The sequence below is a fragment of the Ceratotherium simum genome, chromosome 3 (genome assembly GCF_057802395.1).
Source record: "Ceratotherium simum simum isolate JZ-2026a chromosome 3, ASM5780239v1, whole genome shotgun sequence".
NCBI classification, from domain to species: domain Eukaryota; kingdom Metazoa; phylum Chordata; class Mammalia; order Perissodactyla; family Rhinocerotidae; genus Ceratotherium; species Ceratotherium simum.
In genome coordinates, this window is record NC_141902.1 from 92,334,695 (window position 1) to 92,457,949 (window position 123,255).

General features: G+C 45.1%; 2 protein-coding genes across 3 annotated transcripts; one reads left to right on the forward strand and one right to left on the reverse strand.

Moving 5' to 3' along the window:
• The first annotated feature begins 1,867 nt into the window (after positions 1 to 1,867).
• Positions 1,868 to 104,239, forward strand: ABHD2 (abhydrolase domain containing 2, acylglycerol lipase). Of its 2 annotated transcripts, XR_015551627.1 has the most exons (12): positions 1,868 to 1,984; positions 26,920 to 27,018; positions 29,112 to 29,311; positions 58,903 to 59,078; positions 61,987 to 62,154; positions 79,175 to 79,358; positions 89,575 to 89,667; positions 92,474 to 92,584; positions 94,702 to 94,771; positions 96,283 to 96,367; positions 98,346 to 101,157; positions 103,579 to 104,239. XR_015551627.1 is itself a non-coding variant. In XM_004431937.3 (11 exons), the coding sequence occupies exons 3-11, from the start codon at positions 29,118 to 29,120 to the stop codon at positions 98,540 to 98,542; spliced, it is 1,278 nt and encodes a 425-aa protein (XP_004431994.1). In that variant the 5' UTR covers positions 1,868 to 1,984; positions 26,920 to 27,018; positions 29,112 to 29,117; the 3' UTR covers positions 98,543 to 104,239. The 2 variants fall into 2 exon arrangements, 1 of the variants encoding a protein (XP_004431994.1); XM_004431937.3 differs by having other exon boundaries at positions 98,346 to 104,239.
• Positions 104,240 to 109,202: 4,963 nt separating this feature from the next.
• RLBP1 (retinaldehyde binding protein 1) lies at positions 109,203 to 119,918 on the reverse strand. The gene is made up of 8 exons (XM_014788682.2): positions 119,660 to 119,918; positions 117,180 to 117,271; positions 116,782 to 116,910; positions 115,335 to 115,539; positions 113,588 to 113,766; positions 111,315 to 111,473; positions 110,260 to 110,370; positions 109,203 to 109,939 (listed from the first exon to the last, which is right to left on the reverse strand). The coding sequence occupies exons 2-8, from the start codon at positions 117,189 to 117,191 to the stop codon at positions 109,781 to 109,783; spliced, it is 954 nt and encodes a 317-aa protein (XP_014644168.1). The 5' UTR covers positions 117,192 to 117,271; positions 119,660 to 119,918; the 3' UTR covers positions 109,203 to 109,780.
• Positions 119,919 to 123,255: the final 3,337 nt, after the last annotated feature.

Sequence of the window (123,255 nt, forward strand, 5' to 3'; positions counted from 1 at the left end):
TGCTGTTTCCCTAGAACACGTACAGACATATGTAGGGCCACTAAGCAGTGTCATTTAAAGACACAAGAACTGGAAAACTGTGGAGCAGAACCAAGCGTGCACGCGCGCGCGCGCGCGCACACACACACACACACACACACACACACACACACACACACACCTGGCAACAGATCTGAAGTTCTTTTCTGAAAGCTCAAACTGTCTTAAGAAAAAGAGTCAGAACTATGGGGGTTGCTCACTAAAATCCTCTGCTACAAAGCCTGGGTTTTCCTTTCCCAAGATGGAAGAGAATATAGGGGAATAAATAAATGCTGAAGTAAAACTTCTTTTTTAGGTAACATGACAACTGAATGAAAAATATAGCAATGGCAAAGGATTCTTTTTCCACCTTCACTCTGGAACACCATGGTGCAGGGGCTCTCAAAGGCAGACCCAAAGGGTCTGGGGCTAAATTCAGGCCTGAGAGGCTGTCTCTGTTCACACTCTAGGACTTCCACACCTTCAGAGTGGGGAATGGGCTTCAGAGGTTCCTGACAGATTTTATGCAGTGGTTTCTGGTCCAGAGCTGATCAGCCTTCAAAGGGTTATCTGGTCATGCTCCATGAAACTTGAGCCATCAGACCCTTGAATGGGTGAACTGGATAAAGGAAGCTCCATTTTTCCTCCTCATAATCCTGAAATGTGTTGGAAAAAATTTAACATTGCTACAAATACCATTTCCCTTCTCTGGCTAACTTGCTCCTCCCATCTCATCTCCTGTTCTCTCTCTTCCAGCCCTACTGTGTCCTGGTAGGGTGGCCCTCTCTGCCCTAAAGGGGTTGCATTTCAACTCGGTCAAGTGTTCTATTCTTGGTAAAGCACATGCCATTGCAAAGCAGTTTCAGGCTCATAGAATTTTAGAACTGGGCCTAGTTCCACGGACGGATGGGGGTGAGTGGGTGGGGAACCAGTGGTGATTGAATGCTTACTGAATGCCAGGCATTGTGAGTGTTTACCAGTTATTTAATCTTCTCATCAACTACTATTGTTACTCCCAGTCGCCAAATGAAAAAATCAGAGTGCATGCAGGAAGGGTGAGTGACTTGCTCTAGGCCATGCAACTTGTACATGCCAACCGGGGGCGCAATTCTAGGCCTAACTCCAAAGGCTACCTTCTTCCAGGCGGCCTCCAACTGGACAAGGGTCATCCTAAAGCCTGAAAGGACAGTGAACAAGTGAGGTCCATACAGCCCGGCATGTCCTCATCACCCTTCCCTAGCTGGAAGGGGCCAGAGGCTGCTGCCTCCACATTCTTTCCTCTCCTTGCGGCTTAGTGACTCATTACCCTCCCTCCTCTCTTCTGGGGCACGACCCCCAAATTTCACCCCTTGCGTCCTGGGAAACAGGTGAGTCAGTCGGTCGGCTTGGAGCCATCAGACGCCGCAGCTGAGCTACCAGCGGTCCTCCGTCCTCCCAACCCCAGACGACACGTGACCTCACTCAGCACCCGCCCCCAACCAGCTTCAGGTCACAATTGCCACTGTCTCCGCACCCCGCCCCCATCAACATCAAACACGACCCATCTTTTAGCCCTCCTCCCTTTTCCCCGCCCCCTCCGGGCTGGCCTTATCCAATAGCGTCTTGGCTCACTCGCTACAGACGTCAAAAGTAACCAATTGTTACCAAGCGCTCTCCACTTAGGGCTCCGCCTCCACTCTGAGGAGCAGCTCCGTTGACCAATGGGCTACCCTCCAGGTGTAATGAGCGCGCGGGGCTAGTAGAGCAGCGGCTGGGCCGCCCAATGAACGGGCGGGTTCCCGCGGTTAGGGGCGTAGCAGAAGCGGTCGTCAGGGGCGTGGCGGCAGTTGCCTGGGCGGGGCCGGTAGCGGCGGGAGCTGCACTGGCCAGGGGTTCCGGCTGCATTTCCATGAGCGCCGCCGGCAGCTGCGGAGCTGCGGGAACCGGCCTGGGCGCGAGCTGGACCGCTGTAGTCAACCACGCGCAGGTAATGCCTTGGCCGAGCGAGCTCCGCTAAGCCGGAATCGCGCCCCGGATCCGTCGGGTCAAACCTCTGAGCCCCGCGGTTCCCATCGTGGTTTGGCCCATCGCGCCGCAGTCTGCACGCCCCAGATCCTCGGGGATCCTTGGGGGCCTGTCACTTGATGCCACGGGGATCCCAAGAGCCGGCTCGCCCACTGGCGGGGAGGGGGGCCGCCTGGACCACAGCGGGTGGGATACGCCTTCCTGAAAGCCCTTTGTCCCCTCCTGCCCCAGGTTCCGAGGTAGGGGACAGCCCCGACCGCGGCCTCCCTGCCGGCCATCTCTACATCGGTGCGCACTCTTGGGACGTCTGGGGTCTGGAGTGGGGGTATGCTGGCCCAGGCGTGGTGATGGAGGTCCAGGATACGCACCTGGAAGGAGAAGGCCAAGGGGCCTGCTTACAGCCCCGGATATCCGAGAGGCCTTTGCTTTTCTGGGCTCCAGGGGCACACCCGGGATCGCTGGGTTCAGATTGTAAGGAGACAGCTTTTGACCCATTTGGAACTGAGGTCGCCCTGCTCCGGGCACTGTTCTAGGCGCTTCGTGGGCTTTCCTCACAGCGAGAGCTGTCCAGCAGCGCAGGTGGCTCCCTGCCAGGCGAGGCAACCAGCGCCTCGACCTTGGATGTGACCAGGCAGAGGCCAGATGACAGCCACCTGTCAGTAATGCTTAGCGAGGCCTCCCAAGGGAGGACTGCATGACCCACCTACAGCCCATCTCCACTCACAGATGCACTCTGGGTGACCTTTAATACCTCACTTGTGAAGGATGCTTCCGGAGGTCCCTTAAGTTGGGAGTGGGTGTTGAATTCACCCATAATGGATCTTGTGGTCTCAATTCTCAAGAATGGGTGTTAGCAAAGAGAATGGACTATACCAAGAAGATAAGATTTCTTTAGCCATCATGAAACTCCTTAATTTGACCTACCGTGGACTGCCTCTCTTAATCCTCCCAATTCCTCTCTTTTGGTTGCTCCACCTCCAGTGTGTCAGTTTCGCCTGCATTCCAGTAACTGGATCCAAAGGCAGGTTCCAAGAGCAGGCTCATGAGAGGGGCCTGGGAAGACGGTAGGTTTGGCGGAGTTAATGTGATCTGCGCCCAGAGCTTTTTGAGGGCCATTTCATTACAACTGCAGTAAGAAGAGTCCAAAAGAGAAACCATACAGTACCCCTTTCACTGCCCTCTGTCATTTGCCTGAGTAGAGAGGACATCATAATCTTCTGAAGGTCAGGAGGCAGAGAAAGAACCTTAACACAACTTGCTGCCTGTTTTAGGATGAATTCACCTTTGAATAACCAGTCAGAAAGCAGATCAATCAGCATGAACTTGTGGCTTTTTAGCGCTGAAGACCCCTTAGGTAGAGTTCATCTAATCCATCTTGTCAGTGCACAGGAGAGGAACAGGGCTGCCTGCTCATCATGAGGCCGTGACTAAGGGACGATCTGTTGACCCTGGATCCAGCCAGTGCAGGGCTTGTATTTCACTCCCAACCTAGTTATCTCACTCTCCGTGTTTAAATTCTAGGGGAGTCCAGAGAGGTTAGAAGCACAGATTTTGGTGCCAGAGTGCCTGGATTTGAATTCTAGGCCTGCTTCTTGCTAGCTATAACCTTGGGCAAGTTACTTAACCTCTCTGTGCCTCTGTTTGTTCACCTATAAAACAGGAATGATGATGGTACTTAGATTAGAAGGTTGTTTTGAGGATGACATGAGTTACTATATCTGAAGCATTTAGAACAGTGCCTGGCACATAGTGACCACTACAGATTTGGTAAATATGATGTTCTATTGCCCTTTTATACAGTTTTTCTTCATATCTATCACCCAATGTTTTCTATCAGGGGCTAATTTTTTTCCCTGCCTCCTCCACCTCCGGTTCATTAGACATATTCCAGATTTCATGGTAGCACAAACGTCTGTGGGGTTTTCCAAGTCACATTGCATTTTATTTCTTATTTATTTTTCTGTCTTTTATTGAATCAGGTAATTCGTTTTCTCTGTTAGCCCTCTCCTTGTAATTACATTCTTTGTAGACTCCAAATCTCTTGTGTTCTCTTTAAAAAGGAGGAGGGGAAGTCCCTCAAAGTGATAAACAGCCCCCGATGATACCATTCTCCATGGCGTCCTTCCAAATACCTCTTCCCTCTGTTCCACCCTCCTTCCCAGTTGTCAGTGTGGTGCAGCTTGATTATAAATGGATGAACATTTTTAGATTAAGATTTCATGAGCCACTGTATTAAGTGCTTTTCGGAAGTTCAGGGATCGTGTGTCAAATGCGTTTAAGCAGGTTACTTAGTCATTCGAGTAGGGAGTACCAGCAGCGCCTGCTCGCCTGGCAGAAACACAAGTGTGTGACTGATTCTTGCTGGTAATCTAGCTGGTTCACTGGTTTTTCTGTGTTTTTCCTGTTCTTTTCTTGAGCTTGAAATAAACCAGATGGCAAGTGCAGTGGAACAGCCTTTTCTTCTCCTTTCAGTTGGGGAAGTTCCCTTTCTTTCTTTTTTGCTTTCACCTTCATTTCCTGTATCACTTTCACAGTTTTGATAAATACTCATTCTCAGTTTGCCAGCCAATTCGCTTTTAATTGGAAGTAGCTGTCACCTTTATTTCTTGCTAAAATCCGGTCAACTTTGGTTTTCCTTTTTTCTGTTTTTACATGTTTTCTAGAATCAACCAAAGGTTATCACTATTCATTGATTGGCACCTTCTTAAGAGTTGATTCTGAGTTTTGTTTTTTTCTTTAGGACGTTCTAGAGCTCAGCCATCTGAATCATCGCTTTGGTTTCTTTGTGTATTAATATGTGCCCCTTTCGCTCTATCTTGCTCTCTTTTCTCGTAACGTCTTGGGGGAAAGGGCTTCTCATTTGCTGTTATTCCTTACTTCTTCCACTTACGCCTTTCTCCTCGTAACCTCTGGCAGAACCCACAGATACTATAGTGGTTCCCCACTGCCCTTGCCCAGGGCTCCTGCCCAGAGCACGAAACTGTTTCTTTGGTCCTGTGGAAGACAGAGGCAGAGTCTGTCTTATTTTTTTGCCCCAAACCTGGCTCTAGGAAAGCCCTAGCAGAGAGATACTTCCAATATAATAGAATTCCCTGTGGCAGAATTTCTGCCATGACCTACTGCTTACATTATTCTGATTTTTATCGCAGTGTAGATTTTGAGTACTCCTTGACCAATTTAAGAGTGTAGATGATTGGGGCATCAGGTGGTTAAGCCTTCCTGTTTCATCTTGAGCTAAGCTATCCCTAGGAACAGAGCACTGAGGGTTCAGGCTGCCTCTTGATATGGTCTGACATTAGGATTTTATAGCACCTTTTCATGTTCCAACCTTTTTGGACGATGCACGGTTAAGGACATTTTGAACCCCCGTACTGCTGTTTCTGTATTGATTCCGTGCAGGTGCTGATGTTATCTCCCTTGAGGATCATTTGCATATCTGCACATTTATTTTTGTTGCCTTGGCTCCAGAGCATCATGTTTTGGGATTAAATGTTTTCTGTTTATAAAATGGCTGGTGTGGAGGATGATCAGACCTGTTGTTACCCATGAAGCTTGTGCACTGGACCCAGCTGGGCACAGGGCTTGTTACACAGAACCCATTTTCTGATCTTTTGCCATAGTTAAGTAGCAGACAGGTAAAGAGCTTATTAGAGAATTGGAACATTGATACCCCCGGGTTTGCCTGGTTTCTGATTTTCTTTTGTTGGCTTTAAGTGGAGGTTCATTAAGTTCAAAAAACTGAGCACCTGGCATGTGCCAGGAACACAGCTGTCCAGATTAACAGTGTGTTTGGTTTGCTGCATAAAGACTATTTTGTTTTTATTTTACATTAAAAAATTTTTAATGTTTTTAATTCAGTTTTTTTTTAAAAAGTAATATGTTTACATGATGAAAGAAAATATTCAAAAGGCTGAAAAGGTTAGATAGTAAATACATCTCTATCCACCCCTCACTCCTGCTACCTAGTTTTGTTCCTTAGAGGCAACCAGTGTTACTGATTTCTTCATCCTGCAGAGGTGTTGCATGCACATCCAAGGTATTGTATACGTGTATTGGCAAATTAGTTATGAATATTCCCCTCCCTTGTACACAAATGGTAGGGTACTATACCTGCTATTTGGAACCTTGCTTTTTTTCACCTAATATTTCTTGGCAGTGTGGAAAGAGCTTCGGTGTCACTTTTTTATGAAGGTGGTCTATTTTAGATATCTGTTTTCTGTTTCTAAGGATGTTAAGAACCAGTCTTATTTAGGCAGATGCTTCGCATGGAGATCCTAAATCATTTTGTGGACATTTGGGAGCAAATACTTTTCTTCTCTACATCCTGCAGCTCCCAGCCTGATAAGAGGCCAGGTGAGGGCTTCTCCCAGAGGTCATCTCGTGCAGGGAGAGGGAAGCAGTTGAGAATGAGGAACTGCATGGGACCTTTGCCTTGCCCTCTGGGCAGAATGTGCTGGAATTGCCAGGGAAAGCTTGCTGTGTTTTCTCTGGTCTCCAGAGAAGGCTCTCAGCCTTCCTGATAAGCATTTCCAGCATCTCTGTCACATCTAATCCTGTCTCTGGCATCACTGGCTGTGTTTGTCCTCGCCCTTGAGCATCAGAGAGGAACCCTGCCCTTCATCACTTGACATCCTGTTTGGGTAGCTTTGTTAAGTGCCCCACCCCTTGTTTTCTGTCACCCCAGGAAAAACCAGCTCTCACACCTGCGCCTCTGTGAAGCATCTTTCCCAAATCAACATTTGGGAACATAATTTTTGTTGCTCTCCTCGGGAGCATTTCCGAAGTTCTCCAAATTAGCTTTACCATTTCCAAGGTCTGAGCTTGAGCACAGCCTTGCTAAGCTTTCGCTGATGATGACTCTGAGAGTTTTGAGGTTCTTCATATTTGAATTTCTATGGCTGTGCTTGTGTTTTATATAACGACACTGATTTAAACATGGTCTTCTGTGGCTCCCAGATCCTGCCTTTTTTTTCTTTTTTCTCTTTTCTTTGAATGTTCCTTAATCTTCATCTTGCTTTTATTTACCTCTGAGCCTAATTTAGAGTCACCTCGAAATTGAATTGAATCAGGGCCGGCCCCGTGGCTTGGTGGTTAAGTGAGCGCGCTCCACTGCTGGCGGCCCGGGTTTGGATCCCGGGCTCGCACCGACACGCTGCTTCTCCGGCCATGCTGAGGCCGCGTCCCACATACAGCAACTAGAAGGATGTGCAGCTATGACACACAGCTATCTACTGGGGCTTTGGGGGGAAAAAAAATAAATAAAATCTTTAAAAAAAAAAAAAAGAAATTGAATTGAATCTTCAAGATATTAGTCAGCTGGTCTATTCCAGAGTCATTACTTTTTGGTCTTTGCTCATTGCTGGGCTTCCACATTATCAATCAGTTGTACCACACATACGGTGTTATGTAATATGAGGAGAAGGAGTGGCATTATCAGTTACACTTTTTCCAGTAGAGATTAGGGTAAAGAGATAGAAGCTTTGAAAAATTGCCCCCAGTTTCACACAATCACTCTAGTACAGTCGTGTGCCGCATAATGACGTTTTGGTTGATGATGGACCGCATATATGACAGTGGTCCCGTAAGATTAGTACCATAGAGCCTAGGTGTATAGTAGCCTGTACCATCTAGCTTTGTGTAAGTACTGTAGGAGAGGAAGAAATTTTCCTCTACCCTTCTAGGTTCTTCTGACTGGTCTAAGAATTAAATTGACATGAGACAGATTAACAGGAGAAAAACAAACAAAAGTTTAAAATATGTATACATGGGGAGAAACCCAGGAAAACCCATGAACTCGCCAAAATGGCCGAAGCACTTAAATACCATCCTCAGCTGAAGACAGAAGGTGTTGGGGGTGAGGAGAGTCAGGGACTTCAAAGGAAAGGAAAGCAATTCACAAGTAGGTGAAAAGGAGCAAATGTTTGGAAAACAAGTGTTTGGTCACAGAGAAACAGAACACAGAGGGGAGCCCAACAAACAGGCTTTTCTAGGTTCCTCCCTGTCTACACCTAGTCCATGTTATACTAAGGTGATAGCTCGCTTCCTGAGAGGTTTTTTATCTGAATTCTTTTAGGCAGTTCAGGGGGAGGTAACAAGAAAAACTTTCTGAGTCTTTTGTTTCTTAAAAATAATCAGCCTCGGGCCACCCCGTGGCGTAGCAGTTAAGTGCGCGGGATCAGCTGCTGGCGGCCTGGGTTTAGATCCCAGGCGTGCACCGACACACCGCTTGTCAGGCCATGCTGTGGCGGCGTCTGGCATAAAGTGGAGGAAGATGGGCACAGATGTTAGCCCAGGGCCAGTCTTCCTCAGCAAAAAGAGGAGGATTGGCATGGATGTTAGCTCAGGGCTGATCTTCCTCACAAATAAAAAAATGATAATAATCAGCCTAAAATAACCCTCATGTTAAAGAGACACATTTGGGGGTGGCAAATTTTGTTCCCCTTCAGTACACCCTATGTTTGCACAACTGTGAAATCGCCTAACGATACGTTTCCCAGAACCTCTCCCCGTCAGTAAGCGACACATGACTATATACTCTATTTGTGTGCTGTTTACTTAGTCATGTCAGTGATGGTAGTAAAAAACAAATCAGGAAGTCCAACATAGGGTTGCCAAATTTTAATTTTTTCAAATAAGGAATAAGCCCTGTTATCTATAATCATTGCCATCATTTAAGAGAAGATACTTTAACACCAAAAATGTGGGAAGGTCAATATCCCAGAATAAAGAGCAACCGTTTTTTTTTTTTTGTGAGGAAGATCAGCCCTGAGCTAACATCCATGCCAATCCTCCTCTTTTTGCTGAGGAAGACTGGCTCTGAGCTAACATCTATTGCCAATCCTCCTCCTTTTTCTCCCCAAAGCCCCAGTAGATAGTTGTATGTCATAGTTGCACATCCTTTTAGTTGCCGTATGTGGGACGCAGCCTCAGCATGGCTGGAGAAGCGGTGCGTCGGTGCGCACCGGGGATCCAAACCCAGGCCGCCAGCAGCGGAGCGTGCGCACTTAACCGCTAAGCCACGGGGCCGGCCCCAAAGAGCAACCTTCTAAACAGAATATATTTAGATTGATAAAAAGGTTGAGTTAATGGAAATTGAATCATGGAGTTTGAGAGGGCCTGAAGTAGAGGATTCTATTCAAGGAGGGTTCCACTTTTCAGCTTTCTTGGCCAGTGCTGGCTATTCTCTTGCTGGGAAACCAGGCCATTCACTTAGCCCAGCTAAACTAGCCATGGCATCATTTGGTGTGGTTTTATGCCCGGTCTTTTTGGGTGGTACGGACTACACAATGTAGATATGCAGTTGTAGCATCTTATAGTGATATGAGCTGATATTGGAAGTTGTTCTTTGACTCTAAGGGCTCAGGATTTGTTCGTGTCTGGAGTGCCATGTTGTAGTTCTGAAGGATGAGGAGTAGGGGAGGCTGAGGCGGGACCTCAGCAGCTCATTGGAATTAAGTGAGGCCCTTCAGTGTGTTTACTCCTCAGTCTTTTGAAGCATATACTTAAACTTATTATTATTATTTTTTTTTCTCCCCAAAGCCCCAGTAGATAGTTGTATGTCATGGTTGTAGATCCATCTAGTTGCTCCATGTGGGATGCTGCCTCAGCATGGCTTGATGAGCGGTGCGTAGGTCTGCGCCCAGGATCAGAACCAGTGAAGCCTGGGCCACCGAAGCGGTGCGCGTGAACTTAACCGCTATGCCACCGGGCCGGCCCCTATGCTTAAACTTATTAAATTGTTGATTTAATATATCAGGTAGTAGTTCATATAGTTTCTGAGATATAATGTGACTTCTCATCTGAGTCCCCACGGCACTTTTTGCTCTACTGCAGTAGCACCATGACATTCCATCTTGTGTTATGGGTATTTGCCAGTCCAAGGCCAGGGATATGTTCTTGAGGTTCCTTGAGTTCTCCTTAAATTAAGAGCATTCAGACTTTTTGGTTTCATGTTAAAAATAATTGCAAATATTTTAAAAGCCTGTTCTGTATCATTGGGATAACCTAATTATATCAGAGCCCAGCCACACGGCCTCAGTGTCCCCCATTTGTGCTGGAATTTATGATGAGTTGGAGCCAGGTAAACTGGCTATAGAGAAAAATAATGGAGATGAATTTACCTTGGAGAAGATGAGATAACATCAGGGGAAGCCAAGTGATACCACAGAGCACTGTGCACATGAAGGCCGCAAAAGTGGGCCCCACAGAGAAAAGGGGTGCAAGAAGGCAGCTGTCACACTGTGATTGGTGCTCACAGGACCTGCCTAGGAGTGGGCGGGAACACATTAACTTTGTCAGGGATTTCAGGTCTGAAAAATGGCATCAACTTCATTACATTAATGTAGTTACTCTGAATTTTACTGTTTGAGTAATTTTATTTGTTGCCAATCTTCCTCTTTTTGCTTGAGGAAGAGTGGCCCTGAGCTAACATCTGTGCCCATCTTCCTCTATTTTGTATGTGGGACGCTGTGATAGCATGGCTTGATGAGTGATGTAGATCCAAACTGGTGAACCCCAGGCCACCAAAGCAGAGTGTGCAAACTTTAACCACTATGCCACCAGGCCAGCCCTGTATGTCTAGTTTTATGTTTGTACATTTAAGATATAGTATAATAAATAATAATTGAATAAAAGTAATTCAATTTAAATTTAAGAATTGAATAAAAAGTTGTCAAGGGATCTGGCAGCACTATTTTTTCCCTTAGAGGGGGCCACCTAGCACCTACCCTAGTGTAGGAATGTAAGCTCTGTGAGGCAGACAGGTTTCCAGTCATGTTTGTGTCATGCATGGCTCCTTCTCACGTGTCGAACACTTGAGAAATACTCATGGAGCTGAAATGAAGAGTTAGTTGCATCGTTGGTGTTCTGCCTTAATGAGAGCCTGTTTGTGCAGCCAACACGAAGTGTCCACACCAGTGGAAGGGAGCCCTCCAAAAGTAATTTCTTTGATTCTTTTTGTTTGTCTAATTTTGGAGTTAGTGATAAAGTTTTCTATTGACATTTGCGTGACCTACACACTTACCCGAAGGGCTGTAGCTGGGAGTAGCCAGAAGCTTATTTGCCACAAGCAACTCATCCTCCCAGGGACAATGGAGGCTGGACTGTAGCTGAAGGTTGGATGTGAACTGGAAACTCAGTGACTACTGAGACTATTTGTGCTGTTATAAATAATCATTCATGCATTTATTATGGGAATTTTAAAGATATACAGAAGTAGAGAGACTCATACAGTGAACCCCATGTACCCATCACCAGCTTCAACAGTGATTACTCATGACCACCCCTAGCCACTTCCCCAAGCCCGGAGGAATTTTGAAGTAGATCCCAAACATCGTGTAGTTGTATCTATAAATATTTCCGTGATCTCCTTTAAAGATAAAGATTCCTTTATTAAACATAACTATAATGCTATTGTTATGCTTTAAAAAGTTAACGATAATTCTCTAATATCATCAACTATCTAGTCATTGTCCAAATTTTAATTGTTTTAAAATGTCAGAAGTACGCTTCTTCTTCTTCTTCTTTTTTTTTGTGTGTGAGGAAGATCAGCCCTGAGCTAACATCCGTGCCAATCCTCCTCTTTTTTTGCTGAGGAAGCCTTGGGCTAACATCTGTGCCCATCTTCCTCCACTTTACGTGGGACGCCGCCACAGCATGGCGCAGCAAGGGGTGCCTCGGTGTGTGCCCAAACCCGGGCCGCCAGCAGCGGAGCGCGTGCACCTAACCGCTACACCATGGGGCTGGCCCCTACGTTTCTCCTAAAGTTTAATTTTTTTTGAATCAGGATGCAAATAAGATTCACACATTGTGATTAGTTGTTCTGCCATTTATGTTTCTTTTAAATTACAAGTCCATTTCCTTTTCTTTTTTCCCTGCAATTTGTTGGAGAAACTGGGTAATTTGTCCTATAGAGATATTATTTACTTTTGAACAGGTAATACACTCACATGGTGTAACATTCAAAAGGCATGACATGGAACAGTAAACACCTTCCTCCCAGAAGCCATGAATGTTGCTAGTATATTGTGTATTTTTTCAGAGATATTTTGTATGCATATCTCAGCAAACGTGTGTGTATATCTGTGTTCTGTATCTTTCTTTTTTATATAACTGGCAGCATATTGTGTATGTTGCTGTCTTCTTTGCTTTGTTGACTTAAAATGGAACGATGCATTTTAGCAAATTTCTACAGGTATTGTTTGGCATCCTATTAACCTTTCTCATGTGTCCAATTATAACATTACTGCTCCCTAAAAATTGAGGGAAACACAATATTCCTAGGATGATGTGATTGCACTGGAGTCTTTCATTTGTTCAGCAAATATTTATCGAGCCCTCTCTGTGCTGGGCCTCTGCCATCAGGCTCTCCTGGGGTCTGGACACCCTCTGCCCCCACCATCGGCCCATGCGTGGCCCCGAGGTCGCTTTCCATGAGTGCCTGCTGAACTTCCAGCTCCTCACAGCTCCCTGTGTGGCCTGCACTGTATTCACACTGTAGATTTGAGCTTCTCAGATTCCAAATACCCTGGCTGTGATTCCCTTCTCTATTCTGATCATGTAAATTAAGTGCTCCCTCACTCTTGTCAATGACATTGAAAAATGTGCCCTTTTAAATAGTAAGATGATGGGAAATGCCAAGTAGATTATAGCCAAGGATGTTTTTCCCAATTTAGAAAAAACATAGTCCCTTTCCCTCCGTCTGTCATTAATATCATCCATCTATTTATTGACTCTACGTAGAAAGCTGGTTGTTGCACTAAAATTGCAAGAGAAATCTTGTCTTTGCCACCGAAGAGCTTATAAGAGGAATGCAAATTTTTTTTAAAGGCTCTCTTTGGATAGGAGAGGCCTTAGAGAGCATCTGTCAATGGGGCTAAAGTGGTCGGGATCCATCCACATCTGCGAAGGGCCTCTGGGATGGATAGGTGCCTCACCTCTGTGTATTGCTAGAGCTTCACTCAGGGCCTGGAACAGGGAGGGTCCCCAAGCCTTAGTTTCCTCTCTTGCGTTAATAATAACTCAGAACTATTGGGAGTACCAATGAGGTAACGTCTGAGGACGCACTTTGTAAACAGTAAATTATGTAATTGGTCCCCACTCCAAACACCAATGCATTTTGTGACATGTTTGAGAAGTAACTGAGGTAATGTAGTTAAATCACAAGCATTTGATAAATTGCAGAGCTACACAAATAAGAATTTTTGTTATCACCTAGTTCTGCTCCTTCATTTTAAAGATATGGTGACTTGTTAGCATCAGCCAGAGAGCTCTACTAGATCCCAGGATGAGGATTTTGACCCCATCTTGTGGTTCACAAACTTAGTATTTTCTCTGTGTGACTGAATGAAACGAATGGTCTGGAATGGAGACAGGAACAGGTACATGCAGGATCCACGCGTCACCTGTAGAGGACGGTTAAATTGGATTGGTAGTCATTGTTCACAGGCAAGTCTGGGAGCTGGACTAACCAGGCTTGAAGATGCAGACATTTGGCTCTGGGCTGGGATCCACTAGCCTCGTTGGATAAAGCGAGCCCCTCCTTTGCCTTCTCTGGTGAGCACACCACTGCCAAGTTGGCATTGTGCTCGTGTTCTTAATTTTTCTTCTAAGAGCAGGACACTTATTATCCCCATTTAGTGGGTAAGGAAACTGAGGTGCAAAGAGGTTAAGAAATTTGCCTAGAGTCACACAACCTGTAAGGGGTAGAGTCGTGATTCAGGCCAGATCTGTCTGTCCCAGAGAATTGATCCACCCTATTGTGAACGCCCTCACCACCATCAGTGCACACCCACAGAAAGCATCTCAATGAAGCAGAAATCTTTGTAACAAAAATGTTCTGACCTATTTACACAAACCTGTTTCAGGTATCACAGATACTTGAGGAGGGAGTTTTCCATTTTCCTTAGATGTTAAAAAGGACCCTATTTTATAATTCACCAACATCTCAATCTAGGTTAACCCAGGATTAATTATATCCAGATTTATATTTTCTGGATCATATAAGCTCATGTCAGTTGGGAAATGCCATAGATGATTTTGTTGTGTTGGATGTTTTGGAGTGAGGAGCAGAAATCTTGAGTCCTCTAATGGTATTTCAGTGTTTGTCTGAATGCTAACACTCAGCGGGTAGATTTCTGTTTGCCTTCTCTTTGGGGGCCTTTCCTTCCTTCTGCTCCCTCGAACAGCCTGGTTGTGCTTTGAATTCTCTTTCTTTATTTGTGAGCAGTTTCTGAAGTAGATTTATGACTCTTTGAACTTAGTAAGATGTTCTTTAGACAAAGGGGGAGGGTAAAGGAAATATGACATTGGACAATAGCTTCTACAAGTGATGGAGAATGGAAAACTTTCACTTAGATGGATAGCTATTGCCTGAACTTTAAGATGTTCTTTAAAATATCCAGAAGCTGCTAACAGCCCAGGTCACATTGAGCCTTTTCTCTCGATCCACGGTAGCGTGGCAGTTCCTCATGAAGGCCGCGTACCTCTCAGCCTAATGTAATAATCTCCTTGTAAGAAAATTCTGCTCGAGGGCTCAGAATGGCGATGCTTTAGGCCTTTTCCACAGACTCAGTCAATCAGGAAATGTTTACAGAGTGCCCACTGTGGGCTCAACACCATAAATTTAACCTTGTGTAGAATTTACACATGAGGACTGAATTAGAAGGGCATAAACCAGAATCCCCAACAGAGATTAAAGGGATATGAATCATCACTTTTATGTATCGATGAGACCGGCAAATTTTCTGGTTATGAAAGGGTATTTGCAAAATGTCAAGGGGGGAAATGGTACGATTTTTAGGACCTGGAGGGTATGGGCCCCCCAATGAAGATTCTATTCCAAGCAGGCTGTACAAAACTGCCTGGATGCCATCGAGGGCTTATGGTGATGTTCAAATGGTGAATGACAATGGCTGTCCAGCATCCCAAGGGTCAGGTTACATGTAGCCAAGTAAATGCTTCTCAACACCTCCTGCTTGCAAGTCAGTCCCTCAGTGCTCCGGCCCAGCACGCAAGGGTGGCGTATGTGTGGTGCTGTCTTCCAGGCTGACCTCTGGCACTCCCCTTGTAAGTAAAGCCCTGAAGCTTCATTCCCCAATGACTCACTTCCACTGCTCCCAAACTGGTCCCTCTTGCCCCGCCTGCCAGTCTCCTAATTGTCCTGCATTCTCCGGCCTTGGCTCAGCCTGTGAGCCCAGCCTGATGTCTGCACCCAGCCCTCCTCCTCACCTTCCCTTCTGTTCCATCTCTTCCCATGGTCACCCAGCTATCTGGGTCCACCTCCTCCTTCTTTCTGCCTCCTCTGGTTGAATTCCTCTAGTATTTATAAGAGATACTTCAAGATTTCATGCTTGATTATACATGGATTTGCACTGTTTTCTAATAATTTCATGGATGCCATGTATTATACTTCTTTCATAGCCCCCACAGAGCTTAGAATGAAGTGATGCCTTTGGGCTCCCTGGGGAGCGGGGTGGAATGTCAGAAGAGGGTTGTAGGTTTGCAAAACCTTCCCCTCCAGTGGTATTGACACTCTTCTTGAGGGGATTCTGTCTTCTTCATTTACAAACCACTGCTTTATCCGTGAGGGTGCTCCCAACTTATGCCGTTAAATTAATTTTTTGTAAATGGGATCACTTTGTTTCCCAGTTATAGAGAAGCATTTCTCTCCTTTCTGATGAAAAATCTTCCTTGATGGTTGGTTCCTCACCTCCCATGAGACTGATGATTGGCACCACGTATGCATCAGGAAAGCCCGGCAAAGGAAGAACTCCTGTACAGTGAGCTAGTGGCTGAGCCTCTGCTTCCTGTGAGATGTACCAGCCTTATGTCGTGGAGTATTGTATGGAGCTCTTATGCTGCCTTGGGCGGAGGTGAACTGGGGGTGGACTCGGAGCAAACGCCTGCCTGAAAACTGGAGGAGGAGGGCTGCTGGGAACCAGGGGTGGCAGTTGGGACTTGCCCTCAGCCTTTAAAGCAGGCTGAGAAAACTTGCTTCCCAAGTGGGAGGGGAGAGGAAGAGAGGTCTAGATCAACAATTGATGTTTGTGTTGGATGGATGGGGAGACAGGAACATTGAGGGTGTGAGCCTACGTCTGTCTGTTTACTTGGAGAAGCAATCTATTTAGCTAAGACCCCAAAATGTATCAACCCCGAGGGCTGCCCTTTCCATCTTACAGCTTTTGAGTTTTTATTTTTCTAGATTTTCAATGTCCTCAGTAGAAGGATCTGATAAAGCCAAGTTCAGGACTGCCTGGAGACCAATTCCCATCCTCTTCATGTGTTTAAAATTCCCTACCTGTTGCTTTAAAACTAATATTTTTCTAATCTTGAAATATTTAATAAGGCAGCTTTTATCTAAAAAGCTCAAAGCATTTTACAAACCTTATCTTGAGTATATTTGTGAGTATTTTATAGTTATAAAGCTTTTTTTACCTACATAATTTCATCAACTTCTTTCTCTCCATAACCTGTAATGTAACCTCTTTACCATTTTATAGAAGAAAAAGCGAACTTTCATAAAATTTAGATAGTTCACCCAAGTCACTTGCCAGAACCTGAACTCAAACCCAGGTCCTCTGATTCTAAGATCTGTGTTTTTCAGCTATACCACATGGGCTCTTTTAGGATAGCCTTCAAAATTCTCAGAGAGGGCAAGTGACCTGCCCAGAGCTGCACAGCACAGCATGGTCAGAGGGAAGAATAACTCCAGATGCCATTGGAAGCAAGATGTATGGAGACACAAATGGGGTCCCCTCCTTCTTGTACTTCCAGAATCCAGCATCTCTGAGTCCTTCCACTTGGGTTGCGACATAGAAGTTGGGGGAGAGGCTCTGTTTAGCTCTCAGAATCATTGGGACTGATGGTAGAGGCTGGGTAGGGGCTCCGTGGAGGCCGGTGTTGGGGCTGGCTTGTCAGCGCCAAAGGGTGACTATCTCACAATCCCCTTTCCTTCATTTTTAGCCCAAGGGCCTGAGTCCTTCATATTTGTCTGCTTTTGGCTAGTGGAGTTTGTCTTTTAAGACTTGGGCACTTGTTACGTGGTATACATGTGACCTCTAGGCCTGCTGCTCCAAGCTGGCAGGAGATCCTGTTTCTACTTACAGCGTCCGAGGTATTTATAAAACAGAAATAAGTAAAGCATGCCTTAAAATGCCATGCACACTGTATACTCTTGTCCCCAGAACCTTCTCTTGGTCTCGGAAGGACAAGGAGCCCAGAACCTTTCCTACTTTCTAGAGCAAGCCTGAAGGGAGCTGTGCCTGCCACAACCAGCAGAATTCATCATCAGAGAGTCGCAGAGCTGGAAGAGGCTGAAGAGCGGGGAGCTCAGCCCTGCCCAGCTGCCTGAGTGGGCAGAAGTGTCTCTCCCTTGGGGAGGGGCCAGGGACTTGCCCTGTTGGTTGGGGCTCCTCACAGATCTGCTTCTTGGTGTCTGCCACGGGGAGGGGCAACTGGCAGAGTTACAGTGGGTGGGCCGCGCACGTTAATGTTCTCATTATGGGCCCAGAAGTGTGTTTATTAGCCAAGTGCTGTGCTCGGGTCTGGCACTGGGAAACAGTGGTCAGGAATGGGGACTCACAATTATTTTTATTTTCTCTTTAATTGAAGGGAGCTGTGAGCCCTTTTCTGTTGCAGCTCAAGGTGAAACTTTCTTCTTTGCTTGTGAGTTCCATGGGGTCAGTAGTTCTTCAGTCACGGGCTGTGCCAGTCTTGCCCTCCCGCCCCATCCCCAGAAGATGTTTGTAGACGTAGAAGACTGGGTGGGATCCGTACTGTTCCCAGGAATGCCACGGAAATTTCTTTTGTATGGTAAATCTGGAGATGCTCTTCTCTTTGGTTGTATTTATCTCTTAAAAAGTCCAGTAAACTGGGCACTTGAGTTTGTTGGGTTCTAGAAAACTGAGATTTTGCTTTTCATATTACAGAATTTAATCATGGTATAATTTTTTTAATACAATGTTAGGGCTATCCCCTTTCTGCATTAAAGTGCCTATCCCCTTAGAAAATTCTAGGATCCCCATAGAGGAAACACCTGACTTATGATTTTTGGTTTGTTCTCAGGTGTGGATTGAATGATTTCTTGATGGTAGAGAAAACAGTTTTGCTTGTGATTTGACTAAGTGCCTTACCCATTGTCCTCTAGTAGAAAGTCCAGTCGGCCCTCGGTATCTGCAGGTTACGCATCTGTGGATTCAGCCAACCTCGGATGGAAAGGCTTATGATGGCTGCGTCTGTACTGAACATGTACAGACTTTTTTTTCTTGTCATTATTCCCTAAACAATACAGTATAACAACTATTTACATGGATTTACATTGTATTAGGTATTATAGGTAATCTAGAGATGATTTAAAGTATACGGGAGGATGCGCATATGTTATATGCAAACACTGCACCATTTATATAAGGGTCTTGAGCATCCGCAGATTTTGGTATCCGCAGGGGTCCTGGAACCAATCCCTCACGGGTACTGAGGGACGGCTGTAATACTCTTTCAGCAGAGCTGTTTGCCAACAGCTTAAGGCCAGCTTCTTTCAGTATTTTAGTTAGGGCACGTAAAAGTGCTCAATTAAATGTGTGCGCTTAACTGGTGATGCAATCTTCAGCTATTTTTAGTTTAGTGACTTTCTTTTATGAAAGCTCGTGGGTTAGTAGCCATTCCTGACATTTAAATGTGAAGTTCACATTTTCTTGCATAGAGTAACTCTCCTCTTACTAGGAACCTGTAGGACATTTCCTGGAATTTCAGCAGGTTGAGTGTGTGACCTTATGACTTTGTGGAAGAATACGGTTAAATAAAACTGTTTGAACATGAGTGAGTCTGCACAAAAAGGCAATTTCAAGGTCTTAATTTTGGCCACCACTGAGAACGTTAACATAAATGTATTTATCTGTAAATTCCTTCCCTTCTCATTTACCAAAGTGTGTGTGACTTCAGACAACCCCCTCACCTTGGAGGACCTGGTTTGTAAGAGGAGGGACTAGATCACCGAGGGGCTTTCTCCTTCCTTGCTACTTCAGTCTCCCTGCCGCCAGCCACTTCCCAGCACCGTAACCTGGTCCCGACCTCCCAGGGCCGCTCCCTTGTTTGATCTGCTGAAGGAAAACATCTAGGTACTCAGTGTTTGATGTTCAAATATAAATAAATAGATAAATGTCTCTGAGTGTCTCTTGAAAACAGCATTGGCCCTGTCATTGCCAGCTCTCCATCATTTTGGGCTTGAGGTGGTGGTGGTGGGGAGAAGGGGGATTTTAAAACCTGCTTATGCTGAAGACTCATCCAATAGAACTCTCCTTGGGAGAAAGACACACGGGCCTAGAAAAAGGCTGACGGATTGGAATGACGTGAGGTTTTTGTCAGCAGTGTACTGTGGCCTTCTGCCATCCTTTTGATACTACTCACAGGGCAGTTTTGAGACTTACTGTGCTGGCCTACAGTTTTATTTCAGGACATTGAAGAGGTTTGCTAGGAGAGCTGGGCCAGGCAAGAGTGGATTTACCTGCAGGAAGGAGGTGTGGGTGAGGGGGCAGCCTTTCGGGGGGAAGGAGGGACCCCTTGGCAGGAGAGAAAGGGTGTGTGTGTGTCAGGAGAAGGGGGTCTGGACTGTGCACTCGCAGAACCACTTAGCACAGAAACAAGATCACATCTTGCAACTCTTAGTGGAACTTGATGATGAACGCATTATCCAGTGATTTATTGAGTCTAACATGGTTCTGTGTTAGAAGAATCGAGAATGTGTTCTGGGATTAGTTTTAAACTTGTTGGAGGAGGCCCAAGCAGTCCATCAGCTAGTTATTTCATTGTTGATGAGGGCTCTGTGTCAGTTAGGAGGTATTTTTTTGTGGTGATTTCTGTCTGTTGGATTGGGGAGTTTACTGAGGCAGAATGGAGGAGGGTTTAGTAGCAGTGATGGTAGAGCTAATATTTGGTGGCACTTACTGTCTGCCAGGGGTTGTTTTAAAATACTCTCTATGTGTTAACACGTTCAGTTTGCAGGCAGGCCCAGAGGGGTTAAGAAACTTGCCCAAGGACAAACACCGTAACTGGTGGGCCAGGATTTGACACTGGGCTTTCTTACTCCAGGGCCTGAACCTAAACAAAATCCACATCCACAACCAGATTGGAAGTGGAAGAGAGAAATTCTTTAGGAGTTTGGTTTGGGTTTCCTTGAGAGGTGTTTGCCGTGGGACTCCTGTAAGTACTGAAGCTTGTTTGCAGGTCCAGTTTGTTTGGGTTGCAAGGAACAGAGACCGCCCCCCCCCCGCCGCCGCCCATGTCTCTGTCTCTGGCTCCCTCACTTTACTGATAATCAGCAAGAGAGGAAAGGATGGTCTGACAGCTGAATCATGGAGGCAAAGAAGCCAAGCCAGTAGATATTTGTTCCCAGAATACAGTTTTTACTGTGTTAACTAGTAGCCTGTGAGCGTTCATGTCGGTTAGCTGGCTATGGTCTGAATTGGTTGGAGCTTGTCTGGGTAACCAGGGATCTTTCAAAAGAATGTGGCACGAAGTCTCTTCAGCCTCTAAAGGACGGGCATGTGGAACCCCTGAGTCACCAGAGAAAATTGGGGCATATTCTCTCACAGGTCTGGAGGCTTGAAGTCTGAAATCAAGGTGTCAGCAAAGTTGGTTCCTTCTTGAGGGCTCTGAAGGAAGTCTGTTCTATGCCTCCTCCTAGCTTCTCATGGTTGCTGGCAATCCTTGGCGTTCCTTGGCTTGGAGATGCATCGTTCCATTCTCTATGTCCATCTTCATATGGCCTCCTCCTCTGTGTGTCTGTGTCTCTGTGTCCAAATTTCCCTGTTCTTACAAGGACACCAGTCATGGGGTCAGGGCCCACTCTAACCGGTATGACCCCATCTTAACTTGATTACATCTGCCAAGACCCTATTTCCAAATAAGGTCACATTCACAGGTTCTAGGTGGACATGAATTTTGGGGGGACACTATTCACCCGACTACGCCAGGTAATGAGTTTTCTGTGTTTGAGGTCTCTGCTCGGTTTTTTCTTTCTTTCTTCACTGTAAGTTTTGTGTTGTCAGTAAAGATTGATATTCCACAGCTGAAATCATCACTCATTCATGCAGATGGAATGAATATGATGGAATTATCAGCATAAATGGCACAGCTGAAAATATATAACTGTTCAACTTATTCGAAGGAAGAACAAAGACCCTGAGGGTTGTTTTTATGAATTTTGTTGTTTAATGGTCTACGAAGTAGGCTGGAAAACAGGGCTGTGTTCTGTCACAGAGCACAGCGAGTTTTCCCTATGCTCTTTAGCCAAGGACTACACTTTTATCCCTAGAATCTCAGAAATTTTTAGTTGAAAGAGGCCTTTGGCATTATCTACTTCTAATCTAACTCTCCCATTTTACAGATGAGGTCTTTAGGGCCCAGAAAGGTTAAGTGACTTGTTCAGGTCACCAGCTAGTAAGGGTCAGAGTTGGCACTAGGACCCAAGTCTCAGAACCCCCAGACCGGAGCTTCACGAGCGCAGTGGGCCTGTCTCTTGCTGCGTCTGTGCCTCCATCTTAAAATAATGCTCTTAGCCATGGGAGAGCAGTGAGTAACCCAGGTCCTCCCGCTGGTGGAAATACCTGTCAAACAGGACTGAAAGTTCCTTATCTGTTGGGCATTCGGCAGCATCTTGGGTTTCTTTGTTAATGTGGAGACCACACACAAAATTTTAACTATCATTCACAGCACCTAGTCCCGCTCATATAATGACTGTGATGTGAGCAGGGGAGGAGTGGGCTCACCAACTGAGGAAGGACTGATAGGCTGCACAGTGAGCCCAGCCCGTCCCCGAGATGGAGGTGGGGTGGGGGTGGGGAGATGCTTCCTTTCCATCTTCCACATACCCAGCCCTCCAGCCATGCTGTGTGACTTCTTTTCCCCATCTAGGGGAATGCCTGATGTTCATTTGAACTGGATTTCACCTGCCTAGAAAAGGGAGAGGGGACACACAAAAGAGTACAGTGAAAGCTAAGTTTGTTATGTCTGGAACAAGTTCAGAATATTAGTATTTAGTGGCAGGTCAAACTTGGAAAGAGAGAAAGAACACTGTAAAATAAAATGCAGCAAGATAAGTTAAAATGAATGTCAAGGGGCACCGGCCCCGTGGCTTAGCGGTTAAGTGAGCGCTCCACTGCTGGCGGCCCAGGTTCCCTTCCAGGCGCGCACTGACGCACCGCTTGTCGGGCCATCCTGAGGCGGCGTCCAACATACAGCAACTAGAGGGATGTGCAACTGTGACGTACAGCTATCTACTGGGGCTTTGGGGAGAAAAGGGGAAAAAAAGGAGGAGGATTGGCAATAGATGTTAGCTCAGGGTCAGTCTTCCTCAGCAAAAAGAGGAGGATTGGCGTGGATGTTAGCTCAGGGCTAATCTTTCTCACAAAAGAAAAAAAAAAAGAATGTCAAGAGTTTTGTTCTAAAATGTCCAGTTAATTCCTGGTTTAATACATATATATATGCACACATATGTATTTATATGTGCATATTAAGTATGTATTTATATATACATACATGTAATACATGCATACTGTATACACACACGCACACTTACACACACTTCTTCTAAATCCTGTACTTCACTGAGGCCCAAATCTGGCTGCTCTATAAGTCTTTCCCCAGTTAATTTTTTCTTGGACTAATTATTCTGTCTCCAAGTTTCTAAAGTATAGATAGCCTTAACATAAATTTCTTTTTCTCTAGTTAAAGTGAGAATTCTACTTAGTTGCTGTCCTACACAATGCTTAGCATAGCGCCGGGCACACAGTAGGTCATCATGATGGTCCTTAGGCCACTGAAGAGCAAAGGAGGTGGCCCTAGGGACATGCAGTAGAACTTTCCTGCTCCTCAAGACTTCAGGTTCAAGTTGGATCAAGGCTGCATCTTTGGACCATAATAGTTACAGTCCTCTCATAGGAGTGCCTGCAGTGAATTGAATTTGACTTTAAACCCTTGGCCTTTTTTTCGAGGTTAACAAAATTAATTCTCTACTGCATTTGCTATTAAAAAAAAGTGGTGGGAGGACATTGCCTATCACATCACTCAAGGTCCCCTTATGTAAAGTCTTGCAGAGGTTTTTTTTTATGAGTCTGTGCCAGAGAAGCCCTGTTCCCTGAGTATCAGTCATGCTTCCTGGGATAAGGGCAGAATACATGTGTGCTCTCTTTCCATTTTGGGGAACCAGGGGTCTGACTGGGTCTCCCTTTTCCCCCCGGCAGTCAGAAAGCTAAGATACATTCTAGGCTTAATCACATACATAATTGTTGTGGATGTTGACATAGGTATTTTCCTTGTATAGAGTTTCTTAATTTCTTCTTAGATTTTGTTAGTTGCTATTTTAAAGGTTTTTTTCTAATAAAAAAGTTTATTATCATTATGAGTTTTAGAAAAGAAAAAAGAAGAATTGTGTATACTCAACCCAGTGATTGTAGCATCCGTAAAGATTTGGGTCGATAATATTTCCTTCTATGTCATTAGAAATTGCAGACTAAAAGAGTCTAGAAAGAACAGTGGCTTAAACATGCACAGGTTTATTGTCTCACGTAAAACAAATCCTGAGATAGGTGGTCTAGGTATGATATGGTGGCTCCATGAAATCATCAGGGACCCCAGGCTTCTGTCTCTCTACTCGGCTGTCTTCTTTTGTTTTTAATTTTTTTTTAATTGAAGTATAATTGACATACAATATTATTAGTTTTAGGTATACAACATAAGGATTCAATATTTTTATCCATTTCGAAATGATCACCGTGATAAGTCTAGTTACCATCTGTCAGCATACAAAGTTATTACAGTATTGTTGACTATATTCCCTATGCTGTACAATACATCCTCATGACTTATTTATTTTATGACTGGGAGTTTGTACCTCTTAATCCCCTTCACCTATTTCTCCCGTAGCAAACTCCCTTCCCCTCCCCTCTGACAATGACCAGTTTATCTCTGTATCTATGAGTCTGTTTCTGTTTTGTTTTGTTTGCTCGTTTGTTTTGTTTTTTAGATTCCACATATAAGTGAAATCATATGGTATTTGTCTTTCTCTGTCTGACTTATTTCACTTAGCATAATACCCTCTAGGTCCATCCATGTTGTCACAAATGGTAAGATTTCATTCTGTTTTATGGCTGAGTAATATTCCATTGTATATGTACCACATCTTCTTTATCCATTCATCTATTGATGGACGCTTAAGTGGCTTCAATATCTTGGCTGTTGTGAATAATACTGCAATGAACATAGGGGTGCATATATCTTTTCAAATTAGTGTTTTCATTTTCTTCGTATATATACCCAGAAGTGGAATTGCTAGATCATAGGGTAGTTTTATTGTTAATTTTTTGAGAAATCTCCATACTGTTTTCCATAGTGGCTGCACCAGTTTACATTTCCACCAATAGTGTATTAGGGTTCCCTTTTCTCCACATCCTTGCCAACACTTGTAATTTCTTGTCTTTTTGATAATAGCCATTCTGATAGGTGTGAGGTGATATCTCATTGTGGTTTTGATTTGCATTTCCCCGATGATTAGTGGTGTTGAGCATCTCTGCTGTCCTCTTAATAGGGCTCCTAGAATGACCTCAAGGTCACTTCATGGCCCAAGATGGCTGTTGGAGTTGCAGCCATGTTGTCTTCATTCCAGGGATGCAGGAAGGAAAAAGGGCAGAAGAAGAGTTAACTCCCTGCCTTTTAAGGAGCCTTCACAGAAATCAGACCAGCGCTTCCAGAAATGGCCAGAATTTAGTCACATGGACTCGCCTACCCGCACAGGCAGCTGGGATCTGTAGTTTTTTCCAGCTAGGCACATTTTCCAGGTTTCTGTTATAAGTAAGAGGAAGAGACTTATTCGGAAGCAATCAGCAGTCTGCCATGTTTCTGAATCTTTCTCTATTCAGTGTTTTATTGAAGCTATCTCAAATAGTTTGTAGAAAGAGTCAAGGTGTAAATAAACATCAACGTAAATAACAATAAAGAAAACAGTACTACGTCTTGTTATTTGCCACTCTGCCTTTCCATAATTTTTTGTATGAATTCATCATTTATACATATACTGAAAGTATATGTTTTGAATATTCAGTTCATATGGACTTATCCAGGGCTAGAAGGGATCTTACACATGTTTCTTTAAGGGTTGCGTATTCAGATGCCTACAGGGACCACTCAGGTACCATAAATGAGTAAGTAGGCTAGGGGTCAGTGTTGAAGACAATGATAGGGAGAGGTGGGGACTGTGGCATCCTGGAGAGAGCATGCCCTGGCTGACGGGGGCAGCAGCTGTTCAGCTCTGTTCATTGTTGCCATGTGAGAATGCTGGCTGGCTTCAGGTTGCCAATCTTCTGATTCTTTTTTTCAAGAGAAATCAGAAATCCAGATTTTTATCTGAAATCTCCTGGTGTTTATAACTTGGCAGCTAATAAATTCAGTTTTTAAAAATGCCAATTCTATACAGAACCTGAAATATAATGATGTATACCTGAAATTGACACAATGTTATAAACCAATGTGATCTCAATAAAATAATTTTTAAAAAATGCCAGCCAAATGCAATGTCATCCCGTGAGCTGCCCGTTTAGGATCTTTGATCTGGTCCAGCCTGTTTTTCAGTTGGCAGCCAAGCCCTGGAGAGGTCAAGTGGCCTGTGATGTGGCTGGAGACTTTGCTCTTTAGTGTCCACCTCAACAAAGCCTGGTCCTCTGTGGCTAATTTGTCTTAGAATATGAAGAGATAAGAAGGATTTGAGGTGGAACAAGACTACTCTGAAGGTTGAGTCTCCCTTCAGCTGGCTTTCATTTTCTTTTTAAATCATTTTGGTGTGGTGGAATCAGAGAGAACGGGGCTTGAATCCCCACTCTCCTGTTTTACAGGAGACTGTGTCACTTTGGGTAAGCCTCTGGTTTCTCATTTGTGTTTTCTGTACCATCCATTTTCTTGCTTGCTTCTCTCTCTTTCTCTACTGTCTCTGCTTTCAAGTGGCAGAGCATGGTGGCCAAGAGGCGGGTCTCTGGAGCCAGATATGAGTCCTGGTTTCTCTACTACTAGCTGTGTCACCTTGGGCCAGCCACTCACGTTTTCTATGCCTTAATTTCCTCATCTGTAAAATGGGGATAATAGCACCTGCCTCATAGGGCATGGTAAGGATTAAACGCTGTAGTGCATCTAAAGTATGAAGAACAGAGCCTGGCACGCAGCGCTGTGTAAACACTGGCTGTCTCTCCTCCACCCCTTCTCCTTTTTGTTTCCTCTGCTGCTTTAGAAGCCAGAGATCTCTAGCACAGTTGGCCTGGCTCTGGTTCCCTGTCTCACAGTGAGCATTGTTAGCTCCTGGTGCCCCCTGCAGCCAGCCTCCAGCCCCCAGTCTGGACCCAGACCTGACAGGCAACGTAGGTCCCCACCCATTATTTTCAGTTCTGGTGTTTCTGGCACCATGTTTTTGAGCCCATCTGTGTCCTTATACTTTTCTCAGCTCATATTGTTTCTGTCATTGCTGTACATTTGGAAGAGAAGGAATGAGTCAACTGATCACTGTTTTGACCTAAAGCCTTGCTAAGCTCTTGCACTGGTCACACAGAGATGATACCTGTCAGGCGTTTCTCAAGATGACATTACGAAGTAAAGGGGAAAAGCAGTGGGCGTTTGCTATAGCCAGAACTCTAAACACGGCAGATAACTTGTCCTGGAAACCAGAGGGGGCCTGTCAGTCTGGATTCACAAGGGCTTCCCCTGGCAGGTTTGTTCAAACAGCCGAGTGTGGCACACATGTTAATTAAAGAAATTACCTTTTTCCCTAAAGACTTGAAATGCAGAGAAACTTAGACTGTGCTTATATTTCAATTAAATTGCTTCTTTCTCATCCTTTAAAACATCACCATCCAATCTTTTCAGCTTTTAGGTTAATTGAATAAGAGATCTGACCTGACGGGCCCAGCTGTACAACTCTTCAAGGACGCTTAACATTCGCAGTAGAGAGGAACAGGGATATAGGTATGTATTGCCTGACTCTTGTTTTTGCTTCCCCTCCCCACCTCCCCTTATGGTAGTACGTAGTGAGTGGGAGTGGGGAGGGAAGGATTTATTTTATTTTTTTTAATTCAGTAAGTCTACTCTAGACGAACAAGGAAACTGGTCAAGCCACCTGCTGCATTCCTCTGTTCTCTTTCCAACAAAGGGGACGAGTGTCTGTTTCTGTTCCGTATCACCAATGTCATGTCAGAGAAACTTTGGAATTCCAGCGGGATCTTGTTTTCGGCCCTTCATTCACTAGAGTTAAAAATCCATATTAACGAGCTGCATCATTCTGGATATTTGTTTCTTGTCGGTTTGACCAGCATAAGTGGCAGGGCTCTGATGTGACGAGGGACCAGAGCTGCAGGTTATCCCGTGGAGCATCGTTGAGTGTGGTGCTGTATAATTTTTTAGGCCACAGACGCCTTAGAGAATCTGATTAAATCTGCAGGTGCTCTCCCTAGAAAACTGTACATACACACAAACTTTCACATACATTTCGGGGGTTCCTGGACCCTAGGATCCCATAGGGGACCCACAGACCCCAAGTTAAGAATCCTGTTTTAGGGGTTTATAAATAGCCAGCCTGTAGGGCAAATGGCCCCAGGAGTGAGGTGACATGTCCCCAGAAGTTAAGTTTTCAGGAAACTGTCAGCTCGTAAAAGTTCAAAGGTTGATGCAGCTGCAAGTATATTCTGAGGTTTAGCCTTGATTCTAAATTGTGTTGGATACACTTGTAAATGTTATTTTCTTGCCCTGCTGGTGGAAGGCTGGTTACAGCGCTGTGATCTCTGGTTGCCTTTCCCCACAGAGCTGGGAGCCCCTGTGCAAAGTCGTCTCAGCTTGTTTGGGTTCTGTATTTGCTAAAGTCACCTTGACTTTAGAAAAGGGTCTCTGAGTCCCCTCTGGCCTTGCTGTGGGTCTCAAGAGAGTTCATTCGGTTATGCCCCAAACACAGTTCTGGGAGGTTGTTTTGTCCTCCCTTTTCTGTCTGCGCTTCACTGTTGGCCACCAGAGCTCTCGTGCTGACTGTTTTTAGCAGAGGCTACTTGAAACCATTCCAGGGGAGGCTGTTGCCATAGCTACCTTGGCTCTGAGAGTTACCATTTTCTCCTTTTTGTTAGCTTGTGGTTTCCTGATTTTTAAGGTAACAGCTGATGTTCTGTTTTCCTACCAAGCAGCAAGGAAAGACTGGATCCGTGTTGCTGTTGCTTTTGTTGTTGTTGATGTTTGGTTTTATGTGTTTGGAGGAGTGTGTGTGTGTATATTTGCGCATTGTATATAAGGTAATGCTACCTCAAAAGATAAAATATTAGGCAAGCTTGGGGAAAGCCAGATATGCATACACTTTCTATACTCCAGTTTTTGATTTTGGGCTAAGAGTTGAATTTGGTGCACTTTCAGCCTAATTTTGGACTAATGGCAATAAGCACCTTTAGTGGGGAAAAAAATTGGCCAAGCTCCATTTTGCACTACCTGAAACCCCCAGGAGCAAGGACCACCACGACCTGGGCTGAGTCTGAACCTGACCAGCACCAGGGCTGCCTCCGAGGAGCAGATGGCTGGCTCAGGCCCAGGTTGCTTTATCTCATCCTGCTCTGGAAATTGAGGGGTGGGGCCACCAGGCAGTACAGCCACACCTGGGGGCAACAGCAGTCCATCCCACGTCTCTGTCTGAGGCTGTAAATGTGATTCTTACACACACCTGGCATACCAGCTGCGGATTAAATCTACAAAGAGCTTCAAGGCTACCTGTTAGGAATTGGAGTGTTACCTCCAGTCCAGCTCATGCCTCTCTGACTGGACTTCTTTCTCCCACTCTCAAAAGGGCGCTATTCTCACCATTTTCCAATTTGCTTATCTTAGAAGTGTTCGTGTATCAGCGCTCAGGACTGTGTTTGTGATTTGCGTTGTTGCCAGTCGGTTGGCAGCTGTAAGGTCCTGATGGGAATTAGCCTTGGTGGGCCCTGTGGACACATCTGATCGTGACGTCTCATCACTGGCCTTGTCTCTTTGTGGGCTCCGCACCCTCACTGTGCTTCTAAACCTAGACCTGTGCTTCTGCCCCCCAGATCAAGATGAACGCCATGCTGGAGACCTCCGAGCTCCCGGCCGTGTTTGACGGGGTGAAGCTGGCTGCGGTGGCCGCCGTGCTGTACGTGATCGTTCGGTGTTTGAATCTGAAGAGCCCCACAGCCCCGCCTGACCTCTACTTCCAGGACTCGGGGCTCTCACGCTTTCTGCTCAAGTCCTGTCCTCTTCTGACCAAAGAGTGAGTAGACCTCACACCCCCTGTATGCCGCCTGCTAATCTGTTTGGCTTGTTCAGTGTTCGAAGAACCTTCTGACATTGTGTCCTCAGGGCATCCATGTAAAATAGTGTCATTGGTGTTAAAATAGCCAGAATCTCAACAGAAGTCTGCTGTTGACTCCTGGAGTAAGGAGAAAGAATCAGATCTTTGTTGCTTGGAAACACCCCTTCCTCCACAGTATGGAGTCATCATCCATGACAAGGACTTTGCAGAAAACAGTAGTCATTTTCAGGTAGACACAGAAAACTTGGACAGTATTGTAGCTCTTTATCAAATGCTTTGTTGCCAGTTCTAGGACAGAGAAACCATCCTTACCCAAAATAATTAATAAGCAAAAAAGCACAGACTTATTAGTTGGGTATTCTCCATCTGCCTTATTGAAAAATGTATTGAACATTAGCTAAGAGAATGCTTCCATTCTGAGTGAACCAAGTTTCCCTGCATGAGCCCCAGGTCTGTATTTTGGAGGTGACAAGGGTGAACACTGCTTGTGATAGGGGAAACCATAGTGGAAAAGGGAATCTGCATTCCATGTCTCACATACTGTGTTCAAGAGGTGCATTGTTAACTTTTTCCCTAGTGATGTCTTCTGAATAACTGTGTCTTCCTTCAGGGCTCAGGCCAAGCCTCATGCCTGAAGCATCCCATTTTCTCCTGCGTCTGAATTCCTTCCTCCTTCCTCATCGTTGCTGCTTCACTCTGTTTGTGTCTCTTCAAGCTTATTCCATTCTGCCAGGTGTGCTTATTAGACAGAAGCTGCTTATTCACGCTGTGTTCCCTCCGCGCATGACCAACACTCGCTGGCGTCTCTAATACTCGGTGGACGGCAATAAAAGCTTTGCTCTCTATCTGGATGTAATCTCTCACCCCCTCTGTTGTGGTTGATGACACTGGGTCAATGATTCTCTCCTAAGAGCAAATGGCCAGCAGAGACATGGGAGAGTTCGGGTCCTTGCCTTGTCTTGTTTGACTGTCTAGTTAATTTTTACACGCTGTTAGCCAAGGGTGAAGAGCTGGGGGCTGTGGGTGTTTTGGGTGTTCATGTGCAGTTTTTTCGGAACACTGATGCCATGATCCATAAGTTACTATCAAGTCGAGAAAGACATAACTCTATCATGTTGCCTAATGCTTGTGGAGTGCCATGTACAATATAAACGTCATCATATGGAATTTGGGACTGCCCCTGCTGAGTGGACTTTATGTCACAGTAGGCTCCACAACCAGGCATTAGACAAGGTCATGGTGCTCTTATTAAGCTGTGTTTGAAAAATCTCCTCCCTGAAGGGGGTGCACAGAATCTGTATGCCTTTCAAATTGTCTGGCATTTTTCTTCAATACTTAATTTAGATAATTCTCTAATCTGGACTGGCCAGTTACATTTGCACCTACTTTCAGATTGAGTGGGACCCAGCTAGACCCGGCTCCTTGGCCATCTCATTTTCAGAGAGCTTTTGAAAACCAAGGTATTAAAAACTCTGTAAGTTTATGTGCAGATGAGGGCAAATTTCCACCCAACATTGGTTCCTGAGTAATTAGAGGAAGCCACGGAAAAGCTGCTATTGTCTAGTCTCCAAAAAAATATAGGGTTTGATTCCATACTGATTGTTCAGAGTGGGGGCAAAAAAGCTGATTATGGCAGGTTTTTTTTTTTACCTATTTTCTTGTTTTCCTTTAAAACATAACCCAGAGACATTAAAACCATGGTTTCTCTTGGCTTTTTTCCCTCTCTGGCGCACTTTCTCCGTGAGCCTATGGCGCTGGCCTGGTGCCACGTGACCTCTACTGAGATGGCCTCCACCCACCCTCCTGGTGTGGAAGTGTGTTCCTGGTCACAGTCTCCTTGGACCTCGTGGCCATCTACTCCCTATCCCAACACCACACCCCTGTGACTGACCAGTTGCTATGCTCCCTCCTGGTGAAACTCCAGTTAGGGACGGGTAGAGGTCAGCCTCAGTTACTTAGCTATGGTTTGAAGGTGAGTGTGAAGGGACAAGTTCCCCAGAAACTGTTTCCTTCCAAGACCCGTCCCTTTGATTATAGGACCAACCCTCTTAGAGCATATTGGAACAGTACTTAAGTAGCTAAATTCCAAACAACCAAGCTCTCTGACTTGAACATGACAAATGACTAAAGGGCAAAAGGATTCCCTTTTTTCCTTCCATCTTTTAACTAATCTCTTGTTTGTTATTTAGATTCTAATTTTAGGACTAACTGTATCCTGCGTTCATGTAACATATCACCAAAATGTTTTCACCTTACCCGCTTTTGTCCACGTTACTGCATTTTAAATTTATTGACTATCTCTCATAGATATTATGCCATTTAATCTTCTTAACAACTTTGAGGTCGGATTCATTTTCCCTCTCATTTTGAGGGAGAGGAAAACTGAACCCCAGTTTGTGCCTCAAGTCAGTTCCCTTCTCCCCCATGGGGAGGTGGACAGAGACTTTTCTCAGGGTGCAGGTGAGACGGAGAGGCAGAGAGCAGTACAGGCCAGCCCATGAGGAGAGCCTTTAGCAGGACTGGCCTCAGTCTATTCCCACGTAACCCTCTTTCTATTTTAATCACTTATCGGAAGCCGCTGTCCTTGATGTTCTTTCTCTGTGTCGCATTTCTGTAACAGCCTCCCATATATTTGAAGCTGAGGGCAGGAAACATGTCCGTTATGGGTAAAAGTGCTTCTCCTGGGACTTTGAAGATTTTTTTCCTGCCTGTCTGCAGCTTTCACAAATAATTGTCTAGGCTAGAAAGTTCAGTGAACTGATTTACAGCAAGCTGATGGTATTACTCAGTAACCCTGACTGAAAGCAGCCGGTTATTACGACTTCTGTGGGGAATCAGACCATATCCTCAGATGTTCTGGTATAGAAAAAGTTGTTGAAAGGTGAACATTGAAAACATGTTAGGAGAACAGAGATTTTTTTTCCCCCTTTCAGTATTAAAGTCTGTTTGAAGATGATCTATGCAAAGATGCATTAGAAATAAATCCTTTACTGTCTGGAGGGAAACTCTGCTTAGATTGGATGATGTTTCTTGTTCACTTAGCAACAGATCAATATTTACCTAATGATTCATTTTTTTGTTCTCAAGAAGTGTTTGCTTTCAGTGAAACAAGCAGACTAAAAGCTCAGTTCAGAATTATGAGAAAATCTAGATAATGATATAAATCTCCATTTTTTTCTGAATAAAAAATTTAATGCATATTCATTTTTTAGAAATGGCAGATAAAGTGAAGCACACAAAAATAATCTATAATTCTCCTTAGAGATGCACTGTTACTACTTTGGTGATCATCCCTGTGGGGTTTTTCTTGTAAAGATACTTCCCCCCGACAAAATCAGGGGGATAGATAGTGTTTGGTGACCTGCTTTAACACTCAGTATGCCATGGACATTTACCCACGCTGCTGCATATCTCCTAACATTTGATTTTTAACAGCTTCAGGATTCTATCAGCCATTCAGATTTCCTGATGGCTGTTGGCAGCAGTGGTGTAGAGAAAAAGCACCTTGAATTGAAATTTGGACTAGGATGCAAACCTGGGTCGTCTACTCCCAAACCAGTTGTGGAATCCTAGGACCCATCTGGTCCTTGGTTTCCTTCTACGTAAAATGAAACAGGCGCCTCTCCTGCAATGCCCTTCAGCACTAACATCCTCTGAGTCTAGTACCACTGCATTGTCACCAAGCATCAGAAAAATCCTCTTAGAGGAAGGACCCTGGGGAGGGGGGCCTAGCTACGAGGTAAGGACAGGAACCCAAAGAGAAGGGTTTTCTTGTATATCTGCCCTCTCTTGACTATTTCCATGCCCATGCTCTAGGATGAGCTGGCACTGGTTCCCTCGGGCTTTGTTTTTTTAAGGACGTTTTTGAGTTATTATTTACATATAGTAAAATGCACCAACTTTCAGGATCTTTTGCCTGTGTATTCACCTGTGTAACTACCATTCCCTTGGGCTTTTACAAGAGTGTCCCAAGTTACCTGTCTGCCTCTAACCCACCCATCTGTCACAATACCACTTGAATTGGCTTTCTCAAGCAGGCCAGCACCCAAGACACGCTTCAGTGTGACCCCAGCCTGCCTGTCCAGGCTCACCACTCATGGCGTTCTCCCATTGCCCATTGAGTGCATGCCCCCTGGCCTGTTACCTCCTGGCTGCCTCCAAATTCCTTCCTTTCTCTCTTCACTAAAATGCCTCTTATCCTGTAAGAGAAACTTAAATAGTATCTATTCCGAGAAACTTTCCCTGACTTCCTCCCGCTCCTCTTCAGTCAGAAGGAGCCCCTCTTCCACCTTCCTACCCATAGGTTTCCCCAGCATATTGCTTCTATGTCCATTTAGCACGTTCCACCTTGTTTTATGGGAATTTGTGTCTGTCTCTTTTCTTCATTGGTAGAGTTCATGTATCCCAAATCAAGAGCCATGCTCTTGACAAGACAGGACAGGATCCCTAGGGGTTCCAAACTGGCGTAATGCCATCCTGTCTCTTGTTTTCCATAGACAGGCGTAGGTGAGGGATGTTCCCATTTTGGTGAATGCCACGTGTGCTTGGGCAAAAGAAGACGCAGTGTCTACAGCTGAGAAAATCAGTGCTGCTCAGGGGCATTCCAGGGAACAGGGTGTACCTTTAGCTCTCACAAAGTTGTGTTTATTGGGAAGTCACTACTCTGTCTCTGAAAGAAGATGGATTGTTGTTTGGTCTTAAATTAAGTCAGGGCGACCCCAGGAATATGCATAAAAGCAGATTGCAGGCTCTACCCTTCCCCTGGGCCTAGCTGAAGTTTCCATCACCAGGTCCTGGTTAGAAAGCGGAGACAGGCGGCAGGTGCCATGTCTCTGGAAGCCTGTTATTAAAATTTATATATTCCCTGCGGGAAGCCAGGCTTCTGCTTCTTCACTCATTAGCAGGCTCGTCCGTGTGGGTTGTGGTATAACTACAGATGAAGGCATTCAGGAGGAGCGTGATGGAGTGCTTAGCTAAGAGACAAGCCTGACAAGAGACAAGCCTGAAAACAGATAGCTGGGGTGTTTTTTTTGGATGCAAAAGATACCTAGCAGCCCCTGCAGGGTCCAGAGAAAGGAAGCAGTGTGATCAAAACCACAACCACATGTTTGTGGGTCCTTTCTTCACCAGAGACAAAAATGCAATAGCTTTTTTCTGCAACCGGCTGCCACCTATATTAATAAGAAGTGGATGTTATTGTTCTCCATGGGTTTGAGAGATACCTGAAACTTGGGGATGAGGGCCACACCCATTCCAACACCAAGCCAAAAATAGTAGTTGACTCTCCTGTGCCATGGTGCCCTATCTGAGCATTTCCTCATAAGATAATAGTGGAAAGCCCATGATCTTTCCATAGATGGTAGTGGGTTCATCTTCTGGGGTTTTCCCGATTTCTCTCTTCACTCACGAGAGTACAAACTCCACATAGTAATCCTACTGAAATGCTGTTCTCATCATAATTAGTCTGTGTCTTTAGTTTCCTGCCAGTAGTTATCTGATAGTCTTGGTAAATGAACATTTGAGGATCTACTCTGAGGCATCGTTGTTAGGGGATATTAAAAAAGGGCCATTTCTAAAAACTTTCCTGTTGTGGAAATTTACTAGAAGCACTTTTTTTTTTGGTTTCTGCTTGAGTATGCTTCCTAATTATTTCTGATAAGGCAGAGCAAATCTACTTTTGATTTTTCTCAAACAATACCAATTCTCTCTCTATTGCTGTCATACATATTCACTTCCTAACAGTAAATACTCATTTTTCTTTTATTTACCCCAAATAAAAGCCTGGTTCTATATATAAAAATACTATATTTGTCATAGATATACAAGATATGCTATTTTTGTCCTAGTGTACCAAGGACATATTAAATAATTAGAAGTATTCTACAGAAAAGCACCAGTTCAAACCCCTCTGATAGCACATTCTAAGGAGTTATTTTCCAGATCTAAAGAGCATTGGACTCAGTATGTAAACCCCTCCTCCCCGTGCCATTTCCTTTCTTGCCTCCTTTTTATAAGGCTGTTTATCTGCGGTGGCAGCGCCAAAGGGGAAGTTAATGTGAGGGGCTTGGATATGGACAATTAATATTTTTCCAGTCTTACAATAAAATGCTATGCAAATACAACTTCACACAGTTCCTTCCAGTCAGACTGCCACCCCTAAGGCCCTTGTAGGTGGAAATTCTGGAGCCAGCACAGCTTGTTTAGTGAGTTAAAGTTGAAAAGAAATTTCATTATTTTGGGCTTAAATTTCTCTTAATTCCCTCTTGTTCACAGAGACATTCCAGATCAGATTTAGATCCTTTCCTTCTTGGCTGAACACAAAAGCTTTGTCCTTTTTGTAGGATAAACTCCTAATTGCTAAGAGCCTTAATTCCATTGACCTGATTTTACCCATTTTAAGAACTGAGCAAATATTTCCTTAGATGCTTGTGGTAAACCATTAACAACTGATAAGTGGATCTGTCCTGCTCCAATGCACTTATTATATAGGCTCCAGACCTTCAGAGCACATTTACCTGGAAACTTACGTCATAATCGAGTTCTTGAAAGATGAAAGTCTCAAAATCATCTTTATTGAGACTGAGTATTGATGGTTAGCATCAGTGAGGTCACATTTTCAGGTGACTTCATCTTAAAATTGCTTGTGTTTCTAATGAATTGTCCCAAACCAAAACTGTCAAGGTGAGAAAGTTGAATTGCTAACCTGGCATACTGTCTTCGGTTACTTACCAAACATCCCGGTTTTCCCAGGACTGATAGGTTTCTCAGAATCTGGGACTTTCAATGCTAAAACTGGGGAAGTCCCAGACACACAGGGATGCATTGCTCACCCTCTCTATAACTCAACCGCCTTCTGCCATCAGATGGTGAGGTTTTTATGAGTGGGTGTGCATTTGAGGGTGGGTGTGAAGTTTGCCAGTGGCCAGACTTAATTTAACTCTTGGATGTTGCCCACCTGCAGTGTCTCCGACCCAGCAGGTCATTTATCCAGGAGGCCAGCCAAGCCAGGAAGGAAAGTGTTATCATCTTTGAGGCCTCTTGTATTGAATTAAGATGACTCAGCTGAGTCTATCTCGAAATTCATCCGATTTCTCTAACCTAGGTACAGACTGTAGCTTCTTTTTAGAGACCATCCTTTTGCTCAGAAATTGCTAAAGGCTCTAAAAGATTCGAAGTCCAAAATATTCAAGACTCCCTTGATTTAGTTCAGGTGGAAGGAAGCCTATTTCCCATGTGCCATGTACTTCTTAAAGCACTCAGTTCCAGTTTCCAAAAATTTATGACCAACCTACTGCCCTATTCATCATGCCTGAATTTATTCTTCAGGGCTCTAATATATTAGTCTTCAAAAAAGCAAAAGAAGTGTGTGCTACGACTGATTTCATCACATCATGTCAAACCCAGCACATATGGGTAGGCAAGTGTGCCTTGGCTCACACTAGGCCCCGTCCCACTGCTGAGTCACCGTCTCTTTCAGTCTTTCCCAGACTAGGCTCCAGGGTCCGTCTTGGTCCACCACTTATCCTAAACTTTACTTAATTATACTTAAACCTAATTTACTTTACAGGACTTGCCTGGGATCAGATCTACTTCTATGGTCTTGCTCAATATGTAGCTGACTAAAACTTGGTCCAGTATCCAGGAGCAAGTAATGGACCTCGTTTTCTAGAAAATCTTAAATTTCCAAGTGTAGCCAACTTTTATCAGCTTCTTATGTTCTATTGATCCTTTAAATTCAGTGGTTCCCAATTTTTATCTCAAACTGTTCTATTTCTCCATCTGCTCCTCTGCATGTCTCCCTTCACTGTGATGGATACCACACGTCATACTACAAAACAACGTATACCGTATTGGTAAACTATAACTAAGACAGAAACTTGACTTTTACAGTGTATTCTAGAGGATGAGTAAGTATAATTTCTAAACTCTACTGCCACTGTTGCCGTCCAGCGGTGAGGAGAGTTGAGAGCTGACTGCAGTTTATGCTTCATCTTCGTCTGAAGCAGCAGTGTATGAAGCGACTGACTTTGGAAGTCCGGTCCTCTTCAGCAGCATCGAGAAAACCTTCCATGCAAATGGAGTCTGCTGGGGGGACTACATTTTAGGATCAGAATCTACTAGGTAGTATAATATTTGCCTGAGGAAAGCATTTTCCTGGGTTTGTAAGGAAATCTGCCCCTCCATGAAATTCTGGGAAGTGAAGCCGTTACGTATACAGAAAGCTATAATCCTTGACAAATGGATTTTTCACATGATTGAATGAGATGCCATCCCTGTTGCCACCCCAGATGACTGTCTGCTAAGCCGAGCAATGTCCTCTATCGAGGGCTGTGTACTCCTCAGAGCTCTTCTTCTGCCCAAGGCGGCTGTCTGTGGTGCAGTGTCACCGTGAGCCATGGAAATGAGTCAGCCATTGTGGCAGCTTGTGAACCGCCTTAAATCTCCATCCCGTGTCAGTTTCTAATTAGAGCGAAGGCTCTAGGTCAGTGTGGGCACGTGGCATCCAGCCAGACAGCTTAACTTCTGAGGTAGCCATTAAAAGCGTCTATAATCGAGCGTTTGGGAAACCTCCTTGCCTGGAGGTCAGTGGTTGATCCAGAACCATCTGTGGCCTCCCAGGAAGGGAGAGGTCCCTGAGAAGCAGCAGATTGTGTATTTTTCCATCTTTCCACTGGGTACTAATGCCATTGCTACAACCAACCTGACTTTCCTGTAACATGTAGCACCAAATTCTCCTGCTGACAAGAGTAGTTTTCAGCCAGATCACAAAAGCTTGAACAGTAATTCCTTATTAATATGAATTAATATGAAAACATATATTCCATATATGCTTTTTAAATTTGAAATCTGCTAAGCCATAACAGTACAGACTTTTCCTTCCTTGGTATTTCAATAAAGGAAGATTTTTCTCAGGGAATAAATAAATATATATACGTTTTAAGTTAGTTAATATTTAGTAACCTGCTCTTCATCTGTTCACTGTCTGTATACCACACTCACCCCCTCACACACACACACATAATCCTTTTTCTTGTATTTCCACCTTCTCTGTCCCTCAGAGCCTCTCCATCCCTCAAGGCCTTCTCATGTCCTAGCTCCTCCAGCATTCTCTAACTTCTACCCGTCTTCTGTCCCTTCTGCTCCTACCTAACCACAGGGATGTAAATGACATCTTTCCATGTGTGTATCTCTCTTCACCCCCAACTGTATTCTGAGAGGTGTAAAGACAGAGACTTGCTTAAAATCCTCTGTATTCTCTATGGCTGCTACTTTGCACAAAGTCAGTACACACTATGTTTGTAGATAGTTTTGGTAGGAACCCATGGCACTGTCAGAATGAGTAACTCAGGTAAGTGACAGAGGAGTTTAGAGAAAGAGGGAATGAGTACTATGCAGCTTGAATGTTGAGGTCTCGTGTGATCTTGAAAGATCAGTTGATTTGGATAGGTGGAACAGTATGGGAGAAGGCACAGAGGTTGGTGTGAGCATGAGCCAGCAAAATCAATCATTTAAGCAAGTGCTTCTGGGAGAAAACTGACTTTGCTCTCCAGGCCAATACTTTTCCACCCGCATTTGTTACTTTGTCCTGTGGGCCTTCCAGCCAACCTGCCTGAGTAACAAGAGGACGGGAGCCTCGCTGATTTGGCACTGTTCCTCATTGTCTCTGCTTTCCCTGACCCCACAGCCACTCTGCTCCTGTCCCCACTTCTCCATGGAGCTTCACTTGGCTGGACTTTGACCGTCTCTCATGCAGTTCCCAAAGATCTCCTTGGTGCTCTTTGTGTGGTCTTTGGACCTGCCACTCTCTCTGCTCTTTGCTCACTGTACCTTTGATTTTGTTTGCTAATGTGCCTCTGGCCCTGTCGCTGGCCTGCTCTCTACAGCTGCTTCCTGGCCAGCTCCTTGCCAGGTCGTTCTGCCATGATGTGGTGTGACAAGAGCTGTCTGATTACAGCAGAGAGCCCTGGGTGTTTTGGGGAGACAGAGGAGGTCAGATCACACAGAGTTTCAGATTCCACAGAGGAAGAGTTTGGACTTGATCCTGTGAGCACTAGTGGTGGTAGGAAAGGGAAAGATGGGGCAAACTCCAGGGACGTTTCAAGGTAGAATCAACAGATGCTGGTGGATTATGGAACAGCCTTGGCTGTTGTAGGAAAGGGCTGAATCGCAGATAATGCCAAGGCTCCTGAGCAGTTGAGAGAAGAATAGAGTCATTGACAGAAATAGAGAAGTCAAATGGGGAAGCTGCTTCTCAGGGAAAGTTGTTTAGTTGGGGGCACTCTGTGGGATGTGCAGATGGGCAAGTGCAAAGGTGCCAATAGAATTAGGTGTAAGCTTAAGGCCAGACACGCAGATTCCAGATCACCTGCAGGCAGGCACGTGAGAGGAAGGCAGCGGGGAGGGAGCTGAGGACTGATGGCTGAGGCAGGTTACAGTGGTAGGAAGAGCCAGCCAATGAGCCAGAGAAAGGCAGTAAGAAAGGTTCGGAGGGGAACCAGGAGCCTCGAGTGTCACAGAAGCCAGAGAAGGAAGGCACTGAAGAAGGTGTCAGGGACCAGGAGAAGTCAGGAAGGATGAGGCTGACCGAAGGCGTTTGAGCTTGGCCAGAAAGAATCAGGGCTGTTTGAGAATGAATTGTCAGTAGTAGGAAGAGAAAAGAAGTCAGCTCATAGAAAAGGAAGAAACAAGTGAGGAAACAAGCCAAGAAAGGAAGGAGGAAAAATAGGAAACTGAGGAAAAAGCAAATTGGATGAGGTTTTTCCCGAGATTGAGAAGGGGCATGCAGAGGTGCCATGGAGCCGGAGAAGTTAGCCAGCCGTTGCGCATGGGGATCTGAAGCCCAGGCTTCGGGGTGAGACCCACTGGGCTCTGATGCCAGCTCTGCCCCCTACTGGCCAGTCGACTTCACCTTGCTGAGTCTCTATGTCCTCATTTGTAAAATGGGGATAGTAGTACTTATTTTATAGGTTTGGTATGAGGATAAAAAGAGACAGCATGTGAAATAACTTATAGGATGCTTCACATGGGTAGGACTTCAATAAACATAGCTGCTATTATTATAGCTGTTTTTATATTGATATGATTAGCTGGATCAATGGTAAAAATGACAAAGGGCATAATGTACACCAAGTTTATACAAGTGTATTTGAACATCAGTAAGACCTCAGTGGATAAATGGGTAAAGGATATGACTAGATGATTTCCACAAGAAGAAATACTAGTAATAAACACCAAATAACGTTCAGCCTCTCTAACAATGAAACTTTAGAAAATGGAGTATTATTTGATACTCAGGAAAATCTGGCAGTATTATCAATATGAAATTAAATTGGCCACAGTATTAGTCGAGATAGGCTAGTTTATGCTGTGGTAACTAATTACCCCTAAACCTCAATTGTCTTAAGATCACAAACATTGTCTCTCACTTGTGCTACGTGTTTAACCGGCTGGCCAGCTCTGCTGACTGTAGTCCCCCTGGGACTCCAGCTGATGGAGTGTCGCCTCAACATGTGCTCCATGGTCACCACCAAGGCAAGAAAAGGGGTGAGACAACTCACACACTTTTGGCCTTTAAAGACTGCTATCTGTAAGTGACACTTGATCATTTTCTTTGCCATTCCATTGGTTAAACAAGGCTCATGGCCATGTCTAACTTCAGAAGTGCAGACTTACCCTGTATCCAGAAGTGGGGAGGATAATGGTGACCATGGACACCCTGTCAGCTGACCCTCCTCGGTCTGTCTCTCCTCACCATTCCATCACCTCTGCCTCAGTTCAAGGCATCATCAGCACATGCTGGGACTGGTGCCATCGCTTCCCCTCTGTTCTCTACCACTTCTGATTTATCTTGCAGGCCACCCAGTGATCTTCTAAAGGGCAAACCTGATCATGTCACACCCCCGCTTTAAGCTGACTGTAGGGTGAAGTCCAGCGTAAGCCTTACTTCTTCTCTCCCACATGCCGTGTGTTCTAGACACGTCAGATTACCCCACTTTTCCTGATACCTCGTGTTCTCCCCTGTCTGTCTTCCACTTGCCTTCCCTTCTACCTGGAATCCTTTCCTACCTTACACACCCTCCTAATTTGAGAGAACACTGTATCCTATCACCTCTTGGAAGAAGCCTTCCCGGACTTCCTCCTCCACATGCAGAGTGAGCGGTTCTCTTCTTTGTTGTCTTATAACATCTGGGACTTCCATTATAGGGTTTACATTCATTTGCTTTAAAATTATTTATTAGTCTGTATCCCATGATATATTGTGAAATAACGTATTATTAACAACAACAATAACAACAAAAATAACAACAAATAACACTCGGTTTCCTGGTCCATAAAGAGGGGGTCCTAATAATAAGAATTGCTGTGAGGGGTAAATTAAATTATGTAATATGCTGATAGAAGGTGTTAGATAAATGTTTGCTCCCTAAGCTATTGTTAGTAAACAGGAGGGAATTTTGTGGAGTCATCCAGAACTTAGTATAATAACTATATGTAAAAACAGAGAATACGTGAAAAAAGCAGAAGACAAAATTATATATCTGTATCTATATACCATTATTATAACTAGGTAAGTGCTCTATATTCAAATAGATACAGAGAAAAAGGAAACAAAAAATGAAAATAGTTTTGTAAGGGTTGTGAGGATATGGATGATTCTTAAACTTGATTTCTTCTAGCTGTTTCAAATTGATATGAAATAAAATTAAGAGGACTCTGATATATATTTCACCTTTCATAGTTCTGAAAGTCGTACTTAGTTCATTGCTAATGATAAGTATAAGCAGTAACACCAGCCACTGTCTTTTGCATTTGTCCTTTGTGTGTAAAGAGAGATGGACTTTGCTTTAACAGAACTTTCTAGAACATGCTTGTCTGTATGGTTTTGTGATGCTCTCTTGTTGTGTGGACAAGAATGAAGGTTTGGTGCCTAAGCTGCTGTGAGTTTTCAGGGTGGAGTTGGTGACTATGTGAGGAAATATTTTTCTGTGTTCTTATTGCCGTAGGAGAGGGCCGCCCTTTCAACAGAGCTAAACCACAGCCATCAACAGTGGCTTCTTTCAGCTTTTTGGAACTGTGTTTCTCTTCTTGAAAGCTCCAGAACAGCTGCATCATTTCCTTCCTTTTGCATTTCTGCTCAGGGCTCACCCTGCTCAGGAAGCAGTGACTGCATTTCCCAGTAGTTCTCTCATCTCACAGATCAACAAGGTAGAAGCTGTGACCTTGTTCTCTCCTTCATGTCGCCCTTCCTGTCAGTAGGCTCCTATGTTTATCAGAGTAAATTTATAATAGTTATGCATATGACAAGCGTCCTTAACTCCTTTATAGCTTATATATTTTAAAAAACAGGTAATACATTCACATTAAAAGGCTCCCTCAGCCATCATCCAGTTCCCTTCAACCAGTGTTTCCCATTTTCTTGGCTATTTTTCCAGACACATTTTATGCAAAAACAATTATACGTGCACACACACACACGTATTTCTTTTCCTTTTCTTGCACAATTAGTAGTGTACTATGTATTCTTCTGCACCTTGTTTTTCTTTATGAAACATCACTGAGAGATTCTTTCATATGAGTATAGGAAGAGCTTCCTCCGTATATGTCTTAGCTGCTTAGTACTCCATAATGGGCCATTACTTGAACCAGTCTCCTAGATGGAGATTTCATTTATTTCTAATCTCTTGCTCTCACAATGCTGCAGCAGATAATTTTGCATTTACATTATGGTGCACACGTGTCAGTGTAGGATAAACTCCTGGAAGTGGAATTGCTGGGTCAAAAAGGATGTGCATGGAAAATTTCGTGAGCTAATGCCCTCAAGCCTATCCCCACAGGCACCATATGGGAGTGTCTGTCTCCAAGAAACCTCGCCAACATAAGGAGTTCTCCTACTTTTTGATTTTTGCCAGTCTGGTAGGTAAAAAGTATTTTCTCTCTGTGGTTTTAATTTGTATTTCTCTTATGAAAGAGGCTGTGCATCATTTTATATATTTAAGAACTATTTTTATTTCCTTTTCTATTAACTGCCTCTCGGTAGCCCCTGCCCATTTTTCTGATGGTTAGTGGTCTTTTCCTTCATCATTTGAGAGAGCTCTTTATGTATCAGGGAAATTTCCTCCCCTGTGGTGTGAGTTGCAAATATTTGTTCTCAGTTTGTCATTTGTTTTTTGACTTTGCCCATGGTGGTGTTTGCCATGCAGAATTTTTTTTAAATGTTTGCATAGTCAAATCTTTTGATTGTTTCTTTGGGCTTCTGGGATTTCTGTTTTCCTTAGAAAAGTCTTCTTCATTGTATGATTATAAAAACAAGATTCCAAACTTTCTTCTAGCATGTGTATGGTTTCATTTTCTACTTTGAAATGTTTGATCTCTCTGGAATATGTCCTGGTGTGAAGTGTGCCTCCAACTTAATTTTTTTCTAGATGGCTACTCTTTGCCTAACACCATTTATTGAACAAGCCATCTTTACCCCGTTTATTGAAATGCCACCTTTTTCTCCTACTAAATTTCCTGGCTGTATTTAGACATATTTCCAGTCTGTTCTGTTGATAATCCTGAATATATACCATTAGCATATTTGTAGCTTTTTAATATGTTTTACGTTGGCAGTGGGGGTGGTGCTAGTATCCCCTGCCCCCACTCTTCTTTTTTATAATTTCCTTGGCAATTATAGCTGGTTTATTTTTCCATATGGACTTTAGAATGCTTGTTTAATTCCAAATATAAAAATCCTGTTATTATTTTTACTGTGTATCTGTTAAATTTATAAATAATTTAGGGAGAATTGACATGTTTGTGATGCTGAGTTTTCCAATGCAAGTTCATTTGTTCCAGTCTCTTGAGTCCTAAAGAGCATTATAAAATTTTCTTTTTATCTCCTTCTCATGATTATGAACTCCTGGGGAACAAGAATGGAGTCAGGTTTTGAGTGTGGGTTATTAGTAGTGATACATACAATTACTGACAAAAGAAGCATATTTTTTATTAAATATTTTAAGAACCCATTTTTTTTCCTAACATCATTCTTGCCATTTTGTGAATTATGTCCTGCGCATCAAAGAAAGGCAAGATATGTGCTGATGTTGAATGTCAACATTTTAGTTCTTATAATAATCTCTTGATTAAAGTGTTCTTAAAAGGGCATTCCATGTAGGTAATCCAGGAACTTCACAGGTAGATATTCCAGTGTCCCCCACTAGGAATAGTAGCAAATACAATGTGATTTTTCAGCCCTTACATTCCCTCCTCGCCAGCCCTGGCATAGATTTTGAGGTGGCCTTGGGCCAAGTGGCCAAGAGGCAATACTGGGTTGGGTAAAGAGCAGACCGTTGACATCTGTGTGGGTGTCCTCCAGACAGGAGATGGGTGGCCAGGGGGACAGGGCCCAAACAAGGGTGCTCTATGTGCTCTGCATCAGCATACATCCTGTTTGGTCAGCACAGGTAGTTTTTTCAAATCCATCATTTAGCAACAGGAAGGGTAGGGCGGAGGGGTAGTGTCTTCTGTGTAAAGTCTGGGCAAGCAGAGTGAGCTTGAGACCTTTGAATTTAGCACCTTGGGGGCCAGACTCCAAGAGCTGCAATGCATTCTTCTGGTTAAGTAACTAATATTCGACTGGCTCTTTGCAGGACTAGTTCTTTTTATTTTATTTTTTTTATTGTGAGGAGATCAGCCCTGTGCTAACATCTGCCAATCCTCCTCTTTTTTTTTTTTTTTTTTTTTGCTGAGGAAGACTGGCCCTGGGCTAACATCTGTGCCCATCTTCCTTCACTTTATATGGGATGCCGCCACAGCATGGCTTAACAAGCAGTGCATCGGTCCGCGCCCGGGATCCAAACCAGCGAACCCCAGGCCGCCGTAGCGGAGCGCGCGCACTTAACTGCTTGCGCCACCGGGCCGACCCCGGCAGGGCTAGTTCTTTAATGCGTGGTATTTGTCGGGTGGAACCCTGGAGCCTCTTAATAAACTACAAGCCCACTTAAAGCATAATGTCAAAACCAGGTTGAGATGTGCCTGAGGAGAGAGGACCGTGCTTCACCTGCATACAGAGGAGTGTGAGCAGTCCTAAATGGGATCAGATACATTTAACATGTGAATACAATTCTGAGGAGTTTTAACTAGTTTTCTTTGAGCTTTAAAATTGAGTTTATTTTTCCTTAGAACAAAAAAGTGTGGTTTCTTTTTAAGTGGTTTCATTGTAATTCATGTGCTTGTTCTCTCTAACATTTGTGTTTTATAGTTTGCACAAGATACCCAGTAGGTCATGCATATGCCAGTGTCATGTATTTAGAAACCAGTCACAGGAACAGAAGATGATTTCTCTCTTGTTTCCTCAGGCCACTTTTGGTCATTTCAGGCAGAAACAAAACAGTCTCTGCATTGGAATTTTCCTGTGCATAATCCTGCAATTCTGGAATAGAACATCTAGCAACAACAGTGAAAATGTAACGTGCGACAGCTGTGAAGAAGTATTTGTCTCCAGTGGGGGAAAATGCTGTGTTCAAGGCGTATTTCTGATGAGCCTATTAATGGGTGTTTGGGAAGCTGAATATGCCACTTGCCATTTTGAGATAAAAGACCCAAGATGTTTGTTCCTGAAGCTAACAAAGAAGTCGTTTCCCAGACTCAACCTTGTCTCCCCAGCAGGACCAGTGTGCTGTGGTGCAGGGTCTACTCCACATCTGGGCCTCCTGAAAAGAAGGGACTTCCAGGGGGCTGTGTCCTAACAGAGAAGGGTGAGGCCGAGTTGGGTGGGCTCACAAAAGACCTCCTGGTTTCAGGTCAGCCAGGCTGGATTTGGGGACAGAGGCCACAAAGGGAACCATAGAAGTCTGTGGTAGGAAAAGCAGGAGTCCTGGGTTCAGGGCCCGTGGAGGGGAGGCTATGGCAGGTCAGGGTACAGGATAAGCATCTGCAAAATGTTTCCCTAAACTCTGAACAGTTCTTCCCCTTCCCTGCTTCCTCACCTCCCCTGTGTGCACACAAGCTTGTGAACGCACACACAACACACACACACACACACGGGAAGGCCTGGAGCTCAGTTTTCTGACTTCTGGAGCTGCCACAAAGCTTTGCTCCCAGAGTGCCCCTCCCCCCCACACACACCCTGATGCTCATTCTGATTAATTTATTCTCACTCATTAAAGTGGGATAAAAATGCTTCCCCAAATCAGACACCCCTCGTCTTTCCAGAAGCACCTCCATCCTCTTGCTCTATCATCTCTCTCCTGGGTCTCATTATCTTTGGGGAGACATTCAGTATGATTTTATTAACATTGTGGACTCACCTTAGAAATAATCAAATGTGAATTTTCAAATTAATTACCCCCCAGATGAATCTCCTGCAGAAAAAACTTCACTAACATTAAGAAGTTGGTTATAGCTGTGAAAAACACGTAACATGAAAGAAATGTTTTTTTGTTTAATATATGTGAAGAACACCAAAGAGCAGTTCCAACAAATTCAGTTATCAATTTGGAGAAACAGGATTTAATGTAACATTCTGACAATTGATCAGACAGCAAAAAACAGGCACAAAGATGTTTGTTATTTTAATGTCTAGTTGAGTCTTGGTCAGAAAAGCTCTGGAGAGAAATCTGAGACCTGTCCTCTGATCCTGACCTTGTGACACCAGGCACGTCAAGACTATTTTTCTCATCTGTAAAATGGGGTGATACCATCACTCAGAGTTGTTGGTAAGTCTGAGAGACATGAGCAGCCCATCCTTGACTTAGACCTTGGATACTCAGAAATGTCCCCAGTCTCTGAGAACCTGAGACCCCCTGTCTTAGTCAGCTCAGGCTGCTATAACAAAATGCCATAGACTGGGGGGCTTAGACAACAGATAATTTAGTTTTCACTGTTCTGGAGGCTGGAAAATCCAAGATCAAGGTGCCAGCAGATTCAGTTCCTGGTGAGAGCCTGCTTCCTGGGCCACACATAGTCACCTTCTCATTCTGTCTTCGCATGGTGGAGAGAGCTCTGGTCTTGCATCGTCTTCTTATAAGGACACCGATCCCATCATGAGGGCTCCACCCTCATGACCTCATCTAAACCTAATTACTTGCCAAAGGTTCCACCTCCAAATACCATCACGTTGTGGGGTAGGGCTTCAAAATATGAATGTTGGGGAAACATTCAGTCCTTAGCTCTCACCCTCGTGCACTGAGTTAAACGGGTACTTCTCAGCCATGTCATTGTGTCCCCAAAATATCATCCCATCTGCCTTTCTGACCCCATTGCCCTCTCCTGCTCTCTATGACAGTAGTTGTCTGTGTAGTCTTCATGAGCTTCTACCCCCAGATTGTGAACCCTACAAGGGCAGGCACTGTGCCTTGCTCATCTCTGAATTTTATTAACTCAATACATAAGAGCCAAAAGAAAATATAGGCAGAGGCAGGCTCAGTCCTGATAACGTCTTTGGTTTGATACCAGATGCTAGCTGCGTGCTCCTGAGGCACTCCTGGTCCATGTTGTCACTCTCAAAACAAATCTCTTGGTCATAGTAAAGGTCATCTTTCTTCTCAGTGGACAAATATTTTTCCTGAAATGGGAAATTTGTTTTTCTTTACCTGAGTGTGTGCTGTGAAGAGAGTGGAGGGCCTGTTGAGATGGGCATTCTCTGGAAACCTCCTGAGCCCATGTCTCCTAAACAGTCCCAGCACCTGCCTTGATCTCTGGCTGGTGTCTTGGCAGGAGGCCAGTGAAGGACATTATCAGCCACTTGAAAGTGGGGTTCTCAGGAGGGAAACGGGAGCAGCCAGCCGTGCCGTGATGCTCTGCAGGCCTGACGAAGAGAGAGCTTTTCTCTCGGAGGGCTTCCCGGGACCGTGTCACTCTGCTTTTTGCCCCGTCACTGAAGCGTCCCTTTGGGCTTGGGCTTTTCGGAAGGAGAGGGAAACGTGAGGAGCAGCATGTAAATGACAGGCCCGGGTTTGTAGGGTGAGCCACCTGCACAGGGAGCAGCGTCAGGGCCTGTGGACTTGCGAGACTTCCGGTTAGTGCTGTGTCCACAAACATTTTAAAGTCACAAACCCTTGAGAAGATGGCCACTCATATTGCCGGATGACCTTTTAAACCTTGAGAGTGAGTTCTAGGCGAATAACCGAGGTGGCTGTGGATGCCTGATGGAATCCTGCAGATGGATTGCTCTATGCTGGGAGTTCCTTCTTCTGTCCAAGGCATGTGAATTTAAGCAGGGGGTAAATTAAGAATAAATTCCTCACTACTCTTTTTTTTTTTTTTTTTTGTGAGGAAGATCAGTCCTGAGCTAACATTCACACCAATCCTCCTCTTTTTGCTGAGGAAGACTGGCCCTGGGCTAACATCCATGCCGATCTTCCTCTACTTTACATGGGACACCGCCACAGCATGGCCTGACAAGCAGTGCATCGGTGCGCGCCCCAGATCCGAACCCCGGGCCGCCAGCAGCGGAGCATGCACACTTAACTGCTATGTCACGGCGCCGGCCCCCAACTACTCTTTTTTTTTTAAACATTACCATATTTAACTATTACCCTGATATTCTTTCTAGTATAGAGTTGCATAATGTGTACCTTTAACTTCTGCAGATTCAACTCTGTCCACCAAGAAAGAGAAACACCCACACACATACGCCCACACACACTCACACACTGTTGATTTGTGCTGACTTCAGCCGGTCTCTCCACTCAGACGAGCACAAGCCCTGATCGCATGTGAGCTGGCAGCCTCTCATCCCCTCTGGCAGTGCCAGGGCCTGTGTGCCTCTCCGTGAGAGGGAGCATCTTGCTGCATCCTCGCCTTTAAAGACATGTTTTTTTTTGTTTCACAACACAGCCCTAACCTCAGGCCACCAGTGCCATCTGGGGTTAATGCAGTCCCAGCTGTCTGCCCGGCACTGGAGGAGAACTGCCTGGGCTCCGCTTACCAAGAGATAGGGTGTTCCTTCCCGAGGGATGTTCCGGGGGTGGTTTGACTATAGTTGATAGTTTCTCCTTGTAACTTGAGGACCAAGCTGTGGGTGAAACGTGACCCCACCACACTAAAGACAGAATGACCCTGGGGCCAGCCCAGCAGCATAGTGGTTAAGTTCACTTGCTCTGCTTTGGTAGCCCAGCGTTCGTGGTTTTGGGTCCTGGGCGCAGACCTACACACTGCTCGTTAAGCCATGCTGTGGCAGCATCCCACATACAAAATAGAGGAAGATGGGCACAGATGTTAGCTCAGCGACAGTCTTCCTCAAGGAAAAAGAGGAAGATTGGCAACAGATGTAAGCTCAGGGCCAATCTTCCTCACCCCACCACCCCCTCCCCCCAAAAAAAACCAGAATGACCCTGAGGAGAAGGGAGCAGAAGTTAGAATGGAAGAAGGGGTCACTCCTGAATGATCCCCTTCGCTGTGACTATTGGTGTCTTGTACTGGCTGAAGCCCCAGAACGTGGTCTGAGTGCCCTTTCTCCTGTTCACTGCCAGCCTCTGGCTTGGAAGCCTTCACTCAGTGTTCCTCAATGAGCAGATTTCTGTCAGGAATAACTACCAGGGATCTCCATCTTGCTGAAAAGCCCCTGGTTGGCCATAGCCCTAAAAATGGCCAACACTTAGAATATGCATATGCTAATTTGATATATTTTTAAAGCTAGAGGCTGGCTCTTGACTATTTAAGATATGTTAAGCCCCATTTACATTGGTTCTAGATAACTGTAATATTTTTAAATGATGACTAATAGAGTCATAGGAGTCTCTGGAATGAAAGTATGTATTTGTCTTCATCATGCCTATTTTATCATCCAGATAAGCACTGGACACGGTGGTCAAGGCCTCAGTTGAAGTCTCAACTCTGCCCTTGATTAGCATGATGACCATGGCCAAGCCATTAACTGTCTGGTCCTCAGGGTCCCTGTGGTAAGAAGGGGTTAACTACATCTGCCCATTTCACAGGCTTGTTATCAAAGGCAAATGAGATCATGTACAAAAAGGACCTTGAACAACTGTGAAGTGCTATAGATCAAGTGGAGTTTTATTTATCATGCTCTGGGTTCAAAGAAGAAGGTAAATAAATTCATGATGCAAGAGCCCCAATTAGTACCTCAGGTGCCCCGACTTCCTTTGTTAAAGGGCTTGGGGGGACATCCTTAACGTACCTGAAGTCACTAAGGGGAGGCCTCAGGTTTCACTCCAGGTGATGTTCTTTTGCTGTAGGAAGATTCCAGTGGCCTTTGCCCTCACAGGTATCTCATTCATGCAGAGAATTAGAGCATGGTAACTCTTCCCTCCCATTCCCTTTTTCTCTGTGAAATCGTGAGCCCTATTATTTCCTTGTTAAGGAGGAGAAGCAAGACTACCCGGTGACCCCCACGGAGCTCCTTAGCAAGTGGCCTGCCCAGCCACCCATTCCACAGCCCCTGAGTGGACCCTGCAATGGGGATCTTCCCCCGCACCTAGTTCCTTACTCTTCAGCTTGTGGCATCTCCCTTGTTGGTCCCGAGTCTTTTGTCTCGGTTGGGCTGGGAAGAAGGAACGTGCAGGAATGGAGCTCTAGTTGGGTTCTGACCGCCTGCACTCCCTTCGGGAAAAGGCTTAGGAGAGGTTGAACCCAAGGGCATTTTAAATATAAATATTTTCATCAGGGTTATGCTAAGATTAAAGAGTTTTAGAAAAAATATTTTCTCAAACAAATTCTACTGAGCCAGTTTGATTCCATGATGATTTTTTAATACAATACAGTTCAATTTTATCTTCATCAGGTTTGTTTTCCATTTAAATTTTACTACAAAGCTTAGAATCAGTTTTTTGTCCAATATAGTGTGTTACTGACCGTAGCTTCTGCTATAGCAAGTTCTCTTACGGCTGATATTTCCACCAAGTCCAATTCTCTAGGTTAAATTTTGCAAGTATAAATGCTTTTATGAAAACTGGATTCTTTTGTTAATTTTTAGACAATACTAAATTATACCACATGTAGTTTTAACTGTTGCCAATTTCATTCTGATTTGATTCTTTCTACCAGTAATAGCCATTGAAATGAACAAAAGACTGATAGTATATATTTATTTATCAACTAATTCATTTTTCAAATTGTGATTAATGTTGGAGATCGAGATGAAAGTAGAGTGAAAGAAATGGCCAGGAGCCAAAATAGTGGGGTGTTCAATCTCATTAATCATTACAGAAATGCAAATCAAAACTATAATGAGATACCACTTCATACCCACTAGGATGGCTATCATAATTTTTTTTTAATGGAAAATGACAAGTATTGGCAAGGATATGGAGAAATTGGAACCTTTGTACATTGTTGGTAAGAATGTAAAATGTTGCAGCTGCTATGGAAAATAGTTTGGCAGTTCTTCAAAAAGTTAAGCATAGAATTAGCATATGACCCAGAAATACCACTCCTAGATATGTACCCAGAAGAATGAAAACAGATATTCAAACAAAAACTAGGACACAAATGTTCATAGCAGCACTGTTCACAATAGCCAAAAGGTGGAAGCAGTTCAAGTGTACATCAACAGATGAATGGATAAACAAAATATATATCCATGCAGTGAAATATTATTCAGCCATAAAAAAGAATGAAGTACTGACCCATGGTACAACATAATTAACCTCAAAAACATAATGCTAAGTGAAAAATCACAAGACAAAAAAGTCAAATATTGTAAGGTTCCATTTATGTGAAATGTCCAGAATATGTAAATCCATAGAGATAGAAAGCAGATTAGTGGTTGCCAGGGGATGGGGGCAGGGGAGAATGGGGAGTGATTGCTTAAGGTATATGGGCATTTCCTTTTGAAGTGATGAAATGTTCCGGAGCTAGGTAGAGGTGATGACCGCACAATATTGTGAATGTACTAAATGCCACTGAATTGTACACTTTAAAATGGTTAATTCCATGTTATGTGAATTTTACCTCAAAAAAATGGTGGGGGCAAAGTGACGGGTTGCACAAAATGTGCTACTTTACTCAGACCAGTAAAGATCATTGACTGGGAGTCATAAAAACTCTACTTTTCTAGATGTCTTTTTTAAAGAAAATAACACAAACTCTTTTTTGATAAAAATTTGCTTTTAGGAAGATGGATGTGTGAGAAAAAAACACTTGAGCAAGTGGGTTGCCTATTTCTGATCAACTTGTGTTATGGGTGAAACAGATGCTTCAAAGTAAATACATTTAAGAAGTATGTGAAATGCTAAGTGTTGGGGCCAGGGTGGGGACAGAGACAGAAAGAGGAGACTTTGGAAGAACTAGATAGGAACATGATGGTTTGATGGGGGCTGTGGAGTATCATGGTCACTAAAGAAGACTCTTGAACCAAAGACAAGTCCAGCCCAAGCCTTGTAGGGGACATTTGTCACTTCCCTGCTACCCAGCCTCCATTCTTCCTCTCCAAGGGCACACAAATTTCCTTTTGGGGAAGTTCTTCTCTCCCATTGCATGTAGGTAATAAATCAGGGTGTCCTGCTCACCCAGTCTGAGTTTCCCTTCTTCTAGACACCCCACTCCTGGGACATTGACTCTTTCTGGGGGTGATGCAGCTGACTGTGTAAAGAGCACATCCCTAGGGTAGCCCTCTGGTTTCTTTCCTGTATCCTGCCCTCTTCAAGCCTGGTTCTCCAGCCTCTTGTCCATTTGGTGAACACCCCAGCATCCCTCTAACATAGTCCCTTCTTAAGTTAGTCACAGTTGGGTTTTGTTGCTTTAACCAAAGCATCCTGTCTGATACAAACTTAAAATGCCAGAGAGTAGCTGCTGATGGGCATTTGGTTCTCGGGAAAGGACTTGCTGAGGGTCGGGGTGGGGGTCTCACTCAGACAACATATCCTAAAGACCTGCTGTGTGCCCAGCCCTGTGCTGATTTCGTAGAGAGGTACTGGAGAGAATCAAAGGGAATAACAGCTAAGTCTGGGTTCAATAGCTGTAAAATGGTTTGATCTACAACCAGGGGACCCAGGTCCCATAAGGAAGAATTGGTCCCTCACAAATTTAGGGCAAAGATGAGCATTAGTCAACCTTGTTTTCAACTCTCTTTTAAACAGCCCAGCAACCATCTCTCCTTGCTGATGTGAACTCCATCTGCCCCAAGGCAGCATGTGTGTGTGTGTATGTGTGTGTGGAGGGATGTGGGTGGGAGGGGTGTCCAGATTTTCCCTTGTGGTCTTTCCCACTGGGCAGTTCTGTTAGGATAGCCAGAGTATAAATAGGTTCAGAAGATAAGGACAGGCTGGCCTCTATATTTTGTTGTGGGCTAGCTTTCTTAGTAACAAGCATTTATTAACCACTGGCCACAGCACAACATTGGACAAAATACCATATAGATTAGTAAAGAAGTGGAAGACATTACCTTTGCTTTCAGGAAGTTAGAGTAAAACATGCCCAGATGCTAACTCCAAGAATAGCAAAAAAAAAATACGTTTAGAAATGCATGCAGTTTAATGTAGTAAAAACTGAGTATTGAAACATGAAGCAAGCTATAAAGTTTTACTGTAGGACATAAATACCTGGATAATGGAGAGATACATCATGTTTTTGAATGGAACAAGTCAAGATGGTAAAGATTTCAGTTCTCCCTAAGGTAATATATAAATTTGATGTATTTCCAACTAAAAATCCCAAAATTTTCATAGAACAAGCTAATCCTATAGTTCATCTAGAAAATAGAGTGCTGGGGGCCGGCCCCGTGGCTTAGCGGTTAAGTGCGTGCTCTCCGCTGCCGGCGGCCCGGGTTCGGATCCTGGGTGCGCACCGAGGCACCACTCCTCCAGCCATGCTGAGGCCGCATCCCACATACAGCAACTAGAAGGATGTGCAGCTATGACAGACAACTATGTACTGGGGCTTTGGGGGAAAAATAAATAAATAAAATCTTTAAAAAAAAAAAAAAGAAAAGAAAATAGAGTGCTGAATATCTGCCAAGAAAATTTTGAAAAAGAAGAGTGAAAGAGGCCTGCACTATCAACCCTCAAAATATTTCATACAGCTGTAGTAATTAAAGCAGTGTCATATGGACCAGAATAGAAAATACAGAAACAAATCTAAATATGTGATTGGGAACTTGGTTTATATTAAAAATGACAGTTGAAATCAGTAGGGAAAAGATGGGCCATTTATGGTGTAAGGACAGTTAGCTAACTGTTAGGAAAAAATTAGATCTTTACTTCCCATCATTTACAAAAATAAGTGGATGTAAGGGTAATACATTTTTAAAAACTATAGGAGTAATAGAAGGAAATATTGGGGAATATATTTATAATTGGGTGTTAGAATAGCTCTTTTTAAAACAAAATGCAAAACACAAAGGTTTTAACAGCAAAAAAACTAACAAATGTAACCACAAAATATAAAAGTTCATAAGATAAAAGATAAAATTAAAATATACAATAGACTGGGAGAAAACCTTTGCAACATATAATATATAATGACTTAATATAGGGGTGATGAAAATAATACCTACAAATTGAAAGAAAAAAGAAAAAGAAAATGGAAAAATGGACAAAGGATATGAACAGACAATTCAGAGAAAAGAAATATAAATGACTAGTAAACATTTGAATCAACACAAGTTGAAATGAAACACCCATTTTTTTGCCTGTCAAAGTGACCAAAATGTAAAAGACTGATAACACCAATTATTGATGAGGGTGAGGAAGACAGGTACTTTCATGCATAATCATCAGGAATGTATATTGGTCCGTCTTTTCGAGCAGGCAATTTGGTGGTGCTATAAAATATAAAATGCACGTAGTTCTCGATTCCATTTCCCACCCTCTGGGCCCTTCTGTAGGCAGTCAAGACCTGGCCTCTTTTTTTTTTTTTTTTTTTTAGGTCCTCAACAATACATATTTTATTCCTTGATATTTTATTTATTTTTTAAATTATTTTATTCAGGTTATATTGGCTTATAACATTGTGTAAATTTCAGGTGTACATCATTATATATCAATTTCTGTATAGACTACATGTGTTCACTACCAATAGTCTAGTTTTAATCCATCACCATACATATGTGCCCCTTCACCCCTTTCATCCTCCCCCAACCCCCTTCCCCTTGGTAACCACTAATCTGTTCTTCTTATCTATGTGTGTGTGTTTATCTTCCACGTAAGAGTAAAATCATATGGTATTTGTCTTTCTCTGTCTGACTTATTTCGCTTAGCATAATGCCCTCAAGCCCCAGCCTCCTTACAGCATGGCACCAGGCTTCCAAGGAAGAACACACAGAAGCTGCTAGGCCTCTGAAGGGCCAGGCCCAGGCCTGCAGAGCAGTCCTTCCACCACGTTCTAACAGCCCAAACAAGTCACAGGCTGCCTAGATTCATGGGGGGTGGGGACGTATCTAGCTCCTGATAGAAGAATGGCTTGCCGGGACAGGAATGGGTGGCATTATTGGCAGCTATATTTTTTGACAAACTACCACATAGGTAGTTAGAGTGAAACATATTCCTCCATGTAGCGTTTTAGCAGCATCTCTTAAGTGTTTACATGTTTATGTAAATTTCAAAATATTCTGTTGTTTTGTTCCGTATTTTCTCCCTGACCTAAACCATGTGACTAGGCGCCTATTCTGGTTTTTAGTTTTTTCTTGGGATCTGTGGATAAGTTTTGTAAACAAACAAAAACACACAGTAAAACTCGACCACAGTAAATGCTGTCCAAAAATTCTATTTTGTAAACCCTCATGTGGTGTTATTGTGAAGTTAATTAAAAACAGTGTTTTATCAGTAGGTGGTATTAGCATAAAATTAAACATTGTGAAACTTCCACTGTGCACAGTTGACCCTACACTGAACTGAGAAAATCCCAAGTGGTCCTGAGCCGGTCTCTTATTCACACGCACGAGCGCACACGCACACGCACGCGCACACACGCACACCTTGAGAATTTTATCCCAGCTCAGTCTGAAAAGGTCCTTGGTAGCCTGGAAAGAGGACACCAGCCCAACACCAATCATACTACAGCCGAATTCACATTATTATGGTGGGTATGATTTTTTAAGTATATCTTTGTCTTTTCAGATTTACTAAGTGGGTCTGTACTCTGTTCATCAGCGAGTCCTCCCTACATGCTTATTGTGTGTTAATCCCTGGGGATCGACACGAGGGAGAAAGAGCCTGTCTCCTGCAGATGGCAGGGAGGAGTGTGCTTGAAAAGAGTACACAAATTAATCAAGCCTCGGGGGTGCTAGGACAGAGCTATGTCCAGGGTGCTTTGCCAGGGGGCACAGAGAAGGGACAGCTCCCCCAGCAACCTGATTGGAAGTGAGTCTTGAAAGACGAGTAATAGCTGGAGAAAAACTGGGTGTGAAAGGAGAGAAGGAAAGCATTCCAGGCAGAAGAAACAGCTTGAGATAAAAATAGCTCAGCACAAGGTGTGCCTGTTTGGGGTGGAGCCAGCCTGGTGGTTCAGGTTTTTTGGAGCTTAGGCAGAAAGAGGGGAGCAGGCACAGGGCGAGGCGGGCCTCCTAGGCCAACCTAGGGCCCATGCCATGGAGGGCCGTGGCCAGCTTTGTGTGTTTACAGTCATGCACCTCATAAGGATGTTTGGGTCAAGGATGGACCGGGTATACGACAGTGGTCCCATAAGATTAGTACCATAGAGCCTAGGTGTGTAGTAGGCTATACCACCTAGGTTTGTGTAAGTACGTTCTTTGATGTTTGCACAATGATGAAATTGCCTAATGACGCATTTCTCAGAACGTATCCCCGTCATCAAGTGACACATGACTGTAGTTATCCCTCCATTGGCAGGGGGGACGCTGGGGTGGGTGGGAACAAGACTAGAGGCTGGGAGACCACTTGGGGGGCTATTGGCAAGCTTCAGAGGAAATGACATGACCTTGAATCAGGAGCATAGCTTCAGGACGATCACATGTATCATGATTATATGGGAAATCTGTGAATAGCCAGAAGGAAATTTTATTTCATTTGTTATATTTTCTAAGATTATATTGTATTCTAAACAAGATCAGAAGACAGGTATATGAAATTTAACCCATTCTTCTGTCATTTTTATTATTAAAAATAATAAAATATAATAGCACATTTCTATTTTTAATTTATACTGTGAACAAAATTTTCTTCGAACTTTCTTTCCTCCAGGAATGATGAGGAGTTTGGTTTTTTGGATCACACCCCTCCCCCTGTGCACAATTTATTATCCAATTTGGTAGTCTAAAAGCCTTTATAAATTCTATATCTAAATCTTGTATAGTATTCAGATGTCCAGTTGACATTATTTTTATAAGCTTGCTTTTTGTTACTGTCATAATCTACTCATCTCTTATAAATGCCTTAGACTGCCTCCCAAAGGCCCGGACCTCTGCACTGACCTTTGCACCTGAGTAGCTTCATGTCCTCAGGTCTTAGAATACTCTTCCCTCTCCTCCCCGCCCCTAGAGAGGAGGCTTGTTGCGGGAACCGGCTTGCTGAAGGTGATAGATTCGCTTCTCTTAAATTTGTGTAGATTTAATGTATTATATATAAAAAAAAGTAAATCTGGTTTAATTTAAGAAGAGCTTCTAGGATCATGTGGTTTGATAGAAATGATAGGCATGAATCAGCAAATAGGTTAAGGGAAACTCTTAATAAAATGCTCACCAGTGTGATATAATACAGAGATGAAGGATTGATGTCGTGACCATTTTATATTATATGACTCTAGTTTACATTGCGTACAAATCCTGGCCAGCCGTCCAGCTTGGGCTCAAAGCCTCGGAAGAGAAACCAATAGCAGTTTCAGTCAATGAGCTCATCTTGCACTGTGGTTGTGAACTGTAATCATTTCTTAATTGTAACTTGGAGCACCTCGTTTTCCCAGTAATTAACTAGTTTGTGATTTTTGAACTTCCTACCAAGGACCAGAGTCACTCCGTGTTTTCACAAAGGACAATTGTTAGGGCGGCATTGTGCCCTGCTTAAGCTAACAAGCCTTTATCTTTCATTAATCCAACAAATATTTACATTGTTCTGCCCTTCCAGCACTTTCTCTGGGGCATAGAGTGCTCCCCCACATACACACACACACACAAGGCACTTACAGGCTCTTAGAAGAGTTTGCAGCCCTTCCCAGTGAAGGAGAGCAGCAGGTTTGCTACTGGAGTAACCACTGCAGCTGTGGCCTGCCTTGGTGTAGGGGAAGGCGAGGAAGGGAGCGTTTAGCGAGCGCGGGCGCTTGTGCTGGCTATTGCGTATACATTAGCTCCTTTGATGACGAGGCTAACCCTGTCAAGTAGCATGTGTTCAAGATGTATTACTTGCTTGCTTTTTATTCTGCATTATGGAAATAACCCATGTTGAATTACTTAACACCCTAAATTTGAAGTCCTGTCTTTACGAGCATGCCCTGATTGATTGCTAAAGCTAATCTGATGCAGGATGTACTAATAAGTGGGGAAAGGGGATAAATCATGGCGTGGATAGAAGGTTAAGAAAAAATCTCATATTTATGCTTAGTGAACAGAATTTATCAGGAAAAAACTTAAATAGGTTGAAAGACTTTTGCTCAAAGGTTTTTCAGAGCATTAGTCAAGGAACGTGGAGAAAATTGACCTCTCCTCTCCTCTTTCTTAGATACATTCCACCGTTGATCTGGGGGAAGAGTGGACACATCCAAACAGCTTTGTATGGGAAGATGGGAAGGGTAAGGTCACCACACCCCTACGGGCACCGGAAGTTCATCACCATGTCTGACGGAGCCACTTCGACCTTCGACCTCTTCGAGCCCTTGGCTGAGCATTGTGTTGGAGGTGAGCTAGTTTAGGTCCTCTGATTGGGCCCTCACTCGAATGAGGAGCACCAGTCAGTGAGGGAGCATGGCTCCTGCCGGTGACTCTCGCAGTCGCATCCAGGGGCTGGCAGGAAGTCTGCTGAGATATGTCGCTTAGGAGCAGCCAGCAGGGATTAGCTTCAGGGTCTGCTTGCCAGTCACCTTGTAGAGCTCCTCAGAAAGCAGTGTTGAGTACAGACTTTTAATCCTCTTGTGAAAGACAGAAGCTTGGTGTAAGAGACTGAGGGAGAACCTGGAGCCCAGGCCCCCCAGGACCAGGCCTCTGGTTTGATGACAGCAACAGAAGCCAGACTGTTCTAAGTGCTTTATATGTACTATTATCCCATTTAATCCTCACAACAACCCTGAGAGGTCTGTGCCCTATTATCCCTACTTTACTGGTGAAGAAACTGAAGCTTAGACATGCAGTGCAGGCTGGTTTTATTTGTAGGATACAGCAGATAACAAAGGCTCTCAGGTACCTCTGCTTAGTTTTCCATGAACAAAAAGACACCTTAAGGTCATATTTAGCATGCAGGGGTCTGGGACACCTATTTCTCAGAAACAACTCCAATTTCCATTGCTGCTGGAACTCGGCATTACTCTGTTCAGCCTGCACAGTAAACACTCGTTATAAAAGGCTTCATAATGGGGACTTTGAGGAAGTGGAGTTAGATGGCAGCATCCTTTTAAATGATGTTCCTACTGGAAGAGAACCTGTCTTTTGAGTTCTGTAGGAGGCAACAGAACTAGTTTTTTGTAGGAGCTCAGTAAATATTTGTGGGTAAATTCCAATAAATATGTTATAACTCTCGGTTATTTAAAGTAACTAGATCTGCTGAGAAGCTAGTGACGAAGGTTTAATTTATGTTCCCTCTGTCTAGAATGCTTGTCCTCAGCCCTTCACATGGCTACCTCCTTCTTGTCATTCAGGCCTCAGCTCAGATGTCGCCTCTTCAGGGAGATGGTCCCTCCTCCCATTTTACTGTTTCCTTCCCAGTAAATCCATCAAGCCCTCTTGCCTTAGTGCTTCCTGGTACCTGCCACTCTCTAAACTTATTTGAGTGGTTGTTTTTTATCTGTCCGCGAGGATGTAAGAATCCCCTGAGTCCAGAACAGTAGGCTCCCAATAAACAGTCCCAGAAGGAATGAATAAGTGCCTAGGTTAGGAGTTCACATTGTGTTTATAAGTCTTGTAGCTGATCTTTCAAATATTTATTTCTCTACCATACTCAGTTAAATATTTTTCTCTTGTTTGTAATGCTCCTCCTTCTTCTACCATTAAAGCACAAAATTCAATTTAATCAATCTGCTCTCTCTACCAAGACTGAGGTGGAAAGTTGAAAAGGGCAAAACTTTGATTCTTTGTTGTACTCATTCATGTCTTTCTATCATCCCTGTCCCCCGACAGGATTGATGAAGGTGGTTCTGGGGAAGGTAGTGTTTGCATCCAAGAAATGCTTTAAGAAATGCAGCCCTTTTTTCCTTTTTATGATTTTTTTCTGACTACAAAAGAAATACATATGCATTTTAGAAAGTTTAAATTATACAGAAACATTTTAAAAAGAAAATAAAAATCACCTATAATCCCACCACCCAGCATACAATTGTTAACATTTTGTTCCATTTACTTCCAGTTCTATGCATAGTTTTTCCAAAATTTGAATTATTAGACGTTATATTATAAATATTTTTGCATTTCATTAAAAGTCTAAAAGTCTTCAAAAACATAATTTTAATAATTGCTTAATATTCTACAACATGGCCTTACCATAATTTAATTATTCTTCTCTTCTTGGGCATTTAGCTTGTTTATAATTTTGTTACTATAAATAATTCTCTAATAAGCATCCTCAATCATAAAACCTGAGTCAAGATTCTAAGAATTAGAGTTACTAGGTCAATGTTAATAAACTGTTTAAGGTTTTTTATGCATCTTGTATAAGAATTTTTAAATTGCTTTATCTTAACTTTTGGAGGGAAAATTTGTAAGATTTAATAACCTAAACACCACTTTTCTCTTAAAGAAAAATATGTATTCATATTTTCAAGTAGGTCATTCATGCTCATGATAGAAAATTCAAAAGGTGCTAAAGGATATATAGTGCAAATAAGTCTCTCTCCCACTGCTACTCCCCTGTGGCACCCACTGTTAGGTTCTTGTATATGATTTCAGAGATTGTGGATGCATTTATAAACACGGATGTCTTTTAAATGGAGACAGATTGGAGAGCCTGCCATTGCAGTGTATATAAAGATGTCTCTTTTTTTTTAAGGGCTACCTAACATTTCATCACTTGGATGTACAATAATTTATTTAACCAGATCCCTATTTCTGGACACTTAGGTTATGTTCACTCTTTTGCCATGACAGTTTATACTGCACATATATTGTTTCATAAATGAACAAGTATATTTGTAGGATAAATACCTGAAAGTAAAATTGCTGGATCAAAGAAGTCTATGCAAACACTACTTTTTATTTTTCCATTCATTCATTCATACGGAATTTTGTATAGACGTTAAGAGTAAGGTTCAGAAACTTGTATAGCAATTCCACAGAGTAATTTTATATGTTGAATCTAAATAAAAAATTGAGATTTCTATTTTTTGTTTCATTTTTCTAGTAATTTTTATTGTATTTTTCAAAAGTGTCTGTTCGTGATAGATTGAAAATTTTAAAAACTGACTCTTCACGATAAATGGTTGGAGAAGCACTGATATAGACAGCTCCAGCTAGAAGAGAAAGATATTTTTCCAAAAAAAATTGAGCAAAAAGATGTATGTTAAATTCCCTTCTACCATTTTCTAAGCCAGTGAAGTATAATGTGTCCATTTACATGTCACTATTTATTGGCTATGTTGGGATCTCTTTCTCCACCCTGTAGATGACATTACCATGGTCATCTGCCCTGGAATTGCCAATCACAGCGAGAAGCAGTACATCCGAACATTTGTCGACTACGCCCAGAAAAATGGCTATCGGTGCGCCGTGCTGAACCACCTGGGTGCCCTACCCAACATTGAATTGACCTCGCCACGCATGTTCACCTACGGTAAGCAGAGGGCATGGCCAAGTGGAATCCCACCTTTTTCTGTTCTCACTACAAGTGCACTGCCACTTCTGCTTCTGCCTTAGTCTTCTAAATTTAGAATTTAGCCTATCTGCAGGAGACAGTGGGGCACACAGTTATAACAGCAGCCAACTTGTACTGGGCACTTATGATGCCATGCCTCACATCAGTCTTTCAGATGGGCACTGTAACCACCCCCATCTCGTTCCATCTCATAGAGACAGAGACTGCAGCTCACAGTGGAAGGTCTTACACATGGTCACTTGGCTGGTAAGTGTCAGAGCAGGGCTGGGAGCCAGGTAGATTGGGTAGCTAATGCCCTTCATCACCATGCCGCATTCTTTAGGACTCTTGTGACCGGCAGGCAAGCGTTGTGATGAGGCACAGGAATGTCTATGGGAAGGGAATCGCACATTAGCAACTCATTGGATTTCAAGTTCCTTGAGGACAGGAACTGGATCTCACACAAATGCTTCTTGCCTTTCATTGAAGTCCTGTGTTAGCTAAGGCTCTGTCTTCTGGACTGCTCATTCTTGGCTCTTATTTAACTCTCTTTTCAAATAATTCATGCACACATAAATAATAAACACATAAAATATGTGTCTGTATACGTACAAACATTTGGGATGTTTATAACCAAATAAATTATAATGTGTTTTCATGGGAAACAACTGAAAATTAGATCTATAATCTCACCATAACTGTAATTTATTTCTATTTGTTCATCCTCCCGTTCTGTCTTTATCTGTGCATACATAGTTTTTATTTAGGTGCAGTCATAGTGTATATATCTATGGTGACTTATTCACTAACATAAAGATGCATAAACATTATGTTTAATCTTTCTTAAGAGCCACATTGCTATTATTATTCTGTTATAGTTTATTTAACCATTCCTCTTTGTAGGCCATTTAGGTTATTTAAAGTTTTTCAGCATTTTAAATAGCAATGCTGTAAATATCTTTACATAGAATTCTTTCCTCTCTTTAATGACTTCTTTGGAGTAAATTTCCAGGAGCAGAATTTCGGAGCTGACATTTTTAATGCATATTTGTACATAGTGTCAGATTGTCCTCCAGCAAGTTTGTTCTAGTTTACACTGCCATTGGCAATGGACGTGTAAGGGTGGGGAGGGAAGGCCATGGTGGGGAAGCATGAGCAGGTGTGCCTTCTCTGTGCCAGACTGGGTCCTCTGCATCGCGCTTTTCTGGGTTCTCTACACTCACTCCCACACGTAAAGACACCCATTTTACGGACTATTCTGTTCAAGAGTGTGGTCAGTGGCTTGAAGATACAGGTGAAGATCCAGATTTACAGATAACATAGGCACGTGGAGAATAGTGAGTATGTGGGAGATAGGATTGGGTCCAAAAGGCAGAAACAGGCAGAATCTAACAAAAATGAAAACAATGCAAAATGATTATAAGGTCTTATCCTTGGATAAAAAAATCTGTCTGTACAAGAAGAGAACGAGGAGGCATGGCTTGGCCGCAGGGCCCGGGATGGAGACTTGGAAGTGTTGTCTAACAGCATGGTGTGCCAACAATGAGTCGAAAGATGCCAGTGAGGGCACTTAACGTGTGCCCGACAGTGCTAGTGTCTCACACAGACATAATCTCTTTAAGCTCCACAGCAACCCGCGAGACAGCTAGTAAAATTCTGGTGCAGAAAACGGAGGCACAGAGAGGTTTAGTGATTCGGGCAAGGCATGGAGCAGAAGAAGTGGGTAGACGTGGAAGAGCCAAGTGAGGAGAACAGCTAAAGCAAGAGCCTGGCCCTGGCCTCCAGAGCCACAGCAGAAGAGCTAGGTCTGTGTGGCCCCGCCCCCACCCCAGTGCTGTGCTAGGGCTGTCGGGAAAGGAGACGAGAGCGGGAGGCATTTACACACAGTCGTGGAGTCTAGCGGCTGAAGGAGCAGAGCAGAGAAGGCTTAATGTGGGACCTGGTCACAGAGAGGATACCCTGGCCCTGCTGCTGACCAGCTGTGTGGCCTTGAGCAGTTTGCTTAATCTCGGTTCCAGATTCTTCAACTGCAAACTTGGGGTTATAATTTTATAACTAAACATGGGTTACTAAGAATTTAGCAGGCAGTTGAGTGCCTAACGTATAGTAACCATTTATTAAATGTTCGGTTTAGGGGCTGGCCTGGTGGCGTAGTGGTTAAGTTCGCGTGCTCCGCTTCAGTGGCCCGGGGTTCATGGGTTTGGATCCCAGGCACGGACCTACACACCTTCTCATCAAGCCATGCTGTGGCGGCATCCCACATACAAAATAGAGGAAGATTGGCACAGATGTTAGCTCAGCGACAGTCTTCCTCAAGCAAAAAGGGGAAGGTTGGTAACAGATGTTAGCTCAGGGCCAATCTTCCTCACCAAAAAAAAAAAAAATTTCAGTTTATTCTTATTCAAATAGGTGAAGATCTGTTAATGGTAGCAAGGGATTAGCCCTGCTTTGTGTGACCCAGATAAATAAGACATTCTTCAGGGGGAGATGGGAATATCAATAAATAATTACAATACAGTGTGATGAATGGGAGTCTGGTGAGCATGTGCAGCAGCGTGGAGAAACCAGCCTGTCTCCCTAGGCAAGGAGCTGTGTTATGGAAAGAAAGACTCTTCCAGGAAGAGCATTTGAAGTGGGTCCACAAGGTGAGGATGGATTGGAGCTCATAAATAGAGGGGAGTGGGCTATGGGGAGAAGCACCATGCACAGCTGCCTTTTAAGAGTGTGGTGTGTCTGGGCTGGCGAGCTGAATCTGAGCGAGGAAAATCCATGGGGCGAGGCAAGTCCATCTGGGGAGAGTCCAGCTCCCACATTTCTCAAAGTAATTCAACTGTTTCCTTTTATTTGTGGTTGTTACAGTTTGTTTCATCAGAATTTTAGGAGTAAATTCCTATAGTTGTTATACTTTAGTAGTTCTCTAGAAAGACAGGTCACCTAGAAGAAATGGGTGATCTTTTGAGCTGTGCTATTTAGTCTTTTTGTTTATCGGTACATCTTTTAACTGTTGAGATGCATTTTTTAACCATTGGGTGATAAGGTCAAACAAATGTGGCCTTAAAAAGGTCAAAAATCCGGAATTCAGACACTTTGTTGAAATCTGAACATGAAACGTCTTTGGTACCTTCGAAATAGCTAGACACAGATTAGTGTTTCTTAGGTGCTACTGATGTGACTTTAGTTTAAAAAAATGTGTTTTTAGTAAATGTTTCCCTGGACTGGTAAATAAGGAGCAATCCTTCAACAAAGATGGCCTAGTACCTTAAAGCACAGCCCATGTTTGTTACTCTTGACTGATAAACTGAGGTAGTTCAACAATGTGCTAGAACTGAAAAACCTTCAGCACAGTTCATCATGTATGGGATTCTTAAGTGTGTAGCTGTCTATTTATGGGCTTTCTATACTTCAGTACAAATATATTTGTCGACTTTTGTTTCTACATCTCATATCATTATTAATGTTTAATTATTGTTGCTTTGTGATATGGCATAGTATCTGATAGAATTAACCCTGACTCATTGCTTCTTCAGAGTATGCTTTTGTCTCCTTGCCTATTTATTTTTTTCAGTTGAATTTTAGAGTTATTTTGTCAAGTTCTGTGTTGAATTTCTGTATTGGTCAAGATGGACTAGATTATGCTATGGAAACAAGCAACCCCAAATCTCAGTGGTTTACAAAGAAAGATGTATTTCTTCCTCACACTACACATCCATCATGGGTTGGCAGGGGGGTTCTTTGTCCCTGCCATCACCGTCCTTACTTAAGGACGCAGGCTAATGGAGGAGCCACCAACTGGAGCGTTACCCACCCCACAGAGAGTGGAAAGAATGTGGCTCTTGAACCTTCTGCCTGTAAATGATGGCGGTCACTCCTGGTCACAGTTTATTGCCAAAGCGAATTACACGGCCAAGCCTACCTTCAGTGGGGTGAAGGAGAAGCATTCTGCCCAAGGAGGGAAAGCAGATATTGGTGAACTCTAGCACAATGTAGCACAATTTTTGAATGGGAATTTTAATGTATAAATTAACTTGGAAAAGTTTATTTTTATAGTATTTACTTTTCTCCTGCAGGAACACGGCCTTTTCCTTCAAGTCTTCCCTTATTTCTCCCGTAAAGAACTTCTAGTTCTCTTTTTGTAGGTCAATGGTTGTCAACATTAGAATTCCCCCTGGTGCTTCTAAAAGATACCAATGCCCAGGCCCCGGCCCCAGAGGAGTCTAAGTTACCCGCAGGGTTGAGACCACAGATATAGGTCTTACACATCCCTTGTTTCTGCTTCAGTTTTTTTTTTTTTTTTTTAATTTTTTTTTTTTTAAAGATTTTATTTATTCAGTTTTTCCCCCCAAAGCCCCAGTAGATAGTTGTACGTCATAGGTTCACATCCTTCTAGTTGCTGTACGTGGGACTCGGCCTCGCGTTGGACGGAGAAGTGGTGCCTCGGGGCGCTCCCGGGATCCGAACCCGGGCCGCCAGCATCAGAGCGCGCGCACTTAACTGCTAAGCCACGGGGCCGGCCCTCTGCTTCAGTTTTTAAAAAACTTTTTACTATAGAAATGTTCAAATTATACACAAGTAGAGAGAATAGTAAAATGAACTTAGAATAAACCCCTATGTACCCATCACTCAGCCTCAACAATTACTCAGCTTATGGCCAATCTTGTGTCATCTGTAAACCACCCCCCTTCCTGTATCCCCTTTCAAAGATTATTTTGGAGCAAGTCCCAGACAGCCTATCATTTCATCTGTGGTGTTTCAGTTTTAGTTTGCTAAACAAAATACCACAGGCTTAAACTACACAAATTTATTTTCTCACAGTTATGGAGGCCAGAAGTCCAAGTTCAGGCACTTCTGAGGCTTCTCTCCTTGGCTTATAGACGGCCATCTCCTCCTCCATGTCTTCACAGAGTGGTTATCTCGCTGTGTGTCCATGTCTGTGTCTCTCTCTGTCTGTGTCCTAAGCTCCTCTTCTTACAAGGACACAAGTCATATTGGATTAGGGCCAACCCTAATGACCCCATCTTAACTTAATTACCTCTTTAAAGGCCCTTTCTTCTTCCTTTTTTTTTTTTTTGCCTTCTCAGTTTTGTTTATTTTTAGTACTTAGTTTAAAATATATCACACATACAGAAAATAATGTAACAATTGTATGTTATCCAATACTCAGATTTAACCAGTATTAGCATTTTGCCATATATATTTTTTTAGGCTTTTTTTTTTAATTTTTTGTTTATTGCAGTAACATTGGTTTATAACTGTATAAATTTCAGGTGTACATCATTATACTTCTATTTCTGCATAGATTACGGTCATGTTAAAGGCCCTTTCTTCAAATTCAGTCACATTCTGTGGTACTGGCGGTTAGGACTTCAATATATGAATTTCAGGAGGACACAATTCAGCCCATAACATAAGCACAATACCATCATCACACCTAAAACACTTAACAGTACTCCTTAGTACCAGTTCAGTTTCCCCAACTGACTTCTGTCTTTGTTTTTCCGTTTTAATTATAGTTTGCTCAATTCAGGATCCAGATCAGGTCCATATATTGCAGTTATCCGATAGGTTTCCTAAGCTCCTTTTAGATCTTCTTCCCTTCACTTTTAATAAGCCCTCAACCAAGTTGGCCTCCTCCATGGGGGGTGACCAGATGTGACATTAAGGGGGCTCTGGATCCCCAGGACATACCATAGCCCACCCAGAGTATGTTCGAGTACCAGGCACTGGCCTCAGGGTCCTGCTAATCTCAGATCTGCCCAGTTTCTGTTTGGAAGGCGCTTCTCTGGTCTTCACTTGGTTTCTCCTCGTCATTTGGGTCTTGACCAAGACGTCACCTTCTCAGAGAGCCCTTCCTTGACTCCCCTCACCCCACCTCTATCTAATCCCCCCCTTTACATTCTTCACGGCACTTATGATTTGGTGAAATGATGTATTTGTTTGCATGTTTATTACCTGTCTCTCCATCCCAGAAGTCTACTCTATGAGAGCTGGTGGCCTTCGTGCTCCCTGCTATAGCTCCCCAGTGCCTAGAATCCTGCTTGGCCCCATAGAAAGTGCTCACTACATCTGTGGTGACTGAATGAGGACTGAGGTGAGGGATAGAAAATGATGGTTTGTGGATGTAAGGTGATATTTTGCAAACTAGCATGTCTCCCACAGGTGTGCCTTATGGTTATGTGAGCCTTCCTTTGTGCAAACCGCGTCGCTCTTAAACAGATGGCAGGCCTTTCGGGCACTGTGAATACCCTATTGGCCCTTGGAAACTGATCTTGACCAGAGGAAAGCTAAAGAGGGTGTTAACATGAAGCCCTACATTCTTCTTTTCTTGTTATGCAGCCCCCTCAGATCTCTCTTTCTGAGAAAATTATAGAAGACCTTTTCCCACTTATCGAACTAACTCTGTTTCAAACCACAGAAACGCTAATCTCTTGTTATTGGACATCTTTGCTGATGTGATTAGAAATTGTTGAAAACAGATCTCTCTTGAACAGAAGAATTTCCTAAATGGATAATTATGCGTTCTTGTGACTTAGAATCCTTTGTGCTGCCTTTGAAAGATAAACACATTAAGGAAAATCCTGCATGACAGCAGTTATCATTTATCTCACATTAACGAGTGCCAGGCGTGCACTGCGTGTTTCCGTGCGTTACCTTCACTTCCTTCTCACTGCTGCCTGGGAGATGGTGTTAGTCTCCCCACTTCACAGGCTTAGGGAGGTTAACTGCCTTGTCTGGGGTCCCATAACTAGTAAGTGGCAGAACCAGCACTCAAACTGTGGGATTCTTAACCCCAACACAATACCACCTCTGTTGTAGTGTTCGTTTCCTGTTTAGGATATTGTGCATTAGACTGTAGAGGGGCAGGGAGATATTTGAGCATTAAAAAGACTTTTCCCTGCTTTGGTGGTAGTGGTCATTACCATTTTTATTAATAGCTATCACTTACCTAGCATTGGTTGTGCGCCAGCACTGTTCTGAGCTCTTTAAAGAATTGTGAAATCAGTCATCCCACTTTTACAGCTAAGGCCCAGCAAGGCTGAATCACTTGCTCCAGATTACAAAGCTGCTGAGTGGGCGATCCAAGTTTCCCACCCAGGCAGTCTAGTCCTGGAGTCCATGGTTTTGAACAACAGGCTACATTGCCTTTCCGTGTAGGAGGCTGCATCCTGCTGATACTTCTCAGGAGTAAGGAAATAGTTCCCAGTCAGATACATTTTAGATTTAAGGCAAAAAAGCATCCAGAAACTTCTCAGAGCCACAGAAATAGGCCTGGTGGGTTTGAGCTCTAGTGTTTGTTCCTCCCACGTCCTACATACATTCATGGGGCCAGACCCTGTGATGAGAATAGAGGCGGGAGTGCAAGTCCCTGCCTTCTCGAAGCTCCCAGTCTAGTGACAAACAGCTCCCCGTCGAGGGAGGAGGGGGAGAAACAGTCACAATCATTCCAAAGCTATTGGCTGGGTTTGTCCAAAAAGAATATTTACCAACAGCAACCTTTTCAAGGATAGGGACCAGATTTTAGTTTTCGATTTTTATATTATTTTTTGTTAATCTCCCGCATTTAGTATATCACTTAGAGAGATAAGCTCACGAAATGCCTGCATAAGGAAAAGCCTGTGTTTTAGAGTCCAACACACAGGAATTTGAATGCCTGGTTCACAAGGGTTGTTGAAACGGCATGAATATAAAAGTGTATGGTGTGGAGTCCAGCAAATACTGTAAATAGCAATGATTATTGTCTTTATTTGTCTTTCACTCTCACTTTGTGTTTTCTGTGAGCCAGCTGAGAGGAGAAAATGCAAAACTTTACTTGAACAGTTAAATGATCTAGCCTCGACCTCAGTTCCTCGACCTCAGTTCCTTACAGTTGACTGCATGTGAACTTGGGCAAGGGCTAATTTGAGAAGCTCTGCTTGTTTAGCATACAAGTCTGTTTTTGGAGCTTGGTCTGAGCTGTGGCTCTGTTTGCAGGGATGGTCAGGCCCAGGTGGTTATTTTGAAGGAGGCCAGGCTTGCTTTCTAGCTGCACAACCTGCAGCATTGGCTCCTTGCCAAATCTGGTGGGCCCAGGAGCAGGGTCACATGCCTCCAGCTCAAAGCCACTGGCTTCTAAATTCAGAGTCAACTCTTACAGTCAGTGCTGGCAAGTTGTTTTTATTGTAGTACATGCTCTATTAGCTATATTTTAACTTTCTAAAAATTATTTTATTAAAAAAAATATTCCTCACCACTTGCATCAGTATAGTTCATAGATTTTTTTACAACTAGCAAATACTAAATATTTCCCTTTTGATGAATTAAATGATATTAGCTGATCTGAGCAAACACAAAAGGTGAAACCGTTAGGATGACTAGTAGAACCCACAAGCGTGAAATTTATCAGTCTTAAATTTCTTATTGAAATAGAGTGCTCTCCTGGATCAGACTGGGTACACAACCCTATCATGTGGATGAGATCAAAGAATAACACTTGAAAATGAAGGAAGATGTAGAAGTCTTGAAGATTTTTTGAAGTGTATTTATTATAAAGAGCTTAATCTTTAATTGGAACAGTGCAGCAGTAGACATGTTGGCTTACTCTTTATCGACTTAATTGATTTTCTAGCCCAGACAATGTTTGGAATATGAGTATTTTTGTCAATGATGCTGCATAAGACCAGTAAATTCAAGAAACATTCTGCTCCATCTTTCTGTCTTTGGCTAAGTGCTTTATCCCCACAGTCCAGTATTCATGTTCAGAGCAAAGTAAAGCTGGATCAAGTCTCCCAGCCAAGGAAATGAACTGAAAACTAGTATTATCCAGTTGTGGTTATTATGACGTCCATTTCTAAGATTGACTCTTGAAGTTTTATGTCCAGCAAGTTAAGAGCCAAGTGACAAAGGGTCTGCGCGTTTGATCTTGATTCAAAGAGAGAAAAAAATTAGGAGTTTTTAAAAGTCTCTTGTATATCAGATGAAAGGAATAAAAATAACAACCTGGCTTTGGCCCCCATAAGGTGACTGATTCCCTTAGGATTATGATCCTACTAAGAACTTATGACCGAACACCAAGCTAGAGCATTTTGGCAAAGATTTAAATTGCCTTTTCCTCTGAGTTTAAACAGTGAAGTGGGGCCCTTCCCTTGTTTCTAAACACATGACTTTCTGGCCTCAAGCTGAGAAGAGGTCCCTGAAATCACAGCATTGTCTTCACTTGCTTGGAGAAGGAGCTCATAAATGTCCAACTGAGTTTAATACTGGAATTTCTTGTTTTTTAAACGATCTTTTGGAACCTCTTTGTAAGATCAGAAAACTTTGCCTTGCTTAGAGGGCAGCATTTCAGTCTTAGGAGGGCCAGAGGCCCTATACCTGGGGTGACCATATAATTTAGCGTCCCAACTGAGTCACTTTTGAGAGTGAAAGAGGACCTTCCTAACAACCTCATCAGCATCAGAATAACAGGCAAACTCCAGCACTCTCTCCGGCAAACTAGGATGTATGTCACCCTACTGTATAGCATCCTGTGGAGATCACCCACCATCCAGGACATCTTGCCATAAGGAGTTGCAGACAGTGATTTTTAAGGAACTTCTGTTTTGTTTTTACTGCTCAATCTATCTGAAGACATTTGATTAGATCCTGAACACAGATGTTTCTATAAGCTTCTCATGTCTATCATTTTAATTGATGCAGACTCAATTTTGAATTGTATTCATGATTCCAGATGACAACCATGAATTGTGTTGCCTCTGCAACAGTCAAGTGTTCTAATGGCAGAAGGACACAGTGGCAAGAGAGGAGGAAGAGGAGACGAGTGATGAGAGAGGGAGAATGGGAAGTGAAGGCTGTGAATTTGCAGAAGCTCAAGCCTCTTAGTAAAACATCTGACAAGATCATCTGCCGAGAGTCACCAAGCATTGAGGTGGTGCCCAGGGGCCGGAGTTGAGGGACTGTGATGGGGGTAATATCGAGAGCAGGATTGTGGGGAAGCAGTGGCAGGGTCTGCACTTGCAGGGTAAGGTCTGAATAGTTAACCTTCAGCCAGAAGAGGGCACTTTTAGGCATTGTATACCTGAGAAAACAAAGCTAAAAGCAGTCATTTGTGAAAATTTTCATTTCAGAGATAAGGACAAGGCCAACTAATAAGATAGGCAAAGAGGCTCTCCTTTATTTCTGCAGCTGTTTTCTTCATGAGTGACTCAGCTTTGCAGTAGCTTCCCCACAGCTCTAAGAAGTGACTCACAGACCTTCACTATGAAAATGAGAGGGACTGCTAGGCCCACCAGCAAGCCATGTTGTTGCCTGACCAGATCATTTTCTTGGACTCAATTTAGTGGGAAAGATATTTAGATAATTCTTTCCCGGCCCCTGCACGGTCACACTAGCCAGTATTGTGTACTTTCATGCCACATGATTCAAACTTCCTTCTTACCTAGCTAACATGGGTGGCACACCCACCCGTGCCAGGCCCAGGCGTGATGTGGGGAGACGGATGACTCAAAGTCTTCATCCACGAGGAACACCACGTCTCTGGGTCCCTGTATTTGAGTCTACTTAGTCATGTTAGTGCCATTTGAGGAAATGGCTTTTGAAATAGTAGCTTTCAGGCAGCCTCAGCCTTCTCTTTGTTTAGGGGTGGGAGGTTGAGGACAAAGGTCTTTTCTGTTCTCAGCAGGTTGCCTTTCCAAGATGGCCCTGTAGCACTCATCTCTCTAAAGCCAAGTTAGTGTCTCATATTTCGTCTTGTCTTAGAAAGCTACAGCAAAATTAGATACCTTAATCTTGTTACTGGTGCTAATTCCATAAGGATTAAATACACAGAACCTCATTAAAATCCTCCTAGTGTTAAAAAACGGATTGCTGTAGCTTTTAGTGAAACAGGCCAGGGAGGGGCTCCCAGACACTGAGAGCGAGTGGTAACCGCCATCAGATGGAGATCCCAGGAGGACCCAGCACCCACCAGGAGGCTGATCCTGGGCTGGGCAGACACCACATCCTTGCCTTCTTGCCTGGAAGAGATGGCAGCTCCTCACAAAACACTCAACAGCATGTCCAGCATTAGGCAGGGCTAGCTCTTTATCCAGACCAGATGTGTTTGTGTTTAATGAAACTGAGGCTCCCAGGGGGCCTACACAATTAGTTGTAATTGCCCCTCAGTGGTTTAGCAAATCCAAGTTTTGTAACTGCCCCAGTGACATCTGTGCATCTGCTCTAGGTCTCAAATAATTAGGCTCCAACTTGGGTGAAGGCAGATGGGTCTAAAAGGAATCAGATGGTGAGAAAGTAAGACTTTTAATAATTAAAACATAAGTCCCTGCAGTCTTGTTACTTGTGTAGATTTAGGATGCAAGGCAAAGGACTTGGGCTCTGGGGTTAGATGTGGGTCCAAAGTCCAGCTCTCCCGTTCACTCACCACGTGAGGCTGGGCAAGTCATTTCATCCCTTTAAATCCACTTCCTCATCTGTGTTTGAGATCCTAGTACAGGGCCTGCAACCTAGTGCATCCAGCCTTCCATCCATTCATTTAGGTCATACTGATCCAGTGCCCACGCAGCATCTGGCCCCACGGATACGGTGGCAAACAAGACCAAGAATATCTCTGCTTTTTGGAATTTATAATCTAATGAGGCTCATTCAGTGTTAAAACAAACCATAAAGATATAAATAATTAGCCAAGGGATAAACAAAATTAAGCAGAACCTCAAGGAAATGGTGAAGTAAAGATTTTAGTAACAATTGAAAATAAGTCCCTCAGTAGCATTTCTTACGCAGACAAATAACGTCCCCTGCACAAGCTGCAAAACCACTGCTCCAGCATGAGGGAGATGTTCGGTGTCTTTAGTGTAGCTGAAACCGGTCTCAGGGGATTTCAGCATCTTTCTTTTTATTCTTTATTTTCACTAGATTTTTTAAGTGGCTGGATTTTTATTGAAGTAATGTATATACATAGTAAAACATTCAAACAGTGCAAAAGTCTATATACAGTGAGTCAAACGACATCTCCCTCTCACCCTAGACCCCCAATTCTCCTCTCCAGAAAATCTCTATCTGCTACAGTTTTTCATTGAATGCTCAAGCAGATATGTGTGCACATATAAGCCCTTTAAAACCCAAGTGCACGTGAGGTGGTGCCATCCCCACCGCTCTGCCCCTGTTTCTGTCCCCTGCTAAGATGGCTTGGAGTCATTCCACATCAGCAGGTTGGACTCTGCATTGTTCTTTTTCACAGCAATTTAACTAGGCCTCTATTGATGGGCATTTAGGTTGTTTCCAAATCTTTTCTGTTACAAAGAGTGCTGCAATGAATATTCTTACATACTTTTGCACACATGTGCATCCATCTGTGCACACATCTGCAGTATAAAGTCCCCCAAAGTGGAATTCCTGGACCAAAGGAATGGTCTTTTAAAAACCTTAATAGATGTTGTTACCACATTGCATTCTGAAGGCTATACCAGTGCACACTCTTTCTGGATGGGCCAGCGGGGCTGTTCCCCACACCCTCCCCAGTCTTGGGTATTGGCAAACTTGTTCATCTTTTTTAATATGGGCGGTGGAAAATGATTTCTAATTGTCATTTTAATTTGCATTTATTTAACTATGAGTGATATGAAGCATCTTTTTGAACTGCCCTTTTAAAAGACAAAAGAAACAGAAAATTGAGGTTTCATCCACCTTTCCTGTCAGCTAGGACAGTGGTTCTCAAAGTGTGGTCCCTGGACCAGCAGCATCAATATCACCTGGGAACCTGTTAGAAATGCAAATTCTCAGCCCACCCAGACCTCCTGAATCAGGAATTCTGGAGGTGGGGCCCGGCAATCTGTGTTGTAACAAGCCCTCTGTTTAGGCCCCACCCCTAGAGTTTCTGATTCAGTAGGTTTGGGGTGAGGCCCAAGAACATGCATTTTGAACTAGTTCCCAGGCAATGCTGTTGCTGCTTGTCCAAGGTGCACACTGTGAGAACCACTGGGCTAGAGCATCATTCATGCAGTGATGTATAACCTCAATGCAGCTTTTCTAATTTCACTCTTTATAGAAAAGATTACCAGAAAGCAACTGTATGTATTTAGAGATTTAAAGATTTTTTTTTTTTTTTAGTGAGGAAGACCAGCCCTGAGCTAACATCTGATGCCAATCCTCCTCTTTTTTTTTTTTATTGGCTGAGGAAGATTGGCCCTGAGCTAACATCCGTGCCCATCCTCCTCTACTTTATATGGGACGCCGCCACAGCATGGCTGGACAAGCAGTGCGTCAGTGCGCACCTGGGATCTGAACCAGCGAACCCCAGGCCGCCACAGCGGAGCGCGCACACTTAACTGCTTGCACCACTGGGCCGGCCCCTTAAAGATTATTTTTGTTAGGTGTTTCTTGGACCTGGAGGAAGTACCAGGTTGTGTTGAGGGAGGACTTGCCACCTGTGGAAACCTGGCTTGGAGGAAATGTTTGGAAAGCAGCTACCAGGCCAACAGCCCTGCTTCAGATGCTTCCAAAAGGCAGAGCAGTGCCCCCATGTGTGAAGGTCGTTTACTGCAAGTGGAAAGGGAAGGAAGTCTGAAAAGGGATGTTCCAGAGACAGTGGGAGGATGCCTCAAAAAATGCTTTCTCACATCCATCTGAACCAGAGAGATCCTTGGTCCTTAGACCAGGGGCTCTCAGCCCTGGTTGCACTTTGGAATCACTTGGGAATCTTGCAAAAAACATGCATCCCGGGGTCCCACTCCCAGATATTCTGATTTAATTAGTCTGGGCAGGGACCACACATTAGTGTCAGTTGCTGTTGTTTTACAAGATCCCTATGTGATTCTAATGTGCAATCAGATTGAAGAACACTGTTTTGGAGAAAAATCTAGAAATCTAGTTTGGCCTTTTCAAGTGTTGAGCTACAATTCTTTGTTTAAATGATTTTTTTTTTTTGTAAAATACATACAACATAAAATTTACTATCTTCACCATTTTTAAGTGCACAGTTCAGTAGTGTTAAGTACATTCACACTGTAGTGCAACCAATCTCCAGAACACTTTTCATCTTGCAAAACTAAGACTCTATGCCCATTAAACAATCATTCCCCCTCCCCTCAGCCTCTGGCAGCCACCATTCAACTTTCTGTCTCTATGAATTTGACCACTCTGAGTACCTCAGATAAGAGGAATCGTATAGTATTTGTCTTTTTGTGACTGGCTTATCTCACTTAGCATAACATCCTTTGGGTTCATCCATAGTGTAGCATGTATCAGTGTTTCCTTCCTTTTTAAGGCTGAATAATATTCCATTTTATGGATATACCACATTTTGTTTATGCATTCATCTATTGATGGACACTTGAGTTGCTTCCACCTTTTGGCTATTGTGAATAAAGTTGCTATGAACATGGGTGTACTTAAATGATATTTTTAGAAGAGAATTAACAGTTATAGTTAACATTAGATGATTATCATGTTCCGTGCCCTGGTCTTAGCTCTTTACCTATGTCGCTGTATTGAATCCTCCAAACAACTCTATGAGGTATTTACTATGATTACCTCCATTTTACAGATGAGGAAACAGACCCAGGATGGTTGGGTAACTTGCACAAGGTCATAGTATCTCCCAAAGTTCCTGCATGATAAAAACCATCTGGAGTGTTTGTTAAAAGAACCCGTTCCCAGGCCCCATCCTGTTCCTGTAGACTCCGAGCCTCCAGCAGGGAACCCGGAAGCTGTAGACTGTCCTCGTCCCCAGGGCTTGCTTGTCATCAGAGGGAAGTTGGGAGCATTTGGGGCCCCTAAGTGGTAGGCCCAGGCAGTCTGACCACAGAGCCCTTTCACTCAGCTGGGAGGCCAGGCTGCCTCATCCAGGCCGTGTTTATAAGGCCCCTTATGGCCTGAGGGAGGTGAACGAATGTCTCTAACAGGATTTCTAAATTTTTTATTTGTTGTGTGACCGAGTGGCTGTGCTAGCCACCGAGTGCTTTTGAAGACCCCCCTCTTTTACGTCACAGCTCCCCAATTTAAACCCAGCATTCCCTAGAGGTACAATAGTCCTTCCACTGCTACCTTTTTAAAAAGAGAAACTTGGATGAATGACCTAGGTGGGGACAAAAGGCTGGCACTTCAAATTCCAAAGTTAACGCGTTCAAGGTTCCTTCAGGAGCCTGTCACTAGGACCCACTCAGAGGCCATCAGAATCCACTTAAGTCATTAGCTGTTTATTGAAGGCCTGCAAACTGCCACAACCCTGCTGGATACAGGAGGGAGGAAAAGAGCAGATACCTGATGTCTCACTGTAAAGAGAGATGTGCTTGCTTCTCAGAGTAAAGCCTGATCTTTCCGTGCTGGGAGCAAGCAGCTCTTTGGCCTCCAGTTTTTCCCTTAGTCTTAAGCATCTTTTGCCGCCTTCCGAGCCTCAGGTGCTCCCAATATTTCCCGACTGTGATCATTAGTCAGAGTCTAGGGGCTATTGTCTGGAAGGAGGCATGAGGGGGCCTCCGGAGGTGTCAGGAATATTCTACATCTTGACCTGGGCAATGGCTACATGGTCGTAAACGTGTATAAATTCATCCACTGTGCACTTCCCTGAGTGTATATTATACTGCATTAAAAGAAAAAAGAACAGGGCAGCTTTATGTGTATTGTTACACAATGGTTTCTAAGACATATTGTTAAGAAAACAAGGTAAGCAAGGTACTACACAATATGTGTGCTACTGTTGATATTTTTAAAAAGAATATAGGAAATTACCTTTTACCACATCTTCTATGTCTTTTAAATTTTGTGCCATGTGCATGAGTTACCTATTCAAAAACTTTTTTCAGTGCAGATTCCCTCATCTTACTGAATCAGCTTCTCTGGGGGTTAAGCCCAGGAATGCCCATTTCTAACACCCTCTCCAGGTGATTCTAACATGCACCACAGTTTGAGAACCCCTGCGTGGGGTTGTGCTGGCTTAGGCTGCATCCCAATATAAGAGGAAGAAGGATGTAATGGGAGTTTGCCACAGGCTCAAATGGTAGTGCCCCCCGTGCCTCGCTGGTTAGGGAAGGAGCCGTTCAGCTCTTATTAGGGATGTCGAAACCTCTGAGCTGGTGCCGAGGTCAGCAGCTTGTGTTTCCATTGTAACTCCATGCTCTCCTCCTGCCAGTCTGTCTTGTACATGCTTCTGGCCAACGTCCCTAACTTTCCCTGTTGGTTTTACTTTAAACTGGCTCCCTGAAGAGCAAGGGATTGGGTCTTAGAAGGATGTGATAAATCCCTTCACTCACGTATGGCCACTAACCTCCTCTTAGCAAAGCAGCTGAGACATAACATGGCTTCAACCACTTCTCAAGGGGACACCAGCTGAGATCATCCCTCCTGGGCAAACTGGGCCCCAACACCCTGTCCACTGAGAAGTCTCCTCTGTGTGTTTCTGAATGGGTCTGCCTCCCTTGGCACCCTGTCCGTACGTCACCAAGAACGTTTTATCCTAATCCTATAGAGCATCCTGGCCGTCCCTCTGGACTGAAGTTTCTTTCCTTCCTTCCCCCATGCTGACAAGAAGATCCTGTAAATAACATCCACTTGGTACTCTTCTTAACACCATGAATCATGGTACGCATGGGTATAGCATCCTGTTTTGTAGCCTAAGAAGCTAATCCCAAAGGTTTTGCTCTTGCTCGTTTACATCTGTGCGAACAAATGTGCTCATGCACACCCTGAATATCTGTTTTGATTTCCGTGAGCATCTAGCCAGGTTTCTTACCAGTCACCTTTAAAGGAGCATTGCACACCTGTTGGATACACGATACCTCCCCTCCTGGGCACTGCTGATGCTGTTTCCTCTTATACCAAGGGGCATCTGGGAACTTCTCTCCAGGTAGCCCAGGAGAAGTGTCCGTCTGTCTGTCTGTCTCTCTCTCTCCACACACACACACACACACACACACACGCACGTGTATTTCTCTCTCTCTCTGTTAGTATCTTGGCACCCATTTAGTAACCCTCCAGCTTGTACTTTCTCTGATCTTTATGCACCTAAAATGATTGAGTGGCTTTACTCTGTCCACAGGCTGCACCTGGGAATTTGGAGCCATGGTCAACTACATCAAGAAGACATACCCCCTGACCCAGCTGGTCGTCGTGGGCTTTAGCCTTGGTGGTAACATCGTGTGCAAATACCTGGGGGAGACTCAGGCAAACCAAGAAAAGGTCCTGTGCTGCGTCAGCGTGTGTCAGGGGTACAGCGCACTGAGGTGAGTGACCCCCAACACATGCTCCCACTCCTTCCTTCCATCCGGTCCTTCAGTTAACACCATTTGTTGAGATGCCCCAGTGCACCAGACACTGGTCCGTGAAGGTCAGGGGAAATGCTGTGACAGACTGAGGAGAAGTTTCTGGGTCTTGGATTCATTTTGTTTTGCTTCCACATCATACACTGGAGTTGTCCTCTCAGACGCCTTAAGTCTGGGATATGCAGCTGTATTTTGGGATCAGATCTGAAATTGACTAAGCCAAAGCCACCCTTCACAGCTGCTGTTTCCCGGTGGAGTCTCTGTGAGATGACTCACTCCCTTCACGCTCCAGGAGTTTTGTAGACCTGTGGGTTTATGAAGAACACAGGAGACTGGCAATCCAGGCCCTGAGAGCTGGGCCTCATGATCCCAGATTCCTCCCACCTACAGAGGAGTCGAGTCTCAGATGGCATCTGGAGGGGACCTGCAGAAGTCATTTAATCTGAGCCCTCACCTTCAAGTATCCGTCTCTCTCAAGCATCCCAGGCATCGCCACAAAGGAGATGACCTACTAGGTCAAGTTTATCTTGCTCCTTGGTCTCTGCAGGATGAGTCCTAGGAGGGCATTATCGTCTGCTCTGACTCCCCCTCCAGATCAGTGTGGTCCCAGAGCTCTCGACAGTCACCACACTCACACACACATTCATTCGCACACATCTCTCCAGACTCGTCAAGTGCACTCATATATTTTTCTGTACTCATTCTTCATGATAATATCTTTTGCATTACAAATGAATCCTTCTTTTTTGGCTCACCTATATCTCTCATGGTATAGTTTAAACCTATTTCATCATTTTCCGATGGATAGAGGCTATCTCTGTTATTTCTAAAAATATGTATTACTGGAATTTGAAGCCAGCACATCCAAAGGGCCAGAATTCAGCCTCTGCCTATGAGGCTTCAACCTGGCCAAAAAGGAGCATTTAAATGTACCCAAAGTAGGCATGAATGACATCCCTGATGGAACCTTTCCTGAATTCTAGGACCAAGGCCTGGGTTCCAGTTTTCCTCACCTGCAAAATGGGGATGACAGTAATAATAAATAGTACCTACGTCATAGCACCATTGTGAGAGTGAAATGAGTATGAAGTACTCAGAACAGCGCGAAGCACCTAGAAAGTCAGTCGGTGACTGTTCATTATCGTCGTCATCAGCCACTGTCAAATGAGAAGCAGATTAGCTCAGTGGCTCACAAAGACCAGTCTGGTGAGCTGGTGATTGTCTCACTTCATTAAGAATCACTTGGGGGATCGTGTTAGAAATAAATTCAGTTTCTTGGGCCCCACCCCTGGAGATTCTGATTCATGAGTCTGGGCATGAGGCCAGACATCTGCATTTAGACACGTTTCACAGGTGACTGCTGATATTTAGCCACGTTTGGCAGTTACTGGGCCTGGCACCTCAGTGGTCTCTCCGGCTCTAGTATTGCAGGCCTAGGCTGGTCCCCCGATCTTTCTGTTGGGAATCCTCCCCTTCACTCCCCTCTACGCTCTGGAGAGCCAGCTGAAAGGACATGTTCCTTTATCTTTGCTTGACTAGAAATATTCAACTCCCAGTTCATAGCCAGTATGTAACCAGAATTCACCAAAGTCCCATCCTGCCCAGTAACTGGGATAATAGAGAGGTGAGCAAGGGGCCTACCACAAGATTCAAGGGGGCGGGCCTGGCAGGAGGACCCTGCTCGCTCTCACTGACAAATGGTCCAGTTTGCGGCAAGCCTTCTATCCTCCGTGAAATTGGAATCGCGAAATTGGAATCGCGGGCATCCCCTCCTAAACCAAGTGCTGTGAAATTCCTGTGAACACTGACTCTGTGTTCAGAGAGCCCTGGATTTCATTAGTAGGAGAGTGTGGGACAAGTTTGTTTTCTTTTATTTTCCCAATGCACAAGATCTTAAATGACACAATAGCTTCATTTCATTTTGCTGCGGTAGCGCCATCTGCTGTTGGCAAGAGCACGTGAGCCGCACGTTTGGGGAACTAAGGTGTGCGAACTACGGCAAGGGTTTAAAAGCTAGGCAACTAACATCTGTGAGGGTCTGTACATTTTGTAGACATAGTCTATACCACCCCTCTTTGAGACCTCCAAGGCCCTCATACTCATAGTTACTTATCGTCACATCAGCCTCGTGCGTGAGGAGAGAAAGAGGCAGCTTTATCCTCTGGAGCACAGAGACTAATGCTGGGGCCAAGATCCTGTGGCCCTACACATGGGAACTAGTGACAGGTCAGGGAGACACCATCGCACTGTGTGTGCTGGCACTGCCCAGGACGCAGGTCCCCTCAACATTCTAACGAGATCCACTCACCAAAGGAGAGTGCCTCACTTTAAACCAGTGTAACCTTTTCTTTCCTGCCAAGGCTTGAGGGCGATGAGCCTTCTCAGCACTGGGATGATGGCAGCCATGCTTCCTTTCGTGGAGGTGGAGCAGGGAGGGCTCATCGACCTCTACGGGGGCCGCACGGGAGTCGATGCTTCTGGTGAATCCTCCTGGTTGAGTCTAGAGAACCGCTTGTCAGTGACCGTCCCCTCCTCTGGCTTCTCGTCTCATAGCGCACCTCCCCTCTAGCCAGAGCTAGTTCATGGCTCGGAAGCCAGCGCACGCTTGCTGTAGTTAGCAGAGTCTAGCTGCTACCTGACAAGCTTCGTTGTGTGATGTGCTGAACCCCGAAGGAGGGAGACAAAAGCCCTGGAACTACATGGTATGTAGCCGACTTCACAGGTTCCCTCAGCATAAACAGCTGCCAACCAGCCCTGGACATCTGTGTGGTCAGAGGCAGTCTACCTCTCTGGTTTAGTTAATCATCTGAAACTTGATTATGAAGAGCCTTGATTATGAATTCATCCAGCGAATGGCGACCAGACAGGAATGTGAGAGGGAGAAGTAGTGGTGCCTGAAGATCCCCACAGATTCGTTCATTCCCTGATTCTTTCAGTAAGAATTCTTTCTTCCTTCTAGGGAGTGGGGACGGAGCCGGGAACAAGGCAGAGAAATTCCCTGCCCTCACAGGGTTTAACAAAAAGGGAAGGGAAGGTTTTTTGGTCTGGTTTCAGGTAAAATCAATTCTTCATTTCTGAAGAAGCCCTCAACAATCTTGCATTGCAGAATCTGCCAATAATAATAGGATTAAAATACAAGCATTTTATTGCAGTTTGGGTATAAGAGATAGTCTGACGGAGAGCCTCACAGAACTTAATGGCAATAGAATGGTGTTTACAAAGCAGCAAGCCAACAAATACATGTCACTAATAGGTTACACGGTGGGCATATGGGTGCCAAGGAAGTCCTCGGTCAAGTGGGGAGGGATTTTGGAAGGAGGCGCGGGTGAGGAGGACAGTAGCACCGTGCCCAGGCTGGGGACAGAGCCCCGGTAAAGGACAATAGAGGAATTACCTGGTCTCCCTAAATGCAGTTATGTTCCTGGCTGTGTTCCTAGCGATGTGTGTGAGCGTCACTAAGTCTTAGCCACTTGAACATCCCAGTGTTTTTAGCAGGCCTTTCCTGCCAAGGAGAAGGGCCAGGCACCACTTGTCCTGCCGAATGGCATATCTGTTCTCCCTTTTGCTTTTAATGGGCAAACTCCAGACTATGGATGAGTTTATGACAAAAGCGAGCGTTATTGTTCATAAGGTCCCTTAGTAGAATTGTACCTTCATCGAATCTGTGTTTATAGTTGAAGAGCTGTCCAACAGTTTTAACAATCAGTAATTTTGTATCAGAGCTAAGTGAAGGGGAAAAATCTGCTGAGCTGAGACAAAACTCTATGGGCAGAACTCCAACCTAGGAAATGGCTTAGCTTTTCCACCAGTCAGTTGTGAAGCTGACCAAATGGTTCGCCCTCAGTGCCTCCGGGATTTTTGTTTATTTTTTGTTGTTAATTTTTTTAATCAGAAAAATGAGGGTGTATGACATACGCTTTGACTTAGTAATCCCATTCCTGTAAAAGTACATCCTAAGGGAAAGTATTCTGATAAGGAAGAAAGGGGGTTGGCGGGTGGCCATCCCTTCTGTCTGAGCTCCCTGCCCCATCCTACCACAGAGCCCAGCCAGGCAGGCATGAAGGCTTCTGGGCCCACTCCCCAGTAGGGTGGAGGGATAGTTTTCTTTTGCCCGCACTCTCAAGCTGAACTAGCTGGAAGTAATGACCTCTCTGGAGGTCAGCCCTGCCCCTGAACCCCTGAACCCAAGCTGGTAGCCCAGAGCCTCTGCCTGGGTCTCTTGGGTCCAGAGGCTCCGCCATCCTTCGTCTCAGAGGCCACACTGTTCAAGGCTGGTCCTGGTTTTGCTCCCACTGCAGTATGACTGTCTTGTAGGGCCAAGTTAACAGTAGCCCACATGTCCAGCATGAGAGAGAGTTATAAATTGTGATACACAAATTTAGTAGAAGACGAAGCGGCTTTTATTTTTAAGAATCAGGAAAATGGGGGCTGGCCTGGTGGCATAGCGGTTAAGTGCACAAGCTCCACTGCGGCGGCCCGGGGTTCGCAGGTTTGGATCCCAGGCTCTGACCTCTGCGCCGCTTGTTAAGCCATGCTGTGGCGGCATCCCATGTAAAGTAGAGGAAGATGGGCACAGATGTTAGCCCAGGGCCAGTCTTCCTCAGCAAAAAGAGGAGGATTGGCACCAGACTGATCTTTGTCACCAAAAAAAAAAAAATCAAGATAATGCATAACATGACAGAATGTGTATATTAAAAGTAGAGAGGAAGGCAACTATGTAAAAATATGATTGCAGGGAGGGGGAAATGGGGAGTCATAGTTTAGTGGGTATAGAGTTTCAGATTTGCAAGATGAAAAAGTTCTGGAGATCTGTTACACAATAATATGAATATACTTAACACTACTGAACTATATACTTAAAAATGGTCATGATGGTAAATTTTATGGTATGTGTTTTATACCACAATTCAAAAATAAAAAGATTTTACATGGGCAAGCCTGGAAGGGAACCCACCCTCCCCAAATAAAGTTTTCTTACATTGGTGTAGTAGCATTCTGGGAAAACACTTAATGTACTTTAATTTTTTTTTAAATAATTTTATTTTATTTTTTCCCCCAAAGCCCCAGTAGATAGTTGTATGTCATAGTTGCACATCCTTCTAGTTGCTGTATGCGGGACGCGGCCCCAGCATGACCGGAGAAGTGGTGCGTGGGTGCGCGCCCGGGATCCGAACCCGGGCCGCCAGCAGCGGAGCGTGGGCACTTAACCGCTAAGCCACGGGGCCGGCCCTAATGTACTTTAATTTTAAAGTTTCATTAGCATGTTACTTTCAAGGTATTTTTTCATATTGCCTACCTCCACATCCCATAAATTCATCACCCATCTTAATTTGCAGGACCTCTGCCTTCTTTTCCCTTTTTCGAATTTGAGAGTCATATGTACCCATCCCAGTCTTACAGAATCTCTCTCTCATTCTCATATTTTCTCAGAGACCACAGGGAAGCTGTCTGGCTGTTCTCACAGTCCCTCAGCACTCTGAGATGTAGTTTCTTTGAGCCAGGAGATTTGAATTCCTTTGGGTGGAGATGCATTCTTTCCCCAGTTCCTTCTCTTCCAGCTTCAGTTCCTTTAATCAATGCTTGGTCCACTCATTTTGCAAAGTATGACTTGGAAAGTTGAGCCTTCTCTCATCAGTCCCCCAACAGCATGAGTGTTTGGATTATCTCTTCCTTGCCTAATTGATCAACTCAAACATAATTGTAGACACCTGTGTTTTTGAACCTCCTTCTAAGGGATTTAAAATTCCATCTCCTTCCACAACACCTTTTAAAATTCTTTTAACCGTTCAAAGAGAAATCCCTCACCAGCAGATGGCTGGGAAACTAGTATGGATGATATCTTATTATTTAATGTTACATTGATTAGAAATAAAGGTTTTAAAAGAACTTTGTTTCGACAATAATTAAGTAGGTAGATGGATGGATAAAGTTCTTTAAAAGTCCATACATATCATTCTGGAATAAGACTCCCAGTGAAGCCATACTGGTTTTTTGGGGTACTGTCTTCTCATTTGTGATCTCAATGACAGATTCACTTTTTGAGGGCTTTGCAGCTCTCGGGAGGCATCATCCCTTTTGGAGTCATCCTAGTTCTTTCTGGAGTTTATGAAACCTGCCTTCCTACCAACAAGGGTTCCCTCTGGCTTATACAAAGCCTTCTGCTGCCTGTGAGTATGACCTGGCTGCGTTCTCCCAGGTTCCACACATCTCTCCTGTGTCCTCAGCCAGTTTCTCCTGGTGGACCAGTGTCTAGCTCAGCCTGGGGAGCACTTCCTCCATCCTTTCTGTCTTCTGGAGAACATAGCTGTCTAGAGGCAAGTCAGGAACTTGGAAGTTCTGCTGCTTAGCCAAGTAAAGGATTCGTTCACTGTCTAGAGAGCTGAAGTCCTCTGGCTTGGGTGCCCCTTTTGTGGTTTGCATCAAGAAATGTAAAATTCATTTCTTCTATCTGACCTGGCAGATCTCATCCAGACATTCTCCACACTTTTTCCACCTTGGACTTCGGGTTCAATACAAGTGTTTTCTTGCCATATAGCACTTTTCTGCTTCTCTTCCTGAAAGTTTTCGTTTTTTGAATAGCCACCCAGTATCCATCACAGGATTCCTTCCAATCCTGGTCCCATCTCAGCAAATCTCACTGATCCCTCTGAGATCTTGTGTACTCTCCTGAGTTAAGTTCACTTTGTGTGTGCTCTGCCCAGTGGCATACTGATACCTGCGATTGTAGTTGTCGTCTTTCCCTCCCCTTCTATCCCTCCCCTTGTTTCCTATTTACTCTCATGACTCTGCTGTTCTCATCACCCTGTCATACTTGAAGCCTGTCCGCCATGTTGTCTCAGTTTCATCTGAGTGTTCCCTCCCTACCACCATCACCTTTCTCTTTAAACCTTCTTGGTCGAGTCATCTAGTTTCCAGGGAGACATTCTCCCCATCCTTATGAGATGCGTGCTCCACCTAGCCCAGGAGCCTGCCCAGCCTTCAGGTCTCTTTAGCCGAGGCCAGAATTCAGACCCATTCTTGACACCACTAGTTGGCCAGCTCTCTTACTCACCACATCCACCCCTGTCTACAGAATTCCATCCACCATTAGCAGAAGCAATGAAGACACAACCCAGGTCCCCCAGGGTGGCCTCTGTCGCGCCTGTGATAGAACTGTCTAGATACTTCAGCCATGGAGCAATCTGGGTGTGCAAATGGATTCTCTAGTCCAACCCTCTGATTTGACAGATGAGGAAGCTGAGGCTTGGAGACGTTAAGTGGCTTGTGCAGAGTTTGGTGAACTACCTAATGGTGTCAGATGGGCCACAGTTCAAGTTCTTGCTCTAACTCTTGCCAGCCCGGTGGCCTGGACATCTTGTTAGACTTTCATCCCATCACCAGCCCCAATGCCCTGGGCTCGTTTGCCACACTAGCCTGGTCCTGTCTCCTGCCTCCTCTCACTGCAAGAACAGGGCAAATAAATTGGAGTTTGGCTTTGATGGGAGCTGCATGAGTGAGGTTCTTGACAAGGCTATGTGTATAGAGGTTCTGATAACCTGCTGGTCACGTTACCATCCCTGAAAATGGTAGGTGAGGCTCACAATTAACCAGTTAATACTAATTTTGACTCTTCTCTGTATCTCTTTGATTTTTGACTCTGCTCAGCAGGGCAAATGATTTTTAGTAGCTCATAATCCAAAATGATTTTCTATTTTCTTTCTTTCTCTTCTTCCTCCTTCTCCTTCTTTGTTATTATGGAAAATTTTAGACACATATAAAATAGAAAGAATAGGATATTAAACCCCCTGTGTACCCACCACCAGCTTCAACAATGCTTAACTCTAGGCCGTTCTTGTTTCCTCTACACCACATCCACTCACCCCTCCCCCGTAAACTGGATTATTTTAAAACTAATCCCAGATATCATATCATCTGTAACTATTTCACTAGGTAGCACCAAAAGACTCTAAGGACTTTTTCTTAAATATAACTACAATACCATTATCACATGCAAAAAATTAACAATAATTTCCTAATATCCCATTTCTAGTCAGTGTTCAGATTTCCTTGACTGTCTCAGAAGTTTTTCAACAGTTGCCTTATTTGAATCAGGATCCACATAATGCCCACACACTGCATTTGTTGATTTGTCTCTTAAATTTCTTTTAGTCTATAGGTTTCCCTGTCTTTGATTTCTTTTCAGGCTGTTGTTGGTATTGAAGAAATCAGGCCTTTTTTTAAATATATGGAATGAATGTTTTTATAACACATTAATCTTGATTATGTCTTATTAAACCAGTATAAAATTACCAAAGATACTAGGAATCAGTGTTAGCCACCATTGATTGGGTGAAACATTGGTCCTAGCATCCTTATCCCTGTCTCTCCTTGCACCCTGGGCCCCTGTGAATCCCTAGAGCCTTTCAGTGAGGGGCACAATGGAGAATCTTCTGCAGTGTTGGAGCATCTTTTCATATCTTAAGTTTATGGTCAGCACCTCTTCCCTTCCTTACCTCTGCATTCCCTCTAACACGAAGGACATGCCAACAAAAACAGTTAGGAGGTCAGCAAAGGGAGAAACGGATGAGGGCAAGAGAAAGCTGGGACTCCGAGACTGTTGACTCTCTGAGGAAGGGTCCAAGGTCAGAGGAGAAGGGGCCAGCCGAGGCAGCACCTGCTCCCTCCTCCCTCAGACCAAGGGGCAAGTGTCCACCGTGCTGCCTTAGCTGGGGTCCCTCCCACAGTGATCTGGCCCGTCCTTCCTCTTCCTGCGGTGTTTGGGGAGGCCCCCGTGCGTTTGTAGAATGGCCTTTTGATCTTCGAAGGGGGTGTTAGTCTTCACTTTGAGCTTCAGCCTGTGTTTCCTGAGTGTGTCACAGACCATGAAATACACAAACTCTTTTACTTTTAACTCCCCACTACCTCTTGTTTTTTAACCACAGTATTATGGGAAACATTTGCCATTTCAAATTTGAAGTGTGGCAGCTTTGGGGAAATTACTTTTATAAACTCCCTGGATTTTTAAAAACTATCTATGAACCACCCAGTCCCCTCTCTTGCCATCTAGAATATGAAACCGATGGATTCTTTGTGGGAATAGTGACACCCAGATTCATTCCCAGTGTGGAGTCAGGCCTCGAGACTCAGAAACCTGCAAGATGAAGGTTAGCGTGGACTCCGTGGGAGCTGCGTTTGGGTTCACACTCAAGGGAGGAAAGCACGGAGTTGGTTGGGGGTGCTGCTGAGTGGAGTGGGGGAATTAGCGCATCGGTGTTTGTTCACTTGACATGAGGGCAGGGAGGTCGGCCGCAGAGGCTCTAGAGAAGGCTGGCAGTGCTGTCTACTCCCGCCACACGGGGTGGCAGGCCTGGCCCAGACCTCAGCTGCACTCACTGTTCTAGTGTGACCCAGGACTAGTCCCTTGACCTCTCTGAGTCCTTGGTCTCCTGATCTGGACACGGGGATAATATTACCTACCGAGTGCCACTGCTGGGGGGTCATGGTGACCTCACATCAGGCAGGCCTAGCTCATGCCAGCCATACACACTAGCTCTAGAGGCAGAAAGACTCAGGACGGACCAGCCCCTCCAACTGGGCCCAGAAGGGTGGATCGCCTCTCTACTTCTCCTTCCATTTCCTTGCCCCTTAAATGTTCTAGGGCTAATCGAAAGAAAGCTCAAGTTGTATGATTTCCCTTTGCCTGTCAAACAGCAACAAAAGAAGTTTTTTAGGTTTTCCCCTGCACTGTACCTCTGCACACCCACCCTTCCCCCACACCCTGCTGTTACTAAGCCAGAAAAGCTTGCTTGCAGGGTAGGAAGCCGAGTAGAGAAGGTGTTCAAATGACAGTTGAAGCTGATTTTGGCACTGGTAGGTTCTAGCAGGGTCTGTGATGATGAGAAGGCGGTGGAAGAGGGTGTCAGGAGTGTCACCAACGAAACCTCTGGCCTTAGAGAGGTTTCTCGATGGGGTCTCACGTTCAGCAGCGCTGTTATGGTGTCTCCATAAGGTCTCTACCTATAGATAGGTACTCAGATAGTCAAGTACCTACACATCAAAGCCCCCTGTCCCAGCGGAGGGAGTTCATATCCTCCAGGCAAGCTCCTTCTCCAGGGGCAAGAGCCTCACCTCCCGGCCTGTGCCAGCCGCGTCCCCTCTGGGACGCAGCCCCTCTCACTCTGGCTCGTGGTTCTTTCAGGGCCCAGGAAACCTTCATGCAGTGGGATCAGTGCCGGCGCTTCTACAACTTCCTCATGGCTGACAACATGAAGAAGATCATCCTCTCGCACAGGTGCGTCGCCTTCCCTTCTCTCAGAAGACAGTTCCTGTCTGAGCTTATTTCAGTCACTTAAAAAAGCCAGAACTCCTGTTGCTTCAGGAGAAAAAAAAAAGAAGGGCAAGGTGGTGCAGATTCCATGCTGACCGCTTTGTTATTTGCTTAGAAAACAAACTTGTCCCAAGCTACCAAATTCATACATGGCTTGGCTTTCTGCTTTCATCGTTCCCAACAAATCCAAGGCGAGAAACCAGTTCTACCCCATTCTTTCCCAAATTAGAGCAGTCCTGGGGGTGGCTTGTCATTGCTCAGGAGCCTTTCTCCGTAGGCTGCTTTTGCACTTGGGCGTGTTGGGGTTGTGACCAAGCAGCAGTGTCACAGGAGCCCAGCCGCTGGTGCAAAGCGTAGGATCCGCAGATTCACCAGGCTCGTCCTGCCTCTCTCCTCAGGATCCTTGGGTGGGTTGGCCCCTGACAAGTGCTTAGAGCAGTGCCTGGTGTGCTGTCGCTCCCAGTAAATACCAGCGATGATTTCATCACCTTGATTATCATTATCCATGTCCTCTCTCCCTCCTCCCCACATCGTCCCCGGCCCTCCAGCTGGACTGGGCCACTTAGAGCCCTCTGGCCTCTCCCACACACCGTGCCCTTGCCGAGAATGCCCTTCCCATCATCTCTGCTTGTCTAAACCCAGCCCATCCTTTCAGGTCCATCTCAGTCCTCCTTGTCCCTGAAGCCAACTCCTCCACCTCCAGCTGTTTCTCCGTTGCTTCCCTGGTGTGAATCCTGTGTCTTGAACTCAACTGTCAAGCACTGCAGGGCTTGGGCTTGTTTTGATTTCCCCCCCGGAGCCTGGCACATAATCAAAAATACAGTTTTGGGGGGGGTTGATGCCATCCTAGGAAAGGCAGTCGACTGAATGATCAGTTTCTTATTCTCTTTCTTTCATTGGTTAAAAGAAAATGTGGTACTGCTGGGCCAGACCATGCACCCCAGATCGGGCTTCCTGTGGGCGGGGTTCACATGGCGCCTAGGGAGGGCTGGTGCTGCCAGGCTGCCAGGCACGTCCTCAGGTCCTCGTGTCAGGTGGGTGGAGGACGGAGAGAGACTTATGTCCCCCATGCTGGCTGGACATAAATTGTTTCCATTCAGCTCGTGGTGTTTGAGCATCAGTTGTCTGCGGGGCCCTGAGTCTGATATGGCTCAGCTGAGGTTTCAAAAGGGGTGAAGTAAGGCCTCTGACACTGAGTCCCCGTCCTCTGTCTGCCTTTCCACACCTCTGGAAGGAAAAGTGACTCCTCCCGGGGAACGTTTGTTTGTTACAGGGCCCAGTCTTGCCACTAATTAATTAGTCCAGAAGGTCCCTCATGTAATTCTTTTTTTTTTTTTTTTTTTTTTTGTGAGGAGGATCAGCCCTGAGCTAACATCCATGCTAATCCTCCTCTTTTTGCTGAGGAAGACCAGCTCTGAGCTAACATCTATTGCCAATCCTCCTTCTTTTCTTTTCCCCCCAAAGCCCCAGTAGATAGTTGTATGTCATAGCTGCACATCCTTCTAGTTGCTGTATGTGGGACGCCACCTCAGCATGGCTGGAGAAGCGGTGCGTCGGTGCGCGCCCGGGATCCTAACCCAGGCCGCCAGTAGCAGAGCGCGCGCACTTAACCGCTAAGCCACGGGGCCAGCCCCCCATCGTGTAATTCTTAAAAATCGGGAGCATCTTTGGATGTGCTTTACGTGTATTTACATTTTTTGAATTTACCACAGAAAGCCAAACATCTAGAAAGTTTAGGGATAAGATTCTTTTTTCATCAGCATTGTCCTTTTTTTTTTAAATTTTTTTTTCCCAATTTTATTGAGCTATAACTGACATACAGCACTGTGTGATGAAGACGCTTTAAATTGTAAGTTCTGTCTCATAGGTATATAATCTTCCTAATAATTGTTTGAAAAAAAAATAAATGCTAAAGAAATATGTTCCTCTTCTTAGGGCAAGGTTGTGAATGGATCCCAGAACACTTAGTTTCCATGATGACTTTTTCCCGCTGTAGGGCCAAAAAGCAAACCCAGTCCTCCTTCAGCTGTGTGACTGAGAGCCCTGGCTGGGAATGGAAGACTGAACGCACACATTTTCATGTCTACCTTTATTGTCATCCTCCCGAGATGGATCTTTTTCTTAACAGAAATGATGACTCTTCTGAGTATACGTTAGCTTTTTAGCCAACACGTTGGAGAACCCTCAATTTGCCCAAATGCTAAATGGGTTAAGCGACAGAAACAGCTCATAGAGGGAAAGAAGTTCTGCCAAAGGGAGAAGGGCCAACACCAGTGTAAAGACAAGGTCCCCACAGCTTTAGATTGAGGCCCCTCACTGTTTGGCCGACCACCTCCCACTCACCACAGAGGCCTCCTGAGGCCTCCTCCCCTGCAGTGAAAGTTTTGTGATATTTACCTAGGCTCGAACCCAATCTTTAGTTTGTCTAGCTGCCCCTGAAAAGGAAAATAAGGTCTTGACATTCATCTTTCTTCAGTTATTCAAAAGCCAACAGTGCAGCTCATCCTCTGTGACATTCTGAAGGCTGACGGGATCTATTTCTAACTTACCCACATGTGCTCTGTCAGAGACTGTCTCCTGGCTGCCTCTGGGCAGGGAGGCAGGCTCGGCTGTGGTTGTTTATTGTCTGCTTTTTAAATTTAAAAATCTTTTTTCAGCCTTATTGAGGTATAACTGACAAATAAAATTGTAAGATAGTTCATGGGTACAATGTGGTGATTTGGTTTATCGTCTGCTTTTTATTCTCTGTTTACTTCGTGTCTTGTTCTAGGCAAGCTCTTTTTGGAGACCATGTGAAGAAACCCCAGATCCTGGAGGACACGGACCTGAGCCGCCTCTACACGGCCACATCCCTGATGCAGATCGACGACAATGTGATGAGGTGTGCCCGCACTGCAGGGCTGGTGCCTGGCAGGAGGCCCCAGGCCAGCTGCCCAGCACGAGGGTTTGCCTCCACCCACTTTAGTGTTAGGGGTTCTTTTCCTTTGAATAAATGTCCAGTGTTTAAAAACTTGAATATTTCATAGAAAAATCCAAATTTCTAGTTTCTCTTGGAAAATAGGAAGACATGACATAACTGAGCTTGAACTGGGGGGCTGGAGTGTACACGACCTAGTTGTCTACAGTCCTCACCCTACCTGTTGTGGCTCAACAGTGTCAGGTGCCACATAACCTACATCTGCAGTGGAGTACAGGAAAAGGAAGTATTTCTTATACCTATGCCTCTATCAAAGTGAAAAACAGAAAATAGACCAACAGGGCTGTGTGTGGCGGGAGAAATGGACAGAGAGCCTCTTTCTTTGGGGGCGTGAAGACTTTCCTCTGAGTGGAATATGCAAACCCCACCCACTTCACTTTTTACCCTTTACCTGCCCAGCCCCTCCAGGCCCCTGCGGTCAAGACACCGACAGTGTCATCTTTCCTGATACTGATAGTTTCTGATTGAGGTTAGCCTTATTTGGAAGGGTAAAGTTGATCTCTGAACTTGTTCTCTTTAAAAACATCATCCTTTTTATTTAATGATCATTTGACACCGTTAGGCATGGTCTAAAACAAGCTGGTGTTCATCCATAGGTAGGCAGATATTGACCTGAGTATAGGATCTATACTTACCTTCCTTATGTGATGTTCGTGTCTTTGTTACACCAAATAACTTTGAAATATGCCTGCTAACAATTACTCAAAGGAAATAGAAACTAGGAAATTGCTGGTATGCTCAGAAGGTGAGAATAAATTTTATCCAGCCTCCCTTAAGCTGGAGTGTGTGACTTTATTGTGGTGTCTAAGGAGGAAAAAAACCAAACATTTAAATTTACCATTCATCTTCTCAATCTTTTTAAGCCTAAAAGAAAGTTCTGCAGCTCTCCCTGAAGCTCTCCCCTTTCCACAGTGTTGGAGAGGAGCAGTTTTCGTGGTTGCCACATTGGGCAAGCCTCCCCATAACCCCGGCACCAGTGATCCTGGAGGACCGCGGTGCTTTCCTGGTGGCCAAGGCCGCAAAGGGGCTGATTTCATGAAGACGAGTGTCCCAGAGATGGTCTCTGCCCTCGGCCTCCTCCCTGTCAAGGGGCCCTAATGGTCCGGCCTGAGCTCTCTGGGTCCTTCCCAGTGAGACATGTCCCCGGGGCCTGGTAGTGGAAGGGATCCACAGCTTCAGGGGAGGCGGGGTACCTTGAAGACGCCAGTCAGAATAGAAAAAAAACCCCATCCATCAGAAACCAGAGGTCCTAATCTGTGTCAGAAAGAAATAAGGTTTTCAGAGATCCTCTGGTCTGGGGTGGACTCGGCCTGCTGGGATCAGAGCCCCGAATGGAACTGTGCGAGGCCTCTCAGAGCACAGGGCAGAGCCAACCTGCAGGACTTTCGTGCTGGAGCACTGAAGGTTTTGTTAAATTTCAGTTTATCCCTGACTACTGCCCTGTGCATGGACAGAATTGGTAACTTTGAATCACTGTCTCATTTCTATTATCCAATACATATTTCATTCCAATTCACAGTAGTCCAGGCTACTCTGCCAGGAAGAATTCTGTTGAAAAGAAAGTTGTAGTAAATGCCTTTGAATTTCAGTTTCTTAGCGTCTACAGTGACATCTAGTTTTATACTGCCTCAAAAGACATAACTTGTGCTAATAATTACTATAGTAACACTTACTGAGTAATTACTCTGGGTCAGTCACTGTGCTAGTACACACTTTAATGTCATAAATCACACAGTGCTATCAAGGGAGGTCCTTCCTTAGTTCCATTTTACAGAGGAGAAGCTCAGAGAGGTTAAACATTGTGCCTAAGGTCACACAGCCAGTAAGTAACAGAGTCAGGATTTGAACCCAGATGCCAAAGCCAGTGCTCTTAACCCCTAACTCTGGTGCCTGTGTATGTTCTACTGATATGACGAGTTAGTGTGGGAACTGGAGCAGTGATAAAATCAACACAGCATTCTGATCTTATGACAAGTATTGTTTTGTCCTTTTCCTTGTGTGTGTGTGTGTGTGTGTCCCAGGAAGTTCCATGGCTATAACTCCCTGAAGGAATATTATGAGGAAGAAAGCTGCATGAGGTACCTGCACAGGGTGAGTGGCAGCACCGACTCAGAGGCAGCAGCATCTCAGAATTAGTGTCCCTCCATCCAGCTTCACGCATGGGATCACAAGCATCCTCCTAGACTCCGCTGGTGGAAGTTCAGCCAGAATCTGGCTCGAACTACTCTAGTTGTTGACCTGGGTTTATTACTGAACCAAACTCTATCCCCCGTGACCTCCATGTATTAATCCTAGAGCTGCCTGCAGGACCAGGCTGCTCCTGTGTCTGTGTAAAAGCCCTTAAAATTGCTGCAACACCTATTTTCTTAGTCCTCCTTTGACAGTATAATCCTCCCTGGTTCCTGCCATGCTTCCTCATAGGAGCTCCATGTAGATTTCTTACAATCCTGGACCCTTTTTTGGCTATTGTGTATTTTGTTAGTGTGGTGCCTAGGACTAAACTCAGAATTCCTGCCATGATCTGGCGAGAACAGAGTAAAATAGATGTATTTCTGTATCAAAATGATGAGGAACATGTCTGTTGACAAGGTAGACTGGTTTACATGAGTGGAGTTTTTAGCAGCTACAGTAAACTTTATGTGTATTAAATTAAGTTTGTGGCCAACCATCACCCCCATATGTTTTTTACCTGAACCACCACCAAACCAGTCTCCCTCATTCTGTCTTTGCACAATTGCTCTTTTTACTCAAACACAGGACTTCCCACTTATCCTTGTCAATGTCCACCTGTGGGTTTGGCCCACCACTCCCCCAGCTAGAGCAGATAATTACGAATTGCAGTTCTGCCATCTGGCTCATAGGCCACCCCTCCCAGTTTAGCATCATCACCCAGGCTTTTGGTGTCTTCATTTAAGCCATTACAGAATCGTCGAGCTGTCTAGAGCCAATGTCAGAGACTTCCAGATTAGCACAACCAGTCATTACACTACCTGGGCATGGCTGTTTGGTAATATCTGAGTTTCCCTATCAGCACCATCTCCACCAAAATGAAAAAGGAGACTATTGGCTGTTTTGCTAAAATGAATGTTGAATGCAGCCCTGCTAAGAGCTTCCCGATATCCACCAGCCTACTCCTGTTTTCAACGTTCAGATTCCTCTAGAAAGGCTCCCTTCTCTGGAGTGGAACACATTCCATTTTTTCTCCCCACTATATAAACTGAATGAATATGTACATGACTCTTTGTAAAGTTGTTTTTCTGAAAGGTATGGCTAATCTGAAACACTGTGAGGATCATCAGAATTATTTTGCCAGTGAGCCCCGTTGCATACTTACTGTCGCTCCATCAGAGGCTGTGGGTCACCCAGGACATGGGAACCTTGCTCCCACACAGACCTGCCAGGGCTGTAATCACAGCGGCAGTTATAATTCATGCTACTGCCAGAGAGTACGAGGCGACCTTAATCCACCTGTTCAGCAAACTGAGCAGTGACCCTCTTCCTTTTGCTTCAAAGACGTGTCCAGTAATGAATTTGAGCCTTGAATCAATGGGGTTGAACAAAGGGAATCGATACTTTAATTCTATTTTATTTTCTTATTGCAGATTTATGTGCCTCTCATGCTGGTTAATGCAGCTGATGACCCCTTGGTGCATGAAAGCCTTCTAACCATTCCAAAATCTCTTTCAGGTAAGTGTTTCTTCCTGCTGCTCCCTCACCCCCTCAGCACATTGCCATAGTAAATTCTGTCTCCTTCACCCTGCTGTCCTCTCCTGGAGACCAGCTTCTGTGGGAAGGATGTCTCGTGGCAGTGTTCTTATTCAGCCTAGCCTGATAGTCCTGGGGCTGTGAGGGGGCCTGGGTAGAGCCTTCTCGTGTTCCATCCTGGTGCAAAAGACAGGACCATCATTTATATTCATAGCCAAGAGGGGCTTGGGGGAGTCCCCTGGTGTTCTGTGAAATTATTGTCTCAGGGCTATGGTTCCATTAAGTCTGAGATATTTAGACTTAAAACCTGACCTGAAAAGCAAAACAAAAAAGCCAGTTCTGCTACCTCTTGTGACAGACAGCCTCTCCATCTGCTGTGAGGATAAAAATGTAAGCAACTGAGAAAGCAAAGACCATTGCTCATGGGAATGTCATAGAGCTTCAGGCCAGTGCAGTCTCCCTCCGTGCGGGATAGGATCTGAAGGAGAAACTAGAAAGAGGATAGCAGAAGGAAACACTGGGAATTCTGCAGTTACTTTGCACTGTAATTCAGATCCCTAGGACCTAATCTCCTGCCTTCCATAGTCCTCTATGATTACGTTTCCTCTTGTAAATATCATATATTAACCAGAGGGAGGAGGAGTGCCTTTGGTTCTCTCATAACCCCAAGCTACAAAAGTAAATAATACAGTGGACAGAGGACCCCCACCCAGCCCAAGCCCCGGTGCACTGCTCAGAGTGAGTGCTGTGCGTGTTGCAGGTGTGTTAGGTATTAGACGCTGTGTCCCATCAACGCCCTATCAGACCATAGGCTCCTCACACACAAGTAGCCGCTCAGCCACGCACACAGCAGTGAGGGAGGGCAGCCGCGCTAGTTTCCTTCTGTACCTCTAAAGGAACATCCGTAGCTCTAATGCTTTCACACAGAAATTATGAAATGGTGACTGAAAAGGATGAATCAAGGGAGTCAGACAAGAAAATGCCCCTAGAGCCAGAAGTGTGCGTGCTAGGAAGTGGCTCAGAGGCCTGGAGTAGCCAGCAAGGGGCCCCTGTCAGTTATTCACCTAGGAAGACAGGTGCTTCCTGTGCTACCTGGCTGCCCATTTCACACACATCTTTAGTAATGGCCTTTACTAGCCCATGTGGGACTAACCTAGACGTGGACTCATAAAGTCAAGCTCCAGGTTAGTAATCTCAGGATGGCCGCTTAGCATATGCCATTAAGCATCTTTTAACACAACTTGCAGCTTTGTTATGTTTTAGTCTTCAACGACAAATGTCTGTAATGAAAAAGCATTGACTGCATTGAATTCACCTTGTTCTCTGGTAAAAAGCAATATAAATGCTATGAATCCCTACTCAAAGCCTGGCCCCCACCAGTAGCATCAGCATCACCTGGGAGCTTGTTAGAAATGCAGAATCTCAGCTCCTCCCCCAGGCTATTAAAATAGAACCTGCATTTTAAGGCGATTTCCCAGTGATTTGGATGCACACATTTGGGGAGCATTTGAGTGTACAATCAAATCACTCCGGAGCTTTAGCAATACCAACGCCTGGGTTCTCCCCCAAACACACACACACACACACACAGATTCTGATGTAATTGGTCTGGGTGCTGCATAGGGATCTCTGGGGATAGGGATCTTTGAAAACCCCAGATGATTCTAATATACAGCCAAGTTTGAGAACCACTTAGAGTTCTAAAGATTTCTTAAGCTGGTGCCTATTCTGCTCCAAAGCCAAGCTGCTATTCCCAAGCCTGCTAGATCCCCCTGTCTTGCCTGGCCCACCAGATCCCTCCCACTGTGGTGAACAAGGCAGAGTGAGTAGAAGTCGGATGCCCACTGGCATGACCTTCACCAGTGGAGAAAGCCTGGACCATAGTGGCTAGCTCCCTTTGCACCTCCTGCCCTGTGCTAACCAGAGGACAGTGACTCACTCAGCTGCCTTTCCCCCACAGAGAAACGGGAGAACGTCATGTTTGTGCTGCCTCTGCACGGGGGCCACCTGGGCTTCTTTGAGGGTTCCGTGCTGTTCCCCGAGCCCCTGACGTGGATGGATAAGCTGGTGGTGGAGTATGCCAACGCCATCTGCCAGTGGGAACGTAACAAGTCTCAGTGCTCTGACACGGAGCAGGTGGAGGCCGACCTGGAGTGAGGCCTCCCGAACTCTGGCATGTTCCAGCTGACCTCCTCTGGAACCCGCGTCCTTCACCGGCTGTTTCAGGTCTCCCATCTCCCTCAGTGACCTGGATCTGACCTCACACCATCAACGGGGGCCACCCACCAGGCACACCTGTCCTGGAGTAGGTGGCAGTCCCTGGGAGCTCCAGGCTATTTTTGTGCTTAGTTACTGGTTTTCTTCATTGCATTGTTAGCCATGGTGACAAGTGACAGGGTTCCCACCCTCCTGTCCAGCTGCAGCACCTAATTGCTTTGAAGCCAATTACTTCTAGTTTCCCTATTAAAAATGTGTCTGAACAGCAGTTTTGCTTTGCCATTCAAAAGGTCTTTCCCCAAGAACAGTGAAGGATGTACGTTATTTCATGGTGGCTGTCTGTGTCCTTATTTAGACCCTGAAAAGAGCTCACCAGTGTAGGCCACTGCTGAGGATGCAGTTCAGCTGGGAGCCTGAGGACCTGGGCCTCCCAGGCCAGAGTGTGGCCTCTTACATGGCAAAGAAAATTCCCTGGAGTCACAAACCAAGTTTCTCCCTCACTGTCTTCTAAGACGGTTTTCCCACTTTGCTGATGATGAGAGTTACCTAGGGCGCTTGTTCAAAATTCAGCCTCCACGGTGCCTCCCCTTGGAAAAGCTGATTCAGTGGGTCTGGGAAGGGGTCTGGGGATTTTAATTTTTGTCAAGTGCCCCAGGTGATTCTCATCACCAGGCAAATTTGGGAAATGCTTCTGCAGGGCCTTTAAATTAGAAACATCTCAGTGGCTCCTTTTATTGAAATTCATAGTTAGAGGTATCTCTGAGCTCCCAGGGGCCCCCAGAGCAACAAGGGCTGTCGTGAGCAGCCGCCTTGTGTGACCCCAGTGTGATGTCTCGGAAGGGGCCTGGGCTGGGAGTGAAGAGTGTGGACTCCGCCTGACTCTGCTTCTCACTGGCTGTATGACCCTGGAAAACTCCCTTGAACTTGAGTTTCTTCGCCTGTAAAATGGGGGACTTGGACCAGGTAGATTGCCGAAATACTACCAGTTCTCAAGTTCAATGACAAACTCGGTTTACTGAGGTTTGAGAGAACATCTCTCCAGCGGAGCCTGGGAGCTAGTCTCCTAGTCTGAGCATGTAGATGTCATCATTTGCCTTTTTTTCTGTCCCTCATTTGCGATAAAGAGGTGTTTTGTTTTGTTTACGCATTCAATTGTAATTTTATTTTTTTAACCCAGGTCTCTCTAACTTTGGCTTTTGATACCAAACAATTCAAAAGTTGGATCTGAGTTTGGAGAAAGATCTTTCCAACCAAAGAGGGTGTTATTTTGAAACCAGATTTTTAATTTAATAGCCTATATTTGTAGTCTCTTGGACAGATCTTTCTAAAGTGTGTCTTCTCCAATGAAAATGTCTCTCTAGGTTTCAAGTACTCCTCTTCTCCAATCTTGTGGTACTCGAATATCTAAAAACCCTGCACTTTGAAAAATCAGCAGTTGCTATCCAGAACTAAACAGAACTATGAGTGAAATTGCCTAGATACTTTTTTTAAACTGTCCCTGCTTCGTCTCTTTTGCTCCAGGACAAACAGGAATATAAATGGTGGGTCCATTTGGGTGTTTGAGGGGTAAAGGGAGCCACTTGAGGGCCTGGATGCTGACCCTCATGGCCACAGGGGTACGTGGTTTGGGCACTGGTCCAAATGACTGTGACAGTGATGTCTGTCACCTGAGGAAGTTGTTTGCTGACAATCACCAGATCATCCTAACTAATAACATAAAAAACAGCCATTGTCTCAAAAGATTGAGATTTCTGTGGTCTCAACTTTGCTTTGTTATAATTTCTCACACCAAATTCATCATTGTGACTTTTCCCCAAGTTGTTATTTTTCTAGTGCATTTCCTTTTCGTGTTCTTTTAGCACACATTGGCACTTTATAATCTACCCCTCAATTTGGAAGCAAATCCCTCTCCGCTATTGCTTTTCCCTCTACCCAATAACCACAGCTGTAATCTGGAAGAGTCATAGTCATATTTCTTCCCTTCATTTCTCAAGACTTTTTGTGAAATTAGGTAAATGAAGCAATAACTTAATGGGGTTGAATCACCATCCCAGGCAACAAGAGGCTCCTTTTCATTTGCCTTAGGCCACATCTCTTGACCTGTTCTGACAAAGCAGTGGCCAGGTACCAGCTCCGTTCAGGAGGAGAAAAGAAAGTCCTGTGGTCACACACTGGCGGGGAGGGTAGAGAGCCAGAGGCCTTGGAGCTTGGTCGGCAGGGCAGTTCTGGTGGCCGCATGGAGGAGAGTCAAGGCTTGGGGTGTAGCCTTTGTTGCCATACAACTGGAATGTACCCCACAGGAGTACGGGGGCCGTGTCCCAGCTGAAATCTTTTCAGTGTATGACTCTGAATGGCACTTACATCCCATTTTAGCTCGCATGAAATCAACTGAAGCCCTTTGTTCAAGCATCAGGCTGTCAAGCATGGAAATGAGAATGTGACTGTGGCTGTCTTACAGGAAAATTCTTGTTTGTCCCTGAATGAGAGCACAGAGGCATTGAATTTACAGAGATGCAAACTTGCCTAGTACAGAAGGGGACAGCATTTAAATGAAGGTGAGCTTTTCCCTCCTTCCAGCTTTCCTTGCTTCTCTTCCTAAAATCCTTCATTTCTGATGATAATGTGAGTGCTCTTCTTGCTGTTAAGGTTCTGTTTGGGTTAAAACAAGGCTGAATTTTCAAAGAGCATTTGAATATTATATTTTAAAATCAGATTAAGGATGTAAGTTGCATAGACTTAGACAATTCTATTGCAGGAATAATAGGTTAAAAACCAAGGAGGGAAAGCACCCACATTTCTCCTGGCTATACTCCCTGTCTCCTAAACAATTTAAAGACACTGATGAGTAACTGATCCCAGTCAAATTAGGATTATCTGCAAAGTGGTGTCAAGTTTCCTTGATTCATTTATGTTAGAAGGGAGTTCAATAGACTTGAAGAAAACCTCTTATCTTCCCTGCTGTGAGTTTGTACAGTGATTCCAGAGCAGAATGAAAGCAGAAAGCTGTTTTGTCACGATATTCTCTTAGCCTCTCAGCAGCATTTCGCACTTACAGGGAAGGCTATGACATACCATAAGAGTGGAAATACACTGAAATAGGAGTAATCCTTTCTTGACACAGTGTTATGGAACCAGGGTCCCGGAGACCTGAGTTCTTGTCCTGACTGTCTCCACTTCACCTCTTTGAGCCCTGGTTACCTCATCGTAGACCCTCTCTAAAACCACTCCATCTGTTTACACATCGCCTGCCTGAACAGCCCTCCTACAGCCCTTGCAAGTGGAAATGGATATGTCAAGCCCCCAGGCTCTTCTTGAGGGGACTTGGAGAGAGGGAGCTTCTGCATTAAGCCTTTGCTGGTGAAGACCCTTGATATTGCCCAAAGCCCTGTGCCTTTGGCTTCTCTTCAGAGTCTCCATGGTCATCTCAATATCCTTGCTGTTCTGAGGGTGGTCTTGTGACTGGGACAGGTGCTGACCTTGGAAGAGGGTGAATATCCCCATCCTTCTGTGTGACTCATGCAGAGCGTTGAGAGGGCCCAGGGCAGAAATCCTTCCTGCTCAGGCTTTCATTCTGAAACTGCAGTCTTCATTCAAGCTGAACTTTCTGGGTAGCTGAGCTGATATGCCTGGCATCTGAATGAGAGCTCTCTTTGTAACTGTGTGACTTCAGATCCATTTGCCAGCTCTGGGGAAACAATACATGTGTTCTTGTTTGTGTTTGCCAGACAAGCAGATGTCTGAGATGTGAGAGGCTTTTCTTTTCCTGTGGCATTGATTCTGAGTTAGAGCTAAAGTAAAGACCACCGAAACATCATGTTCAGTTGAAAGAACTCAGGTCTTTGTCCTTCAGGCAGTGCAGGAGAGTCGTTAGGAAGCATTTCACTGCAGTGTCTACTCACAGTATCATCTGGAATCCTTTTCTTTGCCCAGAGAGCCTTAACTTGCCTCCAGAATATCCCCTGGTATTACAACAAGAGTGTGGCATTGGAATTCCACTTCTTCTGCTGTGGAAGTTTGAAGCAAATCCACAGCAAAACTAGAGAATTTCTTCACATGGCCTGTACTCTCCTTGTTACGTTAGGCACCCCCCGACAATATGAGTGATGGACAACTGGCCAAGTGCTTCATCCTCTGATGCCTTTCTTCCTCTCGGCATCACTCTGTTGTTCAAGGCCGCTTTAGATTACTCGGATGCTTCAAAAAGCCCTGAAAATTGGTATTTAGAGGCCAAGCAATTGAGGGAAAGGTTTTCTTCTCCTCTGTTATCTAAGCAGAGGGAAGTACCCCCTCTTCATAAACGAGGATTGCTTTTGCCAAGTTGTATTTGAAGCTGAGGGAAGGGGAACTGGCCCCTGCTGGCAGAGATCACTGGAGTGCTATCCAAAACAAAAGCTGCTTCCTCTTGCCTGTGTCGCTGCTGCCACAGCTTCCGGATGCTGGGGCCCAGGCACCCTCCCAAAGTGGCCCTTGGAAGCAGGCTGCACAGAGTCCAGCTTGGCAGCCATTCTCAGACTCCCAGACAGAAGACAGGCTGCCCCTTTTGGAAGAGTCAGTCTCCCCAAGTTTTCTGAACTGTTTTTCCTAGCATGGATATAGGTAAGCTTTCATGTGTCTCTAATGAATAAGCTGAAGTTAATTTCTAAATGGTGGATTAAGTCTTTTTAACTTAGCTCCTGTCAATTAGTAATGAAATCTATAACCTACCTTCTCCCGCTTTTAGTCCCCATTAGCCAAGAAATCTACTATTGCCATAAGTTGGGGACAGTCCACTTATAGCACCTGCAGAAATACCCTTCATCTCAATGGGCATTCTCCTTCCAGACCACCCACGTTGAGCAGCCAACAGTCACTGAGAATAATTGCTGACCCCCGTGGTCCCAGTGCCAGCAACTTCCCTCCCAGGCTGTTCATGTGGGTGGCCCAAGTTCCTGGGTGTAGGAGTTAGGTTTTATTTGGTTTTGGTTTTGCCTTTTCAGTTTTCCTAAAGCACAAGACCATGTAGAACCCTGTCACCTCTCCACACCAGTACCAGATGATCTGGGTCTCTCCCACTGCCTCAGGAAGACCTTCACTGTACCTGAGCTTCTGACTTCTGCCACTGCAACTGCCTTAGTGACACCAGAGCCTGGGGGTGGGGGTGGGGAGCCAGTTTGCATCTCCCCTTTTCCTGGTTAGGCTCCTGCCAGCCATGGTCTTCTATTGGCAGATCTGCTTCCAGATTGATTTTTGAGAACCATCACTTTCACATTCCTCATTTTTGTTTGTTTTGTTTTATTTTGTTTTGTTTGGATTTTCTGAAACTTAAAATGCTGCCCTGAAAATAATGTATTTTTGACTTTGTGTTCTGAAAGCCTCCATGCTGCTGGGTTTTGCGGGGAAATACAGGATCCTTCAGCACTGAGGTGTTTAAATTTGCAACTAGCAATGCAATTTTTTCTAAATATGAGGATATTTACCTTTATTAAGAAATTATACTAAACAATGGTGTCCTTGATCATTTTATGTTCTCATAATACTTTGGTTCTATTTTGATTCTGTGTGGTGGTAAACAAAGATCATTACAAAAAAAACTGTAATTTTGTTATCTTTGATTCAATGGAATTTCTTTACTTAAAAAAATAAAAGACTAAAAATGTGGCCTGGCTCTGTGTCCTTTGTATGGTGGAGATTTTCTGTCTAAAAAGGTTCTTCCTGTGTCTTCACCAAAGCATGAGCTTGAAGGAAAATGGATGAAACACCAACTTCTCATCACGATTGATTTTTAACCCAGCCTTGCAAAGAAATACGGAAGAAATGACCAGCCCATCCTCTCTAGGCAAGAAAGCCAAGGCCTGAGATAAGTGAGATATCAACATTTTAATCACTTGCTCTGTAAGGTGAACCACGTAAACACAATGTAAGGTGAGATGTAAATGGTGGTTGCCATGCATGATTTGTATGCTTTTCTAACAGTGCGCTTTGAAAAGACTGGGTGAACATCACCTAAATTAAGATTATATTGAGTTGATTGAGTGGTGGTGGTGTTTTCTTCTCCTTTGTATCTGTCTGAATCCTAGCAAAGGGTCTCCCAGGGCCAAGCACTGGCCCAGCCAGGAGAGTTGTACCAGTCCATGCTCCCCCACCCCAAGAGTCTTGCACTCAAGAGTTTCCTTCCCTCCTTAGCCATGCAAAACCTTTGACAAGCTAGGTGGGGTGGGGAGTGTTGGTTTTGGAGGATGTGCATTAACATGACTTAAGAATGCCCAATATCAGATTTCAAAGGGCATCCCTCTAGTAAGTAAGCTTCCCCCCACTTCCTATGCCCCACAAAATAGCCAGACCATTTTGATCCATGAAAACCAAATTGTAAAAAATACTACCTATGAAAAGTACCAATGAAAGAGATTTCAGGCCCAAGGTGTTAGGTAGGTCGATGCCAGCAGCTTGCCAATGTGGTGGTGTAAGACCACCAGCACATAGCTGTGCCTTTCCTAAGGCAACTCTATAGATTTGTGCTTGGTGACATTTACCTACAATCACTTGCTGTCCCAATGGTGCCAATATATTTTCTATTACACCTTTCATCAACAGGCCCCTGGGCTCTAACCCTATAGGGAGTACTTTCCCATGGCGAGGACCAAACTCCTAACTGGATGGCCCTCCATATGTACAACAGCCTCCCTCCTCATTTCTTTCCTGGGATCCCCCTTAGAGGAGATTACACAAATGTGCCAGCCCAGGATCTGAGTGGTTAGGAAGACATTACAGGCAGTCTCACTTTGAACCTCTCCTCAAAGGGGATAAGTTACACCCTTCTCTCCTGTGGCTATGTGCCATCCAGAACTTTCTTTTGATTCATGCTGTCTACCCCATTTGGAAGTACACCAGCATCTCTACTGAAGACTGTTTGGTTTCCTCTTAAAGTTATTTCCTCCTTTTCTCTGATGATGGTTGGTGAAACTGACCTGGAGTAAATGAAGTTCTGATTTCATTGTTCCTTTTCCCCTCCTCTCTACACTTCTCTGATACCCAGAAATGAACATTTGATGCAAAGTACACCAGAAATGAACATTTGATGCAAAGTACAAGCAGTAACAAAGCCAAAGGGATTTGGAGCCAGAGTTGCTGGGTTAGGGTCCCATCCTAGCCACTTACTAGCTCTTTGACTCTGAGCAGGATTTAACCTCAGGTTTTTGTTTGTTCATTTGTTTTTTACCTATATGATGGGAATAATTATAATAAGAATGCCTACATCTGGATATTGAGAGGATCAAATAAAATAATATTTTTCAAAGTGCTAGTGTTATTTGGGGCAGTAGTTTTGGCATTGTCTATTTGGTTCCGGCTCATAAATCACCTTCTGGGACAGCGTAGAAACCAGAAGAAAAGAGTTATGCGGTGGTGCAGCTCCAGCCGGGGATGTCTAACTGCTGGGCCCAAAGAGAAAGCAGAGATGGGCCTGGATATGTTTTCAAAAACATTCCTGGGCTTGGAAGTGCTGACCAGCCACATGTGTGCATCATCAAACCCTGATCCCCATCTTTTCCTTCCTTGATATGGTCACCTTGAGAAATCAAGGGGTACCCACGGACACATTTCCTGCCTGAAGGCAGGGCTGCTTCTGGGCACAGCCCCCAGGGAGGAAATTGCTCTAATTCTGGAACAGGTAGCTGGCATCAGCTGCTGCCTGCCCACATGGGCTTCTGCAGTCCTGCTTCTCTGTCCTCTTTGCTCACGAAGAGCCAAATGCAGAGTTTGCCTTTAAATCCTTAGCTATTAAAACTTGCTAAAGTGGGTTCCTCCGTATCCTCACCTCCATATGTCAACACACAAGATTTAGAGCAATGCACATTTGAGCCACCTGGAGAGCTTGGAAAGCTCTTGATGCCCAGGCCACACACAGCCCAAGAACATCAGACTCTCTGGGGGTGGGGTCAAGGCCTCAGTAGTTTTAAAGCTCCCCAGGGGATCCCAGCCTGCAGGGAGGTTGCAAACCACTGCTTTACTGTACGATCCCCAGGGAATTCTATTAAAATGCAGATCTAAGGTGGGGCCTAAGATTCTGCTTTGCTGGCAAGCTCCCAAGTGGGGCAGACGCCTCCCTCCCTGGACCACACTGAGTAGTGAGGCTCCTGGGGATCCTGTGAGCTTCCAGACCCAGCACTGCTGAGTTTCCTCAACACCAGAGCCATGCCTGCCACAGAAAGTGAGATAAAAGATGGTCCAATTTACCGCTTAAGTGACTCTTCAGCTCTTTTCCTGGCTGGCTGAAAACCCAGGCATCCCTCTTCCGTGAAGACTTTGCCAGGCAACCAGGCAGCATTAGGTAAATTCGGCTCCTCGGGCGTCCCTTAGGTAAACTCAAGGCTCTGAGCAGTGGCCAATCTTGTTGAGAGGCTCCCTGAAGCTAGCGGCCCATTTCCCTGCTGAGACCTCCGTCCACACCTTAACAAATTGCCTCCACCTGCTAACAGACAATATTCCCCACAGGTCCACATGAGGATGGCAGAAAAGTATCATGGTGACTTCCAACTCTTGCCCTGTTCAAATTGCTTTTATGTGACAGAATCCCTGCCTCATCCTAGATGTTTCCAGAAAGGAAGCAAATTCTTGTTATAAAATTCATATTTTGTTGTCCCCTTTCCCACATTTGGTGGCTTTCCGAAGGGTATTTTATTGTCGCTCTTCCTCTGTCTCATTAATGTGGGAGTGGTGGCCACTTTAGGAATCCAGCATGTAGGCAGCTGGGATTTTGTGAGGCTGAGCACATCAGATTGTAACATTCCTGGTCTTCAGCCATGTTCTCCCAATGGCGGCACCACCATCCTGGGCAAGGTCTGGCCCAGCTGGTCTCTGTGCACGGAGGGGCAGCGCCAGGGCAAAGCCAGCAGAGGGCGGTGCTAGCCCATAGTCAGAGTCCACTCACTGGGTCCCAACCCTAGAGCTCCCTCCTCAGAAAGCCCCTGGGCTTTCTCATCAAACCCCGACCCTAAGCTAAGGCCCTAGCTCTGCTGACTTTAGGGGGGACCCCAGCATCCCATTTGGGTTTGACTAAGAGCCAAAGCTGCCCCAAGAGGCTCCTGGTCAGCATCGGCCTGCAGCTTTCTCCACATCCTAATCTCATTGATAAATTAGAGCTCCCACAAATCAGAAGGTGGGCCTGGGCTGGTCCAGGAGGGGTCATGGCAATCAAGGGCGGGGGGGAAAGATGGGAGTCAACCAAGAGGGATCAGCCACTGTTTCCCTCAGATTTGGGGCACAATTCTTTTGAAAAACAATTAGAAGTGTATCTTGAAAGCTTAAAAAATGCTCATTCCTTTAATTTCTTTAACTCAGCTTCATTCTTGTCCCCACTCTACCAGCACCTCTACTCTGGGGTCACCAGTGCCCCTCATCTTGGCAAATGCGAATCTCCATTGTCTTATCACTTCACCTCTCAGCACCACTGGACAGGGTCATTCACGCACTCATAATGGAAATACTTTCTTAGCTTCAGATGTTCTGGGAGATCCCTCGGGGTGACGCTGCCGAGCCCCCTCAACCAGAGCAGCTTCACTCTTTTTAGGCTTAAATACTAGAGTTCCACATAAGATCTGATTTGGAAAAGGGGAGCCTCAACTTTTAAAAGGTTTGAAGAAGAGTTTCGGGAAAATTCTCACTGGTCAGCCTCCCACCCTTCCACCCACAATAATTTGCTGTGATTCCTCCTCCAGCTCAGACATCCTATGTAAATATCATTTATGACCATGGATTGTTGACTGTGAACATTATAAATAACGTAGTTACTTGGGTGATGAGCACACACTACAAACCCTAGCAATGAAAGAAAGGATGTAAGAAATAAATGCATATATATATGTACATTCACATATACACGTACATGTACCTAGCCGTACTGGAAAACAAGAAAGAGGACTCCCAGTGGATCACAGAAATTCCTGGAGTGAAAGCAGCTGGGACTAGATTGAACCCATAGCCCAGGAAGCAGCTGAAGGTCCTGCCCCAAAAGGTGGGTGCAGCACCAAGGGTGCTTCACATCCAGGGGATGACCCCCCAGGCAAGAGCAGAGAAGTCTTGGGATGATTACTGGGGTACCTCAGTGGGAGCAGCCAGGTCAGTTGACCCTCACCCACCACCACTAGCCAGACAACAGGAAGAAGTGTCTCCCTCCAGGTGGGAAAGTCAGTGTAGAGTCTTAGGAGAAGTATCTGCCAATGCCTGGGAGCCCCATGCCCAGAAGAAGCCAGCCCTTCCCCAAGAGGGAATGGCGTGCTCAGCATACAGAAGCCTCTAACAGGGAGTCTCACCAACAAAAATAAGCAGACACTCAAAAATCACCAAACACTCGAGGAAAGCCAATTCCACAGAAGGAAAGCATTTGCATTCATCAAAATATGCAGAGCTGGAAAGTAGAAGTTCATGACTGTAAAGTGCCTGAGACTGAAGACAAAGAGCTTTCACTGCATAACTTGAGGACTGGGAGTGCTCAAAGAAGACAGCATCTGTAAATCTAAGTAAAACCATCTTTGAGGCCAGGGGTCTGGAGGAGAGAGCTTTTGATGGAGAGACTCTACAGACAGGAGGGGGACACAACTGCCACCTGGAAGGAGGTGCAAGCTCCTGACCATCACTGCACATGCACACATCAGAGTGCACCTGACTGAGGGACCAGGCCACCCCAAAATGGAGCCTTGTCAAGGCTGCTTCCACCCTGGAATTCTCCATGGAAAACCCCTCCCCTGTCTACCGGCTGCCAAGATTGCTGTGCTTGCCAGATCATTTGCACTTATACCCCCTCTCTTTTATCCTTTCATTGTATTTTTTTTTTGGCCAGGGAAGAGACTGTTAAACAGCCTCCCTACCTGTTTTCACAGACCCTAAGTAGCAAAACTGTTACAAAGGAAATCATTGAGAAGCTTAATTAGAGTCTTTGAAACTCAACCCTACACAAGTTACTATCCTAAAGCTTCAGAAGCAATAGGAATATAACTGCCCCCAATTCTTCTCATTCAAGGGAATTCCCCCTGCTTTATTGTCCCCCAACTCGGGAGGAGGGTGACACCTGAGCTCACCCAAGCTTAGGGAGGTTCAGGGGAATCACAGTCACCCCAGGTAGCCCTTTCCCCAGTCTTCTGGGTCCAGAGCAGCTGAGGAGAGGCCCGGGGATGCTAACTACAGGTCAGATGGCAGCAGACATCCTCAGAAGGCTGTGTTCTCAGCTTGGGCCCGGGGGCCAAAGAGCTGCTCAGCCACAATCTTGCCATCATACTTGGGTAGTGTGCCCCCAAAGTCAGCAGGTAGGATGTCCTCGTCGATCTCCTGGAAGAAGCTGGAGAGGTCATCTCCGTGGACATAGACCTGTAGGGAAGCAGGGAGCCAGAGCTGAGCAGGGAGTGCCCTAGGATGAGAGATGAAGGGGAGGAGAGGGACAGGAAGACAAAGGCACAGTATGCCATCTCTGTCCTTCTCCATGGTGCTCCATGTTGTGCTGTCTGTGGGATCCACTCAGATCACGACCATGGCACAGAGTCTAGGGAGGGTTCAGGTGGGGTCCCCTCTCCCCCTACCCTCCCCCGTCTTGTCTCATGAACCCTTTCCTGCTACAGCCCCCATTCACTCACTCACTCACCAGACGTTCAACGATTTGAGCACCTTCCCTGTGCAGGCCACGCACTCACCCTCTGGAGGAGCTTGCTCTTCAAGAAGGGCTTGACCATGTTGTAGGTCGTGGTAAAGTACCATGGTTGGTGGATGAAGTGGATGGCTTTGAACCGGGCTGGGAAGGAATCCTGCAGTGACAGAGAGCACCCCACAACACACCCCCAATAGCCTCAGAGGCTCCCACTCACTCCCCCACTGCCTTTCCCCATGGCACAAGGACAGACTTGTCTTATCACACAGTGGCCCCAGAGGACAGCTCACTGAAAGTTCCATCCCTGGGCCAGCAACTGGGGAGCCCCAGCTTCACTGCAGCTCCAAACTGCAGGGAGGAAGCCCCGGAAGCCATACGGCCCAACCCTCTCCCTGCTGATGCATAAAACCTGGCAATTGGGTAGAATAAAGAAATGAAAAGGTAGCCTTGCTTGGTGTTTAGGTGACTGAGTTCTTTCAAACTCTGCCTGCTGAGTGGACTGCAAACTATTATAGACCACAGGGACATTCTGTGATGCCTCATTGTTCTTCAAACCCTCCCACGACCCCCACCTCCTTTCCCAGATACACATAAAGTAGATTTAAAGAGAGCCCTAAGAAAGGACTAATGACACATCAGTATATATAGGAGCCAGTTGTTAGGGGCGTCAGTGATATCCCTTTCTCAAGAGAAATCCACATTCAAAGAGAGGCAGTGTGACATATGTGGACAGAGAATGGGATTCCAGATCAGAAAGTGTAGGCTCAAGTCTGGCCTCTGCCATTTTAGAGTTTTGTGACCTTGAGAAGTCACTCAAATCTCAGCCTGGGTTTCCAGGTTTGTAAAATGAAGCAGGAAAGCAGGAAGAGAATGCTCTCAAGGAGCAAATGAATTAATGGATGTGAATACTTGACACAGTGTTGATCACCATGCAAGTGTTGGTGGTTGTCACTGCTCTTTATGGTTATTTTCTTGGGATAAATGACTAGGTAGTCATCTTCTCAGGTCCCTGCTAGCACTATTAAACCAGGAAACCAGGCCCAGCCTCCCAACCTCCCAACATGTCAGAGGCTCCTGCAAGACAGAATTCTGAGACCTCACCTGGAGCATGTCCACCATCTTCCTGAGATCGGAAGCCCGAAGCCCGGCAGCCTGCTGCATGGTAAAGCCCTTGAAGTTCTCAATGATGCAGAAGCCATTAATTTGAGTTTCCTCATTCTCCAGGAGCTTCTCCAGGATGAAACAATACGCCTGCAAGATCTTGGGCACAACGTGAACAGGATGTAAGATCCATCCCACAAAGATACTTAAGGTTCAAGGTCCTGAGGGGAGAGCTATCTGGTACATCCTCTCCTGGAGGTAATTTGTCATAGGCTTTGGGTTGGGACATTTCACCTCTGTGAATGTATCCCAAGAAAATAACCTTGAACGTCCTATCTATGGTTAGATGCTTGAGTGTTTGTCCCTGTATCGTCATAATAGCAAAAACATTGGAAACAACCTAAATGTCCAACAATAAGGGACTGGTGAAATTATGGTACATTCATGCCACGGAATATTCTGGAGCAGTTAAAAATAATATATAAGACTAATGATATAAGAAAATGTTCATTCATGGTATATTATTATAGAGCATGATCCCATTTTTATAAGAAAAAATATGTGTATGTGTGCATGTGTGTGTTTCTAGAAAAAATAGATTGGAAGGATGTCAATGGTAGAAATCTCTGGGTGGTAGAATTGGGGATGATTTTACGTTTATGATTTTTTTAATATTTTCTAATGAGTAGATATCACTTATGTAATAAGAAATATGTAATAAGAAAAATATTTTTAAGTCTGTTCCTGAATATATATACGTGCACACACACATACACACACACACACACACACACATATGCCTCAGTTGTAAAGCCAGGATCTTATTCAGTGGAAAACACTCTAGGCATTCCTTGTAAGAGCAGGAAAAAGATAAGGATGTTCACTCTCTCTACCACCATTTAACTCTGTGTTGGAAATATTAGCCAATGCAATCGAGTTAAAAATAAAAAATCAGGGGCATAAGAAGTAGAAAAGGAAAAGAAAAACTATTTCCTCTATTGACAATACTACGATAGTATTCTTGGAAAACCCAAGAGAATCAATCATATAAATAAGAAAAGAATTCAGTAAAATATCAGGATATAAAATTAACATACAAAAACAATAATCTTCATAATTACAAACAATAACCAATTAGAAGATATAATGGCAGACAAAGCCTCACTTAGAGAAACTACAATAAAATAAATACTTAAGACAAACTTCATGAGAAATGTGCATAAGGTTTGTGAGGAAAACTTTAAAACACTCCTGACAGCTCAGAAGTAGGCTCCTAAAAGGGAAGGCATCGCATCTTGTGAATGGTACAACCGGCCATGGATACTGCATTCATAAAGATGCTAATTCTCCTCAAGTTTGTTATTTACATTTAATGTTATCCCAATAAAAATATTCCTCATGTTTCTCCTGGGGCCAGACGAGTTAATTCTAAAGTTCATAGGGGAAGGTAAACATGTAAGAATAGCTAGAAAAGTCCTGAAAAAGAGGAACAATAAGGACAGAAGTAACCCTAACAGACATTAAACATTCTAGATAATCCCTAAAATAAAAACCTTGGGGTATTGGAGCATGAATAGACCAAAACCGATGGCACAGAATAGAAAGTCCAGAAATAGACCCAAGTACACAAGAAAATATACAATGTGATAAAGATGGCATCTCAAGTCATTGGGAAAAAGGACTTTTAAATAAATGGTGTTAGGACAACTAGACAGCATTTTCTAAAATGAATTTCTACTATTTTTTTTTAAGGCTTGGTGGCACATGCCAAAGTTCTCACAAGACAAACCCTAATTCCCCCGCTTAGGGCAGCTCTCTCAAGGGCTTGACAAGCAAAATCCGTATATATAAATGCAAAGAACTCAGGCTGCTAAACAGGCTGGAACCTGTACTTTCCAGAATCTCTCCCAGCCCACAGTCCACTAATCCCTGTTCTCTGTGTTGCTCTCGGCTTTTGGCATTTGGCAGGGCTGACCCCAGATGGCAGCCCACAGCTGTCACTCCAGCTTGGCAGGGATACCAGGGGGCAGCCATGTATTGGCCAGTGGGCAACGCCTGCAAAGCTTATGGGTTTTCCAGCAGCCCTGGCACATCCTAGGAATTCTCCCCTTGCCTGGAAAGGGCTTGATGGCATTGGCTGCCTCCTCCCCCAACCCCCCTCCACAGACCTCGCCTCCTGGGGAGCCAGGGGTGAGGGTCCAATATAGGCCAAGACCCCGGGGGAGGGAATCCAGCCCAGAGGGTGGGAGGGAGCCAAGCGAGCCCTTGCTGACCTCGTCGAAGGTGATTTCTTCACAGTCCCAGTTCTCAATGTTGAAAAGCATGACCACTCGGCCATACTTGTCCCGACTGGACAGGACACCAGGGTAGCCAGCCTCGATGGTGCAGCGCACAGCCTCCGGGGACAGTCTGTCGAAGAGCTCTGGGTACTGCAGCCGGAAGTTCACGTAGCCTGGCGGAGGGAGAACAGAGGAGCCCCCTCAGGGAGCTCGCCCATCCTGGGGTGGCACACAGTGGGAGTCCAGAGACCTGGGCTCCTGCCTGGTTCCTCCTGCGTGTGACTGAGCAGAATACCCCCCCCTTCTGAGCCCCATGTTTTCTCTCCAAAAAACGGGAGGATAATATTGGTCTATCTCACCAAATTGTTGCAGTAATCAAACAAGATTCTAGGTATGAACATTATTTGTAAACTGTACAAAATGAGGTGTAATCCTAAATCCAAGGACAATTATTCCTTCTTTTCTCTTTCCCATGAGCAGAGGCACAGGTTTTTCAGTTCGGCACAGGGTTAGCTGAGTGAAGGAGGGGAGAAAACCCCCAAATAAAATCCAAACCGTGGGCAGGACACAGGGGCCCTTCCTGATTCCAGCTGCACTTCTATCTCATCCGTCCTGATCAGGCCCCTGCCTCTCTGTGGTCGTCTCCATCACCAAACCTGGAGGAGCCAGGCCCAGAGGAGGTGTTTGGGGAGCACCTGCCAAGGGAATGCCAGACCTCCTTGCTGCTCTGCAGCACTCCCCACACTGTCACCCCCTAGACTTGTCCTCCCTGCTCCCTCTGCTGACTGCTCTTCCCCAGATATCTATCTCATTTCCTTCAGGTTTTTCTTCAAAAATTCCCTTTACACCGGGACCTTCCTGGCCACTATACCTAAAACTTCAACCCCTTAATCCTTTATATCTGCCCCCTTTATTTTTCTTGTTATCCCTTCTTACTATCGAACAGTCTATATATGTCCACTTTATTTGTCTGGTTTATTATTTCCACCATTAGAATAGAAGGTCCACAAGGGCAGGCCGCTCTCGTCTGCTTTGTTCTCCGCTGCATCCTTTGGCCTCAAGCAGTGGTTGGCACAGCACGGCAGGGAACTGACATTTGGGGAAGGAAGGAAGAAGGAGGAAAAGGAGAATCTTTTTCAGAGGGCCTGCTCAGACACCCGCTCCCTCCACCAGCACCAAGCACTGGATTTCCTTAGGAAACCTGTCTTCCTTCAGCCAGCCAGCAGGGCCAGGGCCGTTCTGTTCTCCGGCTCCTTCCCAGGGCTGGCGCCATCTTCAATTCCACTCTGCATAGGTTTAGGTCCCTGCGGGAGTCAGGCGGCTACCCACCTTCCCCGCAGCACTCCCGAGCCAGAGCCTGGGCTCTGAGGGGTGTGTGGGGGTGGTAGTTGGTGGGGAAAATCCTCCTCTCCTTGGGCACCCAATTTGGGTGACTCAGTTCTACTCATTACATCCCAAAACTGGAAGAGAGGAGCAAGGAGCCAGATCTCTAGGCATCTGGTCCCCGCCAGGCTCACTCATTCATCGTCTGAGCGGAAAAGGATCTCGGAGGCTATTTAGTTCACACACGCATTGTACGGATACCGGTAAGGAGGCTCAGAGACAGGGACTTGCGCAGGGCAGGGAACAGGAGGGAAGTGGAGGGGTCGGTTTCCTCAGCGCTTGGGTGAGGGTCAACAGCATCCTCATGACCCCCCCCACCCCAGCCTTCCCAGGGCCGTCCCTCCACCGTGGGCCTCACCCTTGAGCAGCTCATAGGCTCGCCCCACATCGAACTTCCGTGCGCGGATGAAGCGCAGGAAGAAGGCGGTGTCCCTTCCCTGCACCCTCTCGGCCACCGCGCGGGCCAGCTCCTGCCCAGAGGCCGCTTGCGCCTGCACCAGCTCCTGCAGCTCTCGCACCACCTCCTCCCGAGTCTCCTCCGTCTCATTCAGCTCGTCCTTGGCCTGAAACAAGGGTGTGGTGGAGACGCGAAGTCACAGGTGGGCGCCGAGCAGGACACACGCCGTGAGTCTCCTACTGGGGCCAGACCGGCTGAAGGGCGGAGGGGCCGCATTTGCACTGGCAGCGCCTCAGGCTGCCACTTTCTCCATTTGGAGAAAATTAGGTGAAACTGCTCATCCTGGGTTTGTTTGTAGGAGACCGACAGAGGTCTAAATGTTTCTAATGGTAACAGCCTGCATTTACTAGAGCCCTTCCTTAGCACCCTGCTAAGTCCTTTAAATACATTATGTTTTTAAGTCTTTGCCAGACCCCGTCACAATAAGGTTGGTATTCTCATCCCCATTTCTCAGGATGAGTGCACTGAGGCTCATAGAGGTGAAGAGATTCATTCAGGTCACCCAGACAGAAAGGGGTGGAGCTGGGACTTCTGCTCAGGCTGGACTTTTAATCATTTCACTCTGCTGCTTCCTAGGCTTAATTCCAATCTTTTCAAAAACAAAGATACCCAGCAGATGGCAGCTTGCCCCCTGCCCCAGAGCCTCACATTCCTCCCCTTGGCTGGGCCTGGAGAAATCCCCAGCATGCCTCAGGTAGCTCTCTCCTTGCACAGCATGCGGGGGGGAAGGCATGGGGTGGTCAGGTCTGAGGGAACCCAGAGCACCTTTCCCTTTGCTTCCCAGGGAAGCAAAGACGGAAGCCAGGAGCCCAGGCTCAGCTCAGCCCCAAGACAGCTCTGCCAACCTCCACAGAGCACAGTCTGATAATCTCTGAGCTGGTCCAACAACCTTCTTTCATAGGTACAAAATGCAAGACCCAGAGAGGGAAAGCAATTTGCTCAAGTTCACACAGCAAGTTGGAAGTAGGCCTGATTCTAGAACTCAGGCCTCTTGCCTATCTAGTGGGGGCAGTTGGATCCCCGTTCCCCAGGGCCACTTGCAAACCAATGTTCCTCACATACGAGTCTAGGATGATCCCTGGTCCAGAGGCCCTAGGTCCTGGCACTAGTTTCAGGGAACCTTGTTGGTGCTGTAGTCTTGGATTTAGGCTGGCTTGGATGTCTGGTCAGCCCAGTTGCTGCTATGGCCTTGACCTCCAAGATGGCCCCTAGAACAGGCCAGTCCATTAGGTCCAGGATGACCTGGAGAGCTGGGGTGGGACTCTTTCTACAGGAGAGAGGATGCTATCAACATGCCCCCCTTGTTGCCTCCCTAGCCTGCCCCTCCCAGCACCCTGGGCCTCCTCACCTTCTGCAAGGTATGGCGGGGTAGCTCACTGCACCGGCCAAAGACAGGCCCATGGTCCTTGGTTGTAAGCCGCTCCAGCTGGGCACGGAGCTCCTGTTCCTCCTCAGGGACCATGCGGAACGTGCCCGCCTAGGCAGAGAGGAGTCAGGAAAAAGCAGGAACAGGCCCCCATCAGCCCAAGTGAGCCAGTCAAAAGGGCCTGCTCAGACTCTAAACTAGTGCTTTTGCCCAAGGTCACTGTTAAACCTCTTCCCTTTGGGTGGGATCAGGAGCCACAGAGAGACTGTAGGAGTGAGTACCCACATCCCTGGGCAGACCAGACAATGGAGAAACAGAGAGGGAGAGAGGGAAGGAGGGCAGATGGATGGAGGGGAGCCCCAGGGCAGAGGGGTACTCACCCCCTCTGACATGCTGCCTCTGGAAGACTCAGAGTCCTCAGAAAAAGACGAGCCCTGCTTCCTCCTCCTGGTGTCTCCAGGCACCCTCCTCCCTAGGAGAGGAAGTCAGGGCCACAGTGGTCTGGAGGAACTGTTCTGTTATTGTCTCAGAACAACGGACCTCAAACCTTCTAGTGCATCAGAATCACCTAGGGCATTTGTTAGAAATGCAGATGCCTGGCCCCTGCACCCTGTGATTCTGACTCAGGAAGTCTGAACTGGGGCCCAGGAATCTGCACTTTAAAGCAGCACCCTAGGTGGCTCTAAAGGTCATTCTTGGACTACACTTTGGGAAACACGCCTTTGAGAAGGAATACACACAAAAATACCTCAAACCTCAATTCTTAAGATGAGTTGGCCAGCCAGGAAAAAACTAATTTTGGCCTCCAATCTGTTACTTGGTCATTGCAGGATAAAGCAATCCCCTCTCCGTCTGTGGCCCTCCTTCTCCAGCCCAAAGGGGGCCCTCAGAAGCTTCCCAGCCTAGTGGATGGCCCCATCCCCAGTGCATTTGTTCTCAAGAGGGGTGATGACTCGTTACATAAACATAATACTGGGTGGGTGTTCTGTGCTTTGTGATGCACTAAGTATTTTCAAATCCATTATCTCAGAGCCAGGGCTGGTGTATTATTCCCATTTTACAAAGGAGGAAACAGGCCCGGGACAATAAGTGAATTGAACAAGGTCACACAGCCAGAAATAGCCAGGGATCGGGACTCAAGCCCAAGCTGTGACTTTCGGTTGGCACCGAGAGGCAGCCTGTTGTGGCAAAAGTCAGACCTGGGTTCTGAGTCTTTGTCGTCCCCTGTAAAAGGGAGATGGGAGGGCTATGATGAAGATTTAATTAAATACTGTAGGCAGAAGCGGTGCTTGGCCACCAGAATGAATCTCATCGATTGCCCACATGACAACCTGCTCACCACTGAGTATTTTGGAAGACAGCTCTTCTGTTTCCAGATTTTCTCCTCTCCCATCTAAACATCCCCAGTGCCTTCAAGGACCCCCATCCCCACCCTGCTCCTGCCTCTGACCAGGTTCCCAGTGGTCAGTTCTGTCACCTCTTCACTGTTGGTAAGTGGTAGAGTTGGGATTTGAACCTATGCCTGCCTGACACCAAGACTGCTTTGACACCTAGAACCAAGACATCTCCAGGCAAACTCCCGAGGAGAGCTGGTGTCCTGGAAAACCCTTTAGGGTCAGAGAGACCTGGGTTTGAATCAGACTTTGTCATTTACCACCTGTGTGACCTTAAGCAAGTTATTTAAGCTTTCTGAGCCTCAGTTTCCTCATCTGCAAATTGGGAATAATAATCATACCCACCAAATAGAGTTGTAATGAAGATCATATAATTTCTGTAAGGTACATAGCACAGTGTTTTGCTCTAAAACATAGTTTCCCTTCCCTTTCTTAGCGTTATGCTGATCACTATCCCAACTTGCACAGAGAAACTTGGAGGATCCCAGGGAATATCTGAGGATTCCTATTTCCTGTCTTTCCCATTCCACAGCCCCAGCCAGGGCAGGGAAGTTCTAGGGGCTGTAATCCACCAACAGGAACCAAATCTAAGCCATCTTTCTGGCAGGTAGACTTCCAACTATGCAGACAGAGACAGACTGACTGACATGCCGCTGCACTCTCATTTGGGTTTTGCTGGGACAGGAATGGAGAAGCTGATAGAACTGCCCTGAGGAGCTCAGACAGGGGAGGTAGTGGCTGGACCCCCCTCTCCAGTTAAGCAGATCATCAGGACAAGATCTAGATCTTAGAAATGGAGGGGTAAAGTCACTACAGCAACTCCTTTTTAAATATGCCCAATCTATTAACTTTTTTTTTTTTTTTTTTTTTTTTGCTGAGGAAGATTAGCCCTGAGCTAACATCTGTCCAATCTTCCTCTATTTTGTATGGGGGTCGCCCTACAACATGATTGATGAGTGGTGTATGTCCACGCCCAGGGATCCAAACCCGCGAACCTGGGCCACTAGAGTGGAGCGTGCCAAACTTAACCACCATGCCACAGGGCTGGCCCCTGATTTTTTTAAAATACTGATTTCTGAGCTGTATACAATGAAAAAATACCCACCCCTCACTCCACATCGAAGCTGTTCCCTGCCAGGTAGTGTTACCAGATAAAATACAAAATGCCCAATTACATGTGAATTTCAGAGGAACAACAAACACTTTAGAAGTATAAGTATGTCCCCTGCAATTATTGGGATATACTTATACTAAAAAAGTATTTGTTGGTTCATCTGAAATTCATATTTAACTGGGTGTCCTGTATTTTTATTTGCTAAATCTGCCATGAGGTTGGTCTGGCTCAACCTGGAGAATGGCCAGTTGGTTTGTTTTACAGGCAGCCTGGGATGTGGTCTCACCACCCCTGGCCTCCTCACCCCAGTCCTGGGCTCCCTGGCCCAGTCAGGCCCCTGCTACTGACTTACCTGCTCAGTTGGCAGCTCCTCCTTGGGCCACCTGGAGCCTGCGTCCTTGGGAAGCGAGAGCCAGGAGGTTGCCTCTGCTGGGGGTGCGGTCCAGTCAGCAGGCTGGGATTAGTGTGTCACAAGGAACTTCTCATGGCCCACAGTTTCCCGTTAAATCAGGCTCACAGGGAGGCCCAGATTGGGGCAAGCGAAGCACCGGAGGGGAGAGGGGATTGGCCTGGGCCTGGCTGGAGCCACCTCAAAGCCCTCCTTTGTGTGCGTCTGCTCCCAAGTTCCTGCTCATCCATGTGGAAGCCAGGCTGTGGGAGTGGGATCTGGGCCAGCCCCATCCCCTCCTCCCTGCCCTCCCTCTCATCGCACGGGGTCTGAGAAAGCACACCTTACACTTGCAAGTAAGATGTGCAAGAGGTAGAGGGACATTTTCAATGTGAATGGGGATGCAATGGTAGCTGTGATGATCCAGGCCTATCACCATCTCCCTCCGCCCAGCAGGGCCTGGCGTGGTAGTTGTCAGCTCCACAGTGAGTGGAGCCAGTTGGGAAATGTAGCTGGTTAAGCTGAGTGGGGAGAGGACAAGACAGGCCGACCTGCCTTCTAGGCAGTATGGTGCAGTGATAGGAGCCTCCTCTGGAACCAGATGCCCACTTTGAAATCGTAGCTCAAGCACCTTCTAGCTATGAGAAGTGACTTCACTCCTCAGTGACTCAGTTTCCTCCTCTGAGAAGTGGGGATAATAGAGGACAGGCTCATGGCTTTAGTGAGGATGAAACGGCAGTCAAGGGCTTCGCTCAGTGCCTGACCCTCAGTAAATGTAAATGCGCAGTAAATGCTGGCAGTTACTCCAAATACAGAATCAGTAGGATCTGGGTGGAGCAGACTCATATGATCCAACTCTCTGTACAGCAAGAAACCCCTCTGCAGCCCATCAACAGGTGGCTTCCCAGTCTCTGCTTTGGTATTCCACTGGGGGGCGGGGGTGATTATTTAGAATATTCTCTCTCCAGGATTCCAAGGGCAGGGAGCTCCCCGTTTCCACTACTGGACAATCCTCCTTGTTTTAAAACTAATCCTTGGTCTGAGCCCCAGGCAGTCTTCTATAATGTCACCCTCAGTCCTGGTTTTGCCTCCTGGAGGTGTCTGGGGCAGGGTCAAGCTCCTGTGCTCAGGACATTCTCCAGAATCTGTCCCCAGAAATGCTTTTTGGTTTTCCCCAGAAATAGTTCTTGTTTTTCAACCCATTCCTACTTGGGGATAGGTCTGGGATCTCTTCACCCTCCTGTGCTCTCTCCAGAGACCCTGGGCCTTGTGAGAGTGTCCCTAGAGGGCAGTGCCCTGGGACCAGCACCTGACCCCCCGCCTCTCCAGACCCCTTCCTCCAGAGCAGTCTGCAATGCCTGGGGCTCGGATGTTGGGGTGCAGCAAGGTAACTTCAAGCCCTTTGCTTCCAACAGCCCCTTCCCTGAACTCCTGCTCTGGTTGCTGCTGGCTCTTGGGCTGTTTCCCTCCCAAGTCCTCTCTGGAGCTGGGGAACCCTTCATTTCCATCATTTTGCTCCCTGGAAGTCTAGTCCTGTGCTGTCCAATACAGAAGCCACTTGCCATATGTAGCTTTTTAGCACTTGAAATGGGCTAATGTGACCAAAGAACTGAAATGTAAATTTTAATTAACTTAAATTCAGATTTAAAAACTGATACTGGATTCAGTTATTGGAAAACTTTTAAGTATGTTGGGAACAAGTTAGTGTGTGATTTTACTTTTTCAACAAAATAGATTGAATAGATAGAATTCAACAAAATTCAACAAAATTACAAAATAGATTTTGTAATAAAATATTTCTGATAAAAATGTCAAGTCCAAAGTGAGATGTGCTGTGTATATAAAACACCTACTGGATTTTGAAAACTTAGTACAAAGAAAAGAGTGTAAGATTTCTCATTAATCATTTTTATAAGGCTTGATGTTCTGAAATGATAATGTTTTGGATATATTGGGTTCAAAATATATTAGAGTTAATTTCACTTGTTTCTTTTTACTTTTTTTGACGTAGTTATTAGAAAATTAAAAATTTTCTAGTTTTAATTTAACAGCTCCCATTATATTTCTAATGGACAGTGCTGGTCTAAACCTTGCCACCCCTCGAAGTGTGGCCCGCAGACTAAGAGCATCAGCATCTTCTGGGAGCTTGTTAGAAATGCAGAGTCTCAGGCCCTTCCATGGACAGGCTAAATGAGAATCTGCATTTTTAACAAGGAACCCAAGTGATTCCTGTGCACATAAAAGTTTGAAAAACACTGCCCTAGAGAGCTTCTGGCCCTCTCCCCCTCCTGCCTGTGCCCAGCACAGTATGTTACCTGGCCTCTCACTTGCCATCAGCCCTGAGGATTGGTGGGGAAGTAGATCAAGGACTGCCCTTGCCCACCATCTTCTTCTTCTTTGGGGCAAGGCAGTGGTGGCCCACTTAGGGGTGGAGGCAGCAGAGAAAGGAGGACAGAGAGGGAGGGTCTCCTGCCCTGATTCTAGTCCTGGCCCTGCTTACTACAAGCCGTGGTCCTCTCTGCGGGCCAGCACGGTGGCATTGACCTGGATGGCCTCCTCTACAGCCGGCTGCCGGCTCAGCTCCTCCTCCCCGTGGAGCAGCACCACCGTGAGGTCAGCACGGGGCGCCCCGCCAGCCACCTGGCAGCTCAGCGTGAGGTTCTAGCCCACAGGCTGCCAGAGGGGCAGGGGGGCCAGCTCCACGCGATCAGGGAACCCTATGGGGTGGGGAGAATAGCATTTACCAGCCAGCCCTGCAGCCCCCACCCTAGGGAGTGGAGAGGAGCCCAGGGTGGCCTGCCCAGCATGGAACTGTGAACTTTGAATTAATAAACCCAGAGGGCTTAAGTCCCTGCCAGGAAAAAAAAAACAAAAACTGTTGACCCTCTCAGGCCTCAGTTGCTACACCTGTAAAATGATGTTATGGGCTTAACTGTGTCCTCCTCAAATTCATATATTCAAGTCCTATCTCCCAGTACTTCAGAATGTGACTGTATTTGGAGATAGGGTCTTTAAAGAGGTAATTAAGGTAAAATAAGGCCATCAGGGTGGCCCTAATCCAATATGACTGGTGTCCCTATAAGAAGAGGAAATTTGGACACAGACAGTTACAGAGGGAAGACGATGTGAAGACACAGGCCAAGCCAAAGAGAGACGTGTCAAAAGATACCAGCTCTGCCGACACCTTGATCTTGGACTTCTAGCCTCCAGGATTGTGAGAAAACAAATTTCTGTTGTTTAAGCCACTCAGTCTGTAGTACTTTGTTACGGCAACTTGAGCAAACTAATATAGATGGGATTTTGGATTTTTCTCCTAGTACTTCACAGGGTGTGAGGCTCATGGGAGATAATGGGGGCGAGAGCTTAGGCTGCCCCACGGGAAGGAACCATGGAGGCCCCAGAAGAGGCTCTGTCAAAGCCAGGTGATGGATTCCATCATGAAGAACATTCCTGTGCACCAAGAACACTTTTGAGTTAATGGCACAGCCCTGATGGGAGTGGGCTGCACAGAGATTTTCAGGATGCGAGCAGGCCACGAGGCCCTTTTCAGGGAGCAGAGC

Excerpts from the sequence above, each read along its gene's own strand:
- ABHD2 (XM_004431937.3), top strand. The coding sequence starts at position 29,118 with ATGAACGCCATGCTGGAGACCTCCGAGCTCCCGGCCGTGTTTGACGGG. Across the intron at positions 29,312-58,902 it reads TGTCCTCTTCTGACCAAAGA|ATACATTCCACCGTTGATCT; the intron begins GTGAGTAGACCT and ends CCTCTTTCTTAG. Across the intron at positions 89,668-92,473 it reads AAGATCATCCTCTCGCACAG|GCAAGCTCTTTTTGGAGACC; the intron begins GTGCGTCGCCTT and ends GTCTTGTTCTAG.
- RLBP1 (XM_014788682.2), bottom strand. Across the intron at positions 115,540-116,781 it reads CCCGCCATACCTTGCAGAAG|GCCAAGGACGAGCTGAATGA; the intron begins GTGAGGAGGCCC and ends CCCTTGTTTCAG. Across the intron at positions 109,940-110,259 it reads AGAGCAAGCTCCTCCAGAGG|GTCTATGTCCACGGAGATGA; the intron begins GTGAGTGCGTGG and ends GCTTCCCTACAG.